At 39.6% G+C, this 144179-nt stretch overlaps 10 protein-coding genes, 1 long non-coding RNA gene and 2 pseudogenes across 12 annotated transcripts; 9 read left to right on the top strand and 4 right to left on the bottom strand.

The window, feature by feature from the left end:
* Nucleotides 1-25369: 25369 nt before the first annotated feature.
* LOC104415320 (cysteine-rich receptor-like protein kinase 25) lies at nt 25370-36641 on the top strand. The gene is made up of 5 exons (XM_018861567.2): nt 25370-26524; nt 34459-34596; nt 35717-35838; nt 35989-36199; nt 36409-36641. The coding sequence occupies exons 1-5, from the start codon at nt 25690-25692 to the stop codon at nt 36639-36641; spliced, it is 1539 nt and encodes a 512-aa protein (XP_018717112.2). The 5' UTR covers nt 25370-25689.
* A 96-nt stretch (nt 36642-36737) lies between these two features.
* LOC120287395 (cysteine-rich receptor-like protein kinase 10) lies at nt 36738-37894 on the top strand. Its single transcript, XM_039300182.1, has 2 exons — nt 36738-36899; nt 37208-37894. The coding sequence occupies exons 1-2, from the start codon at nt 36738-36740 to the stop codon at nt 37514-37516; spliced, it is 471 nt and encodes a 156-aa protein (XP_039156116.1). The 3' UTR covers nt 37517-37894.
* An 8537-nt stretch (nt 37895-46431) lies between these two features.
* Nucleotides 46432-48735, top strand: LOC104415318 (F-box/kelch-repeat protein At1g16250). The gene is made up of 3 exons (XM_010026599.3): nt 46432-46715; nt 47142-47717; nt 47992-48735. Coding segments are annotated over exons 1-3 (1152 nt in total). The 5' UTR covers nt 46432-46713; the 3' UTR covers nt 48566-48735.
* Nucleotides 48736-50163: 1428 nt separating this feature from the next.
* On the top strand, nt 50164-55564 carry LOC104415317 (integrator complex subunit 9 homolog). The gene is made up of 11 exons (XM_010026598.3): nt 50164-50677; nt 50788-51177; nt 51313-51527; nt 52039-52362; nt 52536-52725; nt 53691-53783; nt 53888-53979; nt 54056-54173; nt 54280-54371; nt 54518-54569; nt 54662-55564. Exons 1-11 carry the CDS (start codon nt 50669-50671, stop codon nt 55178-55180), a joined length of 2094 nt encoding a protein of 697 aa, XP_010024900.2. The 5' UTR covers nt 50164-50668; the 3' UTR covers nt 55181-55564.
* A 2500-nt stretch (nt 55565-58064) lies between these two features.
* LOC104415316 (F-box/kelch-repeat protein At1g16250) lies at nt 58065-60633 on the top strand. 2 transcript variants are annotated; one of them, XM_010026597.3, is made up of 3 exons: nt 58065-58319; nt 58720-59295; nt 59570-60633. In XM_010026597.3, coding segments are annotated over exons 1-3 (1161 nt in total). In that variant the 5' UTR covers nt 58065-58317; the 3' UTR covers nt 60153-60633. The 2 variants fall into 2 exon arrangements, with proteins under 2 accessions (XP_010024899.2, XP_039156788.1); XM_039300854.1 differs by having other exon boundaries at nt 58065-58443.
* Nucleotides 60634-60728: 95 nt separating this feature from the next.
* On the bottom strand, nt 60729-63404 carry LOC104417572 (uncharacterized serine-rich protein C215.13). The gene is made up of 4 exons (XM_039300853.1): nt 62593-63404; nt 62326-62499; nt 61128-61817; nt 60729-61029 (listed from the first exon to the last, which is right to left on the bottom strand). The coding sequence occupies exons 1-4, from the start codon at nt 63290-63292 to the stop codon at nt 60752-60754; spliced, it is 1842 nt and encodes a 613-aa protein (XP_039156787.1). The 5' UTR covers nt 63293-63404; the 3' UTR covers nt 60729-60751.
* On the top strand, nt 60924-62127 carry LOC120287675. The gene is made up of 2 exons (XR_005545915.1): nt 60924-61061; nt 61185-62127. It is a non-coding gene; the product is annotated as an uncharacterized LOC120287675 (long non-coding RNA).
* A 3417-nt stretch (nt 63405-66821) lies between the features above and the next one.
* LOC104415315 (protein NRT1/ PTR FAMILY 4.5) lies at nt 66822-70321 on the top strand. The gene is made up of 6 exons (XM_010026591.2): nt 66822-66899; nt 67268-67364; nt 67454-67671; nt 67965-68387; nt 68809-68933; nt 69162-70321. The coding sequence occupies exons 1-6, from the start codon at nt 66897-66899 to the stop codon at nt 70108-70110; spliced, it is 1815 nt and encodes a 604-aa protein (XP_010024893.2). The 5' UTR covers nt 66822-66896; the 3' UTR covers nt 70111-70321.
* Nucleotides 70322-81209: 10888 nt separating this feature from the next.
* Nucleotides 81210-85226, top strand: LOC104415314 (titin). The gene is given in 3 exon segments (XM_010026589.3): nt 81210-81458; nt 82547-83576; nt 83579-85226. Coding segments are annotated over 3 exon segments (2331 nt in total). The 5' UTR covers nt 81210-81413; the 3' UTR covers nt 84835-85226.
* Nucleotides 85227-91910: 6684 nt separating this feature from the next.
* On the top strand, nt 91911-93639 carry LOC104415313 (auxin-responsive protein IAA31). The gene is made up of 4 exons (XM_010026588.3): nt 91911-92290; nt 92673-92920; nt 93055-93154; nt 93265-93639. Exons 1-4 carry the CDS (start codon nt 92007-92009, stop codon nt 93317-93319), a joined length of 687 nt encoding a protein of 228 aa, XP_010024890.2. The 5' UTR covers nt 91911-92006; the 3' UTR covers nt 93320-93639.
* Nucleotides 93640-113210: 19571 nt separating this feature from the next.
* Nucleotides 113211-118066, bottom strand: LOC120287394 (annotated as a pseudogene).
* Nucleotides 118067-120090: 2024 nt separating this feature from the next.
* On the bottom strand, nt 120091-125914 carry LOC120287393 (annotated as a pseudogene).
* A 6532-nt stretch (nt 125915-132446) lies between these two features.
* LOC120286787 lies at nt 132447-133484 on the bottom strand. The gene is made up of 2 exons (XM_039299285.1): nt 133131-133484; nt 132447-132992 (listed from the first exon to the last, which is right to left on the bottom strand). Exons 1-2 carry the CDS (start codon nt 133222-133224, stop codon nt 132874-132876), a joined length of 213 nt encoding a protein of 70 aa, XP_039155219.1. The 5' UTR covers nt 133225-133484; the 3' UTR covers nt 132447-132873.
* Between the last annotated feature and the right edge of the window lie 10695 nt (nt 133485-144179).

Raw genomic sequence — 144179 nt, 5'->3', positions numbered from 1 at the left:
TGTTGTATTATCTAAACATGCATCCTGAAAAAAAGGGTGGCAAAACTATTATATCATGCAAATCTAACAACAAAACTAATTCTAATATACATGATGCGCATTTTTTGTATTTTCAGCACAAATAAAGCAATCAAAGCAAGCACTAAATCACTCAAAATCACATATCATCCAATCAATGTGAATAAGGAAATAATATCCAATCAACTTGTAATCTCGCGAATAGGACTGATAAGTTGATCTTAAGCCTTAAAGATCAAAATATCAATTTTAAAGATTCCTACGGAATCAATGATTCCTACGGAATCAATGATTCCATCTGAAGCCCAAAGCTTTGTGTGAACTAGTTTCAATAGCATAAACATGTGTAGAAAATCTAGCAGCCTTTAGCCAATCATCTCTAACTCCATATCATCAAAAATTATGTATTAACCTTATATGTCATGTTAATTTTCCATATGTTCCCAACTTTTAGGAAGATATCTCATAACCTAGGAAGTACCGACATTCTCCGAGAGTTTTCGTGTCATATTGGAAACTTCGACACGTGTCCAACACACTCCAACACGCGGTCAACTCACTTGGCACGCTCCAAAACGTGATTCTAACACGCATATAGTCCATTTTAATAATTTTAAATAAATGAGGGTTCAAAATGTAAATATGTAAAAAAATAAATATAATAAAACTAATAAAGGGGGAAACACTTCTTGTTGTATTTGATGGTGAAATGTGGATTTTTTTTTTTTTTACTTATTGCTAAATGTTAAATTTAATAGTGGAATATGGATTTTTTTTTCAATACCAAGTATTATTGATTATTTGAATTTGTCAAACTAAAACAATGAATGTCATTAACCAATTGTGGATTAATGTTTTTAGTGCAAATTCATTCCATGCTATTTTTTATTTGTTTTTGAATTTGAATCAAATTAATTTGATTGAAATAATCATAAAAATGATAATTTGTCATGTCTACATAAAAATTGAATATAATAGGGTTAATACCCTAAAAAACCTCAAACCGGTACACCCGTGACAAATTTATCCCAAACTATTTTTTTGACCACCAAAAATCTCAAACTGATATACCTTTGACAAATTTACCCCAAACCGGTACACTTGTGACAAATTTACCCTCTGTTAATTTTCGTTAAATTTTACTATCAAATTATTAAATTAAATGACATATGACAGTTAACCGGTATACCAATTTGGGATTTTACGCTTTGTTTGTCACAGTTTACAATTTTTGTGATTTTTTTGTGATATTAATATAATTTAGCGGAGGGTATATTTGTCATAAATTTACCAGTTTTGGGTTTTTTTGCGGTCGAATAAATTAGTTTTAGGTAAATTTGTCATAAATGTACCAATTTATGGTTTTTTATGATTAGTCAGGGTAAATTTGTCACATGTGTATTAATTTGGGATTTTTCATTGTAAAAAAAAAGTTTGAGGTAAATTTGTCACAGGTGTACCAGTTTGGGGTTTTTCAAAGTATTAACCCTTAATAATATAACGTATTAGAATTTTCTATTTTTTGAAAAATGACGTGCCGGTATATCATGTCACATTATATTGCGTGTCGCATGCCAATGTTAGTGCTACTTAGCTCATAACAGCTTGAACTTGCTATTCATCAACTAGGTTATGACATGCCGTCTTTAGTTCTCGTATTATATTCGACATTTCCTGAAGATGCTGCATCAAAGTTTGATTTTGGCTATTTTGATAGGTGTCAAACTTGATAATAAGCCTTTTTAAATTAGTGGGAAATGTACCCCTGAAATTATCTTTTATGACATGTCAAATTTCTTCAGTGTTATTGAAACATTCAAACTTATACATGAGATCATCCTGTACATCACTCAACAACATGATGCGAGCAATGCTATTTTTCTTTCTCCAAGCTTGATAAATTTCATGATCTCTTATGTGATGAGCAGAAGTTCCTTGCTCAGGTTCAACCATGGTGTAATTGAGAGTCTCCAACCAAAACTTCTTTCTTTTCATGTAATGAACATTTTGATGATAAATGTCAAAATTGTCATTGTTCAATTTTGTATCCTTATTGAGGTCAATCACAATGGTCTAGATACCAAAGTCATAATCAATGACAACTACACATTGACACAATAAACACATAATTAATACAAACACATTTTTTTACGTGAATACACATTTACTTTACAATATATACAAGCTAAATTAATGATAATTTGACCAAAAAAAGCAATCAATTACAAGTTCACTTTGTTCCCAATCATCTTTCATGTTACAATCGCCTTACTATCTTTGTTCAATTTGCACAAAATTTAAGTCCTAGGTGAGAATTTCTTTAAATTCTATCAACCTGTGAACTCCCACTAAAAATGATGATAAAACTTGAAAGGTATGTATTTAATGACATCATGCAATATTGTCACGCCCCGAACCTCAAGCGCACGCACAACCGTCGGTGGTCGATAAAATTGCGACGTCCATCGAAATCCAATAGGGGACCCTCCCAACCCCCTTGTCGAAAGCCAATGAACCATGCTATGAATCGGTGAGGTACTACTTGTGACACCCCGAACCCTTCGCAGGTCGTCACCAGCGCCGGTGTTACATCTTTTACCATCTCTATCTCTTGGCTAAATTAAGCCTTGCCAGATTACAGGCATTTTTTTTTTTTTTAAAGCGGTCCCATGCGCGACTCATAGCGGAAGCAAAATTCACATCGTCATCTATCTCCCTTCTAACCCATGATACAAATACACACCAGCTAAACATCGGGATTTTTATAAACAAACGTCGACACATTATTTACATATATTTTCAAGATGGGACTACTCTCGGGTCGGTACATAACAAGGAAAAGCTAGGACTCAGCCATGTCCAGCCTAAAACCTCAAAAAGAGACCTCGACCCTCAACATCATGCGAGCACAAAAACCCCCCATCGAAAGTGTCGACTAACTACATCAAAAAGAGATCCAGCTCCTACTCATCGCGCGCAGGTCTCACACCCAACCCGGTGCATCAGGTGGTGGCGGCGGCAGCATCCCTCGCATCGCTCCATCCCGTCGAACGTGCACAGACAGGAACTCTTGTATGACAGGGCCCCCAGCCAGGCCGATATCATACATAACTAAGCATCGCACTCGGATAAACGTCAATCCGAGCACGAGAGGACAATCTATCTCGTACACTCCACCTCAACATCGGACGGTAGGCGTAAAATACCCCATGCGAAATAGCAGGTAGCAGCATAGTGCTAATCTGAAATGTTATCCCCAAAAGGGGTGAGTACAACCACTCAGCAGATAAGGAAATCCAATAACAACTCAGTGCACCATGCATACCATCATACAATGCAGGCATTGCTTACCTTTTTGATGTCAAGCGTATTCATGCATCATTATAGCATATATATCATCATCATGGCCATGTATCATCATGCATATCACATCATCATTAACCATGCATCACCATGCATATCACATCATCATTAGCCATGCATCACCATGCATATCACATCATCATTAGCCATGCATCACCATGCATATCATATCATCATTAGCCATGCATCACCATGCATATCACATCATATCATCATTAGCCATGCATCACCATGCATATCACATCATATCATCATTAGCCATGCATCACCATGCATATCATATCATCATTAGCCATGCATCACCATGCATATCACATCATAGATCAATTTCCACTTTTACTTATCAATTGATCCCCACATTATCTTTTCTCAAATCATCAAATTCACCATCATCACCATCCCTTCGGGCAGAAACCTCCGACAGGGATCCGGCATTCCACCATCTCATGGCCCTTTGGGCTTCCGGCCCCCCACATTCCGGGCATCTCGCATCTCAACTAGCATCACGAGGCATTCCCTTCGGGCAGAAACCTCCGACAGGGCTTCCGGCCTTTACCCTTCTAGCCGGGGATCTCGCACCCCAATCCTGGCATCGCGAGTCACTCCCTTCGGGCGAAACCTCCGACGGGGCTTCCGGCCCCACATTCGGGCATCCCTGAAACTCCCGGGGAATCTCTCGGAATTACGCCACCAGGCCACCAGACAACATCCTCCACCACAACCTCATTCTCATCCACATTTATCTTTTATCTCAATTTAACATGGAAATTTGGCATGGCATCAAACATATCACACTTGCATTTCAATTCACATGTCATGCACATGTCATAGCTTAATCACATAAGTATTTCAACTTAATGCATGTACAAAGACCTCATCACACAAGTGCCACACAAATGGAATTGAATCCATGGCCAAATAAAAATCTATTTTATTTTATTATTTCATTATTTTATTATTATTTTATTATTTTATTATATTTATTTATTTTCATAAATAAATAGTTAATATTTATGATTTTCCCAAAATCATAATATTCAATAATCATTTATAGGATTACAATTTTATATAAAATTCGTGGCCAAGTCGTATTTTCACAATTTCACAATTTCCTCCAAAAACATCCTAAAATTCTCGGATTTAAACCCACTGCACAGTTTCCGAATAAATTAAATTAAAATACCCATTCGGTCTTCAAAAATTACGAAACTTTACAGGGTGATATCCAACACATTTTCGTACCTTTTTCATTAAGAACTTTAAGCAAAATTATTTTTAGATTAATTTCTATAGCCCTACGAAGCTTCTGGAATCTCTACCGCGACGTCCAGAACACACTCCTCCGTATTTCTTAGATTTCACCCATCAAATATCTTTCGTTTCTTCTGAAATTTAATTATGTTATGTAAAAATATGTCCTTTACAATTTTCATGAAGGGATCTAGGTCAAATAACCAGATTATGATCACCATTTTAACCCATGAAGTCTCGGGTGTCTCGGTACACCTCACCAGAATCAACCATCTCCAAGATCTAACAGATTCACCAAGTTATACTTGTTATTTTTGCTTCAAATTTGATTATGTTGTAGCTTAAGGTGTTTCCTACAACTTTCAAGAAGACAACAAGGCGAGATCTCCAACAGAAATCAACATGCAACCAAGAAATCAACAAAAGGTCAGTGAAGATTTCGCAGATCTGAGGTCTCCGTATAACAAAGCTTTTGACCCCACATATCACCATCGTTTTCCATGAAATTCTATTATGTCATACTAAAAGATGTTAGCTTCAACTTTCATGAAGACACCGAAGCCAAAATCTCACTCCAAGTACACATGCAAGCTCGACTAAGATACTGACTACCACAAACCAAACGAAAACAGTCACATAGCTTGAACACATCCAACCCTTACCTCGGTTTTTCGCCCAAATTACACCTAAAACCGAACATGCAACCAACAAAACAGACATGCAAGAGAAGTTAAGGACTCCACTTGCCTCCAAGATGAACAAACAGCGATGGACGACGGCGTACGGCGGTCGGACTAGGCGGATGTACGGCGGACGGGCGGCGGCAACTCTCGGCTCCACCTCCTCTCTCTCGGTCCCTCCTCTCCCTTTCTCTCGAAATCTCTCTCTCCCTCTCACTTCTCTCGACCGAATGGAGCTAGAGGAACCGGCCACTCCTCTTCTCTCTCTCTTTTTATATCCCTTAATCCCATCATTTGCAATGATTGATCCACCTAATGACCAACCAATGCATGCTCTTCCTTTGGCCACTTGTAATCTTTATTTTTTTTTTTGAATTTTGAATGGGCTTGGGCTTAGGCCCAACCGGCCACTCACTTTGGGCTGGTCGACAGCCACCTATTGGGCCCTAATGGCCGACTAGCTTGGCCCACCAAGCTTTAGGCTAATGGGTCCAAGGCCCATTTCGAAAATTAATCCCCTTTTTCTCTTCTTTTTTTTTGAATTCCTTTTTATAAATATTTCTAAATTCAAATTTCATCTTGGCCAAAGTCTTGGGATATTTTAATTATTGAAATTTAAATCATATGGCCAAGCATTTAAATTTAAATTTCCACAATACAAGCAAAATTCATCAAATCAAAGGACAAATTGGCTAAAGCATAAGCCATAAAATTCTATCACCTAATTAAAGACATTTAACACACCTTAAGGCTTGGCTTTGAATTTCCGGGATGCCACACTACTTGAGGTAGTCCTTCATTGACCCATACAATAGACTCTACTTGCTAGTCAGGGTGGTCCCAAGAATGGGGATGTAGGTAAACTCAAAATCCATCATTTGCGAGACCCTGTACCACAATTGGCACTCCTCCATCTAACGACCTGAAAAGAATTAAGCCCACAACGGGATGAGACAACATCTCAGCAAGTTCACCCCTTAAACCCTGACTAGGAAGAAAATACGCCTAGAGGCAGTTTAACCACACAACCACAAAGACTTGCCTCGCCTCAGTTCCTCCCTGCATGTCAGCATAGTTCATATACTCAACCATATACAGTAATAATACTCAATCAATTGGAACACCACATCTCATCTCTCAAACCACTACATGGGTCCCGATTATAAGACCAAATCGTTATGATGCGTTCTATTCCGTGCCACACAATTTTGTCACATAATCTAGCGCATCAATTTCACTCAATCATACGTTCCAATTTTATCACGACCTAACGGGCACGGTCTACTCGACGGTCGACGGTCTTCTGGCATAACCAAGCATCGTCTCACCCCATTGAGGATGGCAACGTCTCACCCCATTGAGCACGGCAATCCCGAAGGAGTATCGGTCCAGAATCTATTGCGATCGGCATCCGTTAACAAAGGCATCCCTTATAGGGACATGTCCACTCGACTCACATCAGGGACGGGTCTCATAACCATTCATGCACCCATCCAATCCCGGCCAAGACATCGTGCTTTGCACTCAAATGTCCCAATTAAAATAACGTACTTGGCCCACTTTCTTCGTATTAAAAACATACAGTAAAAATAATTGCGTGTAGGTACACGGTCAATTTGAACCAAAAAAACGGATATCCTTCATTTTAAAAGCCCACTATTTGTATAGTCTTTAAAACCACTTTCAGTGTCAAAAACCGACACCTAGGATTTTCTAATTAAATATCAAAATTTCACAGTTTTGGAATAAATAACCAAAATTTCAATCATCACTCAATTTACACAAATTAACACTCAATTGCATAAACTAAGCACACCACTACAATCAGCACGAAGTTCCGGTCACCGGCTATCCCGGTATAATTTTCAGAAAATAATAAATAATTAAATAAATTACAATGCAATTTAAATACAATAAATACTAACTTAGGTTGGAAATGCTAATCTAACCACCTAATCGGGTCTAAAAATTTTTCGAACCTATCTAGATAAATAGTACAATCTATCCAGCCCTTAATCAACTTATTCTAACCACCTAACATGCATAATTAAGCGATTAAATCACTAATATAAACTAACTAACCACATAATCCCTAATTAACCTAAACTAATTATCCACTAAATGTCATTAACTCCATAAGTAGAGTTTAGCAAGTAAACTCATCGGTTTAGCGGGCCGGTGATTCCACGGTGACGCAGAGGCGAGCGATAAACAAGCCTGCAGTAACACCAATGGAGGTCCGGATGGGCCTTAAAACAGGCCTAGAGGCCTCAACTAAGGGCTGAGCTTTGGCTTTTGCTCTTGGGCCGAGAGAGTTGGATCAGGGCTCGGCTTGGCCTAAAATGGTCACACAGGCGGCGGACGGCTGTTGTGGGGCTAGGCGGTGGTTCCGGCTGGCTGGACGGCGGCCAGGAGGTCTCGACGGCGACCAAGGCATGCGGGGGACGTCGGCTGGGTGTGAGGACGGGTGGACGCGAGTAGGGGCAGGTGGACGACTCGCGGGCGGTGTGCGGGCGCATGATGGGTCCAACAGCTTCAAGCGGCAGTCAACGATGAAGGGGGAGGCTGCTGGTTGTTCTCTGGTTCTCTCAAGCTCTCAAATGCCTCAACAATGGATAAAGGTAGTCCAAGGAGGAAGAAGAAGCCAACTGCTGAAGATGGGGGTCCCAATTGCCTCAAATATCAAGCTAAATATCCAAATTACTCATCAGCCATGCCCCACCACCTTTAGCCTTCAATCCTCAGCCATTTCTTCTACAAATCTCCTCCAACAAGCCATTGAAATGGTCCAAAAGTTGTTGCACCCTCTTGGCTACTAATTTGGACAATTTCCCTCCAATTTCATTCAATTTCAACTCCAATTGGACCCAAGTTGGCCCCCATAAAATCAGTCAAGGTGCCATCATCCCTCTTACGATGTTTCCTCATCAATTCGTCCAACTTGACGGCAAAAAATGCGACAAAAAATAGCCCTCTAATTTTCTAGGTCCAAAATAGCCTTACTTTGATTTTTTTTGCCAAAATCTCGGAATTGTAGAAAAATCTTCGAATAATGAGTCAACGTTCCTAAAATGAATCGTGACATGACAGAACTTTCAATTTATGAAATTGGGTTTAAATTCGCGGTTAATTTCAATCGGGCGTGATTTTAGCGTGACCTAATCTACCATGTAGCTTTTAAGAATTTTTAGTGCAATTGACCTGTGGTCAATTGTTTTCGAGCCACATTGTGCATCTTCAACTCATTGACGACTCTTAATTGTCGTGAAAAGCTCGAGATTTCAAATACGAGCACAGGGTACAGAAATGACAGAAAAATCGGTCTAGTACCGTTCGACAAAAATTTTGCAATCAGGTGGAATCACCCACACACTAATCACATACCTCTATCGAATTGATTTATCTCCGGTCTCTTATCGATTTTGATCGTGCCGTATTGACTCTTGCAGATTAGCACGGTCTAGTAGTCGATTTCTGGTCGAATTCTCAAGTCTATTGCGTTTAGATTCCTTAACGGCTTCACTTGGTCTCGTGAGTGATCAGCTCAGGGAAAAGAACTATAGGTGTGTCGATGAAAAGCTCAACTTATTCGATTGAAAACAGAATCAGAAAATCAGGCTGTCACAATTAAATCCAATAGTAATAAAATAACAAAGTTCATTGCAACAATATTTATATAGAAAAATTAGCACTAGAACATCTAAACATGTCATTCAATCTTAAATAAAAGTGACAATGCGAATATTTTTACAATAATTGGGTTTTTGTAACCTAATAGCATTTTCATGTTTGTGAGAGAGTGTGACATTTAAGAACATTCACTTGCTCCCATTGGCCAACAACCACATTTAATATAAATTATTTTTGTCTAGCACTTAAATTTCTTTCGAAAATCTGACCAGAAAATATTTTCTATGATTTTTAAACTTTATTCAAAGAAAAAAATATAAATAATTATTTTTTGGAGCACAAAAATAGAATAAAAATCATAGAAAAATATATTTTACAAATATGAACGCAATGGTAAAAACGGCATCTCGTTCGAAATCTAGAAAGTCAGAGAGTCAACTACACTCTCCGACCATAAAAAGCTGCCTCGAGTGGGATTGACCAATGACAGGGCTTCCCCTACCTTCGGCCACTAGTCATTAACAGAAATGCCATCAAACTTCAAACCATTATTTCTCTCTCTACACAACATGAAATTTTATTTTTGATATACGATTGGAAAGCTTGTTTCAAGCACCACAAGAATTTACTAACATATGAACACGAAACTCATTAAATCACCATAAAGTTTTGAGTTTATGGCTAGTGTTTCAAATTTCTCTCACTACAATCAAACTTGGCTTATGAAATTTTCCAAATTTCATATACTTATTATCACTACTTTTTTTTTTTTTTTTTGGATTGAAATTATAGGCTACTTATTTACCTCTAGTAGAACAATGAGATTTTATCTAGAAATATATGATGAATCACCAGCACTTAATGGACAAATTGACAACACCACAATGGTCTGAATATGATCACAAAGAAAATATTATGTAGCACAACACAAATGCCAATTACCTTCTCAAAGAAACAATGGAAGCCTTCATGCAATAAGTTATATCTTCTGCTTATTCTTCAGATGAAAACACCCGCTATTTTGGAAGATATTCAATATGGGAAGTAATTTGAATGAGATAATAGGAAGTTACAAAAAAAGCCTACTTGCACCTCTTCATATTCATGTATGCCTATATATGAGGCGGATGGACTATCAGACCATCACGGGCAACCCTCCCAAATACAACACCGACCTAAAGGTACATTTGTGTTCGTATTGCTTGTCTTCCTCAGTGCCAACTCTCCTTTTTATTAGATCGAATACTATGGATCTAGTCTAGTGGGATAAAAATTACTCAAGATATAGCTAAACTCCATATAAAAAATATTTTGCATAAGTGGCTACATACGTCATTCATCTGTGAGAGTAAGTAGTTATAATCCTTAAATTAGGAGTGGACCAAATCACTCATACAAATATTCTTTTACACTTATGCTTTAATTAAATTTCTCCAACAATAATTGTAAACTATGGTTTTTTCGAAGTCAAAAAGTCAAAGGTAAAAAAGCAAGGAAAAAAAAAAGTAAAAGAAAACCCCAGCCAAGCAGTAGACCGAATTTTAAGGCCGAAAGCTTTGCATGACAAACGCAGGGAAAGAAAGAAAAAAGGGCAAAGAGAAAGAAAAGAAATGGAAAAGAAAAAAGAGAAAGAAATGGAAATAGGGATTTCGCACACACGCCATGGGCATCTCACCAAATTGGATCAATTACGTATCGCAATGCATAATAAGTGCTTGCTCCCTTCGTTCATCCAATCGAAGTAGTTTTTGGAGTTAGATCAAATTTAAGCCGCATTGTCTGATTTTTGAGGTGTTGAGCTATGGGATTTTATGAAAATGGTGGATTATGTGGTCGTAGAGCTGTGGAATTTGAGGAAGTCGTTATGGTAAAACCGTTTGATTGAAGTGATAATTTTAGGGTTTCATGTACGAGTTCCACATTATGCCTAGGTTTGAATAATTGCTTTGAGTAAGCTATTTGTTGTTGCATAAGAGTTGTTTGGCAATTAAGTGTAGTTTAGCCAATTCGTAGTTATCGTAGTGTTTTACTTGGTTTTGACATCAATTCTCATTTAATTGATAAGATTGCAAGATTGTTAGCTTGTTTAGCTATGCATTGATTGGTTTTTGGGCATTTTAGGTGAGTGGTGCTATCTTTTCAATGAATATGTAAACTCATTTCTTGAAAGTTATAGAGATTCGATATATTATGAGTTATTAAAGAGCATGTTTGTTGCATGAAAATATGGATTGAGTATTTACTACATTTTGGTATTTGTGAATGGTTTGAAAATTATTTAAAAAATGTGTTGTGAAATGTTATATACTGATTTGTTAAGTGGTTAATGAAATGAATTATGAAATTGTTGGGAAGCATATTGTGATTTATGAAATGGTCTCTAAATTTGGCTTTATGGATTGTGGAGGATGTTGTTATTAGTTGGTATTTATACTCAATATCATTGTAAGCTCATTGGGAGACTTGTGTGTATGCATACTAATTTAGGATATTCTTGTAAACCAACTATTGGAAATATAAGCGAAATCCTTGCCTAGACGTGAGCTTTGTCGCCTTGTCATAAGGTGTTAAAATTCGCCAATGGAATGGACTCTCAGCATGCGATTTTGACGAGATTGATCAATGATTGGATTATTGATATTTATTTTGATATTATTGTAAAATGGAAATTTTTGCTATTAATATTAGCTATATTTTTTATTCTTATTTTGATATCTAGGATTCGGCCTGGCACACCTTACGGGTACTCACAGCCGCCGCTTGCTTGATCGGCTCAACAGAGACTACTGACTATACTTGGAGGGAGGCTAGCACAAGACCCCACCACCATGGCTGTCACGCCCCGAACCCCAAGCACGCGCGCATCCCTCGACGGTCGACTTAAAAATTTAGCAACGTTCTCAAGACCCGTTGCCAACCCATTCGTTTTATGCACATGCAGAAGTGAACTAATAAACCCTAGACAATAATCAAACATGGGATAGAAAAGAAGGACAACCAATTTAAACAAAACACCATTTATAAACACATCGGGTCTATACACAAGTCTATGTCCATAAAGAAAACCCTTGGCCACCTACGCTCCAGGCCCTTCAGCCTTGGGCTCCGGATTCTCCACACTAAGGACTTGAAAATTGTAAACCACAACGAGGTGAGATGATGTCTCAACGAGTCTACACCCTAAACCCCGATTAGGAAGACAATTCAACTAGAGGTAGCCTAAGCACACATCAAAGAAGGCTTACCTCGCCTCAACACCTCCTTGCACGTCAGCACAGTTCATATACTAAATGCATATAATAGATGCACACATCAATTGGAACGTCTCACTCAATCATAGGGGTCCTGATTGTAGGGCCAAATCGGTATGACATGTCTCATTCCGTGCCACACAATTTTGTCCCATAATTCGACGCATATATCTCAATCATTCACACGTTCCAATTGTTTACGACTCCTTGGGCACGACCTACTCGCTGTTCGGCGGTCTTCTGGCGTAGCCAGGCGTCGTCTCACCCCATCGAGCACGGCAACGTCTATACTAGATGGCAATCTCGAATGAGCATCGGTTCAGAATCTATTGCGATCGGCATCCATTGTCTAGGGGCATCCCAAATAAGGGCAATGTCCACCCGACTCACACCGGGGACGGGTTCTCTTAACCACCACACGACCATTCAATTCTACCCAAAGACATTGTGCTTTGCACTCAAATGCCTCAATTAAGATAACGAACTCAGCCTGTCTTCTTCGTATTAAAAACACTCGATAAAATAACTGTGTGTGTATACACGGTCAAATCGAATCAAAAAATTGATATCATTCCTTTTAAAATCTCACTATTTGATATAGTATTTAAATACATTTTCGGGGTCAAAAGTTGACACCCGATATTTTCCAATTAAATACCAAAATTTCACAATTTTGAAATAATTAATCAAAAATCATAATCACCACTCAATTGCACAAATTATCATTCAATTGCATAAACTAATCACACCACGGCAATCAGCACGAAATTCTAACTACGGGCTATTTTGGTATAATTTCCGGAAAAATATTAAATAATTAAATAAAATACAAAATAATTAAATAAATTGCAATTAAATAAATAAATAGCGTTTAATTAAACCGAACTACCTAATTAACCTGAACATGTAGGCACATCATTGATTAAGTCAACTTTTACCTTCCACCATATGACCAAAACACCAAAATCTCTTTTTAAAAATAAACTTAGTAACTCTTTTTTTTTTTTGTTCAAACCTTCCGAAATAAATTCGTACGGGGTCCCGTATTTGAAATTAACCCGCCAAACTTTGCACGCACATCATATAAAACCTCCTCGTTTTATTGAGCACACAAAACTTAACATCCAAACCCGACACCATATTTCTTTTCTAATTTCTTTTCCAATCACCCTCTTTTCAAAATTAACCTTAGAAACCTCTCTTTTTTTCTTTTTTTTTTATTCAAAACATTTAGAAATAAATTCATAGATGTTCACGTACTCAAAATTAATCCGTCAAACTTTGCACGCACCTAGTTTACAACCTTATTGTTTTATTGGGTAAATAAGTTTCGGTGTCCGGTGTGACACCCCTCGACGGCCCCCAATCCGATTTGGGTCGCCACAGTTTGCTTACCATTTACTTTCCTAATAACATGTCACTCTGATACCGTTTCAATTGCAGCGGGTCCATACAACATAGGGGATTTATGCTTTTTTTCTTTTTTTTTTTATAGGTCCCTTGCGCAATTCACATACGGAAGCACATCTAACAAACTCCCTTCCCTACATTCAGAAAACGATGCACACCTACTAAATATCTTATATAAGTTAAAATCGAACACGTTTATTTACATAGAGCAGATGGACATCTTTAGTCGGTACATCAAAATGCCGTAGTTTTCTATACTCGGCTATACTTCAAAAGATGACCGACATCTCCTCCCACAATCGTATGCTTAAGGTCCATCAACTAGTGTCGGCGTCCAAAGGTTCCCTCATTTGCTATCCTTCTCCTTGCGGTCATATTCAACCGCTCAAACCATCTACTAATCTGAAATGTTATTCCCCAAAAGGGGTGAGTACAACCACTCAGCAGATAGGGAAATCCAATAACAACTCAATGCATCATGCAATCATGTATGCATTGCAGGCATTACTTACCTTGAAGCCATGCGCATACTATCATGCATCATCATACCAATACATAACACATTCATGTGTATCATCATCGTAACATACATGTCATCATCATTATAATATCATTTCATCATACATGTCATCATTACACATGTCATCGAGCCATATCATATATCATCATCATTATCATTACCATGCATATTATCATGCATACCATATCATAAGTGATCATCATTATTTCACATCACATGTTGTCATCATCATCATCATCCATATCATATCATGGGTGATCATCATTATTTCACATCACATATCATCATCATCATCATGCATATCATCATGCATATCATATCATGGGTGATCATCATTATTTCACATCACATATCATCATCATCATCATCATCATCATCATCATCATCATCATCATCATCATCATCATCATCATCATCATCATAATCATCATGCATATCATCGTGCATATCATCATGCATATCGTATATCATCATCATTATCATCATCATCATGCATATCATGCATGTCATGCCATGGGTGATCATCATTATTTCTCATCTCATATCATCATCATCATGCATATCATCATGCATATCATGCCATGGTTTAATTTCCACTTTTAGCTTTCAATTTGATCACCACATCACCCATTTCTCATATCATCAATTTCATCATCCCTTTGGGCAAAGACCTCCGACAGGGTTCCCAGCATTCCAGCCATCCCATGGCCACCGGGCTTCCAGCCCCCCACATTCCGGGCATCTTGCATCTCAACTAGCATCACGAGGCATTCCATTCGGGCAGAAACATCCGACAGGGCTTCCGGCCTTTACCCTTCTAGCCTAGGCATCTCGCACCCCAATCCTGGCATCGCGAGGCATTCCTTTCGAGCAAAGACCTCCGACAAGGCTTTCGGAATTATGTACCGACATACCACCAGGCCTCCCCTGGAATTACGTACCGTATACCACCGGGCATCCCGACACTCCCGGGGAATCTCCGGAATTACGCCACTAGGCCACCGAGCATCATCATCCACCACAACAATCTCATCATTTAACATTATTCATGTTCACCAATTTCGGTCTTAATTTAGCATGGCATATGACATGACATCAAACAAGTTATACTTGGCATGGAATTCACACATGCATCTCAATTCAATGTCATGCATACATCAAGACCTCATCATACAATGCAACATGGTATAATTATTTATAAAATTAATGGAATTTATGGCCAATAAAATAATCTATTTTATTTTTATTTTTATTTTTATTTATTTATTTATTTAAATTCCAACTTTTGTCATTTCCATAAATATTAAATTTAATATCCACGAATTTCCAAAATTATAAAAATTACAGCAACTATTAAACAAGCCAATAGGATGATAATTTCATACAAAATACATGGCCAAATAGCATTTCACACAATTTCCCAATTTTCACAAAACATCATATAATTTTCGGATGAAACCAGAATGCACGGTTTCGAAGAAATTCGATTAAAATATCCATATGGCCTCCAAAAATTACGAAATTTTACAGAGTTATAGCCAAGACATTTTCGTACAAAACTTCAAGCCAGATTATTTTTATATTATTTTATACAGTCTCATGAAGCTTCTGGATCCACTACCGCATTGTCCAGTGTACACATCTCCGAAATATTGAAATTTCACCTACCTATTCTCTTTCGTTTCCTCTTAAATTCGGATATGTTATACATCAAGGTGTCCTCTACAAGTTTCATGAATAGATCTAGGTCAAATAACCAGAGTATAGTCATCATCTATGTCCTTGAAGTCTCGGGTATCTCGGAATACATCACCAGAATCATCTTCTTCAAGATCTAGTCGATTCACTAGGCTATACTTGTTCATTTATCTTCAAATTTGAGTATGTTGTAGTTTCAGATGTCTCCTACAACTTTCATGAAGGAATCGAAGTGAGATTATCAACAAAAACCAACATGCAACCACGAATCCAGCAAGAGGTCAGTAAAAACTCTCCAGATCTGAGGTCTCCGTAGAACAAGACTTTAACCCCTCAAATCTCCATAATTTTTCACGAAATTTCAGTATGTTGTAGTTAAAGATGTTAGCTACAACTCTCATGAGAAATCAAAGCCAAAATCGGACTCTAAACACACATGCAAGCTCAAACAACATTCTGACTCACATGATCCGAGCAAGAACAGTCACACCATTCACACACAACTCATCCATGCTTCGGTTTTTTTCTTATCTAACACTCAAAAATTCAACATGCAAACAACATACAAGCATGCAAGAGAAGCTAGAGGACTCCCACTTGCCTCTAGACCGGACGGACAGCAGCAAAAGACGGCACACCGGCGACGGACGAACGGCGTGCGGGCGGCAACGGTTCCTTCTCCTCCTCTCTCGGCCTCCCTCTCTCTCGCATCTCACTCTCTCGGCTCACTCTCTTGGCCGAACAAGCCACTCTCTCTCTCCTCTCTCTCTCTCTTTTTGGTTGTATATATTTGCATGCACTCTAGGTTTGCATGAGGGACAAGTGTAATTGTGGAGGAAGACAAGTGTCCACCATGCTTCACCTCCTCCATGCCACTTGTCCTATTGCATGCATCATGGGCCTTGGAGTTGGGCTGGTCGACCACTCCTCTTGGGCCTCTATTGGGCCGGCCAACTTGGCCCATTAAAAGCTTAGGCCAATGGGCCTAACGCCCATCCTAAAAATTGACATTTTCCTCTCTCTTTTTTTTTTAAAATTTCTTTTATAAATATTTTAAACTTTAAATTTTCCACATGGCCAAAGTCTTTCGACATTTCATTTATTGAAATTTAATTGATAAAGTGCATGGCCAAGCATAGATTATTAATTTATCCTATAGTCCTAAATTCAAAATTCATAAACACAAGCACAATAACACCTAGCCTTAAGAAAACTAATGGCTAACACATAGACCATAGGTAATTTCATTACCTAATTATAGGCTTTAATTTCTCTAGAGGATGACTTGAATTTTGGGATGCCACATCCGGACCTGACACCTCATTTATTTTCTATTTAATAGTCCAAAAGGCCATGTTTTGTAATAATAATAAACAACCAACAAGGAGCAATCCACCTCATGATCTCACACATAAGCTCTCAGCATGCCACAAGTCCACCACATCACTAAATACATCTTAATCAGCAAGCACAACATCAAGAATAACCACAAAACCATAACCGGTCCTAATTGGCAGAAACCGGGCCACTCACGCATTTCCACATTTAAATCCATAAAGATAATCAAACAAGCTCAAAAAATTCTCACATTTGAATATGTTATAAAAAACACCTAAAAAAACATTTTTCATGAGACGCTATGACCCAAATCCTTCTATAATGAGAGCAGTAAATCGCTCAAGTTGAGACCAAAACTGGGTCTGTTTCTAGAAATCACGTTTTTCAAAATCAGTTTGGTTTGAAATTTAAAACATATCCGTTTGATCTGAAATTTGACTATGTTAAATTAAAATATATATGGAATAACTTTTGTGAAGAAACCATTTCGGAAATCGAACCCTAAAAGTTGATAAAAATCCTTTGAACACCAAAAGGTCACCAGTTCTAGCACCATCCGAGATTCTGTTTGCAAATGACGAAGCTAAAATCTCATTCTTTCAAATCCCTAAAAAACTTGAGTAAAATATATGTCATGACTGAATATGTCTATAACATTTTTTTATGAAGGAAGTAACCTCAAAATCGTAACACATTTTGATCCACAAAAATGACAAACGGTGAGGATCCAGTGAACTAATCCGAATTTCAGCTAATCCAACTTACTTAGCACTAATCCTTCTTAGCACTAATCTAACTAAGCTAATTAACACTAATTGAACCCCCTAAGTACAATTAACAACCTAATCAAGGATTAGGGAGTTAACTCACTGGATTAACGAGAAAACGGGTCCACGGTGACGGCGGCGCGACAGCGGTGGGATCCCGTGACTATGGCGACTCCTACAGCGGCCCGAATGAGGCTAAAATCAGCCCTTAAGGCTCACGGCTTGGCTGGTAGGCGGTTCTACTTGGCTGAGCTTGCTAGCTGTTGTTCAGCTCGGCTTGGTGATGTTGTTGTGGTGGTGGTGGCGCTGTGGAGATGGATGGACAGTGGTGATGGGGGTTGCAGTTTGTGGACATGAGGAGCTGAGGATTTGTGGGACGTGAGATGAAGGTGAGGTGGGATGGAGACATGCAACAACGTGAGATGGTGAGAAGAAGACGTGGGATGAAGCTGGTGATGATAGGGGGGGAACGATGGGGTTAGCGGCAGCTAGGAGAGAAGAAGAATTGTGTGAGGAGTTGTGGCAGCAAAATAAAAGGAGAAAATGGAGAAGATAAGGCTGAGGGGAAATGGGCCGAAGGTGGTCAGTAGAGATGTTAAATGGGTGGGTCGGGTCGGGTTTTGGTCGGGTTATTAATGGTCCGACCCAAATTGACTCATTAACCCATTTAAGACCCATTTATGCATAATGTAAATTTTCCAACCCATACCCGACCCATTTAACTAAACTTAAAAAAGCTTATTTCTTATAAATATGTTTTAAAAAAATGGTATTGCTAAAATAGTTTTATATAACACAAATTTAATGGACAATTTTTATAATTTTTAAAATAATTATTTTAAAAAATAGAATTTTAATTATTTTTTTAAAAATTAATTAATTAAATTTTTATTTTTAAATATAATTTTTAATTTTCTTTTTAATTTTTAATTTTTGTTGTTCTTCTTCTTTGGCTGGCCGTCGGCCGCGGCCGGCCACACAGGCGAGCCTTGAGCTTGCCAGATCCGACGAGCTCGAGCTTGCCCAACGCCGACGAGATTGGCGAGGCTCGAGGCTCGTTGGGTGTCGGCGAGCTCGAGGCTCGCCCTCGCCGAACATCAACGAGGCCTCCGCCTTGCCAGATCCGGCGAGCTCGAGCTCGCCCCTCGCCATATCCGGCGAGCTTGAGGCTCCCTAGCCGGTCGCTGGCCATTGCCGTGCCGACGACCGGAGGAAGAAAGAAAAAAAAAATTAAACAAAATAATTATAATTTCTGTTTTTATGAAAAAATATTTTTGTAAAGTTAAATAGAGAATAGATGGTCTCTCTCTAAATGGGTTCATTTTTAATGGGTTGATAAATGAGTCTTAAATAGGTCTGCTCTCAAACCCATTTAAGACTCATATATCTCAGCCTCTTTATTTTTAAACCCATTTGGGTGCTTTGGGAAATAAAGCTTGACTCATTAACGACCCATTTAACTATAATGGGTCCATAAGTGGGTCAATGACCCATTTTGACACCTCTAGTGGTCGGCTACAACTGTGAGGGGAGAGACGTGCGTGAGAGGGAAAGGGGGAGGGGTTCACGTACGCAAGGGGGGAAAGGAAATGAACGGCAGAGAGAGGGAGAGAGAGGATTAGAGCCAACAAAGTCATGGGAAAAATATCAATTTCATTGTTGTGATGTCCACAAAGTCTTTATGGCCATAGTCAAGCACTCCACCAATGAGAATTAGCCTTCATTTTGCCCAAAATAAACCAATTTAGGGTAGAAAAACCCCAAATCTTCAGCCATCCGAATTTGCAACTCTTTTCCGATTTGTCTGAAATCGATTTTTCCACAAAATTTTGGGCTCAACGGAATTTCTCCGAAAGATGAGACGAGGTTCTATAAATGAATCGTGACACGCTCGAACGTCCGATTCCCGAAACCGAATTCAATTTCATGGTTAAAATCGACCAAACACGGTTTTAGCGCGATCTAACCTATTGGATAGCTTTTAAGGATTTTATCGCGTTTGACCCGTGGTCGATAATTTCGATTCACGTTTATGCATCTCCAACTCATTGGCGACTCTTAGTTGTCGTAAAAATTTCAAAGTTTCAATTACAAGTACCGGGTATCAAATTGACAGGAATTTGGGTGAGTGCCATTCGACGTGAATTTTGTAATTAGGTGGAATCACACACCATTCAATTGTGTGCTTCTGTCGAATCGACCTATATCCAATCCCTAATCGCTTATAATAATGCCGTATTGACCATTGCCGATTATCACGGTCGAGTAGTTTATCTTTTATCAAATTCTCAAGTCTATCACGTTTATATCCCTTAACGGCTTCACCTGATAGATCGGTTAACTCATGAGGGGCCCATCTCAGAGTAAAACGATCATAGGCGCATTGACGAAATGCCCATTTCATTTTATCGGGACGGGTTGAAATTCAGGATGTCACAATGTCTCCCACTTAAGACGCGTTAGCAACACAGAGGTTCGAACCTGCGACCTCGGTGATGAGGAGCAAGGCCCTTACCAGTGCAGTTGCCGCCGGTGGGTTAATATTAGCTATATTGAAGTGTATATAACTCATTTTCTTCTTATAAGTTTGTTATATCCTGAAATTTGGTATGAGTTATGTTTTTGTGTCTTACACATACATAAAGTATGTTGAATCTGCTTAGAAGAGATACCGTAACTCACTAAGCAGTTGTTACTCACCTTTTTCCTTCCCAAGCTTTTCAAATTCCTTGTTTAGCGACCAGTATAGCAAGAGCACTATCTCCTTGTCAGGTGAAATGACGGCCGTGTCATCCCCGTTCTCATTATCCTTCGAGAAGGATGATAATTGCAAATATATCTTCAATTTGAATTTTCCAAGTAGAATTGTTTGAGACATTTAACTAAAACATTGTGTTGCTAGAGAGACGACAACTATTCAATAGAAATGAAACCTGTTCAGAATCAATATCTTCCTCAAAACTCAACCAACTTATATCAAATCAACCTTAGATACTACGCACTCTCTACTCTTTCTTTCTTTTTTTGCAAGAAGATGCCGCTACTCTCTCTTCTCCACCGTCAATAATGTTTTTCTTTCTTTTTCTTTTCTTTCTTTAGATTTTTCTTCTTCTTCTTCTTCTTTAAAATAAAAAATAAAGGATAGGAGCATTAGAAATCTTAAAAATTATAACGAGAGTGAAATTGAATCCTAAAATTTTCAAAAATTGTAATTAAGTCTTAAAACTTATCATAAAAATGTAATTGTGTTATAAACTTTCAAAAGTGCAATCGCATACTAAAACTTGTCAAATTGGTCCATTTAAGTCCTTCTACTAATTGAAGATTTTGAAATTTTTAGAAATCAATTGTATTTTCATTATACGTTAAGATTTTGAGTGTACTAATCTCCTTTTTTTTTTCCAAATATGTGATGGCCTTTGAGGCATACCTAGCCCATCACCCAACACACGTGAAATGAGATCCAACGTGTCCTTGACTTCAATTTGCCCTGCAAGTCTGCTCTTGCGGACAAAAGAAGGAAAAACTCCAAGTCAGTTGACTTGACTAACTTATGGTACAAGCAACCTAAATGGTTTGTATAATCAAAGTCTTGTAAAGTCAACCACTAGGGGGTTGCAATAGGGGACCATCACCCTACACACGTTAAATGACAAATCCTTGGCCCCAATTTGCTTTGCAACTCTTCTCTTGCGAGCAAAACAAGGAAAAACTACAAGTCAATTTACTTGACTAACTTATGGTGCGAGCAACCTAAGTGGCTTGTATAATCAAAGTCTTGTAGAGGTAACCACTAGGGGGTCGCAATAGGGGCCCAACAAGGGAAAAAGGACCACCCAAAAAGAGACTCTTGTAAATTTCCTTTGTTCCTCCAATAATAATTGCCTCATGTATATTTAGTTGAATTGTGTGTAGACTTGTGGTTTATAAAAATAGCCAAAGTTTTAATTAGACACATGCCTATATAAATATTTTATGAATGTCTCTTCTTAGCCACCCAATCATCAAAACATGAATTCTCACTTCACCATTCACCTCTCACTCATCATCTTTTTTTCTTCTTCAATTTTCTCAGCATTCGCACTCACATTGCCGAAGCTGCACCAACTTATTTATGGCATTCCTACCCAAACACCGCCCTCTTTGTTCCCAACTCCACATACCAAATAAATCTCAACATCATCCTCTCTTGTAATTCACCATGTGTATGTGGAATCGTTAAGTTTTACCAAACATTAACTACAACTAATGCTGGCCCCCAATATATAACCAGAAAATTTCTCACAACCATTTTCTAGAATACTTTAATTTGACTAGGCACCTTCGACATCATATAAACACCGGCAAAAGAACCTTTCAAGTGCCATAACTTGGCACAAAGGGACACTTAAGTGCCATAACTTACGAAAGGTACACTTAAATGCCACATTCGAAGAAAAACGGATCACTTAAGTGTCACTTCGGCCAAAGTCCGACCAAAACGCCGACGTGGCATTTTTCTGGCGAAGTGAGTGCAAAACGACGCCATTTTGCACGCTGATGTGGCCAAATAATGCAAGAATGGCGTCGGTTGACTTGGCCCGGCCGGGTGAGGGCTGCCGACCCTCGCCGGATCTGCGCAAGGGCTCGCGAGCCCTCACCGCCGGTCGGTCGGGGTCACCGGCCCTTTCGCGACGGCCACCGCCCCCTTTTCTTTTCTTTTCTTTTTAATTTTTTAATTTTAAAATCATTATTTTTTAATATTTTAACTAAATTTAATTATTTTTACTACATCAGCCCAAAATGATGCCGTTTTTGGCCACATCAGCATGCAAAACGGCGTCGTTTTGGACTCGCTTTGCCGGAAAAATGCCATGTATGTAATTTTATTGGATTTTGGCTAGATTGGCACTCAAGTAATCCATTTTGCTCCTATTTTGGCACTTAAGTGTACCTTTCGTAAGTTATGGCACTTAAGTGTCCATTTCTGCCAAGTTATGGCACTCTAGGAGTCCTTTCGCCTATAAACACCATTCACGTTGGAAAATCAACTCTAGTTGTTGTTGCTTGTACGATGGGTCCATCTTTTGATCTGGTCTTCCCCATGCACGCATTTGCAAAAGGCAAGTGTGGACCATCATCCTCCTGGCAAATTAGGTTCTCATATTAGTTAATATTTGTCATTATCTTGTAAAAATTTAGGTAGATTTCATTTAATAGTTAGAGATGTCCTTTATCTAGCTATCAATGTAAGTTTCCACATTTAACCCATATTTGCCTTTCATTCTAAGTACAGAGATTAAATCCAATAATGTTAGGATTTTTCAATGCAAAAATCGCTGATCTCCTTATCAATTACTAAATATTTATGGATTTATCAAAAAATAACTGAGGTCATGAGATATAAATGGGGCTTATCGATCTATTTATCTATGTAATGAAAAAAAGGGTTTAAGACTTTTGACTGGACAAAATATTAAACTATCTACATATTGCACTTGATTATGCCAATATTAATTAAATATATTATCAATTGAAAAACTTGTATATGATGGAGAAGGGCGAAAATACTAAGTTATTAACAAAATCGGTAGTCAAATACCCAACAACTCAACAAAATATTTTAAGTGGATCGAAGTCCAATTTGTCCTTGTTCGCAAATCAACTCTAAATAATTTAAAAGGTAAGTGTATTTGAAGTCTTAAAACTTATCATGAAAGTACAATTAAGTTCTAAAACTTTTAAAAAGTGTAATTAAGTCATAAAACTTGTCATGAAATTGTAATTGAGTCTTAAAACTTTCAAAAAGTGTGATCAAGTCTTGAAACTTGTCAAATTGGTCCAATAAAATCCTTCCATTGATTCCGCTTTTTTGAAAGTTGTATATTTACAATAAATTTTAGGACTTGATTGCATTTTTTGAAAATTTTAGGACTCATTTGTATTTTCATGACAAGTTTTAAGACTTCCAATATACTTGTTCCATAATTTAATATAGTAATTTCTGATGACATGGAACTCAATGTAGAGAATTCATTTTCTTCGAGCATCCTTATATACGTTAATGAAAACTTTTGTAAATATACTAAGATATTTGTAAGTATCATGAATGTCTTCCGTATCTCTCCATTTCTCTCTCTCTGACTCCAGTTTCGTCTACATCCTTATCCTTGACTTATCTATCCAAGTCTCCACATGAGATTGAGGATGAAACAGTCCAAATTCACTCAACACCATTCAGCTTTCGGTAACCCACGGCAACGTTACTAGAATTGCGTCAAATTCAATCTATGATCATCAATGTCGACACTCGTGAACAAAATTGTTCAGTACACTTAACGTGTCTATACATACATACATACATACATACATACATACATACATATATATATATATATAAATGAATTCCAACGTCAAATTCGATAACTCCCTTGTGAACACACCCGTTACGTAATGAAATATACATATATTATATTTACATATTAATTTCTTTACTAGACTTCTAGAATGGCAAATGAAGGTAAGAATAAATGGGGGAGGTAAACAGTGTTTATGGATAATATTTGTAAGAGGTGCCTTTTGAATAAATGAAAAAGTTTAGCATTGGAAACTACGATTTTTTTTTTGGTTTGGTTAGAAGGAAAGTACAATATTAAACATGCCTAATTAAAAATGCAACCAAGTTTAGTGTCCTTCTAGAGACAAAATCAAGAGAGTTAGCATATGATAGATTAATTAGGGCAATATCTTGAATAAATTAGGTGAGAGTGTTACCTAGTCAATTCCATTTTCTCTCCTAAATAAATAGGCATAACTCAAGTGAAACGTTTCGGAAGGGTTGGATTTTTCCATTCGCAGTCGCATCAAATTATGCGAATCAATTTTCAAATTTCAAAAATTATTACTATTATTATCGTAATTTTGAAGAAAAATTCAAAACTATATGCACCACCAAAATCCCTTTCATCCCATCTCCCTCAATCTCTCCATCTCTCTCCAACGACATCACTGGCATACATGTTTTGACATTTCCTCTTCGTGTCTCCACGTGGAGCCAAATCTGAACGCTAATCACGCAATTGACTTTGGTCCACGACCGCACACCGGTTTGTCTTGAACTGTCAAAAAGCCCACTTCACCGAGCTAAAAACTGGATAATGTAACAGCCTTTCACGATTTTAGATATCAATTCATACGTTCTAGAACTCCTAAATATGTCGTGAGGAGTAATACTTCAAATTTAAAATGTTCAAAACTCATGAGCTCATTTTTATATGCGATGGTGACTCTTTGTATTAATTTAAGAGCATGATAGTGGAATATGATTCATACTTTTCTTCGTAAAAAGACATAGGGTCCTGCTCTATTGTGAGCGAGCAGGGGTTCGAGGCCGTCTTGACAGAGGTAGTAGAGGGCTGACGCTAGAGGATTTTTAAAGTTTGGGATCTATATTTTGTTGGTTGTTTGGGTTTGGGCTTATAAATAGTTACTGAGTATATATAATTTCTTTCTTTTATAATTGAGAGTTGTAGTGGAAGATATAGTCTCAGTTTAAAGGTGAATCATGATAAATCTTGTGTCTTGATTTCTCTCACACTTACTCTCTATTTCATTGTGCTTAATCCTAACACATGAAAATGACAGCTCTATGGACTTGGTACTGTTCATGCTGCAGTTACTTATCCTAAGAATTGATGTTCATCAAAATTGATTCTCCTTCTTCCTACGATCTTCTGCCCGTTCTCCTGCCGCAAGCCCAATCAATCCACCAACTCTAGCAAATCATGAATTCTTGCTACACCATCTGCCTCTCCCTCTCCCTCTCCCTCTCCCTCTCTTCCTCCTCCTTCTTCTTCGTCTTCGTCCAGAATTTCGGTACTGCAGCTGCCGCCTCTTATCTCAATTTTTTTTGCCCACGCAATAGTCTCTTCACTCCCAACTCCACTTACGAGTCCAAACTCAACACCCTCCTCTCTTCCCTCTCCTCTGCCGCCACCAACAGCACCTACGGCTTTGCCAACGCCACCGCCGGCCAGACCCCTCCCGACCGAGCCTATGGGCTCTTTCTCTGCCGCGGCGATGTCAGCAACTCCACGTGCAACGAATGCGTGGCCACTGCAAAACAGCGTATCCTCCGAAGATGCCCGAACCAGCGACTCTCCGTGATCTGGTATGACGAGTGCATGTTGCGGCACGACAACAGCTCCTTCTTCTCGGCCATGGATCTGAGGCCTGCTCTCATGGTGCAACACTCTGGGAACATCACCGATCCAACAGCGTTGGCGCAAGTCCTGGCAAAGACCTTGGATAAAATCGCCACAAGGGCTTCCAACGGCACGGGGAAGAAATTCGCAGTCGAGGAGGTGATTATGACGAGCTTGCGGAGGCTGTACACCCTCGCGCAGTGCACGCCGGACTTGACGGCGTTGGACTGCAACTCGTGCCTTCGGGCGATGATCTCGAACCTCCCCAAGGGAAGGAAAGGTGGGAGGAGCTTCACTTTGAGCTGCAGCGTCAGGTTCGAGGAGTACCCATTTTATAACGCCCCGGCGCCACCCCCCTCCTATCTTCCGCCTTCTCCTGCTCCCACTTCTGCCGCTCCCGAGATCAGACCTAAAGGTAAGTGTTTGATTTTATTATTTGTCTTCCTCTATACAAGAAATATCTGATCCATTTAATTTTATGGTAAACTGGTTATTCTACTTAATAGTTTAAATTCTCAGATTCAACTTTTTTTTAACAAAAATAATATGAGAAGTGCTGTCAATGGTCGATACATATCTGTGATAAATCAAGTTTTGGGATGTATTCTAGGGGCTTTCCTGAGTTTCATTCTCCTTCACTGTCCTCTTAATTTGATCGGTGATGTAAATTTTGAATAAATTCTGCTTTTGACATATTTACCTATTGTAAATTTTGTGGCTCGCACATTTTCTGGTCTTAGTGTAGTCTGGTCCTTTAAAAAAAATAAAAAAAATTAAGTGATGAGTTACGCGTAGAGATGTCAAAATGGATTGATGGCCTGTTTTTTAACTGATTTTTGATGAAGTGGGTCACTGTAAATCATTGTGATGTATTCAAGGTCTGGTGAAGTTTCAAGGTTGAAGACGAATTGATTTGTCAGCTTGGTTGTTGCCAGTGTTCTCTTCAACCATATGCAGTGTTTTAACGAATAGCTATTAATTTTGGTTGGATTCGATGATGGTGTTAGGGCCTGCATGGTAACATTTATGTTCCTCTCGATTTCTGTTCTTTTGTTCTTTGGAACAAAAAAAAGAACAAAAATCCGTTTGATAATGCCAACTTGTTTTTCTATTTCTATTTTTAGAAGAGTTTCTAAGAAAAATAACAGGTTGATAACGACACAAATTTCTACTCTAAAAATAGAAATTTGTTTGATAACGACACCAAATTTTTTTCTTTTTGAATGGCGGTGGACCGGCGGCCGGCGACCGGCGATCGGCGGCGGCCGGCGGCGGCCGGCGACCGGCGGCGACGATCGGCGATCGGCGGTGGCGACAGCCGGTGAGCGATGGTGACGAACCGGTAGCAGCAGCGACGACCGGCGGCTGGCGACCGACGACGATGGCGGGGGACAACCGACGGATGGTAGTCGGCGACGGACGAAGGACCAGTTGACGAACGATGAGAAGAATTTTTATTTCTCATTTCTATTCTAGAAATAGAGAAGTAGAAAATTTCTACTTTTGATTTCGATTACAAACCTAATTCGGAACAAGAATCTATTACAGAAATAGAAAAATGGAATAGGTTTATCAAACAGATTTCTATTCCAGAAACAAATCTGGAATAGAAAAATTATTTATGGAACAGAAATTACAGTTTGTCATGCACCCCTTAAAAGTAGCCCGGGAATAGATTTGGAGCAGAAATGAGAAACAAAAAAAAAGTTACTTCTTTCGAAGCCCCTGCGAAAGCGAGAGGCTGGCGTTGTGTGGTGACTTAAGCATGGCGTCGGGGTGGTGGTTTCCCCGCTAACGACACCTGGGGGTTTACGTGGCGGCTGTCAGCCAAAGCGGTTCCTCCAGCACCAAAAAAAAAAAAAAAAAAAGTTACTTCTTGTTCCCAAGAACAATTTCTAGAAATAAGTCAATTTTATTTTTTATTTTTCTTTTGTTTTTTTTTTGGTAAAGTTTATTTTTCTTTTGTTCTTCTCTCTTGTCGCGCCCACTTCCAACCGCCGGAGCCACCGCCGGCTGTCACCGGTCGTCGGCCACCGACCGTTACCGTTGCCGTCGCTGCCGCCGCCGCCACCGCCCACCACTGCCGCAGCTGCACAACCGCCGATTGTCACCGCCGACCGTCACTGCACAGCCCATTGGCCACCACCGATGGGTTGTGCGGTGGCGTCGGTGATGGCGTCGGCGGTCGGCGATCATGCGGCGGCAACTCCGGCGACTAGTGGGCTGTGTGGCGGCGGCGGTCGGTAGTCGGCGATCGTGAACAAGAATAAAAAACGAATAAATATAAAAAGCAATTATTTTGTACCAAACGTATTTCTATTCTTTTTCTATTTCAAAAGTAGAACTTTTGTGTAGTTACCAAATACCTTATTTTACTCAGAAATTATTCCCCGGAATAAAAATAGAAAAGAATTATTTTTGAAAAGAAACCATTCCCCAGCCAAGAAGTATTACCATACACACCCTTAATGTGCTTTCAATGTCAGTATTGTTGATATGCCTGTTACCGGGATTTGTTCTCCATGAATTGCTTTTGGTTTCCTTATTCTACCCGAGGCTGTGTTATTAGGGATGGCCTCCACTACAAACCCAACCCGATAAAATGCTCAATCGAGCCGGCAATCCCACTTATTTTGACCAAACTTTTGTTCCCCCTGTCTAAATAAGTAATATATTGGACAAAAAAAGAAAGTAATATCAATTACTATGATTTATCTTTCTGATAATGTTTGGGTGTTGTGTTTGACAAGCTTGATGCTTGTGACACTTGGATGAACTTTTCGAGCAGGCCTACTGTGTACGGCTCAAAGGCACACAACCATGAAAATTATATTTTGAAAATAATCGTAATTACGAGACATAATAGTAATTATGCTTACTTTGACCGTGCGAACTTTTTTTCTTAAATTTTCCACTCTTATAATCAATCAAAACATGAAGTCTTGCTTCGCCATCTCTCCTTTCTTCTTCCTTGATTTTCTCAGCGTTTATACTCAAATATCGCTCTCCGACAAAAAAATAAATCAAATATCACTCTTATTGGTTTTCGTATTTGCGCAATTTTATTCGATTTAGTCACTTTTCTACTGTGGATTTCCTTCAAATTTAAACTTATTGCTAGTTAAAGAATAAAAACTACCCTCTTCTCCATTATTGCTCTTATAGCAACCTACTCATTCTTCCTCACTTTTACCTCAACAACTCCTTTTTGTGGTGCATTTTTGATTTATAGTTTGACTTGTATAAAAAAAATATCAAGTCTCTATTTAATATATAAAATATTAATTATTTTATTTTTTCTATTGATGATATACTATTATACATAGCATATAAAAAGAGGAATATCCCGGAATATAATAATAGTAACATCGAAACATCTTGTTATTCTTTTCGTGAACACTTCATCAATGTTAATTTTTGTCAATCTAAAATGACTAAAATTTAATTGTCATTTTAAATACTTTTTTCTTATTTTAGCAATGGTCTAATTTAATTAAACTTCATCTTTTAAATATTTGCATTAAGAAATGTAATTGTGAATTTATTTTGGCAATTCTCTAGTGAGAGCTTTTTTTGTATTTCATCTAATCATCTCGTTATATGTGTATACAAGACAATCGAAGAGAAAGAATTTATTGGTGATTTGCCTGACATAAGCAAAAATGTATGAACATTTTACTGTATTAAAAAAAGTTGTTCATGTTCAATTTTTTTATAATACCCACTTATCAAAAATTAAAAGCCGAAATATGTAATATGAACCTAAAATTTATTTGATAATGCATGATAATACCGACTTTATGTTTCCCAGAAAGAAATTGAAAAAAAATTGAAAAAAGAAGGAATATGAATATATTTGGGGTGTACCAATTGAGGTTAAAGAGCAATTTTATCTGTTTAGTGAAATTAGGGTGGATTCAGTAGTATAGGGGTTGGAAATAATCACACCCCTCTAGAAATTATCCTTAAATATTGGAACAATCATTTAGAATACATTATTAATTTTTGCCATAATTCACAGTTTGCTAAATTGATTTGCCGGGGAACATATGCCTAAAGGCCATTTATTGAAACTAGTCTATCCTTTCATTATTCCATGGCAATGTTTTGATGAGAGAAGCAAACAAATGAATCAAAACTCAGTGTGATAGCTGAAAGACCAATAATTAACCCTACCAAGAAATTCTTTGATTATCTTGACTGCAAGCAAATGAAAAGAAATGAAAAATTAGAGACAGTCAGCCAAACACACTTTATATAAGTAGAATTAATGACCTTTTCTTTAGAGGCATTAAACCGCGAAAGACTCTATATGAGTAGAATTTTGATTCTACAAGGGGGTATGAAGAGGAACAGCTTATCGAACTTGAAAAACCGACATGAGTTTTTAAGGCAAATTTAAGGTTCCAAGAGTTGGAAAACTGGTGAACATAGATTTATTTGTAATTACGCATGCGGTGGTACTTACCATGTGCCTTGACATAGTTTCGAGATTATTATTGATAAGAACATGTTCTCTATTGTGAAATAATGCACTCGTTTTTTTTCTTAGGAGTTATTTTGAACTTGTTTCTTGCTAGATTTAGGTGTATGGACAATGGGGGCCTCTGTGAACAAAGATAGAGTTGATCGACCATGGCCCTATTGTCGTGATGGAGGCAGAGCTAAGTAGGCCTAGAGTTTTTTTTTTTTTTTTTGGTTGGTAAGCGGGGCTAGAGTTGGCTCTGCCTTTTTCAAACCAACCAATATTGACGAGAGATTTATCATGGATGGCTAGAGGGAGGGAGGGAGTAAATTAAATTATGTCTCGAATTTAAATCAGTAGATCGATAGTTCGAAAGGATGTTTTGAGTTTGAACATGATGGTCATACTAAAAATATGTAACAAGTTTGAGTCCATGAAGAAAACTTAGTGCAAGAAGGTTATCCTAGGTTAAAATAAGTTTCCTAGTTTGAGTAGGTTCTCTATGCTGGATCCAATTGTTTTCTATACATAAGAAGTGGGTTTTTTTCTTGTGAAAAGTATCCAAGATTTTGGTAAATTACACTTAGAGCCAATCAAAGAGGAGCTCTTAGTTTTCCGACTAATAAATATGGTGGTAAGATTTGCGAGTTTTTTTTTTTTTTGTGAGATTGAAAGATTGTTTCACCAGAAATTGTGAGAGTTAAGCACTGTCTGAATTATTGGGTATGATTGGTGACTGAAAAACGCTTAGTGTTTGAGTGGCTAGAGTGTGGTTGTAGTGTTTGAGTGACTAGAGTGTGATTGTAATCTCCATTGTATGCTAGACTTATAGTCGAATACTATGCTGCTCTCCTTGTAGAATTTGTCCTATTGACCAAATTATGTAAATTTGGTGTTCAATTTATTCTCTTATTTGTTTACTTTATTGGTAAATTACTTGTTTTTTGCAACAATTGGTATCTGAGTCAAGATTGACTAGGGTAAAGTGAATCAATGGCAATAGGAAAAGGAAAAGTGAAAATCAACAAATTTAATGGAAATGATTTTGGTTTCTAAAAGGTGCAGATTGAGAAGTATTTATACCAAAGGAATCTGCACTTACCCTTATCTAGGAAAAAGCTTGAGTCTATTAAGGAAGTTAATTAAACAATGCTGGCTAAATAGGCGTTAGGTGTTATTTGATTCACATTGGCTGGGAATGCCATGTTTAATATTGTGAAAGACAATAGACCACTCTGAGACTGATGAATGCATCATCCAGCATGTATGAGAAACCCTCTACAATCGAGAAGGTCTACTAGATGCAATGTTACTCTCACTCAAAGATGGGTGAATATGTGTTAGTTGTGAAGCATATCAATAAATTCAATGTGATCATTAGTCAATTGTTAAGTTATTCAATGAATTCAATGTGGTTATTAGTCAATTTAGTTTGGTTGAGATTGACTTTGATGATGAGCTATGTGCATTGATTATATTATCCTCAATACCTGATAATTGGGATTCTATAATTATTGTTGTCAATAATTCCTTTAGGTTAAGAAGCTTGATGGTTTATGAGATTGATAATTTGATTTTAAGTGAAGACCCATGCAAAAGAAAATCTTGTGAACTTGTGCCTCCTGTTTTAGTAAGTGCAAGTGGGGGAAGAAATAGTGCACGTGTTAGCAAGGGTAACACGAATTTGAACATACATAGTTAGTGTAGGATTGGTGGTGCTGTTTGTTGAAAATGTGTCAAGAGGGGATACCTTAAAAGATACTACCTTAAGTTATAAAATGAAAAGAGTGAGAGATTTAGGGTTGAGTTTTTTAATGATATTATTGCAACTGTTGATAATGTCTCTAATTGGGATGATTTTGTCTTATCTATCACTAAAGATTCATCATTTCACAAATCGATTATGGATATTGATTGTTAGTTTCATGCTACACCAAATGGAAATTGGTTTATCACTTATCAATGCATAGAAAATGGTAAATTGTAATTAGGAAATAATGTTGAGGGTGATGTTGGCAATATTACAATTAGAATGCATGAATGTATCATGAGGATATTGATTGGAGTGAGGCATGTTTTAGAATTGAAGAAAAACCTAATTTCCTTGGATGCTCTGAATTCGGTTGTATGTTAGTGTACTTTAGAAAATGGAGTTCTGAAGTTGCTCTTAGTGCATTTGTGATAGTTAGGCCTATATGAGCCTCGAGGTATGACATCATCGCAAAGATGTCTTATGCATATGTATTTTCTTTTGGGTCAAAGTTTGATCAATTTGATTGAAAGTTTAAATTGTGTCATATACGTTTAAGGCACATTAGCGAGAGAAGCATGAAGGTTTTGAGTAAAAAGAATCTGCTTTGTTGAATGTTGTCAAGAAATTAAATGTATGCAGGTGTTATGACTTGAGTAAATAGTGGAAAGTGTTGTTCAATATAATTATAAGAAAACCACCTAGATTATAGAGTTAATTCGCTTGAATGTTTACAAGGTGTTGCGGCTTCATTTTATCAAGAGCACAAGATTAATGCTAACAATTATGGGTAGACTACTTGAGGAAGACCTAGGTGTTTATGCTAAGGAACAAACTTGATACTATTATCAGGATTAGGCAATTGAGAGATTTGAAAGAATAGAAGATGGTATAATAATTAAATATGTGCTAACTAAAAGTAGCATGGAATTCTATTAGGAGCTTTTAAACAAATTCCACAACGAAAGGTCATAGTGAGATACTGCACTTCTGCTAGTGAACCACAACAAGTTACAGAGTTGATGAACAGAACGTTACTAGAGATAACTTATAAAATGTTATCTAGTGTTGGTATAATTAGGAAATTCTTGGCGAATGCGCTCAGTATAGGAAGTACTTGGTGAATGGATACCTATCATTTGCGATTCGATGTTGCACGCCCGAGAAAGTGTGGTCAAGTCACATTGCTAATTATTTTGTTCTTATGATATTTTGTTGCCCACATTATGTTCTAGTATTAATAATAAGCTCGATGGGAGAGTAAGAAAATGCATATTCCTAAGTTATACACAAAGTGCATGGAGCTATCGATTGTGGTGCCCTAAATTAAATGCATTTGCTATCAGTAAAGGATTAACATTCGACGGGTAACAAAAATACTTATGCGGGAGAGATCATGGTAATGTTTATAAGGATTTGGAGATGTTCAGCTCAATGTGGGATTGCAATCAAAAACTCCCAAAAGTAGTACGTACTAGCGTAATAATCAACACATATTATGCTTGTAATGAGGTGAAGCTTGAGAGTTAATTGTTACTGTAGCTGAGTTAGACAAGGTGCATGTTCAATCTCCTAACATATATTGATGAAATAATTGTTTTGCTTTATCTATGATATAGATGGTTATGTCTACAGATCATTATGGATTAGTTAAAGTACAATCAACTCTAATAAAGTCCATGACTATGGCAAAATTCGTATTCCTATTTTGAGTAGGTCTCATATGGTGAATCCAATTCTTTTCATGCATAAGAAGTGGGTCTTCTTTTTAAAGAGTATTTAAGATGTAGGCTTCTTTATGAATTACACTCTATAGCATTCCAAGAGGAGTTATTAGTGTTGAAGCAAATATATGTAATTTCCCTTATAACTTATATGCTCTAGAATCCTACTATATATTGGGGCAATTTTTCCATTATTTTAACTTGATACTTGATATTAATACTGATATTGGGGAAATTACATTTTACAATACCCTAGTTTTTCCCCTTCCGAATTTCGAAATGATGTTACACGTAAAAATTCTTCTCTAATATCTTCTCTTTTATATTTCACATTCCTAAAAACGCTTTGATCTAAAAATCTTTTAGTTTATTTTGTCAATTGTCTCATACTCGTGATGGCACGTGTGCAGGAAAAAGCAATAAATTTACTGTGATAATCATTGCCGTTACTATACCTCTTGGAAGTGTCATGGTACTTCTTTCTCTCATTTGTTGCGTTCTTCGAAGAAAAGGAAAGAAGATGTTTGAAGTCATCAAAGGAAAAAATGGTAAATTGACTATTTGCCTTTATTTTCTCATAAACTATCTATGTTATATAAATTGAGCATATTATGAAACTTCTTTATTTTTTGTGGGGACTATGATTATTAATCATACAAATCAAGAGTCCGTTTAATATAAATGTAGCATATGTAATGGAAAAATCAACAACAATATTTGATAATAGAAAGATCCGGTTCTTCATGTTCTTTCAACCTTCAAAACTATACTTGACTCCATAAGCATGTATAATGCCATCAAGAGAAGGAGCAGTATGGACATGTAACAATTCATTTCTGGCCTTCTAGATGAAAAAGATGCAGTGATTCCACAAAAGTTTCATCAAGGACCTATGAAAATCTCTCCCTTTCATAGCCTGGCGCATCAGGATGATTCAAACTCCCAAACACCAATATCTCTAGGAAGAAAACAAAGCTGAAGGGCACTCTTCCAGCCTTGCTAAGAGAAATTGCATCCAAAGAACATATGGGATCTAATCTCAGTACTTTCAAGACAAAAGAAGAGAGTTTGGCCTTAAGGAGAATATTATTTGTCAATTGCTTAATATATATATATATATATATATATATATATATATATATATATAGGCAACTTATCTTGTATAGCCAACTAAAATACAAATCCACCTAAGGTCAAAGCCAAATATTGTGCCTCAATCCCTGACAATCTCCCAAGCTAAAGTAGAGGAAAGAATGTAATTCGAAGTAGCAAAGAGAAGACTAGAGTCATGCCAGAGTGATATAGTTTTACCATTACAAACCACATAATAAGGCATTAAAATACTCCTAATCTTTAATGATTCTCTCCAAGCATAGGTAGCATTTGCACCGCAAATAACAAACCTAAAACTGCCCTCAGTATAAAGAAGTTATCATGATACAAGATTCATCTCATTACTTTGTTTCTTGTAGTATTAATGAATTTTGTTTTACTTCATGACCTATCAAGAGAGGAAAGATTGCTTTAGGGTAGGGGAACACAACCATGCCAGTCTAATTTGGTGCCTTCATTGTGATAATGTCCCCAAGCACTAGCATCCCAATAAATGCTACTAAGAGCCATTGTTGATGTAGTGTGATAATTAAATTGAGTTGCTGAGTAATATAGGTGCAAAGGAGCTTACTGCTGTGGAGTCATTGCAATTTGACTTGGCTACAATACAAGCTGCGACAAATTATTTCTCTCATGAAAACAAGTTGGGGGAAGGTGGATTTGGTGAAGTTTTCCAGGTATTTATGACATATCTATTAGAAACAATCAAGAATGCTTTACATGTGAATTGAACGTAATGATGTCAAAGAAAAAGAAACACTTGAAGCTTTTTTATGTTGGTTTTTAAGTTGTTATGAGGAATTAACAATACATGCAAAACACTTTAGGGTAGACTTCCCAATGGACAACAAGTTGCAGTGAAGAGGCTATCTCAAAGGTCAAAACAGGGTGATGGAGAATTTAAGAATGAAATTCTATTAGTTGCAAAGCTCCAACACATAAACCTTGTACGATTGCTTGGATTTTGCTTGGAGGGAGAGGAAAAGCTACTAGTCTACGAGTTTGTGCCAAATAAAAGCCTTGATTACTTCTTATTTGGTATGTTGCAATTTAACCTTCTTTTTTGCACCATGTACAACTTGAAATTAAGAGGTTTAGTTCTTTCAACTGACTATACCTTTTCCTGTAAGCTACATTAGATGCATGAGAATAATTATATTTTAGTATCATGTGATCAACTTCACCTTGAGTTTTTAAAGAGATTCCTCATGCTAGCACATTAATGAATTTGGGGTACAACGATGCAGATCCCCAAAAAAGGAGACAATTGGATTGGCCATTACGTTATAAAATAATATTTGGGATCGCTCGAGGAATGCTCTATCTACATGAAGATTCTCGTCTCCGAATTATCCATCGTGACCTAAAATGTAGCAATATCTTGTTAGACAGTGAAATCAACCCAAAGATTTCAGATTTTGGCATGGCAAGGATTTTCGGGGTCAATCAAACTCAGGCTAGCACAAATAAATTCTATTAGTTTTTGAATAGATGACTTTGTAATTGGATGCCGGACTTGCTCATTTGATCTATTTATGGATGCTCACCGATCTGCATCTGAATATGCTATATACATATGGCTAATGTTCGAATTTGCAGTGGTTACATGTCTCCAGAATATGCAATGCATGGAGAGTTCTCGGTGAAATCGGATGTTTATAGTTTCGGCATACTACTTCTAGAGATCATTTGCGGCAAGAAGAATAACTTATACCAGGATGAATATCTTGCTGGTTATGTAAGTTTCACCATGCTATCGAGACAATTTTTTACATTGCATATTAGTAATTTTCCCCAAGTGAAGTTGAAATTCCTATAAAACTTAGTCCTTTGGCCTACAGAATTAATGCCGCAATTTTGTGAAATTCCTATAAATCAGATGTTTATAGTTTCGGCATATTAGTAATTTTTTACACTTGTCTCAATTATCTTGTTCCTTGGTCATATACGATTTTTTTTTTTTTGCAAGATTTCAGATGTCTTGCATGATGAGTCATTGAATTAATGCCGCAATTTTGTGAAGATTTTCCGGAATTATTCTTGTAGGCATGGAATCAATGGAGAGACGGCACACCCTTGAAAGTGTTAGACCCAGCTATTGTGGATTCAAATTCGAGAGATCAAGTGCTTCGATGCCTGCATATTTGCTTGCTATGTATTCAGGAAGATCCAGCTATTAGACCCACCATGACAACCGTAGTTCTCTTGCTCAGCAGCAATTCCATTACACCACCATCACCCCAACATCCAGCCTTCTTTGTCCAAATGAAAGGGCTTGAATCGGACCAATCCACCAGGAGGACTATGCCTTTGTCAATCAATGGCGTGTCACTTACCGAATTATGCCCCCGGTGAATGGCAGCGTAAGCGACATCTTTCTTCATGGATGGGCTTGTGGTAAATTAAATATCATTTCTCCACACCACTTATGTACACATTAAAATCTATTCACCAAATTCTATCGCCTCAGACTCCTAGCAATCCAATCATGAAAATTAGTCCAAAATACTATTATCGAATATGGAAATTTCTAGACGTCACACAACCACTGACAAGATAGGTGAAGACCTTACCAAATGAAGAGTTTGGTCGCTTTGTCACGAGACGTTATGCACGACCATGGTCGATATCTAAGCACAAGATTGGCCAATGAAATGGACCATTGTCATGTGATTTGATGAGATTGATCTATGGATAGGACCATTGATATTTGTTTTGATATTATTGTGAAATGGATATTTCTGCTATAAATATAGCTATGTTGAAGTGTATATAACTCATTTTCTTCTTATAAGTTTGTTATATTGTGAAATTCAATATAACAAGTTATGTTTTATGTCTTAAACATGCATAGCAAATGTTCAATTTGCTTAAAAGAAATACGCACTACTTACTGAACGGTGATTACTCACCCCTTTCCTTCCCAAACTTTTAAATTTCTTTGGTTAGCGACTAGTAGAGCAAAAGTGCTACAAGAAGACTTATGGGAGTTGATTTTTGTATAGTTTGAGACTACATCTTTTGGGTGAAAGGATGGCCGTATCATTCCCCATATTTTCCGTCCTTCAGGTTGAAGGACAATAATTGCAAATATATCTTCAATATGAGGATTCCAAGTAGAATTGTTTGAGACATTTAACTAAAATATAGTACTGCTAGTTTCCTCCATCAACGCTAGCCCCGATACTACTTTTTTGGGGAGAGATGACAACAATTCAATAGAGATTAAGCCTGTTCAGAATCAATATCTTCCTCAAAACTCAACTAATTTATATCAAATCAACCTCATATATGGCACACTCTATACCTCTTTCTTTCTTTTTTTGCACGAAAATACCGCTACTCTCCCTTCTCCACCGCTGAGAACATTTGGCCCTCTTTTTATTTTCTTTATTTCGACTTTTCCTCTTTCTTTAAAAAAGGGATCAAAGCATTAGAAGTCTTAAAACTTGTAATGAAAGTGTGATTGAGTTCTAAAATTTTCAAAAAGTACAATTAAGTCCTAAAATTTATCATGAAAGTGCAATTAAGTTTTAAAACATTTGCCATCATGTTTTAAAACTTGTCAAATTAGTCCATTTAAGTCCTTCTATTTATTGCACTTTTTGAAAATTTTGAGACTCGATTGTATTTTCATTACAAGTTTTAGGACTTTGAGTGCATTAATCTCTCTCTTTTTTTTTAGATGTGATGGGCCTATGAGGCGGATCTAGCCCATCACCGTGCACACGTTAAATGAGATCCAATGTGTCCTTAACTTCAATTTGCTCTGCAAGTCTTCTCTTGCGAACAAAACAAGGAAAAACTCTATTTCAGTTGACTTGACTGACTTATGGTACAAGCAACCTAAATGGCTTGTATAATTAAAAGTCTTGTAGAGTCAACCACTAGGAGGTTGCAATAGGGGTCCAATATGGGACCATCACCTTGCACACGCTCAATGGGATCCAATGTGTCCTTGATGTCAATTTGCTCTACAAGTCTTCTCTTGCTATCAAAACAAGGAAAAACTCACATTCCCTATTAGGTATGCCGAGCATTCACCCCTTTAGGATTACATTTTTTTTTTGTCTAGTCCTATCCTATATCTATTTGACAAGTCATTGTGTGCTATGTACTATCCGCAAGTTGTGAAACTCTACTCCCTCACTCACCCCTATTCCCGACTCCTAAGAAGGTGGGAAATTGAGCTCTTCACCTCTTCCTTCCAAAATTGCAATTGAAGGGTTGGTTTTGCTAGAATATTTAGTAATAAACCAAGCAAATTATAAGATTTTCAGGAACTACTGTCAATGGTTCTAAAAGCTTAAGATAATAAATGATGACGTAAGTTATTATTTAAATATTTTAATGCTCCCCCTCATGCATACTCCATGACCTCCTGCCCTGATAGATGTGAGAATTTTTGGGACCTCGAGTAACTATTCTAAAAATTTAAATTATTAGATGATAGTAGGGTTTATTATTTAGATATTTTAATAGTTTTAAATATGCTGAAAAAAAAATTATCGAATTAGGTACCTTGGTTGCAATTATCGGCTTAATCGCCATATTTGTGATGCTTCTCTTCATTAGTTGTTGTTACCTTCGAATGAGGCCTACAGAGAAGAAAGATGAAGTAGTCGGATAGGCAGTTATAGTAGCCTCTCGCATCTGGGATGAGTGAGGATGAGTGAAAGGCCCACTGCAATGCTAGCATGCCTTACGGCACCGTCACTAAACCGATAGGCTAGTCGTTTACCCCCGGTTTAGTGACAATGTTGGAGAGCAAGAAGAACAGGAACAGTCCTTGCGTTGCACTATATGCGGTATTGTGTGTTTATAGGATTTACTATTTCACCATACATCCATTTCACTTTCTCTGCCTAAAGGCGCGCATGACAAAATTTCTAAAACAGAAATTAATTTTTGTTCCCCAAACAAGTTTCTAAGCAAAGAAACATATTTGATAACAACTCAAAATTTTTGTTTTTGGAATAAAAATTCATTTGATAATAGAATAAAATTTCTATTTCTAAGGGAGTGGCGGCCATTGTTCGGTGGTCGACCGGCATTTTGCGTTGGGCATTGGGCGACTGGCGGTGAGCATCGAGCATCTGGCAATGGTCAATCGGCGTCCAACGTCGAGCGATCGGTGAGGGGTGTCTGGCAACCAGTGTCCGATGGCCGGCATTCATTGACTGGCAACAGGTGTCTAGCGTCCTATGACAAGCGTCCAATGTCTCGCAACCCACGTTGGGTGGTCGGCATCCGACGATGGGCGGCTGGCATTTGATGACCCACGATAAACGGTAGGCAATGGGCATCTGATGGTCGGTGTCAAGGGTTCGGCGTACCACGAGTGGCGGGTGAGCAGCAAGCGACAATAAGAGTGAACAATGAGAAAAGTTTTCATTTCTCATTTTTGTTCTAGAAATAGAAAAGCTAAAATTTTAACGTATGATTTTTGCTCCTAGTCTATTTCAAAAGTATAAATTTATTCCAGAAATAGAAAAATGAAACTGTGTTACCAAACGGATTTATGTTCCAAACTTGTTCCGGAGAATAGAAATACAAAGAAATAGAGAAACGGAAATTTTATCATGTACACCCTAAAAGACCGATTTTTTTTTTGACAAGTTGATATTCTTTAGGATGGTAGGTTAGGCCGATTGGATGTATTAACCTTTTTATCCCCAATCTGTCATCAAGTGTTAGATTTCTTGTTTCTGTGGCACAAGCACGAGCATTTCTCAACTAAGGATATGTTTTACAGGAACAATTTCCACTCAAAGATAATTCATTTTTATTCTATTCGGGGAACAATTTCTCAGCATTTGAAGTAGGGGTGAGCGGTTCCCGGTTCCTTACAGGTTCCGCTTGGAACCTGGAACCTACCCTCGGGTACAGGTTCCTCATTTTTTGGAACCTGGAACCTACCCGTTAGAACCAAGAACCTGGAACCTACCCTGTCACAGGTTCCAGGGTCGGTTCCAGGTTCCAACAGGTTCCAACAGGTTCTTTATTTTTTTTATTTTTCATTTTTAGATTGAAAAAATGGAAAATAATGCAGCAATAATAACGACATAGCCATGAATCCTGCAACCTGATGCTAGAACACACTTCACATGCTAAACCGACTTGAAGCTATTGAAGATGCCCAATAAAGCGATGTTACTCTTATTTAGACATTGCGAGATAGCAAACCAATACCACATAAGTTGAAATTCCTCAGAATTGACACAACTAAAAGCTCCCCAATGTCCGGAAGGACGACCACTAATAATCACTACCACACTATGAGAACAAGCACCACCGTGACCTCAACAAGCACCGAACAGGAAAGCGGGTCCAACACAAGCCTATAAGTCTCATCTAAATAAGAAGATCAGGCCAATCATTAGCGGAACCGATGAAAGGCACCGAACGTTGAACACAATGTGTTGTAACAACGACAAGCTTAACAAGACATAAAGTTGAAGCAACATTAAAATTCACTAAAATCCCATCTACGATACTATCAAAACCACATGAAGCAACAGAAACTACCACAATTTGCAGATCATCGGATATAAAAAATGCTTGTGCTCGAGAGTAACAAAGCAAAAGATCAGTATCTAAGCAGCTATTTGCTTCCTTAAAAGTCTTCAATTCGCTTAAAAGCAATAATCGAAAAGCATCAAGGTCTCTTTCGCAACAACTAAAAAGCTCTAACCCAAAGCAAAAGCAACTCCTCCCATGAAAACACCTCGGAACCCTAGCTTGGTGCGGCGCCGGTGCCTACGCTTCGCATTGTACCTGAACGATTTCGGCGACAAAAATTAGGCCACAAAAAAATAAAATAAAATAAAAAGATGGCTTTTTTTGGACAAAACGTGAAGGAAAGTGTTGTCGGTTCGCATGCGAATCCGGGGAGGGATGGGCCTGTTCGGTTCGGTTCTTCTTCACCAGCTTCTTCTTGATCGGCGACGGCGAGCACGCGGCGACGGTGGCGCGACGGCGACGAAGGCACGAGACTCACGGCACCAACGGCGACATGAATGGCGCACTGAAGAAGGCGGCAGCCGTGGCTCAACCCACGGCCAAGGGGGAAGAGCTAGTTCGGGCGGAGGTGGTGACGGTTCGGAGCAACGATGGCTCGGACGGCCGAGCAAGCTGCAGCAAGAGGTGGTGATGGTGGCTTGGGGGCGGCGGTGCCTCACGGTGGCGCGGACGGCAAGACAGCTCGTCGGACTCAACGGAGAGACGGCTTGTTGGACGAGCGGTGGGTGGTGGGGTTTGGTGGCCAAGAGGTGGTGGTGAGTAGGGCGTGGGGCGGCGGTGTGGTGGTGGGTGAAGCAGCAACCGGCGAGAGGAAGGAAGAAGAAGAAGAAGAAGAAGAAGAGGTGGGGGTTCGGCCGAGAGAGGGGGAAAAGAAGAGAGAGAGAGAGAGAGGAAAAGAAAAAAAAAGTGGGGGCGGGAAGTGACGTGAGGAGGAAAAGGTGGAGAAAAGAGAGAGGGAAAAAGAAAGGGAAAGGGGGAAAGTTGAACGGAAGGGGGAATCGCACGGAAAGAATTAGGGTTTTTTATTTTGTAACTTTGCCGGTTCCGGTTCCTCGGGTTCCGGTTCCTATGGGAGGCCGGAACCGGAACCGGAACCGGAACCGTCCGGTTCCGGAAAAAAGAACCGGGAACCGAACCGGAACCTCCTCCGGTTCGGTTCCGGTTCGGTTCTACCGGAACCACGCTCACCCCTAATTTGAAGACCCTTTGTAATTGCCCAAAATTTTTATTCTGGACTCTTCAATTTTTTAATTTTTTTTTAATACTTTTAGTATATTTTTCTTGTTTTTCTCTTTCTTTTTCTTTTTCTTTTTCCTTTTCTCTTCTTCTTCCTCCTTCTTTGTGGCTCGTTGTGGCTGGCAAGTGGCAATGGCCAGCAGTGGCTAGTGACCAACTAGGAGGAAGAAGAAGAGAGAAGGAGAAAAGAAGAAAAGAAAATAGCAAAAAATAAAATGTTGGGCTTGATCCTGAAATTATTTTCGGAAACAAATAAGCAAATTTTTTTTTTACTTCTTGATTATGTTCCAAATCTATTTAGGAGAATAAAGAATAAAAAAATTACCAAACTAATTTCTGTTCTTGTCTTGTTTTTTAGGATAAAAGAATAGAATCGGTTAACAAACATACCTTAAGGGCACGTTTGGTAACGCTTTTGTTTCAGGAACAATTTCTAAGCATTTTAAGCGGTTTGGTAACTATCCAAAATTTCAATTTCTGGAATAGAATTGCGTTTGGTACCGTGTTCAAATTTTCTACTCTAAATTATTTTCTTTTAATTTTTAAATAATTTTATTACTTTTTCATTTTTTTCATTTTTTTCATTTTCTTCTTTTCTTCTTTTCTTCTTTTCCATTCTTTCTCTTCTTCTTCATCTTCCAGTCTCGGTCCGGTCGCCGGTCTTGGGATGATCAACGACTAGCCAGACGAGGGCCAATGACCTCACCAGAGTGTCGCCGGCCCTTGTTAGCACTGAGCGAGCTCGGCCGAGCCTTGTCGGGGCTAGTCGAGCCTCGCCTGATTAGGCGAGCCTTACCGGTGGCCGGGGGAGGCCCAGGTGAGACTCGCTTGGCCATCGGCAAGGCCCACCCTAGCCAGATCATGTGAGGTCGAGCCTCGCCAATGGTTGGGCTTGCCTTCGGTGAGCTTGCCGGACCGATTGCCGACGATCGGCGACGATGACCGGTAGACAACAGCGGACGGCAACCACAGCGGTGGTAGCATATGAAGAAGAAGAAAAAGGGAAGAAAAACAAAAGAAAAGGAAATATAAGGAGAAAATAAGTGATTGATTCTAGAATTGTTCCCGAGAACAAGAATCAACTTCTTTTTTTAATTCTTGATTCTACTCCAAATTTGTTCTCGGGAATAAATTTGTTTCTGAAATAAAAATTTTACCAAATGCGATTCTATTCTAAATCTACTCCCAGGAACAAAAGAATATAAATTAGCACTATTTGGCCGGTTACCAAATAGACCCTAACTCAACTCTCGATTGAGCCTTCTCTTGGTTCGTGGAATTATGCAAGGAATTGAGCTAAGCTTTGAAAATTGCCCTATCCTCAAAAGCTTTGCTTTGCATATTTTTGTTGTGAAATATTGCGACTTTTATGTTTTATTAAAAAAGTTGATTTGTTTGTTTGTTTGTTTGTTTGTTTTTGCACAAAACAAAAAATGGGAAACATAAATTCAATTCCCAATTCCAAAAAAATTGGAATTGAAAGTCACAGTATCGATTTTCAATTCTAGGCTGAGAACCTACCCTGTCCGAAAATCTGATCAATTATACTTTACGTCAACCTCAAGGTGTTATGGACCGAATTCTTTTGTACAGCTGCGATTCCCAGGCGTGGATGAGGACATACAACCCCCACATAGACCAGATTGGAGTTAAGGAGTTAAGGCTAATTCATCTCATTCTGCAGTTGGCCATACCCAGTTTCCATTATTAATTTCATTTGCCACTTTGGTTTGCAATGAAAGCCCTGAACCATAAACCACTCCAGCAGAAAACCTTTCCAGCTACCTAGGATAGGATGCAGTGGATCAAACCATAAGAAGATTGTCTTCACCATCACAAACAGCACATCGAGCAAGGGGCTTTTATCTCTGCCCTGGGTTTAGGAAGCTTCCGCCAAGTATATAGGGGGAAGGACCGGAGGAAAGAATTTGCCAAAAACTCCTCTCTTTTTTAAACACAAGCAAACCCCAAAAAGACCAGCATCTTAAGCAAGTCCTAAAAGGCTTTGTATTGGTCCTAGTCTGAACCTTGGGATAATCATGATGTAAAACAACTAGGGGCTATTCCCTTCTCTTAGGGATAGCGGGGTATGTGAACAAAGACATGTTAAAATAACGAATGTATTCGTGAAACTTGACATCCTTGGATATCAAACGGGCAGGCTGCGGAAGTCCTCATAGGAGCGCAAGCTCCCTTACCTTGGTGAGTTTACCTCTTGACCAAACACCAAAGATCCAAAGTAACCATGAGCAACAGCCATATTTACCTTCAAGATGATAGCTTTGTTCCATTGGGGAATCTGCTTTATTCCCAAACCTCCCTCCCTTGGCAAGCAAACATCTAGCCACCTTACTTTCGCATTTTTTTTATATTGATTTCAGGACTCGACCACAAAAACGCAATAAAGCAACGACGGTCCACAGCCTTAATACCCTTCATTGGCAAATCAAACACACCACATCAGCATGAAACTACAATGCTATATAAGACAGAACCAACACATCGTAACTTGCAAGCAAAGGACAAATCTCCTCGAGCTCCAGCTTTTAATTCTACTCAAAATTCAGTCAATGAATGTTGCAATCATTTTCAGATAGCCTAACAGATATTCAAGAAAGACTTGAATACTTCCTTGAAAGAGTACTGCGTTTAAAACCACTTCTCAGTTCTCAGGACCATCTCACTCAACAATTCATCACAATTACCTAGGGCACACTTCTTAATTTTAGCAGGATTTATCCTCAGTCCAGGCATTAGAGAAAATGTCCAAAACACATTCGAGATCTCTTCCGTAGTTCCAGGCTTCCATCCATCGATATAAAACATCATTGGCAAACACAAATGGGTTAAGCTTAATTTCGGAGAACTCAAGATGGCATTTCTACCTGACAACTTTAATAATCATCACAAAAACCAAGGAGAGAGAGGATAGCTTAATTTCGGAGAAATCAGGATGGCATTTCTATCTAACAACTTCAATAATCATCACAAAAACCAAGGAGTGAGAGCATCTCCTTGTCTAAAACCTTTTGCACCCACGAAATAAGTTTTTAGTTAGGGATAAGTTATGTTTCAGGTTCTGTCCAAATTCCATTTAAAACTTGGAACTCACCCATCATAACAAGTTCCCCAATTTTTGAAACCAGAAATCGAACCGGTTCCCACGGTCCGGTTTCTAAGTTCTCGGCTCCATCCTAGAGCCATGTTCACGTTTATTTCCAGCCCACCAAGGGCAGAGATGGAAGACTGAAGAGAAGACGCAGCATTTGTAGCTCCCTTCCACAAAATCTCACTGATCCGTGACTCTACAGCTGAGCTTTCATCTCCAGGGCTTGCATCCAGAAGCAAGAAAGAAGGTGTTCCAAGTTTCAGAAAGGGCCCATCAGACAGAGCCCAACCATAAAAGGGCCCCGGCTCGCCCCGGAACGACCCGACCCGGCCCGGCTGTCGCGTCCGGCTCGTGGTCGGGGCACCGTAACCTTACCAAACCCGAAACAGATGATAATGTCGGAACGGCATTTCTCGTCTTCAACCTTCCTCCATCGGATCGAGCGGCGAGGCTCCTCCTCCTCCTCCCTCGGCGACCTCTCTCGCCGTCGACACTCCTCCTCTCTCGCCGTCGTAATTTCCCCTTCCGCTCTTCCGTCTCGTCTCCGAGTCTCGACGTATCGGTTCCGTCGGCCCGCTTTCTTTCGGTTCCAGCAATAGCATCGTTCGAGCCCGTCGTTGGCAGATTGGTTTTGTCGGGTTCGCGGTTGTTCGAGTTGAACGAACCTTTGCGGGGCGCAAAATCGATGTGAGTGTCTTCGCGAATCTTCTATTCATTTGCTCTTGCAACGTTTGCAGTGCATTCGATTGTGGGTCATGGCGCTCTAATTCTTAGACTCTGCTTCCTGTGTAAGGATTGTATGATTGTATGAGTTCAAGGTGTATCATGGTGGGAAGATACTCGAGCTTGGCTTTGACTGAGTTTGATTGAGCTGGATTGACATTATGCGAAATTATGGACGATTCGATCGATGTAGATGGTCAAAGTTTTGATCTTTCGTAAGATGCTTGCTCGGGAAGGACGATACCCAGTTGTTAGTTTGGGTTCTTTAGTTTGGGTTTTTATTAGAATTACCCTGTTGTTAGTTTGGCTATTTTGCTATGACTAGAAATCCCTATTTTCATTCTTCTGGTCTGCCTCTAATTTCCCTTTCTTCTGAATGTTGTGTTCTAGGGATTCTCTGTATGAACCTATAATTCCAGGGCTGCCGGATGATCTGGCCTTGAGATGCTTGGCCAGAGTGTCTCATGGGTTCCAGGGGCTGCTAGAAACAGTCTCGAAGAAGTGGAGAGAAGTTACGCGAGGCACGGAATATGCCAACTTCAAGGCTAGGGAAGGCTGGTCCGGGGATTGGTTATTCGTTCTCACGGAGGGCTCCGAGAACCAGTGGATTGCTTATGATCCGGAAGCTGATAGATGGCATCCCATACCAAAGATGCCAAGAACGCATCCCGACTGGAAGCACACTGGCTTTTCTTGTGTTTGTGTTGGTGGCAGATTTCTTGTCATTGGTGGGGCTTATGCATCGAGTGATCCAGGGTTCCCTCATCAGAAGCCTATCATAACTAATGAGGTCTACCAGTTCGACCCTTTCAGAAAAGAATGGACTGCAGTGTCAAGTATGCAAATGCCACGTTCACACTTTGCGTGTTGCGTCATCTCTGGAAAGGTGTATGTTGCTGGGGGTCGCAATCTTTCGTGCCCAAGAGGCCTCACTCTTGCTGAATGTTACGATCCATTGTCAAACAAGTATGTTTGCTGCCACAGTATTATACTACAAGTCTTGCACTTTTTACTTCCTTTCTATTGTCTTATACCCTTGGCACCGAAAATGGCAAGAGAACATGGTTCTCCACGTCCACTTTGGTTCTGAAATATGCTCACCTACTTGTTTAGCTTTTCCTTTTCCTTTCATTCTTCTGATATCGTAGGTCGGAGTTTGTTCTTAAATTGTTCCAAGAAATATCTTGTTTAACTCTTCTTTTTTGAGACAACCTAAGTTTTTCAAGCATGGACATTGCAGATGGGAAGAACTACCACCAATGCCCAATCCCCAAACGGATTGCATAGGCTTGTCATACAACGGCAAATTTCATGTTCTCAATGATCAAGTAGGACTTTTGGACCAAAATCCATCAGAAGTTTTCTGTCCATTAACTGGATTGTGGAACACAGTAGAGGATCATTGGCCTTTTTCTAGGGCAATGCAAGTAGCTGTGCAGGTCATTGAAAATGATCGTGTATACACAATTGTAGATTGGGGTGAGAGCTTAATTAAGACAAGGGATGCTGCCAAAGGAGAATGGTACGATGTGGGGAAAGTTCCTTCTGTTTTCCTTCCCAACCACTCGCGACCACTAGAAGTCTTTGATTATGGTTTTGCTGGTCTTGGGCATGAACTGTATGTATTGGGTGGGAAGGTTCTCAAGTGGGAAGACTCGGGAGCTGGGAGATTTGATATTGTAAAACTAGGTTTGGTGAGAGTTTGCGACCCTTCCGAGTCCCCGTTGAACTGGCGTGAGACAAGACCAATGTGTCTGACTGCATCAGGCTCGATTCTAGGATGTGCTTCCCTTGAAGAAAGCTCTGTTTCTTAGTTGTGATAGTTTGGAGAGCTTAGATCAAGGCCTTGCCAATGCTTTGTTATGCGACTTGATACTTCTCTGTTGTATCTGTAAATATGGTGAAAACAAATTGAAATCCTTCAGGAATCACTTCATTGGGTTTAGCTCTTTATTCCCTGGAACAAGTTCATGTCTTTAGAGGATTCGCCATCTTGTCTAATGCCAATTGTTTCATTTACCTTCTTGTTTTCCTTGCATTGAAACTAAAATGGACTTCTGATTCTTCTAAGCAAGAACAAGTTTGTTGCATAGACAACCAAATTTTTGCACCAAATGACTTTGTCAAGCTACATGCATGCAAAATAAGTATGTAGGTATGTGACTGACTTTGGAATCATTGAATCCTTGTCTTAAAGAAAAAAACCCCAACCCTCATCCCACTACAGCCAAGCGATCCTTAGCCACCAGAAAACACAAAAAAGGAGAGAACCCAAAAACCTCCACTCTCCTTCCTTTCTTCTCCGATCCGAGGACAAGAGCGCCGAGTCCGTGCGAAATCTCCTTGTTCTAATTGCCAATTTTTTCGGTGAACTATACTGTAAAAGTCTCTCTTTTAACTGGTGTTCTTGGGCACCTCCTCCTGTCAATGGACGTATGTGGTGTGTTCTTGACTCTCTACTCACTGCGATTTTGGTAATTTTACCATAATTTGTTGAGGTGTCCATCATGTTTTCATGGATGATCGTCCTTTTGAGGTTTGTATTGAAGTACCTGTGGAGGTTTGCATTTTCCATTTCTGAACATCATATGATATTAGAGATTTTCACATGAACACAAATAAGTGTGTTAATAAAGAAATGATTTCATCACATAGACAATGAACTCAGAGTTATGACCAAAAACGAAAAAAACTCGAGTATTTTCATCTGAAGAAAAACCTCATGTTAAAGGAAAAATTAATTTTCTAGGAAAATTGTTAACTTCTTCGTCTAGTTATATGTAACTAAAAATAATTTTGGATATTTGGATTTCATTTAGAAAATGATTTCAATTTTATAAATAACGTTTGAATTGGCAATTACCGAATTAGATTTTTTTTTAATTTTTTTTATATAGGGTTAATATTTTGAAAAACTCCAAACTAGTATACGTGTGATAATTTTACCAAAAACTATTTTTTTGATCATGAAAAATCTTAAATTATTACACATGTGACAAATTTATTCTGATTGACTATAAAAAATCATAAATTGGTATACTTGTAATAAATTTACATCAAACTAATTTATTCAACAGCCAAAAATCATAAATTGTATATCCTCCATTAAATTACATTAATAGTACCGAAAATCGCAAATATTGTACTCTAGTCAATTGTTATGTGTCATTCAGTTTAATAATTTAACAGTAAAATTTATAGGAAACTAACATAAGATAAATTTGTTATAAATATAAGTAAGGCAAATCAGTTTATGATTGAGCACAAATTAGTTTAGAGTAGATTTGATACAAGTATACAGTTTTGGATTTTTTTAGGTATTAATCCTTTTTATATATTTATTTTGAAGCAAAGCAAAACCCTTAAATGAGGTTTTAAATTCTCATTCCCTCTCTCCTTCTCTCCCCTTCTCTCGATCTTCTCTCCCGTCCTCGCGCACGCGCTCTCAGTCCAGTCCTCCCTCTCTCGCGCAGCCACCGGCCCGCCGCCGTGGTCTCGCCGCCCGGCGGCCGTCCGACGCCCGAGGTTCCGCGCTCGAGTTCCGTCTCTATCGCCCCCTCTCTCTCTCTCTCTCGCTCTCAATCCTGCCTCTCTCGCGCAACCAGCTCCACGGCCTCGCGTCTCCGCCGCCCCCAGCTCCCGTTTCGCCTCGATCTTCTTCGCGGGTCCCGCCGCCTCTGGTTTCGCCGTACAGCTCCTGTTCTCGTTCTCTTAGGTCTCGGTCACAGGACTGTTCTTTTCTTAATTGTTTTTCGGATCATTCATTCTTCGTAAAACGAAGGTGATAACTTTTGGCGAGGCCCCGATCGTAAGGGTCGATAACAGTGGGAAATCGAGTGGGACGTTGAGAGCTTTGCCGGTCTCCCTTCTTTGCGTGAATCACCTGTTGAATTCTCCACATTGGTCTGGCTGGCCTCATGAAGTTGGTAAGTCTCTCTTTGGACTGGGTATTGCGACACACTTTTCTTTCGTCAGTCGACGCATCCGGTGCTCGCATTTGGTTTAATTTGAATTTGACATGTACGCTCTTGTGCAGACGTGCCTGAGCAGAGGTAAAGGGTTCTACTTTCCCCCATGTCACATGCTGAGTGTCTGCGGGTTTAGGATCTTGATTGATTGTCCCCTGGACCTGTCCGCTCTCGCTGCTTTCGCCCCTATACCTCCTGGGTTCTCTGCCGTGCGAGGTGAAGAAGATTTGGAACGTCCGGTCGATGAATCTGATGGCTGTGAATCTGGGAGTGCAGAGAGGAAGAATACGGAGAAACCCATGAATGCAGAGGCTTTGATTCGTTCTGAACCGTGGTACAAAACCGTGGCGAACCTGCACTTGTGGAATCCCTCGTTCATTGATGTGGTGTTGATCTCGAGCCCTGCTGGGATGCTTGGGTTGCCATTTCTTACGCGAGCGAAGGGCTTCTCGGCAAAGGTAATTTTCGCGTCGTCAATTGAATTTGAAGTGATTTTTATGGACATGGTTAAGTGTCAGTTTAATTATTGCTTGGTCTTGGGCTTGTGCGTTGAAAGATTGTAACTTGCTTAAAAATTCGTGCTTTTACCTTAGGTATATGTAACCGAGGCAGCAGCGAAACTTGGGAAACTTATGATGGAGGACCTTGTTTCAATGCATGAGGAATTCAGGCAGTTTTATGGAACTCAAGAATTCAGTAGCCCTCACTGGATGAAGTGGGAGAAGCTGGAATCACTTCCTTCTGCATTGAAGGAGATAGTATTGGGCACTGATGGGATTGAACTTGGTGGATGGATGCCATTGTATAGGTAAGGAACAGCCTTCAAGTTTTAGTTTTGTGCTGTAGCTACATTGCATACAAGATGTGGCTTGATAGTTTATCGTGGCTTAGATCCTCATTGTAACTATTTGCGAAACTCAGGATACTGGTTCTTCTACTTAGCCCCTCCCTCGGTCATGGTAGAGCCCAAACTTTTTAAAGGGCAATCAGCTTGGTGTGCCTTTATAAGATGCTACAATCTCCTGAGATGCGGATTATTTTTTGATGTTGGGAGTTCTGTCCTGCAGCTAAGGCTTAAAATGCCTTTTCTTGTTAGATGACTTTCTTGATAGGTCATGCATCTCTAAATTGAATGTGCAGAGCCTCACATCTTGTAGTCAGAATCTTCAGCCATTGAAGATTATGAAGTATTGGTATCTTTGCATCTTCCAAGTTATAATCACGCTCATTGCATATTACATCTTACTTTTCTTCCTAGAGACTGCATTTCGGTTTGTTTGATAACCTTGTAAGAGATGGTGATGAAGCATGCCTCTCAGTGCAGCTGACATAGAGGATTGTGTTAAGAAGCTTCAAAGACTCAAATATGCGGAGGTGGCATGCTACAATGGTACAATAAATATCAAACCCATCAGCTCTGGGTTGGAAATAGGAGCTTGTAATTGGACAATAAGATATCCAGATGGAACGATAGGATTTGTCTCAAGCTCTGAATTTGTTCCTGGTCATGCTTTGGAGTTCAATTATAATGCTCTTCAATCATGCGATGTGCTAATATATTCAGATTTTTCATCTTTGGATGTCCTGGAAACTGCTAACAAGGGGAGTAATTACGCTGTTCCTGAGGATTCTTCAACTTTGAGGTAACCTATTTTATTGAGTATATCTCCTCTTGGGTGTGAATGCTATGGCCAAATGCATCATTGTATAGTGTAGTACCATTTGATTCTTCCATCTCTTCATTTTTTTCTATATGGTAGACTTTGACACTTGGCATCTATGAAATTAAGCTGTGAGTTTACTTTGATGAAACCAGTGATTTGGAGGAGGTCTTACTTCATGCTGATGAGAGCTCAGAGGAAATGGACAAATTGAAGTTTATATCCTCCTGTGCAGTTGATGCTGTTAAAGCTGGTGGTTCAGTACTCATTCCTATAGGACGACTTGGAATCATCCTACAACTCTTGGAGCAGATATCTGTTTGCATGGAATCATCACGTTGTGAGGTATTCCATGGGTTTGCATTTAAAATTCATACTGTAACATCAGTCTTCTCTTACTTTAGTGGATATCAGATAAAGCTGATGCTTCAAGCATAAAGTTCGAATTTCACTTGAAATGAACTTAATGATGGTGATCAAAAAGCTTGAACCATTTATGTTCCTACACAAGAAAATCACCAGGATCTTTTTTTATTTTTTTGAAGAGGGGCTGGGAGGGGAGGAGGGATGATGAAAATCACCTAGACCGAACTATATGCTTATGTTGTTTCCTTTAGTTGCACCTTCAACAAAGTCAGGTGATCGATTAGTATGCTATATTTAATCCTTCTGCTAAAACCTTGAACAAGCTATAATCACTCTATATTTGGCACTTTGCCCACATTGGATGCCCTGAGCATGTCTTCATCCAGTTAGGATTTGGTGGTGTATTAGTTAGTTAGATTGGCAGTCGCCACATTTTAAATGTAAACCAACCTAACTCGAGGAGAGTTACTGATTCTGCAGATTGCATATTCAGTCTGGTTGTCTTGCTTGTGTGATGGGTTTTACGATGTAAAGATGTGGGAACTCCTTTTGCACTTTCAAACAGCAATGCGATCTTGTGCTTCAGAACCAGAGAGAGCAACAAACATAATCCTCCTATTGTTTTGCTGGATAAAAATTATTGGCCATGGTCAACCTGGTAGTGTTATTTATCTCCTAGGTGATCATGCAGTTTTAGTCTCAGGAGTTTATTTTTTGCAATTGCTTTTGCAAAATAGAGTTCTGGTCACTCTTACTACTGCATGCGAAGTCTATATCCAATGTACTTCTGCATGCGAAGTCTATATCCAATGTACTTCTGAATGAGATATTCCAGAATGAAAAGGGCAATCAATATTTTCGGAGAAGTGGTTCTTCAGAGTTCTTTGTCTTATAATAATAATAATAATAATAAGTCCTTGTAATGCCATTTGTTCTCTCCATAGGTTCCCATATTTGTTATCTCGTCAGTAGCAGAAGAGTTATTGGCATATACCAACATAATACCAGAGTGGGTGTGCAAACAGAGGCAAGAAAAGGTATGTAACTGGGGGCATATGATTTATATATGTAGGAAGTCTCCAACTGATCAATCACACCCTTACTAAAAGCAGATTTTTGGTTGATTTTATATTCTTGACAGTTGTTCTCTGGCGATCCATTATTTGCACATGTTGAGCTTTTGAATGGAGAAAGGCTGCAAGTATATCCTGCCGTTTACTCACCTAAGCTATTGTACGGCATCATTTTCTTTTGACCGAGCGACTTGTCACCTAACTATATCCTCTGATAGCCGTTAGAATGTGTGCAGGCTTCATTGGCAAGAGCCGTGCATTGTATTTTGTCCTCACTGGAGTTTGCGGCTTGGCCCAGCTGTTCATTTGCTCAGACGCTGGCATGGGGATGAAAAATCATTGCTTGTCTGGGAGGTGCTAATATATTCTCACTCATCTAACAACAAAAAGTGCTGATCTCTTTCCTATTTTTCAGCAAATAAAACCGTTCATCAAGCAGAACCTTCTGTTCCATTTGCAGGAGGGCATGGATAGTGATATAGCTCTCTTGCCTTTTGATCTGAAGGAGATGAAGATGAAGGTCCTTCGATGTTCATTTCTTTCAGGAATAGTGTAAGGACCATGCATTAGCTATTCCACCGTTTCTCCTTGAGACTGAACTACTCCACCAATCCAATTGCTCTGCATTTGTGCATGTCCATTAACTATCAATATATTGTGCTTGAACATTTTATCTCATGGATTGGCCTCACTTGTAGGTTGAAGAAGGTTCGACCTTTAATCCACGTATTGCAACCGAAGTATGTTATGGTAACGTCACCTAACCTTCCGTCTATTCTCTTTCTGATGATCCTACTGCAGACTGATGACTTCTCTGTTCTTGCACTTTCTGTTGTATATAGTTACCTGAAGATTTTGGGCGGCAGATCATGTCACCAGTCGCAAACTCATACTCAGTCCTTCACTACTCTGTGAATGAGACATTAAAGCTGCCTATCCTGAAGGAAGATTCAGAACTAGAAATCACAGCAGACTTGATCTCTCAATTACATTGGAAAAATTTGAAAGACCAAAATTTGAGTATCACAAGATTGAAAGGAAACCTCGTCATGAGTGATGCCAGAAGACAGATTCTAACAAGCGACGAGCTATCCTGCTCAAAAAGTGAGAAGCCCCCGTTGCTTTGGGGGACTCTAGATTTGCAAAGGCTCCTGGCTCGTTTATCAGAGATGGGTATTGGCGGATCTCTACAAGAAGACAGTGTCACAGATGGGTCGAGCGATGCTCGTATCTTGCGCATCGACGCTCCTAGTGAAGCTTTACTTGAAATTAGGAGCACGAGCACTTTAATCAGTGCTGCAAATGAGGAGCTGGCTTTCCGCATTAGGGATGCTGTGGATGGCATCCTAGATGGTACTTGATCTCGAGCCTTATCGATACTCTCCTTACAAGTGAGCTAACCAAAGAAGTTGCTTCTCGGCATAATCTTCTTGGGGGTTACATTGTTGCTGGAATGATTTTGATTTAAGCTTGGACAGCAAGAGATATGCAGAAAGCCAGCATGCACATATCTGTGAGTGGACCATAAGTCAATGTGGAATCATAGAATGTTTTGCTACACACACCACGGCATGGCAGATAGGTTGATATACAATTGTCAAAGATGCGACAATTTGGTTTCTTTCGGGTCATTTCATGGCTCAAACCGTGCCAGAATACAAATGTAAGTACCAGTCTCGATTGAAATATAACCAAAACCCGGACCTTTTTGGAAATCATTAATATCTTATGGGACACCTCGAACATGAGCCGCCTCATAAATCCCAGATCTATGTGCATAGGTACTCTTCTGGATGATAGAGGTATTGCGTAGATTACTGGATGCATTGCAATACTAGCTCCGATTTGACCTATGGATGAATATGCGAAGTATATAGCAATGGAAATGAGAAGAGACTAATCAAGTTCTTGATTTAGTCTAGATTGGATTCAGGGATGTGATGATTTAGGGAATAGAATGATTATTTATCTATAATTCAGTAATCATGTCGAACAAATTAAAAATTCAATTGTATGTTAAGTTAAAGTTTAAAAGTCAAATTGAACGGAAAGACATCCTTGGAACATTTGACAAATCGATCGGTCAGTTTTGTTCCTCTGCTTAGCAAAGTCTAACAAAAGGAAAAGGTCCCTCCATATTCCTAGGGTTGTTCCCCCGTCCCTTATCGTTTACTCTTGTACGGTAGTCTATTCGCCGGAAACAATCTCGACTTCATCGATAAGCACTGATGGCGTAAGTTTGATTTGATTTTATGGGGAATTTGTTTGTGGAGAAGCCCGAGGTCACCGACGCGGGACATCTCTTTTTTGAAACAGGTATGGAGCAACCGCAGCCTGCTTGAATTTGGCTTGAAACAACATTTCCATCTGATGAATCCCGGTGTGCCTATTGACTCTTCCAGTTGCCTAATCTGCATAGTTTCTATGCTATCATGCAGCAATTTGATTGGATTTTCTGATTTATGAAAATCTCAAGTTTGTCTTGCCCATTTGAAAACCAATCACCCGTACTATATATCAACCTCCAAGGCTTATATGGATCTCCACATCTTTTGAGCCATACATATATTGCAACCCATCAATCGCTTTAAAGATCACACTTTTGAGATGGATCTGCCTTTCCAAGTGCTACATGCCTTCTGCAACTTCAAATCCCAGCCGAAACACAACTCGAGTAACTCCCGCACTTAGCATAAAATTTTGCGCCAAACCTCCTTAGCTCAGCACATTCCAGGAACAATGGTTTCAAGACAGGCTTTAAAACAAATCACAGGGGTTTGGTATGAATCACAATTTTTTTTTTGTTCCATAGAATTTCTTTAAATTTTAATAATTTTTTATATATTTCATTTTTATTTTTTTTTCCTTTCTTCTTTCTCCTCCTCTAGCTAGCAGCAGCGACAGCCAGCATTTGGCGGCAATGAGTCTCCATTAGAAAGAGGAAAACAAGAAGCTTCCTCCAAATATAAAAAAAGAAAGGAAAAAATCAACTTATTTCTAAAAATTATTCTTAGCTTTAAAAAAAAAAAAAGCTACTTTTTAGAAGTATTTTTTTTTTTTTTTCTATTTCTTGATTCTATTCCAAATTTATTTCTAGCTATTTTTACTCCAGAGAATAAAAAAAAATTAACTGATGTTACCATCTATCTAGATTTCTTTTAGATTTCTGTTTTTTTTTTTAATTCTAGAAGAACAAAAGAATAAAAAAAATAATAATCAAGGAACAAAAATGTTACCATATAGGCCCAAATATTTAGCCATTGTACTGTTGCATTTTTGGTCTTCATTTTAGAACCAGACCACAACTAGAATATACCTTCTTGGTAAAACAAAAATACCACACCAGCGTGAAACTGCAATGCTACATAAGACAGACCAACAAGTTGTAACTTACAAGCGAAGGACAGTCTCCTAGAGCTCCAGCTTTTAGTCCTGCTCAAAATTCAGTTGATGAATGGCTTGCAATCCCTTTTCTGATGGCCTACCAGATATCAGAGGAAGACCTGAATACTTCCCTAGAAGAGTACCAAGCTTAAAACTACTTCTCAGTTCTCGGGATCATCTCATTTAACAATTCATCACAAACACCTAAAGCACATTTCTCAATTTTAGCAGGACTCATCTTTAGTCTTGACATTAGAGAAAATGCTCGAAAAATACTTGAAATCTCTTGTATAGCATTGAGGCTTCCATCCGTCGACATAAAACATCATTGGTGAAGCACAAATTGGTTAAACTTAATTTCAGAGAACTTAGGATGGTACTTCTACTTGACAACTTCAATAATCCTAACAAAAACTAAAAAGTAAAGGGGAAAAAGAGAGGGGATCAGCTTGTCTTAAACCTTTTGCACTTAGGAAATAAGTTTCCAATTAGGAGTTAGCGGTTTTAAGTTTCATTCAGGTTCTATATGAAACCTAATAACTACATGTTGAAATAGATTTCTCAATTTCTTAAACGAGTATTTTATCAGCTCGGTTTTCAAGTTCTTGGTTCTATTCTGGAGTCATATTCACCTATTTCCAGCCCACCATTGATAGGGATGGAAAGAAATGCAGCCATTCATACTGTTCAGGATTTTACAACTGAGCTTGTAACTCCCCAGGGCTTGCATCAAGAAAGCAAGAAGCTATCGTTGGAGTTTTAGATAGGGCCCGTCATGCAGAGCCCGAGCATGAGCGGCCCAGGCCCGGCCCGGCGGTCGCGTCCAGCAAAGCTGGTGTCCGGAATTACATTTCTCGGTTGTCCGCTCGAGAACTTCCGACAGCGACGCCGCATCATCCCCACCATCACCACCGTCGTCTTCGCTCTTCCATCTCGTCTCCGAATCTCGACGCATCGGATCGGTCGGTCCGCTTTCTTTCGAGGGTACTTCCGGTCTCGGCTTTGCAAGGGGGTGATCAGCAACGGCATCGTTCGAGCCCGTCGTTCGGAGGATTGGTTTGTTGGGTTCGCGGGTGTTCGAGTTGAACGAACTCTCTGCGAGGTGCAAAAATCGATGTGAGTGTCTTCGCGAATCTCCAATTTCATCTGCTCTTGCGACGTTTGCAGCGCATTCGATTGTGGGTCGTGGCGCTCTGGCTCTAAGACTCTGCTTCCTGTGTAAGGGTTGTATGAGTTCAAGGTATATGATGGTGCGAAGATACTCGAGCTTGGCTTTGACTGATTTTGATTGAGCTGGATTGACATTAGGAGAAATTGTGGAAGATTCGCTTGATTTAGATGCTCAAAGTTCTTATCTTGCTCCGGAAGGACGATACCCAGTTGTTAGTTTGGGCTCTTTTGTGGAAAGAAACAACACTGATCGTTCACTTGGCTGTTTTGCTATGACTAGAAGTCCCCTTTTTCAGTCTTATAGTCTACCTCTAATTTTCCCTTTTTTCTGAATGTTGTGTTCTAGGGAATTGCCGCAGGAACCTATAATTCCGGGATTGCCAGATGATCTGGCCTTGAGATGTTTGGCCAGAGTGTCTCATGGGTTCCACGGGGTCCTAGAAACAGTCTCGAAGAAGTGGAGAGAAGTTATGCGAGGCACGGAATATGCCAACTTCAAGACTAGGGAAGGCTGGTCCGGGGATTGGTTATTCGTTCTCACTGAGGGCTCTGAGGACCAGTGGATTGCTTATGATCCGGAAGCTGATAGATGGCATCCCATACCGAAGATGCCAAGAACGCATCCCGACTGGAAGCACACGGGCTTTTCATGTGTTTGTGCTGGTGACAGATTTCTTGTCATTGGTGGGGCTTATGCACCAAGTGACCCATGGTTACCTCATGAGAAGCCCATCATAACTAATGAGGTCTACCAGTTTGACCCTTTCAGAAAAGAATGGACTGCGGTGTCAAGTATGCAAACGCCACGTTCACACTTTGCGTGTTGCGTCATCTCTGGAAAGGTGTATGTAGCTGGGGGCCACAATCTTCATTGCCCGAGAGGCCTCACTCTTGCTGAATGTTACGATCCATTGTCAAACGGGTATGTTTACTGCCACAGTATCATACTACAAGTCTTGCACTTTGTATTTTCTTTCTGTTGTCTAATACCCTTAGCACCTAAAGTGGCAAAAGTACACGGTTCTCCATGTCCACTTTGGTTCTGAATTATGCTTACCTACTTGTTTAGCTTTTCCCTTTTCCTTCCTTCAACTCTGATATAGTAGTTTGAAGCTTGTTCTTAAATTGTTCCAAGAAATATATTGTTTAACTTTTCTTTCTAAAACAACCTAAGTTTTTCAGTGTGAACATTGCAGATGGGAAGAACTACCACCAATGCCCAATCCCCAAATGTATTGCTTACAATGCACAGGCTTGTCATACAATGGCAAATTCCATGTTCTCAGTAATCAAGTAGGACTTTTGGACCAAAATTCAGCTAAAGTTTTCTGTCCATTAACTGGATTGTGGAACACGGTAGAGGACATTTTGGCCTTTTCTAGGGCAATGCAAGTAGCTGTACTGGTCATTGAAAATGATTGTGTATACACAATTGTAGATTGGGGTGGGAGCTTAATTAAGACGAGGGATACTGCCAAGGGAGAATGGTACAATGTGGGGAAAGTTCCTTCTGTTTTCCTTCCCGACTACTCACAACCATTAGAAGTCATTGGTTATGGTTTTGCTGGTCTTGGGCATGAATTGTATGTAATGGGTGGGAGGGTTTTTAAGTGGGAAGACTCGGGAGCTGGGAGATTTTATATTGTAAACCTAGGTTTGGTGAGAGTTTGTGACCCTTCCAAGTCCCCTTTAAAGTGGTGTGAGAAAAGACCAATGTGTCTGACTGCATCAGGCTTGATTGTTGGATGTGCTTCCCTTAAAGAAAGCTCTGCTTCTTAGTTACGATAGTCTGGAGAGCTTAGCTCAAGGCCTTGCCAATGCTCTATGCAACTTGATACTTCTTTTGTGTTTCTGTAAATATAGTGAAAACAAATTGAAATTCTTCAGGAATCTCTTAACCTGGTTTAGCTCTCCACTCACTGGACAACCTTGGCCATATCTTTAGAGGATTCGGCATCTTATCTAATGCCAATTGTCTCATGTACTTTCTTGTTATCCTTTGCATTGAAAAATAAAAATGGACTTCAGATTCTTCTTAGTAAAAACAAGTTTGTTGCATAGACAACCAAATTTTTGCACCAAGTGACTTTGTCAAGCTAGATGGATGTAAAATAAGTACGTAGATATGTGACTGACTTTGGGATCATTGAATCCTTGTCTTGAGGAAAAAAAAAAAAAGAGCCAACTCTTATCCCACTACGGCCATGCAATCCTTGCCACCAGAAAACACAAAAAAGAGAGAAGGCAAATAAAAGCCCCCTCCCCCCCCAAAAAAAAAAAAAAAACTAGGAAAGGATGTACTTTTGTTTCCAAGTCATCAAGCTTGCTTATAGGCAATGGAACATCTCGCTAAGAGAATCAGACGCTGCTGTCATGGGCTATATGTTGAAGGATGGAAAATAGTTTCCCCCAGAAACTGTGGTAGGGAAGCATTTTAGCCCCATTGAGTTAGACGGAACAAGAAGAACAGGAACATTCCTTCCAAGAAGTGTTTGACCATAAAAGCTTGTGTGGGGTCCAGAAATCATATCCCAAGGGACGGCACCAAAACTGTGGGTAAAGGTGGGAATCACCGGAAGCATCATAACTGGATAAAATGAGTGAGGATCATACGAAGCCATCACACTGACTGGATCAACCTGTTCTCCAACTTTCTCTGTGTGTCAAAGGATATGCATATATAAAGAGGTGAGTACATTGCATAGTTAGGGGGAACTTGTGAAGATTTAGAAGCTGCAAGAGAAATTGTGGTACCTTTGGATTTGTGGCATTGGCATCTTAATTCTTCAGGATCCTTGTGCTTGTTGTCAGGTGCAGCAGATGCAGACGTGGATTTTGTGTGCGGACATACTGTTGGAGCTGGCATTGGGGCATATGTGGAGGCTTCTATTTGCCGAAAGCTGCTGCAAATTGTTGGGTTAGGTCTCATCTTTCTGCCATCTCCCTCAAGTTTGCTTTTGAAGGGAAATTTTGATGATCGAGTTTTTTGGGTGGATAGGGTGCTCGGACGGCCAAAAGGCGTGGGAGGTATGAAGTCATCACTGGTTTTTTTGGTGCCAGAATCTGTAGCGACATTAGTAGACTCACTGCCAGGAGCGGAATTTCTCGAAGGTCCAAAATGGGAGTTGGTGATGGCAGCAGCAGTGTATGGGAAACTAAATGCGGGTGGTTTAGTGGAGGCATTACATTGACAGATTGAGCCGCCTCCAAGGTTGGGATTGGTGACGCTGTATGTGGTGTTGCTCGATGGACCACCAGATGAGGCCATTGAGAACTGGAAAGCCAGCTTCACTGCACTTGGTGTGAACCATGAAGGTTGGGAAAATGGGGCGATGAAGCTGCTGCTGACAGATGGTTTGGTGGCAGTGCTTGGAGCGAACAGTTTGCTGATAGCAGGAGCAGCAGACGGAGCAAACCCTTCAAAAGATGACTCCTGCTTTGATTCTGCATGGGAAAGAAAAGAGTTTAGTCAGCACTATAAACTGGTAAACTGTGACATGACATTAGACCCAAAGGGGCAATTCTTAGTTCAACCATTGGGTGTAACTGACTTAGGATCACTGATGATTGAATTGTTTCTTGCTCTGATCTCGGTGATACATTTTATAGTATCTAAGCTGATTTCTTGGGCGTGTAGACTAATTTGGAGGCAGAGTGTAATTTCAATTTTTACTTCCTGTATTGATTGACTCACAAGGGCATGAAGCCAGAAATGCCTGGTTAACAATGTAGTTGAGGTTGATCTTTGTCTTGAGATTTGAGGATAAACGTAGTTTAAACTAACTTAATTGGATTTTTTCAGTAAACTTGGACTCCAATAACTGCATGTGATTTGTTGTATGTTTGCCTGAATCTTGGCTCACATGGCCCTCAGTCCGTTGGTTAGCTAGATATGCAAGTATGAGGAAGTCACAGGTCCCGGCATTGTAACAGTGCAGGGGCCACGTTGTACCTTTTGATGCATGGCGTTCCCATCTTAATTCTTCATGACTCCTGTCTTTATTGGAAGGCATGGTGGACACAGACATGTATCTTTGGAGACCACCTCCATTCATCTGATCTTCTGGAGCCAGCGTTGGGGCATAGTCGGACACTGTTGTTTTCTCGCTGCTGCTGGGCTGCCGTCCTGTTCCAATACATGAGCATTTGGTTTAATTGGACAGAGAATAAAACTCAGACAGGATCTTCCAAACTCACAGAGTTCAGAATGGGGACTTACCAAAGGGAAAAGCCGGGTTGCTGATCTTTTCCCCGTCTCCTTCGGTGCTGCTCTTGAAGGGGGAGTTCCAAAATGGGTTGGGTTGAGACTTACAAGTGGATGTGGCGTTTGAGAAATTAAAAACATTGTGCATTGCCGCAGGCTCTGGTAATGCTGCACAGCCAGCAATAGAATTGCTTACAGGTGGTGTTGAGAAGCTGTATGCAGGTGGATGAGAAAAGTGATTGTTATGAAGAAATATCGAGCTGCCACCTGATGCTGGGGATTCGCTGAACAGAGAACGACTGCAGCTGCCACTGGACGCTGGGGATTTGCTGAACAGAGGACGACTGCAGAACATGTTGTTGCTTAATGCTGTCCTCGAGATGGATTTGCTCTGTGGAGAGGGAAAAGGGGTTCCAAATTGGGCTGTAGAGGAATTATGTACAGGCATCATGCTCGCCAGCATAACTGGAGGTCCGCTGAATGGGTTGCTTAAAGAGCTGGTTCCCGATGCGGCGGTGGCGGCGGCAATGACGATGCTGTTAGTACTGAAGGGACTGCTCAATTCGCCAAAAGGGTGTTGAACCGGACCGTCAAGACTGCCAGAAGACTGGCAACCTGATCTGGTGAAAGGACTGATGCCAGTAGTGAAGAAGGGTGCATGGCGCTCAGTTGATAACTTCTTTGATTCTGCATTGAAAGTAAACAAACAAAACATAACTAAGCATCACAATCATATAATGCTGATAATGTAAGTCAGGTAAGCTGTGGTTCTACGCGAGATCTGTTTGATTCATAGATTCAATCCATCATTCAGGGGAAGAATCTTAAGACCAGCGACTGTATATATCAGTGGTTGCAATCATGCGATCGGGACATGGCCGCAAAACGAAAAAGCAAAAACACATAGAATGTAGATGAATCAGAAGAGAATATACGATGATATAGGGAATCAGAATGAATTTCTTGTCAGGAACAAGAAAAGAGAAGGGGAAAAAAACAAGAAGCAAGAGAGAATATTCAAGTGAAAACTGCAGATTTCACAAAGTCGGAACGTGGTGAAGCCATGAACATACCGACGGACCCCCAAGAGCAACCCTTCAGTTCGACCATGATGACGATTAGCTAGCAGAATGAATCCTCTCTCGTCTCTCTTTTTATCTGGGTCGGAATTGAGTTAGGATGGTCTCTTGCTGTGATCGAGTCTCCTTCTGGTTTTAATAGTGCTCTGTTTCAGGGACGTGTAGCCTCCTATCGACGCAGAGATTAGCTTCATTCTCACGTCCCATTAGTCATTTATAGTGCTCTGTTCGTCAGCTTTAGTTTTACGTCCCATGATCATTGACCTCGTGTCGAAATACGTCCACCGAAACAGAGTTTTCCTCCTACCTATTTCTCCACGACATTTCTATACTGACATGACGGGTTAGATCGGGTGGAGAAGCAATCCTCCCTCCTTGTTAATATTTTCCATATGAAAATTATCTTCGACTTCAAAACGTTCCAAAGACATATCGGACCTATTACCTGATGGAGAAGAAAGATTTCTTTTGAAGATTCGATGTTTATTGGAAGACCGGCCGATTGGAGTAGAGGTAAAATTAAGAAGTCGAGGTTATGAGAGAAAGAAACCAATCACTCTCTTATGGAGTTAAGGTCAACTGCTTGCTCGTTACCAACTTTCTTACTTTTACTTAGATGATTCCCCACTTGCTCTTGCTTCGTTCGGGGTCAACTACTTGCCCACGATGGGGTGTTTGGCAATGGCCCTTGGAGCCACGGATGGAATGATAGGCTATTCGAGTGAATTTCAACTGCTTGAAGAATGTCAACTATCGCTTACAGATTAATTTGTACGAGCAAATTATAAGCTAAAGATCCAAAAGTTTGTAAGAACCGATCTACAGCTGTCGAGGCGATGGTTTTTTCTGCCTTGAAATGGCCCTTCAAATCATAAGGAAGACTGAGTCTTTTGGATTAAAAAGTCTACCCCAGGAAACTCTTCTCCTTACTCAAGAAACGTCGTTTGCGACTTAGCAACCGCACGGAGAGAGTGAATGAAGGAATTGAATTGGCGAAAAGGAGGAGATGCTTTCTTCCTTTCCCTTTTCCATGGCTTGGGATTGGCGAACAATTCTTGTTTTAGATCCTTTTCTACCTTTCACACTTGAAAAAAAGGGGGAAAAATAAATTAGATGATTCCCCAATTTCCCTACCGGAAAGTCTAGGAAATATTGTTATGTGCTTGGTGATTTTTTTGGCTTGTCCTTTTGACAAAGGTTGGGGTTTCGCTCCGAATCAAGTCGTTCCATGCATATCCGTCCAAATGTCTTTATCATACAACAATTGCCGACGTGCCTGGGACATGGAATATTCAAGTGGTGGTAATTTGTTGGCGTGTCCTAATTTAGGAATCTCACAATAAATTCTCTTGCACTCATTGTAGGTTTTGGAGTGTTTGTGTGATATCCCCGAATTAACTTAGTCGAGGTATTATCCATTTCGACCTCTCTCATACCGAGCTTCACGGTTTTTTCCGTTGGTGTACAAACAATCACCTTTTTAGGAGGTCTTCTATCCTAATAGTGCTTTAGCTTAGGCTCGTTTAACTTAGGAGTTCCAAAGCAACTTACCGTTATGTCAAAATGTGTCCCCATGAGTTAATTCTTATTTTTACATATATATCTTAGAGTCACTTTTCTCGTGTTTGGTGCACAATTCAATTTATTCTTGTCCCATTCACCATCTAAAAAGCCTACTAGGAGGCACTAATTATCCAAGCGCTCTAACCCGGATGATCACTCTTTGCCCTTGTTGGACTGGGTCATTATAGGCCCACTAGCTTTCATGTCGTTCGTCCTCAAACTACAGACCTACTGGAGAGGGTCCAAACTCTAATGCTATATATCATAGACCTATTATAGTGATATCATTAGATTAACTTACTTAAGATATTATCTGCTTTGGCTCGTCTCACATTGAGGCTCATGGTTTTGTTTTTTGACATACAGGCAGGTAATTTCTTATGAGCTTACCCATCCTAATAATGCTCTAACTTGGGCTAGCTTAACTTTAGAGTTTTAAAACAAAGTTTGCCGTTACGTTAAAATGAGTCTTCATGAGTTAATTACAGTTTGCGTGCACGTGTGCACTCATAAATATCTTAGAATCGCTTTCCCTATATTCAGCACATAATTTAGTTCACTTCTGCCTCTTTTGCCATGGAAGTCTATTAGGAACCGCTCTTTATCTAGATCCTCTAACCTTAGTGATGACTCCTTGCCCTTGTCAAATCAAGTCATTATAGCTTGGCAAATTCTCTCGATCACAGAGCTAGCATCAGTGTTGGTTGTTCAAGATTTTCTGGAACAACTCCTGGCTATACGATCGAAATCCATATGGCTCGGCCAAAACATATATGTTCTGTCATTCTGCTTCGATTCGATTCCTCAGCGACACAACAGAACATCATGTTCTATCGAAAGGGAACAGCCGGGCTCATCGAGGATTGGTCTGCTAATCTTCCTCCGTCTCAAGCCTATGGCTCTCCGCCAATCGATGCACAAAGCCTGGGGGAGAAAAAGCCTCGTCACTTGCGGTAGGTAGGCTACGTCCCTCCTGGGAAAAGCTCTTTTTCCTCGTTGACTTCTGAAATGGCACGAGTTGTTAGATCTCGACATCCTAAGTTCAATTTATTTTTCTAGCAAGGTTCTATTGCAGCAAATAAAAACACACTTTTTTTCTCTGTCTCCATTTCGTTATGTCCGTCGTGTATTGGGGAGTCCGCCACCTTCCCGCATGAGGCCTTTTGGCAAGTGTACGTGACGACATAGAAATTCTTTTTTTATTTTTTTTTTTTTTTTGTCATAAACGACATTGCAATTAACTATACTACAAAATTAACAAATTAAGTATCATGGAATCTTTTTGTTTTGGGCTGCTTAGAGTCTCATACCCCCACAAAAATTTCTCAATCAGGTTGTCTTTGAACTACTATTTTTCACTTGTCGTTTAGGATGACAACCTTATCATTCCACATCACAACGTTATAAAAAAAAAATCACGTTCCATCATTGTGACACTATTTTGATGCCTACAAGACGTTGATTGGCAATGGATTTTAGTGTCCCTTGAGTCAATAAGGCCGGTTCGATCAGCCTTATTTATCTTATCTTTAGTCCGTGGTGTTACTTTTCCTCATTGTTTTAAATCGTCCACACACATTTCTGTCATTATATATGAAGGGCCCTTCATTTGATATCTCACTCCTATACCAATTCTCACCTCGTTAGCAAAGCTCGCTTCAAGTATATTCTTGGATCATGGTAATCTACCTTTATTATATGCATTAGAGGGACGAGACAACAGATTTCTACTTTACAATTCAATGATGCATTATTTATCATATCGAATTGCAAAATCATGTCGAAATCATTGTGTATGCTACCTTGGTGAGCCATATTTGGGTGAGCCGCATGCTTGTGCGCCCAATTCATCACGATCACTAAATCATGTAGGATACCTCGCAGGTCTAGATGATGGGTTGAGCAAAGATAAGGTTAAAGAGAGTCAGGCCGATTTCGTGGCCAAAATAATTCGTATAAACAACCAAAATTGTTAGGTCCAATTACAAAAATAATTGGAAGTCCTGTCGGCATTCCTTATTTTGGATACGTTGCAACAATATGTGCAGGGGTTGGATGAAGAGTTGCCAGGGGCCAAGGAACTGGTTTACCAACCCGTGAAGAATTCAGGGCAAGGTGGATTCAAGGCCACCTATTTCTTATTTGGTAAGTTAATTTGCAAGTGATGATCATTGAATATTCAAGTCTGCAATGCATCACAGGCAACACAACTCTCAAACATTGATTTGTTGCAGCCATGATGTTCCTGGACAACATCGGCTTCGTGGCTAGCATGGCAAGCCTGGTTTTGTACTTCATGTTCGTCATGAAGTTCGACCTCTCTGGATCCTCCACCACCACAACCAACTATCTTGGCACCACGTTCTTGCTGACCCTTGTCGGAGGGTTCATCTCCGACACCTACATGACTCGTCTCAACACCGCCCTCGTCTTCGGTGCGATTGAGCTGATGGTAACTTTTCCACACCCGTACATACTCAACACAATCTCAGTTAACAAGAAGTAAGGCCGAAGACTTACCTAAATTGAGTGCAGCTATATGAATTTATCTTAAGAAAACCAGAACAAACAAACCCATTTCGATGAGCGAGTCCCACTTAATCTGCTCAGATCAAGTCTAGCTGAGTTTCAGTCGATTAACTTGCTGCATAGGAACTAATTTAGTCATCAAGAATGTTAAGTTGAACTTTGTACTGCATGAAAGTATTTTCCTTTCCTAAGTCATCGAATTCCAATTTTTTCCAGGGATATCTGTTGGTGATCATCCAATCCCACTACAAGAACCTCCAACCCGCACCATGTGCAGAATCCACGTGCGTTCATGGCTCAAAGGCTCTCTTGATGTACATGTCGATATGCCTTCTGGGCCTTGGAGGAGGAGGCATAAGAGGCTCGATCCCTGCACTTGGGGCAGACCAGTTCGACCACCGCAATCCGAAGGAAAGGAAGGACATTGCCAGTTTCTTCAACTGGTTCTTGCTCAGCATCACCATCGGAGCCACCCTCGGAGTGACCTTCGTGGTGTATTTGAGCACGGAGAAGAGATGGGATGTCGGGTTTGCGGTCTCACTCTGTTGCGCCTTTTTGGGGCTCGTGTTCCTGGCCTTGGGGAAGAGGTTTTACAGGGTCCGTGTGCCCGGAGAGAGCCCGCTCTTGAGGGTCCTTCAGGTAGGCCTCTCTCTCTCTCTCTCTCTCTCTCTCTCTCTCTCTCTCAGCGTGCGCTCCTGTACTTCTAGTGTCAAGTGGGCTAATCAAAGACTAAGGGCGTCATTGTATAAGTCAAAGGCAAGGCATTGCTCGAATTCCCTCGTGAATAATTTGAATTGTGATTTACTAAATTTATCAAGTTGCACGGGAGTTGAGTGATCCAGCATATTTATATTTTTCTAGACCGTCATCGGCTAGATCCACTGCATAACTTTGGTGTAAAACATTTAAGCTGGTTGCTACCTAAGGGTATGCCAATGCCTCACCTTTCCAATCGAACATACGTATGGGATGGTTTATGTTTCCTGGTGTGTGAAAAAAGACAACAAGATTGCAGCGTAGAAACGATGTTTCATTGGAAACTGTTGAAACCCTTGCGCAGGTTTTAGTGGTCGCGGTGAAGAACTGGAGAGCGGAGGTGCCACAGACCGCGGAAGAACTGTACGAAGTGCGGGATCATAGGTCCGCCAGAGAGGAGAGCTCATCCCCCCACACTTCTCAATTCGGGTTCGTCCTCTCTAACGCTCCAACCCACGATACGAGCATGGATTCAATTGGATACAAACCGACATGAATATTGATACACGATGACAGAAGTCACAAACACTGACACGACGACACGACATAAATTGTATCGTTCTAATCTGGCCATGAAAACCTCTAAGATCGATTTTATCGTTTCATGATTAATTGCTCTTTCTTACATTAGTATGTGTAAAATTTGTGAATGATCAGGTTTTTAGACAAAGCAGCAATCCTCCCTAAGGGCACAGACCCGGCAAAATGGAAGGTGTGCACAGTGACCCAAGTGGAGGAAGTCAAGATCCTGACCAGGATGATGCCAATCCTCCTAAGCACCATTCTCATGAACACATGCTTGGCCCAATTACAGACCCTCTCGGTCCAACAAGGCACCCTCATGGACACAAACCTCGGCCACTTCCAAGTCCCTCCGGCCTCGATCCCGGTCATCCCTCTAGTCTTCATGTCCGTTCTCATCCCCGTCTACGAGTTCGCCTTTGTCCCCTTCATCCGGAGGTTCACGGGCCACCCGAATGGGATCACTCACCTCCAGAGGGTCGGGGTCGGGCTTGTCCTCTCGGCCATCTCGATGGGCATCGCCGGGCTCGTGGAGATCAAGAGGAAGCAGGAGCTCCTCCGACATAACTACAAAATCAGCCTCTTCTGGCTCTCCTTCCACTACGCGGTCTTCGGGATCGCCGACATGTTCACGCTGGTGGGCCTGATGGAGTTCTTCTACAGAGAGGCCCCCCTGGGCATGAGGTCGCTCTCGACCTCCTTCTCCTGGCTCTCTCTGTCGATCGGGTACTACCTGAGCTCCGCGTTCATCGGGCTCATCGACACGGTGACCGAGAGGTTGGGCAAGGGCAAGAGCAAGGGAGGATGGCTACAAGGGAGGGACTTGAACGCGAACCATGCGGAGCGGTTCTATTGGTTCCTGGCCATCCTAAGTGTGGTCAACTTTGTGAATTACTTGTTCTGGGCCAATTGGTACGAGTACAAGAACAATGTGCCTGGGGATGAGGAGATGCTTCTCAGAGCTGGGCCTAATAACAATGGTGCCACCAATGATGAATCGTTCGCTACAAGTATGAGCTTTGTTTCCAGGACTCAAGATTTCTCTGTGACCCAAGAGAAAGAAGCAGAGAGCACATCAAAATAGAGGGAACTGCTGCATTTTTTGGACTGCTCATGTTTTCGTGATGAACAAAAGACTACTAGGATCTGGTGCTGTATAAGAATGGCGAATGATATGCCATGTTAAGAGGCTTTCTGAGAGTACCAGTGAGTGCAAGCTATCTTGCAATCCTAACCGTTATGTACTCCCCAAATTTGGGATGAAAAGTTGAAGTAAATTGGAAGGAAATGGAACATGCCTAATCGAGTATTTACGAATGATATGTCATTCGACAAGGCAATTTAAGAATGATAGTAGTTCTCTAATTATGTGATTTCATCTTCCCTAATACTACCCATTGTAATCAAACAAACATGTATTACACAACTTTTTGTAATTAAGGCTTGAATGGAAACACTAACCAAGAATCAATTTAGTTTGGAACCTATATATGTAGGCCCCGTTTGGTTGGACTTTCCCGAGGGGCTTTGGGCCCGAAAGCCCTATGGGGGAAAATTTTTGTGTTTGGCAAAACTTTTGAATGTTCTTTGGTGGAATGTGGGCATTCCAAATGCTGAAAGCCCAATGCTGGGGTAGGGCTGCTTTCAGCTTTGGCATTTCCAAAATGCCAAGAGTAACTGTTCATTCTTCTTCCCCACCATATTCTTCCCTGTTCAGTTCTTCTTCCCTCGCCTGAGAGTCGGCCGAGTTTCGCGGTTGGTGGCGCTCAACTGCAAGCGGGCTGCCGAGATGCCTCGCTTGAGGTCACACAACCTTAGGCGAGGTGGCCTGAGGTCGGGCATCGCCTGGGTCGCTCGACCTCAGGCGACGTCGCCCGAGGCCATGTGACCTCAGCGACGCCCTAGGTCACGCTTGAGGTCGAGTGACCCGGGAGATGCCGCGGTCTCGAGGTCGCGCGGCCTCGGCGGTGTCACCCGGGGTCACTCGACTTCGGGCGGTGTTGCTCGAGTCGCTAGACCTCGGGCAACGCCGCCGTGGCTGCGCGACCTAGGCGACGCCCTAGGTTGCGCGACCGGGCGACGCCTGGTTGCGCAACTTAGGGTGTCGCTTGAGGTTGGCGCGACCTAGGTGGCTAGGTGGCACCACCTAGGGCGTCGCCGAGGCGACCTCGGGCGAGCTGCTCCCCGCCACCGCCACTGCCTCCTTGCCACCACTAGCGCCACAACCACTAGCTGCACCCCCACGATCACCTAGCTGCATCTCCTCCTCCCTTTTCTTTTCTTTTTTTCATTTTTCTTTTTACTTTGAAATAGCTTTGCAAGACATACACAAAACATTGGTTTCCAAGCACACTTCCCTTTCCAAAATGCTCATTCTCTCAAAGATACATGGGGAAATGCAAAGCCATTTCCCCAAAGTTGAACCAAACGGGGCTGTACTATTAAACTCATTTTTTCTCGACTCATATTGTCTTTTTATTTAGGGAGAAGAACACTAGAAGTGCCAAAAGTTGTATATAATATCTACTTTAATTCCAAAAATTTCTTTCGGATCAATATTCGATGCCCTCTTACGTCGAAGAAGACAATAGCTTTGTTTCCATCAGCATAAACCTACTTCTTGGCGCCAATAACAGATTCCCCACTATGGCAAACAATGATGGTTGCAAGATTGCCTCTCATGCTGACGTTGCACCCAAGGATGAAAATAAATTTACTTTTAGGAGCACAATGCAGAAATGACAACAATTTCACATGAAGGTCCCCACGATCATGACTAATTGATTAAAGAGTACTTAGTGATCGTCATTTAGTGGAAGGAAAGTAACAAAGATAACACCGAATTGATTAAACAATTTGAGGTCCCCATGATCACAATTTCACTATTTTGTGATTCCTTATTTACTACCGTCGTCCCCACGGTTGCACCAAGAACCTTAATCCGAGCTCTAATTTTGCCATCCAAGCCCTAATTGTTCTTGCCAATTAAGCTAGGTAGAGAAGATGACAAACTTGAATGAGTGAGAGTTATAGAGATGGCATGCGAGCGATGACGACAAGCCATGGTAAGTGAACGATGAGAAGGAGTTCATAGGCCTAAACAACAATGATCCCAGCTCTATTTGATCCTTCCGATGTGATGTCAATTTGCCAAGATGTGGTGCAACATCATTTTGCTTGATCAAGCCATGCAGGATTGTGCAACATCATTTTGGACGTCCACTTGGACTAGATTTTCTTTTCTTTTTAAAATATGGCAAGTTAGTAAAAGATTCTAATTATAGTGGCCTCGTGACCAATTTAGCTAGAATTTCTTCCCAGAGGAACCTAAGGGATTGTTTTTTTTCTCTAATTTAATACTTAAATGAGTTAGCGAAAACTTTTGATATTAAAGAAAGCGTCGTACATAACTTTTGACATTTCTAATATCATTTTCCCTTTTTATTCATGTAATTTTTTTTATTTTTTTTGGATAATTTAGGGGCAAGGCTAGGGAGATCCAGTTACTTGGAAGCTCATGAATCACCTTACAAGTCTGATGAACTGGTTAAGTCCAAACTTTTAAACTATGTAGGAGGACGTGACCCAAAGTAGTATGCGTACAATTGGTGAGATTCGAACTGATATGTTTATTTACTGACATGAAAATCCTTCAATGTCCTAATCAATTGTGTTGATGTCAAGATTTAATTTTTTCTATTAATTTTAATTATGAGAGGCCTTTGAAAAGGAAGAGATAGAAAGATCTATTTAGAATTCAGTGGAAGGCTAGGAAGGATTTGTTACGATATAACTTGCAGAGTTTATATTTTTTTATGAAGAAAAAAACCGATACTTGTTTGTATTTTAGTTATGCAATGTAATTATGTTTTATCACTCTAAGAACTTGACACCATGCACTGGATACTTTTTTTTTCTTCGGTCCAAGATGAGTTGACCTTTGAAAAATGAGATCTTAATTAATGTAATTGTCTTTATTTTTGGAGTGTATCAATTAGGGGGAAATCCCATATATCTCTACCATTTATAAATGAGCCGTACATGTAATTTCTGGTCAACTTAATTTATTTGGAGGAAGAAAGGAAGAATTATAGCACCACGGAAGGGTTCTTATAAGATCAATCCGAAGCACATGCGAACACCACAACCAAAAAAACTCAGGAGCAATGGCAACGTCACTTCTAACTCTACGGGCTTTCTTCATTGGGTTTCTCATCACCTCCAGGCCTTTTGAGACCGATGGTTTCGGTATCAAATTCATCCCAACAGACCAATTTGACACAAAACTCTTTTCTAAGAATCTCACCCCTAAAAAAAAAAAAAAAAAAAAAGAGACCAAAGAATCTTTGAGATATCTCGAGCTCATGTGTACCAACTCGAATCCATGGTTTTCGCAACTTCAATGGATCGAAATGAGTCAATGAAACAAAACCCCAATGCGCTATAACCTTCGGCTGTTAAAGGCAGTCTCAATTATTAGTTAACCACCCCGTGAGTTGGCACACGTCCATATTTTCTGAACTTGGTGGTGGATACGGGTACTGTGGATACATGGATGCAATGCAAAGGATGCAGCCGTTGCTTCTTTAATAGGCAAGGTCATTTCAATAAGAGCCAACCGAAATCATACTGGCTCTTACCTTGTATTGATCCCCTTTGTGTTTCTCATCTATGTGAAAACAACATTTGCATGTATGACCAAACGTATTTTGGACCTAGAATTGGCGATTGCTATAGTAAGGGGCAGGTCGGATCAGACACCTTCATCTTTAATGATAGGGGATCCCCTAAAAGAAATTCCACACTGTGTTTGGTTGCAGCCTAGACAATTGCAAGTTGGGTTGGGAAAAGAGCAGACAACACAACAATATAGCTAGGATATTTGGCTTGGGATTAGGACCGCGGTCTGTTTTAATGCAATATGTTAATGAGACTAAGAACCGCATATCATATTGCTTGCCTTCGCTTGACAACCACGGTGCTTTCACATATCTCCATTTCGAGGATGACCCGCAAATGGGAAGACAACCTGGGATCATGACGACAAGATTGATTCCTAACATAACTTGGTATGCGGTTACAACAATCGATATTAGTGTCAACAGGAAGCGCCTAGCTATAGAGCCTTCAGTTTTTCGGATGAGACCGAACCACACAGGCAGATATTTTGGACTCAGGAATTCCTCATACAGCTCTTGTTTGAGCTGCGTGTGGTAAATTAATTGAGGAAATAATCGAATATTTCCGTAGGGAATATACTTGGCATTATCTCCCTCCTCGACCGGGTCAACTGGATTTGTGCTGCAGCATGCCTCATCGGAAATATCATTTCGAAAGAGCTAATCTTTTTCTCCCCGCGAGAAATGTTTTTCAGTTCCTTAATGCAAACTGCTTGATGATGATGCCCATACGAGACCCAGGACCCAGCAGTTGTTCGATTTTACGGCATTAATGGTCTCTTTTGGACCCGAAATCTGTCGGTCCAATTGATAATCAAACGCATCAAGCAAGGAAATAAAGTAAACACAGCAACGTACAAGGTCCTCTGTGTACTTCTCTTCTAGATTTGCTAGCGATATGGATCCAATAAAGACAACTTTTCATTAAGTTTATTTCTTTAAAAGCTTAGTTCATGGGAGAAAATTGAGTTATCTGGGCCATGGAGGATTAAAAGGGCGAACTACTAGTTCTCGAATACAAGATCAATGAATAAACATGTAAGGGTAGATTAGACTAAGAAACAATCCATTCAATTTGCAACCAGTTCAAGTGGACTGCCAGACTAAAGTTTCTTCACAGTCATGTTATTTATGAATTGTATTGTAAAATCACGTCCAAGATCATCGACTCACGTTGGTACACTCCCAATTTAATACTGGAAATGAAATAGTGACGGTATAACGATGCAATTTAACGGGTAACCCAATTGCTTGTCCATAGGATTATGTGCGTAAGATAGAAAAACAATTACATCGATTGGAAATTGCTGCGGTGCAAAAACGTATGATAACAGAAATCGCAACTCGCCACACAAGTAAACAGTTGCAACATGCTCGGAGCGCAAGGAGAAAAGCTTTCGATTTTATTTCTGAGTTAATGTCCTGAATTATATACAGAATAGTATAATACCAATATGAACTAAAAGTTCTGCAGATTTCCTAGAAGTAGATAATGAGAAAAGTATCAGAAAAAGTAAAGAAAATCTCTGAGTATATTAATTTAGAACCTGATCAGATAACAAATAAAGTCTCTAAGAAAACTACCTAAAATTTCAAATTCTAAAACAAAGAATAATAACCCAACTTGAAGATTATCACGTCCCACATCATAAAGTATCAATTACTTCTCAATTACATTAATAGGAGGTGCAGTTAGAGAAGGTAAATGTTCGAGCTGTATAGTGCTCGAATAATTACCAGGTGTAAGAAATATATATGTTGTGGATAACAATAGGAACAAGTCGTGCTCGTTTGTACTTTAGTTGTTCAAGGTTGTTGTGTTTTATAACTTTGTGTTATTGTCGACACGAAAATGTATGTTATCGTGCTTTTTTCTTGACAATAATGCCACATCTTTTAAATCAATAAGTACCTAGAATCTGTGAAATTGTCAATTATGTTCTATGTTTCAGAATAGTTTTTAAGAACTTGCGGGTTAGCTAAGTTTTCGGTGATACTTTAAATGCATGTATATCATGCACCTTTTGCATTTACTCTGTATATCTAGAGGAAAATCCGACACATCTCTACCAGGTCCACGTGAGCTTCTGCATTAAATTTTGTCTGGATATGATTTATTACGAGGGAGAAAGGCAAGATTACTGCAACAAGAGGGACCTTTATAAAATCCATTCTAAAGCACATGCAAACACTTCCACAAAAAACCTCTAAGGATAATGACAACATCACGTCTAATTCTGCTGAATTTCCTCATTCGCTTTCTCATTGCCACGCAGTCCTCTGGATCCAATGGCTTCAGCATCAAGCTCATCCCTATAGACAGATTTGACAACACGCTCTTCCCAAAAAGCCTCACCCTCAAAGAAAGATATGAAAGGATCTCCGAAATATATCTTGCCCATATATGCCGACTTGAGTCGATGGCTTCTTCCAATTTAATAAATTGGAAGGATTCGGCTGAGCATGGCCAAAATACACCACGACCACCTTGTCAGTTGGCACACGTCTCTATGCTCCGACCTTAATGGTGGATATAGGTAGTCCATATACCTGGATGCAATGTGAAGGATGTACCCAGTGCTTCAATATAAGGCCAGGAAACTTCAGCAAAAGTGAATCGCAATCATATCGATCCTTACCTTGTGATCATCCCCTCTATATTCCTAAGCTATGTGTGGACAAAATTTGCATGTGAGGTATGTTGGATCTGAATATAGTAAGGGGTAAATAGGATCAGACACCTTCATCTTTAAGGATGGTAGATCTCTTAAAAGATTCTCGAACACCGTGTTTGGTTGTGGCCTAGAAAACTATTGAGGTATAAAACTTGTCGTGAAAGTACAATTGAGTCCTAAAACTTTCGAAAAGTGTAATTGAGTCCTAAAACTTATTAAAGTTGTACAATTGAGTCTTTCCGATAATATCATCAATTCATCTAACGAAAAATGCTGACGTGGCATTTTAAAACTAATTTCGCTCTCTTACGTGGCATTTTTATTACTTTTTCCTTTAAATCTCATTTAAATAGTATTTAAAAACTACATAAAGAAAAAATAATTTAAAAAACAAAACTGAAAAAAAGGAAAAAAAAAAAGCTAGGGACTCATCAACGGCTATCACCATCGTTGCCCATTGCCAAAGTGGCTAGCGAAGGTCGCCACCCCTAGTCAAGAGTGGCCATTGAGCCTTGGGGGCCTCGAGTGAGGCCTCGCCAGCCCCAAGCGAGGGATAGTGAATTTCGCTAGGCCTGGGCAAGGTTCGCCTAGCTAGCGAGGCCTCACCTGAGGACCCCGAGGCTTGTCAACCACAGTTGAGGACTGACGTTCGCCCATATCTGGGCAAGCTATGTTGTCCTTAGGCGAGGGCCGGAGAGGCATCGCCTAGATTTGGGTGAACCTTGCTAGCCCTAGTGAGGCCTCACCTGGGGTGGGCGATGGTTGACAACCCCTAGGAGGGTCGATGTTGCCCATATCTTGGCACACTCAACCCAGTCTAGGCAAGTGTTGTCGGCCCTTGCTTGGGCTAGCAAGGCCTCGCTCGACCCCCTTTCTCTTCGCCATCATCGCTGCCACTGCCACTTTAGGGTCGTTGACCCTAGCCAACCCTTTTGGTAATGGGTAGTGGCGGCAGCACTTTCCTTTAGATAAATTGATGATATTAATGGAAGGACTCGATTATACTAATTTGACAAATTTTATGATTTAATTGTACTTTTTCAAAACTTTAAGATTCAATTACACTTTCACAATAAGCTTTAGGACTTACAGCACCCATATCCCAAAATTATTTTGCAAGTTGGGAAAGGAGAGAGAATTAGCCGGAATATCTGGCTTGAACTTGGGGAAGCAGTCCATCTTTATGCAATATGCAGATGAGACTAAAAAGCGCATCTCGTATTGCTTGCCCTCGCTTGATGCCCGTGGCATCTACACATTACTCAATTTCGGGGACGATGCAATAATCCGCAGACAGCCGCGGGTAGTAGTCCATATGACAACACTGATTCCTAATGTAATCCAGTATGCAGTTCTTTTTCTCCCCGAGAGGAATGTCTTTCAATTCTTCAATGAGGGCTTTTGTTTGATGGTGATGCCCGTAAATAATCGAGGTCCCAGCGTGCTCGGAGCATTTCAACAAGCAAATTATCGGTTCTTGTTCGATTTTAGAGCATTCCTTTTTTCTCTTGTACCCAAAGTCTGTCGATTTAATTGAGAATCGAACAATTCGAAATGGAGGGACAAGTCACATAGCAACTTGAGCTTCTCTATGTAGCTCTCTTCCGTATTTACTATTATTAAGTGATTTCGATATAGACAAATTTCCAGTTAGTTCTTCTCATATGTATGGATCGGAGAGCCTTATAGGTACACCAAAACTCTGCATAGTAGCAATTGAGCCTATTGAATAAGTACCAATTTGGGGAAGACCGAGTAGGCTGATTAAAGAGCACTTATTGATTATGTAAATACGGTCCATTTTTACGAATGAGGGGAAGAAAAGGCTAGAAATGGCCTCCGGAAGAGATCTTCTCATACTCTCTGATCTATTACACAAACATGTCATAGTCCAGCTTTTAGATCTGATATACTGAAGGCCAAATTTAGCTTTTTGAGATAAGATTAACATTCTCACATTATTTAATGAATTAGGATCCTCTAAATTTATTGCATTTAACTTAACATCCCAGAGTTACCCTCTTGAAAAATCAGCACCTCAGCATGAATCCCCATTGAACGGCGGAGATTAGTTTCCTATTTTATCCGCCTTTTTTCCTAACAATGCCTGGTTTCTAACCTGACTAGAGTGTCATTCTTGCTCTTTAGCTGTCCGTATGTTGGATAGGTTCTCTCATCTTTTACCTAATTGGGAAATATTGACTTGCATAAAAGACAATCACAGCCCCACATGATCTCACTGTTACCTCCAGAAACAAGCCAGACAGTGGCCAACCGGCCCGGCCCGGCATGGCCTCAAGTATCGGGCTTGAAAGCCTACTTGAATGTCTTGCTCTTGCCATTCTTGGATCCAAATAAGCAGCGTGATACCAAACCAAGATGAGCTGAGAACAACGCATCGTACGAAGTTTCTGAACTTATATGATCTGACTTTAGCCTACTGTGAAGAAGTGGACAACGTGGTTAGCCTCTTAGCCTTGAGAGGGAGCTACAAAAGACGTTTGTGTTTGGACCCTCTATTGAGATATTGATCCCAAAGATGTGGCTCTGCAATGTTCGTGAGCTTGCGAAATTTTAATCTTAGAACGAAATGTCTGTGTCAGGGACACCCATGAACTGGCTTGATATGTGACATTTCCCCACTTGATTTATATGTTATGTTGTCATTGGACCAGAAATCACTTCATGCTATTCATTCCTATTTGCTTTGATCTGGAAAGTCCTGCACCATGACTATGACTGTTTACTACTAGCTTCGTTTTCAATGCCCCCCTCCCCAATCTGAGGACATAAAAAAAACCTTGAAAACGAATGTTAGGTGTATGGGGAAATAGCCATAACGAATTAATAGCCCATAGGAGGTTCACGTGGATTATCATGATAAGTAATCTCGTGGATTATCATTATCATGAGATTGTGTTCAATTTTTTCTTTTTTTTTCAAGGCGAGAAAATTAAATTAATGCTTGAACTGTATATACATCAATGACTTAAATAAGATAGCTGGATGTGAAATCACCAGAAACTCCAGGAGAATCATCTGTTGTTTTCACATAAAGCACTACAGGCCATTTCTCGGGGCATAGATTGATGACGGAAAGTTTTTTTTTTTTTTTTTTTCCTTCTATTTTTGTCCCTCAATTTTTGCAAATTTTTTTCGATTTCAAAAGTCTGTTTGAATGTTCTGGATATTCACATGCGTCCGGGTCAGGCACCGCGTGGGTTCCTTCCCTTTCCAACATATCAGCATCACAGTTCCTGTGTAACTCCATCGAAAAATCCCCTCGGTCCTTGAAGACTGCCAGCGAAGGAGTATATACCCATTTTATACTAACCTCATTTCTGGAACGTAAAGGATTGGTGGGGCAAAGGGCAACAGTCGTTTAGTTAGGATCCTGGCGGACGAATCATTTCGGAACGCATTGAAAATTCAACCGAGGACAACAGTGCAGAAAGTCCCTCCAATCATCTCCTTTGCATTCCCGTTTTTGACATTCTTTCTATGGGTCTCTAGGAAGATGATGAATATATTCCGTATCTTATTTCATTAAAATTAGTTAGCAGTCATCATCACATATGCAGTCCAACTTGTACTCGTCGTCAGATATGAGTCGATTAATTAACCAATTCCCCCTTTTTCCGCCATCACCGCCTCACGGATGCCTGAGATCTAGTTCTTGAATTTGTGATTTTAGAATTGGTAACCCATGATCAGCTCTTTTAAAATTCGGATTAAGATTTTTAACTCTTTTCATCAACTTGGGTCGTAATTCACGGCACCCTATTTTGTCAGTATTGTCTGTCTGATACACTAGGGGAATCTCACCGTTGGTGTCCTCAACATGGTGCATAATGAGCTGGGCCGTTTGCTGTAAAGTCCAAGGGCAAGCTCATAATTCCAACTTCTCACATGTAATCAATCCTGATCCTTTCTCATAAAGGGTGGCACTAGGAATATTGATTTTTCTATGCTGTAGTGGAATCTGCTTTTCCCATATTTCCTTCAATCCCAAAAGTTCAAAAAGAGAGGGAAAGAGAGAGAGAGAAGATAAGTACATTCTTTGGGTGCTTAAGCAATACACGCTTCTTCTTTTTCCATTTGTTAACTAGCGAGAGCAACGAAGATAAGGTACAAGCAAAAACATCCCTCTTTTACGCCTCGCGGTATCCTAGGAAATTTCGTGGATCCCATCCCACCATCCGAGTGGTACAACCCGAACCCGAAAGTGGACAGCAGCGGAAAAGAAACAGGGCGGCCTGTTCCTGCTGAAATGGATGAACTTGGCAGAGCCATCGTGCAATTCTAGGAATCAAGACTTGAAAAAGGCCAACACAATATGGGAATTTGGCTTGACAACTTGATACTTTAGTCGACAAATTTGTTCATTGTTATGATAAACTACAGTGAATGGAGCAAATCATAATGCAAAACAATTTAGGATTTCTGAATTTTTTTGAACAACTAAACATAAGTCCTATTTGTAATCGATTCATGTACCACAATCTCCGTCTTACTCAAAAGATGATAGATCCACGTCATATAGACTTTGCGTGGTCAAATTCGGCTCTAGCAATATTGGTAAAATACATGGAATAATTTTCATTGTATTTATGGGTTCTGACAAAAGGGGCAAGAAATCCCAAGTACAGTTTGGATAGCTACATGCAGATACAGCATTTCAGGAAAAAGGAAAAAATAATTAGGGGTCGAGTGAGTTGTCTTCTTGGAATAATAATCACAAATGCATACAGATGCAGCCATACAGACACCCCCTAAATAATCATCCAGCTCACTAAGACCACCCTGTCTTTTCCTTTTTTCCTTTTTTTCCTTTTTTCATTTTCTTTTTTTGAATTGCCAATTCCAAGTTTGAGTGGGGCTCTCTGGCTTTCCTTCTTTACTTTCCAGCATCAATCATTTCCTTTTGGCACTCCTCCGCTTCTCTTTTGAATCCAAAAGCCAGCCGGAAGAAGGGAAGGGAAAGAAATTTTTCATTTTTCTCCTCCTTCTTTGAGCACTCATTTCATCCATCCATGGCTTCTGAGACTGTTGCATCTGATCATCACACTACTGATGAAGTAAGTCTCTACAGAAACCTCTGTTCCTCTATGTCTTTCCTCTGTTTCTTTTGCAGCTTGGGTTATGTGAACTGTCTTGATCTTTTCTTTTTCCCCCTCATGGATAGAAGTTCGGTTTGATTCATGTCCTTGTAAGTTTCGTAAAGATAATCAAACACTCAAGAACAAAGTCTTATGCTTGTTATTCAGAGAAGTAGATGGGTGTTTTAGTCCATCTGTTGGATGTTCTGATTGCATGTGCTTTTTTCATGCTTCAAACTGAGGACTTCCAAGTTCTGAAACATGTTTAGTATAAAAAAGCTCTAGGAAGGATTAATTTAGACTATGATTTATTTTGAATTCTCTCATCCTGATCTTTTTTTCCTCTCACTAGCTATCTAGTAAACTTGTATCTCTTTTGAAAAACCATTTGAAGGTCCCCCCCCGGAAGTCTAGAAAAGTTGTGTTGTGCAGACTCAGAATGAAAGAAGTTTATTTGTTTCAGTTTTCCTTTTGCAAATCTCTGAATTTTTTTTTGTGTATTTAGACCAACTACAACTTGGATTAAGTGAATTTCAGAGTTTCCAGTGGAAGATAAATTCTACCTCTTCCGACCATTTTCTAGATCCTTCCTTAATTTCGTTTCCCCTGAGTAGTAAGCTTATACAGACTTCAGTATCTCTGTTTCAGCTTGCCTGGCTTCTCTTTCTAAACCCATAACAATGTCTTAAAGGGTTCTCCGCACTAGTAGTCGTTTAATTGTACTGATATAAATCCAACATATCATTTTATCATTGTCTTTCCTGTTGATGGCTTTGTCATTGATCAAGTTCATAAATTTCGGGCATCCTGTTACGTTACCTCACTTGTTGTGGATTGATCAGTTCGCCCTTTTTGATGCCTAACCACACATAGTTTAGGGACTTTGTTAATATACATATATCATTAGCTCAGACTGAAATGCTTCAAATCGCTGCTGATAAGAATTTAGATTACCCTACCCTGGAATTTCTCACTTTTAAATTCCCGCTTAATTTCTTTTCTGATGGATTCTTTTGATGTCCTATATCATATAAGGCACTCCTGATATGTTTGTTGATTTTTTTCAGACGGTTGAGAAGAAGGAAAATGAAAAGAACAAGATAATTAAAGAGGAGGAAACAAAAGAACAGATCACCAAAGACATTGAACCCGAGAGTCCAGATATCCCGGTCCCTAAAGCAGAAGAACCAACGCCCGAGGAGCAGATTAAACCTCCTGCAGCAGTTGAAGGTGAAGCTGTTTCGGACGCACCTTCTGACGCTGGCTTGAAGGTGGAAGAAGTTTCTGTGGCGCTGAACCCTTCAGATTCAGCAACCAAGACCGTTGGTATCCAAACAGAGGATACAATTGTAACTGATGTGCCTCAAGCAGAGACACCGGTTGAAGTTGTTGGACACGAACAAAAGGAGAAAGAAGTCCAGGCGGTTGTTGCAGATGAACCAAATGAGAAAGAAGTAGAGGCAGCTGTTGCAGATGAACCAAAGGAGAAAGAAGTCAAGGTGGCTGTTGCAGATGAACCAAAGGAGAAAGAAGTCGAGGCAGCCGTTGCAGATGAACCAAAGGATAAAGAAGTCCAGGTGGCTGTTGCAGATGAACTAAAGGATAAAGAAGTCGAGGTGGCTGTTGCAGATGAACTAAAGGATAAAGAAGTCGAGGCGGCTGTTGCAGATGAACCCAAGGAGAAAGAAGTCGAGGCGGCTGTTGCAGATGAACCCAAGGAGAAAGAAGTCGAGGCGATTGTTGCAGATGAACCCAAGGAGAAAGAAGTCGAGGCAACTGTTGCAGCTCAACCAAAGGAGAATGAAGTCGAGGCGACTGTTGCAGATGAACCAAAGGAGAAAGAAGTCGAAGCGGCTGTTGCAGATGAACCAAAGGAGAAAGGAGTCGAGGCAGCGGTTGCGACTGAACCAAAAGAGAAAGAAGTCGAGGAGGCCGTTGCAACTGAAACAGAGGAGAAAGAAGACGAGTCTGTTGTTGCAGGTGAATCAAAGGGAAAGAAGTCGAGGCCGTTGTTGCAGCTGAACCAAAGGAGAAAGAAGTTGAAGCAGTTAAAGAATTTGAGCCTCAGGCAGTTAAACCAGAAGAAGTAGTGGTTGAAGAAGTTAAAGTTGAATCGAAGGAGGAATCTGCAACTGAAGAAATCGAAGATAAGGCAGAGGACAAAGCAGTTGTGGTGGATGCAGTTGAGAGTAAATCCAAGGAAAAAGTGGCTAGCAAAGAAGTTGAAAGCAAGATAGAGGAGAAAGCGATGGTCGAAGTGGTTGAAGACGAAGTAAAGGAGAAGCCTGCGAGTGAAGAAGTAGGAAAAGAACCTGAGGAGAAAGTCAAGGAGGAAGCTGATGCCAAAGAACTGGAAAAAGGAGCAATTGAAGCTGTCTTAGGTGAACCAAAAGAAGAATCAGTTGTTGAACCAGTCAAAGAGAAGGCGGTTGACAAGCCGAACATATCAGCCACTGAAACCAGTGAGCTGACTGAAGCAAAAGCCAGCAATGTGGCTGAGCCGAGAGGGGTAGCAGAAGCAGAAACCAAGGTAGAGGATAAGCCAGAATTGACCAAAGAAGTAGAGGATAAACCCCAAGAAGTCGCCAATGTTGTGGAGAATGTGCTGGAGAGCGGTGAGGAAGTAAAGCCCGCAGAGAAGACGGAGGTTAAGGTAGCAAGAGATCTCAGGTCAGTGATGGATGAGTTTGATGGTGTCACGTCCTCCATGGAAGAAAAGATTGAAGAGGCACCCACTGTTACAGAAACCAATTTGACTGCCACTGAGGAAGCTCAAGCTGTGGTTGAGAAGGAAGTTCCCGCGGCTGTGAATGGTCAACAAAGTGCACCTGTAGTGGATGGTGTTGCAAAGGTGGAACCCGAAGTTGAGGGGGAAAAGGATGAAGAAAAGATCGAGAAACTTGAGGAGAAAGACAAAGAAACCAGAAAAGATGAGGTGACTAAAGTGGAAACTTTGAATGCACTAGCTGAGCAAAATTTGACAGGCACTGCCGTAGCCGAGGAAAATTTGACAGGCGCTGCTGAGTTGGAGAAGGAAGAGACACTGGCTCCAGTCGAAGCACAGGAAGCCAAAGAGGTCAAGGCAGAGGAGGAAACTGAGAATGGCGTGGCAAAAGGTGACGTTGAAGATGCAAAACCCACGCCTCCTCCGACCAACGAGCTTGCAAAGGACGGCGACGACACCAAAGCATCAAGGGACCTGCCTGCACAAGAGGTCTCAGCGAAAAAGCATTCGGGTAACATAATGTCGAAGGTGAAGCAATTAGGTGTTAAGGTAAAGAAAGCCATCGTCGGCAAATCCCCAAGCTCAAAGGCACTGACGACAGAGGCCAAGGGTGAAGAGAAAGTCAAGTGAGAGCAATCAAAGGACAAAAGATAAGAAAAACTTGCAACATTGTTTGGTCAGCTTTTCTCTGCTGTTATATTATTTCATAGTTGCATCAAGGTCTTACCCTGCATATTACTAGCAATGTAAATAGAGGGAAATGACCAATTCAAATTTGTTTGATGGAAGTGAGAGTCTGTTCTTTTCCCTTCTTTTAGGTTTGTGTCACATAGGTAGTAATTACTGGTTTTGGGTTTCTCAATTTGAGAGAGAAAGAGAGAGATTATAGATGTTATTACTATTTGTTGGATTGGTTGGTGTTTATTTGTGGTGAGTGATTTGTGTGATATGCTTAATTGGATTAGACAATTTGTATGGATTCTTTGTGAGTTGCTTGCAATAAATTATACACTTTTGTTATAGCTGAGGGTATGATTCTGAGACTGTATTCCTTCAGCAAATAGTCCTTAACTGGTCAATTTGCTGCTCTGCTCTGTGACATGGATCATGAATTTAAAGGACAAGAAATGAGGCAAATTTATTGATTCACTTTTTGCATTTTGTTGTGCAGCTGAGAGTGTTCTAGCCTTGGTGGCATCTTTAAGTCATATCTTAAGTTTCTTAGACAAGTGGAATGTCTTATGTTTTCAATTGTGATTAGTGATTTAGGGCTGTTCATTTATTCGTTTTCTTATTTATCTTTAATAAACCCGACGGTACCTGTATCACTAGAAATCAACTATGATGAGACACAGAATTTGGGCCATTAGTGGTTGTTGGCTCCACAAAGAGGATGGTAAAACTCTGGCAACACAGAGGTTGCTGAAAGAGAAGTAAATAAAAGTATTACCGCCACCAGTGTTGTTAACAAAGTCCTTCCTAAAGTTATCCAGAACAAAGGCTGGTTGCAAAACGGTCCGCGCAGCAATTTGCTTCCCAGTAATACTCCAGAATACGGCTCACCAAATTATTTTCCATTACCTGAACAACCCCCGTAGCATCCATTTCAATGAGGAGCCTAGAAAGACCGTGGCTAGCACGAGCGCTTTGTGTTACTTTCTAGACTATGCCACTTTTCCTAAACAAAGACAGAGAGAATGAAAAAGCCCTTCCAAGCACTAAGATTGGATCATGCCCTCTCTAGAAACTTGTCACTGGAGACATGCTTCTTGGGGGGTGCTCAAATGTCCCCCTCTCTTTTTCTTACCCCCCGTACCTAGAAAAATGGATTGGAAAGGAGGAACAATAACAAAATCATGAATTAAATAGCTTAACAAGCTAGAGATCCAGATGCAATATGAAAGTGAGAAAGACTGCCGCTTTTCCTCCCTTTTTTTTTTCCTTTTTTCCGAAGTTGCGGATTAAAGAGGAGCAAGAGCAGGCAGAGACAACTCAAAGCGGAGAATAAAGCAAAGGGAGAAAAGATCGACCTAGTGGGCTTTGTTGGGTTCCCAAAATTCTGTAGGCTTAGCTAGAGTTCTGGAGCAAAGTGATTTTAGATATGTTGTTGGCAAAAGTTGGTCCTAATGTGGCTCCGCATCCAAAGGCCAACCTTTAATTTGACATGCCCACATCTAATGTCCCTTCTTCCAGAGTTGCATTTGAGAGAGAGAGAGAGAGAGAGAGAGAGAGCTTGCTTGGAGGATGCTTGAACTGTACACAAAGTGAGCGTTGCCTTGACAAAGGCATTGGAGCAAGAGAAAGATGTCCTCGTGAAGCAACATTTGGGGAACAGCCTTTTCTTTTCCCATTCCCCTTTGCTACAAAATTGATATTAACCCTAATTTTCCTTTTCATCCGTTCTCTCCTTAATCTTTTTTCTTGAAAAACAAGCCTCCCTAATTCGTCTCTCTCTGGTTGATGCTCCATTGCTCTTTCTTGACGTGGAGGACTAACACTTGAATCTCATTCCCATTGCTAGTCATTGTAAGTGACACGGGAAAATTATACTTATCGTCATCCAAGTTATGCTGGGAAGTATTTCCACATTCAGGAGTGAGATGACCTTATAAAGAAACGACATTATTCACAAGAAAAATCCCAGACGCCTTTTACTTTTTCTCTTTCCAAACCCTAGACTACACAATGACCTAAAAAGTGGGAAAATTTAGAAGGTGGAATTAATTACAGGAACATTAGTAAAAGTGGTCTCTTCTTTCTACATCAATTGCCCCCCACCATTTTCAAACTTTTTTTTTCTTATCTGATACAGCGCAACTGCTTCATCGTCCATTCTCTGGGGATCACTAGAAAACACAAATGCGGCATTGTGTCATGTAAAAAAAAAGAATGTCGTCTACAATAGATGAATACTATCATTGCATGACCCAGTGGTCCCTGGGAACAATTACGTAGGGTTAAAAAAAGGGGTGGTCCTCAGAAACATGAGCAAAATGCAAAATATATATTGGTTTACAACATTGAGGCCGTAGGTTTTGATTAGAAAAAGAGAGAGAAATCACACAAATTCAGAATATATATTTATTTATTTATTAATATACATATGAAGTTCATGATAAGGAGGCCATGTTCAGTTGTGATCATGAATTTAGGTTATGAAAATTAAGGAGTGGTGGGATTGCACGCATCGGGCTAAGAATTTTGGTTGATTGCATGTCTCTTAAAGTTGGCGCCATGTTCTCTCTCCGTGTCTCTCTCAAAAGGATTTCATATATTAGACCAAAAGCCAAATGGGGTTTAAATTTATTTATAATAGACACTAAACCCTCTGTAGACAACATTACTTCTTTTTCGGCCGTCCAAAGTCTCAATGTTCATGTCCATCTCTTGCCCCTTTTCCTGTCCTAAACAACCAACACCCCCCTCCAGCGAACTCCAAAAAAATTAAGGAAAATACTTTCTTTCTTTTTTTGCAAAAAAGATTACTTACTCAAATGCTCCTTCATGGTGCAATTCCTATATTTTAGATTGTCGTGCCACCCATTCTTGGGATAATTATCAAAATATTCTTAAATCTATTTTACATAAATTAATCCAAACCTAAATCTTTTAATTTAGTTAATTTTGGATGAAAATCACTTACGTGAATGCCACCGTAGTACGTGGCATAGCTAGTGTTAAGGTAGATAATTTATAATTTTTTTGAATTATAAAATATTATTTTTATTCTCTCTTTTTCTTTTCTTTTGCCCTCGCTCTCGTCAACCACAAAGAAAAAAAATTAAAACTTCATAAAAAATTTAAAAATTGCAAAATTGTTCACGTCAGCATTCGTACCACATAAGACGGCCAGCTTCCACTTTAACGATTTTTGGTCAAAATTACTTAAAAAGACTATATGGGCAAATTGCCATAATATTTAAAACTAATTTGACCAAATTAAAATATTTATATCTGAATTAACATCCATCTATTAGGTGTGAGACTTTTTTGGTATTTCTCCAACTATTTTCAAGTCAACATTGCTTGATCAATTAAATTGTGTAAACTTGATTTCTTAATTAATTGGGCGGCTTTACAGGGTGCAATTTTTAATATATATATATAGGTGTAAACAAAAGTTGACTTAGAAGACATCAATCTAAATAATTCGGTTGGTTCTCGAATAGGATTCACCTTGCAATATTCTTTTTTCAGAGTTGTCATTAAGCTTTCATGTCACATATGACGTATACATTTCTAGTCCAGTTGGAAGCTAGGTCAGTCATTTCAAGATATTCAAGGGTATTCACTTTTTATTTTTCCAACTTGGTAAACTCATCCCAAGTAAAGACAGCCATTCCTAACGCAACATGGGAAGGCGACTGAAAAACACAAACTCTGCACTCAAAACTGACACGAATTAATATATTTTTTAACCCATTTTTAACATAAAAAAATTGCTCGGACTAGATCTCTTTACATGATATTTAACATATTATATAGTTTTTGCTCGATGGAGCCGAAAAGAAAAAGTGATCTGAATAGAAAAAGCATTTTTAATTTATGCTCGATCGAAGCTGCCACCGCAAGCGTGGCGACATGTATCTGATTCATTGCAAAGCAATAATAATAATAATAATAATAATAATAATAATAGAAAGAGCAGAAAAGTGAAAGAACGCGTAGTAGAAAGAACCAGATTCGACCGTCCTTCGGTTATTCAATAATCCATAATTTTGCAATTTACTTCAGATATGATGGATAATGATTGTGAGGGACAATGACAGTTGGATCTATGTCTCACGTGATTTAAAAGAAAAAAGAAAAAGGAGCCCAGTTCAAAAGACAAGCATTATGCATTGTCCAATCTTTTCTTATGAGGATTTATATATGTCTAATATATATTTATATATTTATATTTATATCATATGGTTAAATAAAAGGTGGTCAAAGAAAACGAGCAATAATTCCTCATCACGCTTCAGAGCAACCGTGCACGGACGCCAAATAATTTACTTCCGTAATGATAAATCACCATTATTATTAATACTATATTAACGGAAAACCCGACTATGAAATTCATTCTTGCATTAGGCCTAAATTAAATCCTTTGTGGAATATGAGTAGACCACGACGGCCAACTTAATTCAAGGAAATGCCTACATATCGATTGATTGTTATTTAGTGAAGAAAATAAAAGAATTTGTTATTTTCTTGCAATTAACTTAATTAATCAACTCGTGATCGTAAGCAAGAGGAGTTTGAATTAAGTAAGCATGGGACAAGAGAGAGGAGAAGAGAGAAACTGCCCAGCCGGCCTTAGCATGGGTGGCGTCTTTAAGCTTCTCTTTGTCTCCACCTACTTTTGAATTGTTTTTTAAGCCATTTGAAAACTCGCATTCTCGAAATTTATGTCCGAAATAAATGGTAGTATAGTCAAAGATGGTGAGAGAATGTAATTTTACTAGAAAGCAATTACGTAACACTCATATTTTTATTTTGATAACAATGTCTCCCTATAAGTCTATTTAATAAGTGTATTTGTTCTTCAAGATCAGACCAACCAATATTCTAAAGAAATGTGGCCGGTAGGTTGTCACTAAATTATTCAACAGTGTGTTTGACGATATTAAGACATGTAATTATTACAACCATGAGAGAGTAATTAATATTCACTGTCGTGGATTATATATATATGCTCACAACTTTATTGGGAATTCTCTTCTTGACAAACAAAAGGACATTGATTACTTTGCATGTGATTTTACCATATTTTTCACGAAATAAAATGTCTGGTTTTATCATAGAAAAAGAGGAAGTAATCTTTGACATGAATTCACATTCATCTGGAGAGAGAGAGAGAGAGAGGATTTAAAGCTAAACGGAAATCGGGGAAAGTTGTTTCCCCATCAAAAGAGCGGGAGGGGTCATTGACAGTGACATTGCCACTTTAGTGTGCGACACCGCTCCTCGCTCAATTCACCAACTTGGGCACTAAATCAAGGAAACCCAGTGTACAACAACGTTGTATGATACGAGATAGAACAATCATATTTTCTTCGAGAAGAGTAATGATACTAATTTGCAACGTGTGTGTTCGGATCACCACTGCTTGATAGCGATGTAATGGGAAAACTTCATCCATGATGACGGCCCTTTCTTGTTATTTGCATGATGCTGAAGTCTCGTAGAGGCCCGTCTCATGAAGAAATGTACACTGAAGATGTGATGAGACTTCATGAAATAGTAGAGGTCCCGTTACTTTTCCTTTTTGCATGAAAGGAAGTGATACTTTTCTTCGTGACAATGCCTAAAAGCAATTTACATAAACCCGTCTTTTAAAATATTGCTTGATTAACTCATCTGTTATTAAAATTAATTGATTTCTCAATGTGACTCACTACTGCAATCAAATTGGTCATCAATGCAAATTTGACCTGAGTACTCATCCCCCAATTTAATTGCCCTATAAGACTAGACAGAGAATAATATTTTGCAACATTAAGAGAGTTGGGGTCAGATAGTGGCAGGGACAAAAGTTGATTTGCATCGATTGTGCTAAAGTTAGCTTCTTGGGGTCAAGCACTGTAATAATTCCCTGAGACTTTAATCTTAGCTGGGGAAGACATAAGTTTTATCTCATCTTTCGCTTTTGATCTGTTTTAGTTGTCCACAAGCGAAGGGACAAGTAAATTAGGCTTGTTTTAGAACAAAATTGTCAAATTAGCAAATAAGTCCACTCGATTCGCGCAATTAGGTATTGCTAATTGCAGACGAGACCTTGACCAGATTCAATTATAGTTATATAAGTTTGTTAGTAACATTTCATTTTGTTCATGAGAATTTAGGAAGATTTTCAATTTGAATCAGCATTTTCTATTGTAGGCAATAAGTTCATGGTATACGTACACCTGTTGATGCATGTCAATTAAATAATCTTGTCTTGCAATTCCTCAAATTTCATGTTGCAGGAAAGAGGTAATTAAGTGATGAATTAGTTAAAACATACTCCAAAGATCGTCACTAGAGCAATTCTTTTAAAAGATGTTCCACAAGCTTCACGTAGGCTCATCATATAGATGTTGTTCAAGCATAAAGCATATGGACTAGTGTGCGGAGCGCATGTAACAGGTTCGATTGGAGATGTGTCTAAATCTCGTGGCTTGAGACTTTCCATAATATCACCTCTTTGATATTTCTTTTTCTCATTTCAAACGTTTGGTGTCGAGTCATTACATGTTTTGAGTATGAGGAATTTATTGTAAGGAGGAAAAGGTAGGTGTAAACATCCATGTATGTGGTGCTGACCAAATCTAGCGCCAGATTCCTGCAAAACAATTTCCCTCAAGAAGAGGATCACATCAGCATTGGCGAGCTAAGGCATTAAAGTTGGCTCAGTACTCTGAACTGAGCCCTAAAATAGCAATAAACTCACTGTTCTTTGCTAGTCCTAATAGTCTTAATCATAGTCTAAAACCAGGAGGCCAAACTCAAAGAGAAGTACTAACACTCAATGTCCCAGAATCAACCTAATAAAGAAAAGCCACCTACATGTCCCCATGGACATGTCTGCCACCATCACTACACCCAACCAAACGTCCCTCTCTCTCTCTCTCTCTCTCTCTCTCTCTCTCTCTGACATACGTGCCCCACACATAGACATCTATACCCGCCCATATTGGTGACTTAGAGTGCATGGTTTATAAATAGGCCGAAGGTGGCGGCCTTCTCACATTTGGTTTCCTGTTGCTTCAAGCTTTCTTTTGTTCATTCCTCAACAAGAACTTCCCACCGAAAAAGAAAAAAGAAAGAAAGAAAGAATGGGAAGGGCTTCAGCTAAAGATTCCTCACCTTCCTCGTCTTCGTCGTCGTCTTCACCCTCTTTAGTTGATAACAGCAAGCACAAGAACCATCCACGAACCTCTCTCTCCTTTGCTTCTTCAGTATGCCGGTATTCCAGCTGCAACAGCGGGGGCTCATCATCAACGAGAGCAGGAAGAACAAGGAGAGGTGATCTCAACACTGATCTGAGGCTTGGACTCAGCATAGTCTCTCCTGATGCCCAGAAAGATAATTGGATTGGCCCTCCGGTTTCGAAGCAGAGGTATGATTTGATTTGTTTGTCGAATTGATCATCGTTGTCGTCTTCCAAATTGTTGCTTTCCATCATCCGTATAACAGATTTCAGATTACTTTTCAGTTTTTAATTTTTTTTTTTTTAATTTCCTGTTTTTTTTTTCGAATTTCCTGGTTTTCTTTTATCACATGTTATTAGCATATAAGAAGAGAGAGAATCAGATGCCAAAGGTGTAGTTGGAAATTTATATAAAGATTCCTTCTCTTTTGGTTTCTGGAAATTAGCAGACAATGAAAGTCGTAGTTCACCAAAGTTTTCGCTTATGTTTGAAGTGCATTATAAGAAAATCAACAATAGGATCTTTTGAAATTGAAAAGGACATCATTTTCTAACATAATTTTGATTTCAGGGAACAAAGACAAGACTGGCCACCCATCAAGTCCCTCCTGAGAACCACACTTGCTGTAGCAGGCAAAGCTGATGCCAATGTTCATAATGTACATAATAATGACAACAGCGATAGGACGAGGACTTCCTTGTTTGTCAAGGTGTACATGGAAGGTGTCCCAATTGGAAGAAAGCTCGACCTGCTAACTCTTCACAATTATGATGATCTCATATCAACTCTTGCTCACATGTTCACAACCTCAATTACTTGTAAGTGTATACATTATCAGAAAGAAACAAGAAATGGGTTTTCATCTTTAATTTATATCAATCTGTGAATCTGAAAATGAGTTTCTTCCTTCGGTTCTTGAAGATGACATTAAAGCTTAAACCGAAATGTGCAGGTCCTAACGGAGATAGAGCTGATCATGCGAAAAGTCTCCATGTTTTGACCTATGAAGACAGAGAAGGAGATTGGATGATGGTCGGAGATGTTCCGTGGGAGTAAGTTAAATCATCCTGTACAAGTTCTGATTACTTTTTCAATTTAATCACCCTTTCTTGCACGTTACAGCAAGAATTCCTCACAGTTTGTCCATTTATGGCTTCCACAGAATGTTCATGACCACCGTCAAGAGATTGAAGATAACGAGAGCCGACAGATGTTAGCATTCAGGACAATTTTTCCATTTTCCAGATTATCTTCTTACTGAAGAGAGAAGACCAATCATAGAGATGTACAGTCTCATGTCAAATTGATGATGATGACGACGACATGGGTTATTATGCACAGTCCTAAAACTGCTGAGTCAGTTTACAGTTTTTGCAACTTGGTGAAAATCATTACACTACACATTGACAGACAACAGTAAAAATGTGGAAAGAATTTGAAGGACATCTGGAGATTTCGAGTGCTTTTGATTGCTGGGTACTTTGTTCTTGAACTTTCATCCTTTTCTTCTTTTTCACTTATCCACCATTTCGTTGTGCTTTTACTTTCGTTTTTCTCTTTACTTCACGTGGTCCTCTAGCGCCTCGTGTTCACAGCAGGAGTTACTTTCGCTCACGTATTATTACTCTGGAAGTTACTTTTTTGAATTGTAGGTCCTAATTAAACTCCACCTTTTACATGAGCATCATTGGATGGATAAATCTTACGGTTAATAAGTAAACCTAAGAGGTCCTCGAATCAATAAGAATTCAAAAAACAAGAACCATATGTGTGTATCTATCTATATATAAAGGGTGTGTTTGGTTTGGGGAACATTTTTGGGAAAATGCAAAGGTTTTTCAGTTAAAAGAGTTTTTGAAATGCAAGAAGTGTTTGGTAAAGCGTATTTTAAAAGCAAATTAAAAAGCAATTTTGACACAAATGCCATTTGTTAAAAACTACACTTTGTAAAAGAATTTTGCTACTTTTCTTTTATAAAAAATCTTAAATTATTTGCCCGCAGAACTCAATCGCAATCGGCGAGCCAAATTGGCTGCCAGCCATCCTCACCTAAGGTTGCACAACCCCAAGTGATGGCCACTTAGGGTGTGGCCACCTCAAGCGACGTCTAGGTCATGCAACCTCAAATGAGGGTGGTGGTGGCTCATTGGCTGCTAGTTGATGGCACATTGGCCACCCGCTCATTGATAACACGGTTGCTCGCCGATGGCATGACAATCACTTGCTAATGGGATGCTAGCTGCTTGCCAATTGCTTGTCGATGGCTAAAACAAAGTTAGGGTTTTCAAGACATTTCCAAAATTATAAAAGTTGAGTGAAGGCAAAAAAAAGTGTATATTTGCAGTGCGAAAATGCAGCATTTCAAAGTACCTCCTAACCAACCTTGAGCTAAAGGCTTATAGAGAGCTTTGGAGATGCAATTGCATCGCCTAAAGCACCCAATTTTTTATTATCAAATGGCATTTGCATTTGCCCAAGAGGCTTTAGGGCTCCAAAGGGCTTCACAAATGCTAAACCAAATGTACCCAAAGTACTTACAATCATTCGCAATTGTGAATGGATGAAATCGTAATTTTTGATAATTAAGATGAAAGATAAGTAACTAACGAACCTCTTACTTCGTAATTTGAATTCATAGTAATTATCAAGAGCTCCATCATTCTTTCATCTTTCTTTCTATGAGATGCTTAAAATGGATCAAATGTTTTTAAATTTCTTTAATTTTAAATTTTCACTATTTTTCTTTTCATGCAACGGACACGCTGTTTTTCTTCTCTATGTGTAATCAACTTGAATGCACGCATACGGTGTTGCTCATTCCTTTTTTTTTTTCCCCTACATCAGCAAAAAAATAAAAAAAAATCACCATAAATGCTTCAGTTTGCACTCGCATATTACATTTTCCGAACATAGTAAAATAATTGAATTGTATTTCCATTCCATGGTCGTTTTCCAGCAGCTTGATCATAACCATCCTCTCTTGCACTATTAAGAGTGCATTTGGTTCATCTTTCCCAACGGGCCTTTTGGCCTTCAAAACCTATTGAAAAAATGCCGATATGTTTGACAAACTTTTTGAAGTAGCTTTCAACCAAATACTAATTATAGAAATGTTGAAAGCACAAAGCAAGTAAAGACCAACCTTCAGAAGTAGCATTTGTAGAATACTGAAACTAGGTTAAAAAAATTATCTTCTAGAACCATCCTCACCAATTCTTCTGTTTTTCAATTTTGCCCATTGTTGCCACTGTTCATCTTCTTTGCGAGGGTAGTAGGTGAGGGCCGATAAGGTCAAATCCAACCAACAAAGGGCTAATGAGGTCATGTGACCCACGCAATGGCCACTTGAGGTCACGCAATCGAAAACACCTAGGTGACTATTGCCTAGGGTCAGTGACCCTAGGCGGACCCTAGGTGATAGGCAACCCTCATCGACAAATTAAACCCTTCACTGGAGCAAGTGAAAGGTTTGATTTCTTTTCAATAAAAGGGGGGAAGCCACTAAAAATCTCAAACTTTGCTCAAAGTGACAAATTTACCACATTAAGAGCATTTTCATCTTTCACTTTTTCTGTTTTTATGTTTTCTTTTTTCTTCTTCCTTCTTCCCTCCGTCAAGCATGGCGAAGGGAAGTCGAATTCGGGTGAGGGCGGGCCTCGCCTAGGTGTTGCCCTTGCCAGCCTAAGCAAGGACAGCCCTTGCCAAATCTGGCAAGGGAGACCTTCACCGAGGCAAGATTTGGCAAGGACAACCCTCGCCTGATGTTGGCGAGGGCCACCCAATGCCCAAGTCCAGCAAGGGGTGCCCTCGCTAGATTTGGTGAGGGCCGCCCTTGCTTGCGTTGGGCGAGGGTCACCCTCACCTGGGTTAGCTAGCGGCGAGGGCACCCCTTGCTCGACCTAGTCGAGGGCCATCCTCGTCCAACGCCAGCGAGGGCAGCTCTTGCTTGAGTTCGGCTTCCCTACGCCATGGCCAACGAAAGAAGAGAGAAGAAGAAGAAAAAAAGGAAAAAATGAAAAGGAAGTAAAAGATGAAAATGTCCTATAATTTAAGGAAAATGAGTCATATATATATAAGTTCAAGATTTTTGTGTCGTAAAAAAAATTAGGATAAATGTATCATGATTAATACAATTTGGGGTTTTTCATGTTATAAAAAAATGTTTTAGGTAAATTTTTCATTTTAAATAAAGTTTGGGAATTTTAGTAGCTTTTTTCCCAAAAAAATTACAATGAAAGCCCTTTGCAAAAGAGTTTTTTTTTTATTTTTTTATCAAATACTACTTCACCCAAAGTCGTTTTGCAAAGGAGTTTTTACCAAATGCAATTTCCACTTTTTCAATAAGCTTTAGTTTTCAGCATTTGTATTGCACCCAAAGTCTAATTTCAAATTTGAACCAAACTCACCCTAAGAAGAGTAGACGTTTAGGATCTTCCGTGGTAAATGGACAGTTCACGATGCATGAGCTGTGTGAATGCACAAGTTCAGCTGTACGCCTGATTTACAGGAAAGTTCCCATCATCTGACAAATTAATTGGACATCGAAACTCAACAACAGTGCATTTGGCGTCGCATATGGAAATTGAATTTTTGAAAATGAGTGATGATCTTGATCACGAGGCTTGTCCAATGATACTTCGTTCCCATTTTTGGGTAAGAATAAGAGTGGGTCGTATAAGCCAAGGCAGGCCTGATAGACGGACAGAAAACTGGGCCTAGTCACATCCCTTACTCAGAGATCTTTCATTTGCGCAGGATCCTGAAAGCACAGCAGCTGTTAAATCATCCATTTACTGTAAGTAGGTTCTGGGATGATGGAAAACCGCAAGAACCCAAAAATACATACATACATACATATCATTATATATATATAATGATAATAATAATAATAATCAGCACTTGTGATCAGAACTTCTCCTCAGCCAGATAGGATTCGAAACAGCAAGCGAAAATGGAATTGAAATCGACACTGATAACTGCTTGGGAAGAGATTAGAACTAGAGCTATGTTTCATTGATGTGAACTAGAATTTCGTTAATGAAACACTTTGGATTGAAAAATAATAATAATAATAATAAGCTCAGTATTGCATATACCATCATAAAACAGCAAGTGAAAATGATATTCTAATCTTTGTTTGCGAAAGATTTAAATGCTTTTGAAGTTCACTCGGGAATCCGCACTCGTAACGTCGTCGCTGTCGTGATTTGGTCGAGAATTTGCTGTTCCGATGTTGCATTTGGACGTGGGAGTGAAATGCTTGCACTCGGTTCGATGAAAGTGCCTAAGTTAAACCCAAGAGTTATTTAGTTCATTCTCGAACGCACATTTCACTCGTAGATTGCTGGATGTAGCCGAATCACATCTGAAACCAAACAAATATAGGGATGAGTTTGCCATAAACTCAAGTATAGCCAATATAAATTTTGAGATTTTTGCTTCTGGTCATGCATGTTTACCAGACACGTCTTATTCATTGATGACTTGTGGTATTTGTTGAGAAACCATCAAATATGTTAATTAAGTGTCCTTCTGATCCATTTCTATTTTTTTCTTGTGTTACGTGTATGTTCATGGTAATGGCAAGTTATCGGCGAGAAACGATAATTGGAGTCACAAATTGACATGCTAACCATTGATTCATATGATCAGTGGATTATGGTAATATTCATAATGATAGAGATATACGGCAGTGATAGCTGAGGATGATTGATCGTAGAGTTTATAGGTTCATTGATTGGAAGTTATGGTGTGTTGGTCTTAAGGTGGGAATTTGAACTTCGAGAACTTGCAGAGCAAGAATGGCGATTCTGCAGTCTAGTAGAGAGAAGATGAATGACTTACGGCGATAGAGGAAATAGGAAAAAAAAAAAAAAGGATGCAATTTTAATAGAAGATGGGCTTAGTATAGATTTGGAGAGATGTGGGCTTATTATAGATCTGAACGAGTATTGATTTAAGTTAAATAGGCTTGGGCTGAATTTGAATTTTATCAAGTGGGTTTGACTTGAGAGCCCAATTGGTGCTCGAAACGTAAAAAGACTGCATGGAAACCTAATTGACAAGTAAATATAAATTAAAAAAGGAAAATTAGTTAGAAGTGTAGGCCTTGATTAGGGTGTTAGATTTTAGTATTATAATTAGTCTAATATCATGTAGATAATACACATGGTTTAGGATAGTTCATGATCTTCTCTAGTTTAGATAATGGAAAATTAGTTTGTTTAGGATTTGATTTAAATTAAACTTATGGAAGTTGTTGTCCCAGGGCCTAATAACAAGGCCATGTAATATTTTTACCTGCATGTATCCAGTTACCACACTAAATTATATCTTTTACTTGTTCTTCATTACCATTTCTTATGTGTTTGTTGTATTGACTTTATATTGTTTGTTGTGACACCTGAAAGTGCCATAACTCTAAGACGCCGACACTTAAGTGCCGCCATAACTTTCAAATGGTACACTTAAGTGCCATCATCGGAGTAAAATGGGACACTTAAGTGCCACTCCGCGAAAATCCGGCCAAATGGCCGACGTGGCGACTTTCCGGCGAGCTTGGTCCAAAACGCGTCGTTTTTGCATGCGACGTGGCGGAGAAAATGCAAAAACGACCTCGTTTCGCCTACGTGTAAATAATAGTATATAAATTAATTAAATTAGATTTAAAATATTCAAAAATTTTAAAAATAAGACAAATTTAAAAAAATTTAAAAAAATTAAGAAAAATTTAAAAATTAAGAAAATTTAAAAATTATAAAAATTAAGAAAAATTTAAAAATTTTAAAAATTAAGAAAAATTTTAAAAATTAGAAAATTTAAAAAAAAAATTAAAAATAAGAAAATTAAAAAAAATTAAAAATTAAGAAAATTAAAAAAATTAAAAATTAAGAAAATTTTAAAAATTAAGAAAATTTAAAAAAATTAAGAAAAAATTTAAAAAATTTAAAAAAATTAAGAAAATTTTAATTTTTTTTTTAAAATTAAGAAAATTTTAATTTTTTTTAAAAATTAAGAAAAATTAAAAAAATAAAATTATAAAAAAGTTATAAAAGGGGGGGGGGTGGGAGGCCGAACGGGCGGCTCCCTTGCGCCGCCGGCGGCTCCCTCACCGCCGCCACCTCCACCGCCGCCGCCTCCCACCCCCCTTTTTTTAATTTTTAATTTTTTTAATTTTTTTAATTTTTTTAATTTTTAAATTTTTTTAAATTTTTTAAATTTTTTAAATTTTTTTAAATTTTTTTAAATTTTTTTAAATTTTTTAAAATTAAAATTTTTAAAATTTTCTTTTTTAAATTTTTTTTAAATTTTTTAAAATTAAAGTTTTTAAAATTTTCTTATTTTTTTTTTTTTTTTAATTTTTTAAAATTAAATTTTTAAATTAAATTTTTAAAATTTTTTAAAATTAAAATTTTTAAAATTTTCTTATTTTTTTAAATTTTTTAATTTTTTAAAATTAAAATTTTCATAATTTTCTTTTTTTTTTTTTTTAAATTTTCTTATTTTTTAATTTTTTTAAAATTTTTTAAAATTAAATTTTTTAAAATTTTCTTTTTTTTAAAATTAAAATTTTTTAATTTTCTTTTTTTAATTTTTTAATTTTTTGAAATTGAAAGTTTTAAAATTAAAACTTTTTAATTTTTTTAATTTTTTTTTTTAATTTTTATGCCGATTTGGAGCTCCCATGAGCCACGTAGCAAATAATAATAATAAAATATTGCCACGTAGGATTTCCAGGCAGCGGTCACGGAGGTGGACTTAAGTGTCCCATTCGAAAAAAAAAAAGTGGCACTTAAGTGCATCAAGTTTTGAAGTTACGCACTTAAGTGTCCTAACTGCACAAGTTACAAGACTTGTGGTGTACTTCGCCTATTGACTTTATATCGTTTGTGGTGTTGTGATTCATTTCATAGTTGAGTGGTTAGTTTCATTTTGGGGTCATAATAAACATAAAAAATATTGCATGGACACTTAGGAAAAGAAAAAAAAAAAAAAAAAAGAGAAACATATAGTAAAAGTATTAAAAATTAAAATAAATATAAAAAATTAAAAATCCCACCAAATGCATTTCTATCCTAAGAATAAAAATTTTATACAGTTGCCAAATGCGTTCTTTTGTCCAAAAACTGTTCCCAGGAACAAACTTAGAAAAAACTATTTTTAATCAAAAATTGTTCTTAAGAACAATATAATTATCAAACTCGCCCTTAGCAAACAAAAACTTGGGGACTCCTAGGGGTGAGCGGGTCCGGGGTGGGTAAGGTCTAGACCTCGGACCCGTTCCCTACCCCGTTATAACCTAGGTTCTCATTTTCCGGACCCCGTTCCCTACCCCATTTTCATTGGACCATTCCCGCCCCACCCCGTTTTTCCGGTCCGGGAACAGGGTGGACCCCTGTTTATATTGGAACCTGTTTTGCATAAAAATTAACCTTAGAAAAGCAAGTCTAGCTGATAACACTTTGTCATGATTACAAATTTACAACAGCAAAACGCCTAAGCTTTTCCTTTTCTCCGTGTAGTGTACACATTTACAGATCCTTCTACATGCATAGCCGATTCACAGTTCCTGTATAAACTCAAAGTGCCGTCGGTTAAACTTATTTGCTTCGAAAGAACCCAGGTGTGCTTCGAGCATTTGTTCTCTGCTCAGGGCTTTCCATAAGAAGGCAAGCGAGTCCCTCTGTTGTGCTCTTGGTGGTTGAACACCAGTCCAGGCTTACACGTTCTTGTATCCCTTGAACCAACATCAAATGAGCTCACAAATTCGAGGGATGAAAATTTACCAAGACTTCACAGCAACAAATTGAACCTCAACAAGTAACAGAGAAGCTCTGATGCAGGCAACCATGCCCGGTGAATCACCAACTGCTGAAAGTGGCAAAGATGCTAGCACTGCCTTGACCCAGTTCATGCTCAAAAGGGAACCCGACTTTTATGGTCAAGAATCAAAACCACTCGACCATACACTTCGGTACAAGCCTGCCTCAGTGGTCACAGTGGAAAGGCCTCGTAGCTCTTTCTGAACTTTACGCCTCGTAAAACATTGGACGGGCGAGAGAAGTGCACTTCACTCCACTTTCTAAAATCCAGGCCCCCGCCACCACAAATGCATAAGAGCAGGGGGATTTCCATGGCTCCTAGCAATTTAAACGCATCTGCTCTCATCCTAGCGCTAGTAACTGAATCGACATTCCTCCTCAACTGATTAACTAGATAAAGACAATCAAATTGCAGAAGAAGGAGTAACAAAGACATTCTGCCAAACCAAAAAAAAAAAAAAAAAAAGAGAGAAAAGAAAGAAAGAAAGAAGCAGGGGTGGTCGGGGGAGCTCACCAGGATGTAGACGTCGGCAACGGGGCTCGGGCGGAGCAAGCGAGGCAAGCGGCAGCTTCCGAACGCGCCGGACGGCGAGAAGACGACTCGCGGGACGCCTGCGGTCGCGGGCGAAGTGGTGGGTCCACCCGAGGAAGAAGTCGGAGATGACCGCGCAGGGCGGGGAGGGGTGGGACTCGAACCACCGGGAGAGGAGCGGGAGGTGGAGGTCGCGGAGGGCGCGGACTTTGGCGACGAAGCGCACCCGCGGTGGGTGTGGCGCGGCAAGACGAGAGGCTGGAGCGAGGAGGAGGCGAGGAAGGGGTCGAGCAGGTGGAGGTTGTCGGGGTGACGATGACGGTGGACGGTGACGGCCGGGCGGCGGGGCGGGGAGGAGGAGGAGCTTGGCGGCGGTGGTGCGAGCGCGGGAACCGAGAGAGGAGCGCGAGAGGAAGGGGTCGAGCACCGGTTCTCTCGCGCTCGCGCGTTTGCAAGGTAAAGAAAGAAAAAAATTAGGGTTTTGCCAACCGGTTCCCAAACCGGTCCGGTCGAACCGGTTCCGGGTGGGTAATCCATTGGAACCGGTTCCGGACCGGTTTAAACAGGTCTACGTTTTGGGAACCGGTTCCCGCCTGGTTTTAACCGGAACCGGTTCCCGACCCTGTTTTCCGGGTGGGCCGGACCGGGAACCGGGTAAACCCGGTCCGGTTGCACACCCCTATTTACAATTCAAGAAATGTCATAGGGTAAAATAGACCGGCAGAATGATAAGTGGCATCACCAAATCAACTAAATGAGAGCTCTATACTGCCATGGTGTCGAACAAAGGTTAGCCAACTTGGCAAAAACAACCGAGCTGCTATAGATACTCGATAAAGCATGTAGGCAGTAACAAAGTGCAGTTCCATCCTGTCAACAGTAATCACGTTTATCACAACCCCACACAAGCAACCGGGTAGCAGATATATTTCAGCTAGATTACAAGTTAAAAAGCACACAATCACCGGTCACAAATTAGCCAATAATCCGGTCCAAAATTCAAACACTAATGCAGTTAATTGCCTTTCGACACATCCCGTCAACCGTAATCACATTTATCACAACCCCACACAAGCAACCGGGTAGCAGATATATTTCAGCTAGATTACAAGTTAAAAAGCACACAATCACCGGTCACAAATTAGCCAATAATCTAGTCCAAAATTCAAACACTACCTCAGTTAATTGCCTTTCGACACATCCGCCAACCGTAATCACATTTATCACAACCCCACCAAGCAACCGGGTAGCAGATATATTTCAGCTAGATTACAAGTTAAAAAGCACACAATCATTTGGTCACAAATTAGCCAATAATCTGGTCCAAAATTCAAACACTACTGCAGTTAATTGCCTTTCGACACATCCTCGTCAACCGTAATCACATTTATCACAACCCCCACAAGCAACTGGGTAGCAGATATATTTCAGCTAGATTACAAGTTAAAAAGCACACAATCACTGGTCACAAATTAGCCAATAATCTAGTCCAAAATTCAAACACTACTGCAGTTAATTGCCTTTCAACACATCCTGCCAACCGTAATCACATTTATCACAACCCCACCAAGCAACTGGGTAGCAGATATATTTCAGCTAGATTACAAGTTAAAAAGCACACAATCACTGGTCACAAATTAGCCAATAATCTGGTCCAAAATTCAAACACTAATGCAGTTAATTGCCTTTCGACACATCCTGTCAACCGTAATCACATTTATCACAACCCCACACAAGCAAATGGGTAGCAGATATATTTCAGCTAGATTACAAGTTAAAAAGCACACAATCACTGGTCACAAATTAGCCAATAATCTGGTCCAAAATTCAAACACTGCAGCTTAATTGCCTTTCGACACATCCCGCCAACCATAATCACATTTATCACAACCCCACCAAGCAACTGGGTAGCAGATATATTTCAGCTAGATTACAAGTTAAAAAGCACACAATCACCGGGTCACAAATTAGCCAATAATCTGGTCCAAAATTCAAACACTACTGCATAGTTAATTGCCTTTCGACACATCCGTCAACCGTAATCACATTTATCACAACCCCACACAAGCAACTGGGTAGCAGATATATTTCAGCTAGATTACAAGTTAAAAAGCACACAATCACTGGTCACAAATTAGCCAATAATCTGGTCCAAAATTCAAACACTACTGCAGTTAATTGCCTTTCGACACATCCTGTCAACCATAATCACATTTATCACAACCCCACGCAAGCAACTGGGTAGCAGATATATTTCAGCTAGATTACAAGTTAAAAAGCACACAATCACTGGTCACAAATTAGCCAATAATCTGGTCCAAAATTCAAACACTACCGCAGTTAATTGCCTTTGGACACTATCTTTACTCAAAATCTGTCCAGAGAGTTAAAAGATTGCCCACATTGGAGAAAATCTGCCAGCTAACCCGCGAAGTACATATTTTTCATTCAAAAAAGTCCATGCCATACATGACAGTGCGCTGGGACTGTACAATTACCAGTACCAACACCATTGAGGCCTTGCTCGATTCGTGGTCATGTAATCAAGAAAGAGAATCCAATTTCAAGAAATCAAATTCCTTTAAAATAGTTTTTCATTCAATTGTTTGGTTCATCTTTAAGAATCAAAGGAAAATGTTCAATGTTAATACAAAAAGAAGCTAGAACAGCGGGAAAATGGAGCTTAATTAGTTCGATTCTAAATGGGTTGTGAAAAAAAAAAAACAAACAAACAAACAAACCGATAAAACATAAGGTGGCGAAACATATTTGAAGGTCCCTCGTAATTCCTCCGACTGTCCGCTAAAAAGCATATCCAGAGTTCACATAAACATATGAACAAACACGTCGTATTGCGGCACGCAAAATCTCATGCCGAAGAATTAGCAACTCTAGTCTCTCGCACTAGCGTTCTACCAAATTCAGTTCAACAGAATGGCAGTCACCCAGGAGTTCACAGTCCAAACTTCATATCCCGACTCCAGCGTGAATGCTCTTCGAGTTGCAGAAAGAGATAGAATAGAGTACCGGAAAGGAGCGAGAGTGAGCTCTCTATGCGACGAGGGTTACTAAAGCCGCGACACTTGGGAGGCTCTGCGCTCGCGACTCCTCGTCCCCAAAGCCAGCGACAGGTCAACGTTGGTGATAAGGCTTTTGGGTAGGACTTGGGGAGAGTAGGCGTTTGAACGAGACTATCGATCGGATCTTGGGCAAATAGGAAATCTTTGGGCTTTCCCTTTGGGCCTTGTTCTTTGTTTGGAAGGAGGGGGAGAAAAAGAGAGGGGGGCGCCCACAACAACACGCCCAAGTTCCGATGAGCTCGTCGGTGTTTGGGTCGGACCCGGCCGAGTTCAGCTAATTATCGATGTTGATCGAAAAAAACCTGCCTTTGCAAAACTCAGATTTTGCGTTCCTCGAACTGAAGAGCTCGAGAAAAATTATTCAAACCAAGGTGTATTAGGGAAAAAAAAACATGAATGACTTAAAACGGAAATATTGGCAATTATAACGGGAATATAATTGCCAAATTTAGTAGAGGCCGATTGTCCAAGCGAGTGGGGTTATATAATCGGATTTTTCCAAACTAAAAAGTCTATGCAAGTAAAGTGAAGACTGGACATGCATTTAAGATTTTCGAAAAATCATGTAAGGCCATGCTAAGAGCATTTAACCTAATTTGATATTAGATCTACATTAGAGTGCCAATACTGGGCCCGTTTGGTTCGGCTTTGGGTAAATGCCTTTGGCCAAATGCAAATACCTTTTGAGATAAATGGGTTTTTGGGAATGCTTGAATGTTTGGCAAATTAGGCATTGGAAAGTGTCTTTGGTGTAAATACCGTTTGGTAAACCTAACATTTGCAAAAAGGATTTTATTATTTAAAAATAAATAAAAAAAAATCCGATAAAACTCCGTCGCCGATCAACAACCGGCCAACGGCGAGGCTGGCTAAGGTTGCATGAACCAAGATCTGGCCACCAGCAAGGCTACCTAAGGTCGCGCGACCTTAGGCGAAGCCACCTAGGCATCGCCGACAGCCAGATAATGGATATGGGCTTGCACAACCTAGGCAAGCATCACCTGGGTCGCGCGACCTCAAGCGATGCCTCTTGAGGTCAAGCGATGTCGCATGGGTCGTGCAAACCCAGATCTAACCGCCAACAAGGCCTAAGCACCGCCTGAGGTCGCGTGACCTCAAGCAACCTCGTCGGCGGTTGGGGTATGGGGAAGATGCTCAATAAAATAAAATAAGAAAAAAAAAAGTCAACAAATGAAAAGTAGAAGTGGGACATGCATCTTCGAAATGCTAAAAGCCCAAAGTAGGTCTCCACCTATTTTGGGCTTTCAGCATTTCAAAGGGGAGCATTTGGCCAAGGGAAGTTACAAATGCTGAACCAAACACCTAAATTTTTTCCAATGAGCTTTGGGGGGGAAGTCGAACCAAACAAGTGTCTACTATACCTATATATATAAACAGATTCGCTTTATACTCATAAGGTAATTGAACAAAACAACTATACAAATCACCATTTAGTAACCATAGGAAAACAATTGTATATGATAGAATCAACTATCTAGAATCTTATCCAACAAATTATACCAAAAGTAGAAATATTCAAAAAACCCATTTTTAAGACATTTATATCAAAAAAACTTAGCCCATTGTTCGTTAAAGCCTTAGAACAAAATAATAATCTTTTAGGGAAATCAAAACTAGAACCCACTCCTATATTAGACACCCCTAAACTCGAAGGATTAATTATAACAGATACCCTAGACCAACCCACTATTAGTGCTTTAACAAAATCTTCTAGTGACTCTAATAATGAATTTGTCACTAAAATAAATAGACTCGACTGGAGACAACTCCAAAAATTATATCATAGTAGAGTTACCTCACTAGACATTACTTTAGAAGAATCATCGCAAAAAATACAAAATAAATACTCTCCAACTTTATGATTGGAATATAGATGGTATAGTTGAAAGTAATATTATGAATATTTTAAACAATACGGTAATGCTTACATTTCTATAAAACACAGCAAGATATTGCAGACCATGTTGTTGCTAATACTTACAGATCGGAACTAAACCTTCTTCAAAACCGTTACAAAGCTAAACCGATGGTCTCACTACCTCTTAGGGACTTGCAGCATGGACCACTCTATAGAAACAAGAAGGGTGCCAACGAATGACTCTCAATATATGAGTATGAAAGCTTAAACAAACTATTTATACCTTCCCACTGGCTTTGAAACCATAAATGGGTTAGGATTGGAGTATTATATGAGATAACAAGAAAGTATAAGAGATTGACAAATCTAAGAGTACGAGAAATATTAAAGTTATAAATGTAAGTTAAGATTATGACTATGAAGTTAAATAAAATTACAAACATGTATGAAGACTAACTAAAGTCTTGAGAATTAAAAATAATATAAAGAGCATATATAAAATATACAGTAAGAATATGCTAAAAAAAACAACCATGTAATTCGTATGAACTTGTATTTATATAAACTATAAATTACATGTATTGAAAAGTGCATAAATTAAAATATCAAGTCATCCACTAAGGCGATAATCCACACTCTAGGGAGTACTGATATCTGTATTATAAGAAAATGTTAACCAACTATCATGTAAGTTGATAACCTTGTATAAACTATACTAAATGTATTTGAAATAAACTTCCTTTATGACCAGGGGTACGTGGTAAGAAAGCTTGAAGGGAGATGAAGGATTATAAGGAGGAGTGAGAATGAGGAAGAAGAGAGAATTCTCAGATCTGGTTTCGAGTCCCTTATTTTGTGCTGAGAAAGCGGATTTATAAAGGGTGATACAGTGAGAGTGCTACAAGATGAACAGTGTAAAGTGAATAGTATGATTTAACAATACTGAGTAAATAGTATTTGTTATAGTATGTCTGCCACTTGCTACAATGTATTACTTTTCCACCATTGCAACAGTGTTGGCATGTGATATTCTATCTTATCTTTGGACAAGATTGATCTCATAGCATTCATCTTTGTTGGTGTTTCCATTGTAAGGATCTATCTTGGTTGTTTTGTGATTTAGAAGATCCACATAGTGACTATTCCATCTCTGAAAGTATTTTCTAAGAGCATTGAAGTATTCTTCTCTATTCTGGACTACAGCGAGTGCCACACTTGCAATGGATTTCTCCTGTAAAAATGTTGTATTAGATGGTGCTGCAGTTATTTGAGTATTTTGGTTATTTAGCCAACTCCTAACCGCAAAGTCAGATCCTTGTTCTAGGGGTGTGCAACCGGACTGGGTTTACCCGGTTCCCGGTCCGGCCCACCCGGAAAACAGGGTCGGGAACCGGTTCCGGTTAAAACCAGGCCGGGAACCGGTTCCCAAAACGTAGACCCTGTTTAAACCGGTCCGGGAACCGGTTCCGATGGATTACCCACCCGGGAACCGAGTTCGACCAGGACCGGTTTGGGAACCGGTTGGCGAAACCCTAATTTTTCTTTCTTTACCTTGCAAACGCGTTGCACGCAGAAAGTGCTCGACCCCTTCCTCTCGCGCTCTCTCTCGGTTCCCTCGCGCCGCACCACCGTTGCCAAGCTCCTCCTCCTCCCCGCCCGCCGCCCGGCCGTCACCGTCTTGTCATCGTCACCCCGACAACCTCCACCGCTCGACCCCTTCCTCGCCTCCTCCTCGCTCCAGCCTCTCGTCTTGCCGCGCCACTCCCACCGCGGGTGCGCTTCGCCGCAAAGTCCGCGCCCTCCGCGACCTCCACCTCCCGCTCCTCTCCCGGTGGTTCGAGTCCCACCCCTCCCCGCCCCGCGCGGTCATCTCCGACTTCTTCCTCGGGTGGACCCACCACTTCGCCCGCGACCGCAGCGTCCCGCGAGTCGTCTTCTCGCCGTCCGGCGCGTTCGGGAAGCTGCCGCTGCCTCGCTGCTCCGCCCGAGCCCCGTTGCCGACGTCTACATCCTGGTGAGCTCCCCCGACCACCCCTGCTTCTTTCTTTCTTTCTTTTCTCTCTCTCTTTTTTTTTTTTTTTTTTTTTGGTTTAGCAGAATGTCTTTGTTACTCCTTCTTCGCAATTTGATTGTCTTTATCTAGTTAATCGGTTGAGGAGGAATGTCGATTCAGTTACTAGCGCTAGGATGAGAGCAGATGCGTTTAAATTGCTAGGAGCCATGGAAATCCCCTGCTCTTATGCATTTGTGGTGGCGGGGACTGGATTTTAGAAAGTGGAGTGAAGTGCACTTCTCTCGCCTGTCCAATGTTTTACGAGAGGCGTAAAGTTCAGAAAGAGCTACGAGGCCTTTCCACTGTGACCACTGAGGCAGGCTTGTACCGAAGTGTATGGTCGAGTGGTTTTGATTCTTGACCATAAAAGTCGGGTTCCCTTTTGAGCATGAACGGGTCAAGGCGGTGCTAGCATCTTTGCCACTTTCAGCAGCTTGGTGATTCACCGGGCATGGTTGCCCGCATCGAGCTTCTCTGCTACTTGTTGAGGTTCAATTTGTTGCTGTGAAGTCTTGGTAAATTTTCATCCCTCGAATTTGTGAGCTCATTTGATGTTGGTTCAAGGGATACAAGAACGTGTAAGCCTGGACTGGTGTTCAACCAGCCAAGAGCACAACAGAGGACTCGCTTGCCTTCTTATGGAAAGCCCTGAGCAGAGAACAAATGCTCGAAGCACACCTGGGTTCTTTCGAAGCAAATAAGTTTAACCGACGGCACTTTGAGTTTATACAGGAACTGTGAATCGGCTATGCATGTAGAAGGATCTGTAAATGTGTACACTACACGGAGAAAAGGAAAAGCTTAGGCGTTTTGCTGTTGTAAATTTGTAATCATGACAGTGTTATCAGCTAGACTTGCTTTTCTAAGGTTAATTTTTATGCAAAACAGGTTCCAATATAAACAGGGTCCACCCTGTTCCCGGACCGGAAAAACAGGGTGGGCCGGGAACAGGGTCCAATGAAAACAGGGTAGGGAACAGGGTCAGTAAAATGAGAACCGGTTATAACAGGGGTAGGAAGGGGTCCAGGTCTAGACCCTACCCACCCTGGACCCGCTCACCCCTACTCCCTTGTGGATAAGGGAGACTTTTTATGAGCTGTGCAAGGTGAGAAGATTCGTCCCGTTAGGGTTGTTGGCCGGACCCAAAAGCGGATTGACCGTACGCACGTGCATTCCACGCGGTACCCGCAACACGCGTCTTTCCACTGTTTCTCTGCTTTCTCCTTGTTTTTTTTTACGGTGACGATCGAAGAAATTATTGATTGGAACTTCATTGCACTTCTTATGTCAATAGATACGTGAACATAAAAGTATAGGAAATTCATGAATCCAAAAAAAGATACGTGAACAGAAAAAACGTATCTTAATTTATTGGCTTCCGTTGATCCATTAACCATAATTATAACCATAATTACAACAATCCCCACATTAATGGATCAACAAAACATTTTTGACTCGAAGGAATCTGAGCATGCCTGTTGAAATAAACCGCATCAAGATAGGTAGCTTTCGCTTTGAACCTTCTTTAGTGAAAGCTTATCGGACTTACTTAACTAGTCGATGGACCAAGCCTTGAATCGCCAGTTGTTTGTGTAACTCCTCGAGGTGAAGTTGGATTTCATCGGAGTAAATCACTACACGACTCTTTATGTGAAGGTCGTTCTCTTACTGCACTTCGCCTTACTCTCTAGGGGAGGCGTCCGTCAACACCACCGGAGAAAGGGATGGAGTTTACATAGGCCAACAGGTAAGCAAGATAAGCACAAGTGCCTCGGATGATAAATTATCCAAAAAGTTCTGAATCTATTATCTTTTTTTATCAATATAGTCTTAAACTTTTAAAGTTTGCCATTTACTGACCCCAAAAAAAGTCATTTGAATCTTAAACTTTTTTGTGATTTTTGTCAATTAAGTCCATCCAGCCAATTTTAGTTGGAAATCGGCGACGTAAACGTTTTTCATCCTACGTGAGATGACTGGCAATGATATTGGTATTTTATTTTATTTTTAAATTATCTCTTCTTCTTTTTTTCTTTCTCTTTCTTTCTTCTTCTTTTTTTCTTCCTTCTTCCAACTCTAGCCGATCATCAGGCCTCGGCCACCAACCGAAGACGAGAACCAGCGACCTGGAAAATCTCACCCTCATTAATGACTCGGCTAGAGCCCTAGCCCCTGGCCAGTCATTGACCATCGCCAACAACTAGCTAGAGAAGAAAGAAGAGAAGGAAAAAAAATCATAAAATATTAAAAAATTATTATAAATCGTCAATGCCGGCGTCAGCTGCCTTACGTGGTATAGCCAATATCCACGTCAGTGATTTCCTACCAAAATTGGTTGGATTAACTCAATTGATAAAACGTAAAACGATTTAGAATTGAATTAGCAAAAGTGTAATAAGTTTAGATCTTTTTGGATAATTTTCCTGCCTTGACATATTCATATAGAATTTTGCGAACATTAACGATGTAAGTTAAGCTCATCGTATTGTTTCAAGCGAATGTCCTATTCATTTCCCGTAACTAGTTGAGCAACTCCAATTACTATAGTTATTCGTTCAGGACCGCATGCAAGATATGATTTTGAGTCGATTTCGCAGTCAAGGCTTATATGCTTTGGACTAATAGTTGATGATCACATTGCAGATGGCGATGTCGAATTTCTCCGTCATTCCAAGGGGCATGGAAGGGATCGTAACGTATGTCAAAGAAAGGTACAACAACACGCCCATGTTCATTACTGAGAATGGTATTGTGTCACTTTAGCAACTGTAAACCAAACCCTTTATTCATCATCTATGTTTACCAAACAAGATAATCAATCAATTCCATCAATCAAACGAAAGATGCATCATTCTTACGCAGGGTATGCGCAACCTACAGGTCCGATCGACAATTCGCTGAATGACACGGAGAGAATAGAGTACCACGAGAGCTATCTCGCCGTCTCAAGTGAAGTTATGAGGTATGTCTAGCGTTTCGTCCAGTTTTGAATGCCTTCAGTGTTCCTCGATTAACATCAATATTTCCTAATGATTGAAAAAGTGCATCAATATTTCCCGGAGTTGTTCAGAGGCTACTTCTTCTTTCTTAGTTTGATTAATAAATAAAAAAATGTCAATTTTCATATTGTTAAATCCGTCTTATTCTGACTCTATATTACGTTTGTTCGCGACTAAGATTTTGATTTTAATTATTTCAGAAAAGGTGCGGAGGTGAGGGGATATTTCATCCGGTCTCTGCTAGAAACTTCGAATGGCTCCACGGATATTTGATACGATTTGGGCTGCATTATGTGGACTTCCGAACACTGCAGAGTACGCCCAAATGGTCAGCGACGCGGTACAAGGAGTTCCTCTCTGAAGACAACAAAATTCGAGCGATTCCAAAAACATCCACCTACAAAATGTAGCATCCGGTATCTTCAAAACAATCAAATTATGTTTGTAATAGTCAGAATATTATGTGCGATATTGTTTTAACTTCATCATGCGATAATCACCTTTAGTGCCTCAGGTTGTATTTGAGAAAGTTTTTAACTGCCAATGCTTTTTATAAAATCCAGAAATATGCTGTATTTCTAGTCCTTCCGATCGCTGTGGATATACATTTTGAACTTTTTTTGCGCTAGAAATTAAGAGGGAGAGAAGGTAAATTTCATAATCCTGAACTTACCAGCATTAAAAATTTGATATGAGTAATTCCCCACCGGGTCGGAGGATCATCATAGTATAAGTGTTTGACAATAACTCGGTATTCGCAGACGACCATTTCTTAGTCCAGCATGCTTGAGAAGATACACGATGGCTGAATTTGCGTGAGGGCAATTTATAGAGGAAGTGTTCGAACAAAAGTAGAAAACGATTCATTGACTGTCTTGCTCGTTGTTCGCGGACATATATGCGTTTAGGCCTTCTAAATAACTTCTCCAATTAACTAACGTGAGCTAAAGTGAGAAATTCTTTAAATAAGAACGATGTTTGGGATTACTAGGACCAGTATATGAAATTGAAACCAAATTTGCAGAGCAATCATATGTACGTAAGTAATGCCCAAGACTCCCGATATGTTGGTCAAGGAGAGGTTCATATAGCGGGCAAACTCACGTTAAACGACCTAAGACAAAAGTATGCATGTTCGGATGAAAGTAGAAACTTTTGTTAGCTTGCTCTTGAGCCAAAGCATTCCTGAAGACGGATTTAATGCTTCCCGGACCCTATATGCTACAATTGTTGACTGATGGTTCATATGATATCAAAGCATATGGAACCATTTCGGCTATGATCTGTACCTTCCTGTCAAAGTGCGTTATTATGAGATGTCTTGTGCTTAAACACGGATCTCGTGTTCGGCACCAAATTTCCTCATCCCCCATTTCGGCATGTAAATCTGATTGAATGCCCTTCAGTGCCTGCAGGGAAGTTCAGTGGAACAGTAGCTCCAATTGAGGCCCGTCACTGAGCGACGGGCTTAAGGATGATGGGACAGTTCATATGGGAGCATCAAAGATCGTCTCTCTGAGCAACATACTTCAGGACGGTACTGGTACGACTCATGATTCCTTGCATGGCATGGCCAGTCGGTTCATTTTTTGCGTCCACAGAAAACTGCCCAAAATTTTCAAAGCACAACAGACTGCGCATTATTGCTCGTTAGATCAGATTGTGTCCCACATAAAAGTTCATCTTTTCACCAGTTGCAGAGGTGTAGTTTCAGAGAAAATCGAGGTATGATGAAAATAAGAATTACACAGCGGCCAAGCCCAGATTATTTTAGTCAGCACCACATTCATATGACGGGCATTGAAGAGCACGCAATGTCAAACGACGATCATATACAACGCAGACAATGAACACATGAACAATAATTGCATCTCTCATGTCTTCAAGGTAATCCCTAAACCTTCTGGGTCCAAAAAGAAAGCCCCAGGAGCTACAGAATGTCCGCTCATGACTAGGAGAAATAAGGAACCCCTTTAATATGGGATCTTAAAGACTACAATGAGAAAGGGGTTCCAATACAGCATAACGGACCAAGATCGCATGCCCCGTATAAACAGGCCTGGCTTAGGATAAAATAGTAAGTTAATCTTCTCCAAGTCGAAGATGTCCATGACTCTCTCTATCGCTCACTTGCTTAGTCAAGCTTGACATTCGAATACAGGAGGGTGTCCCTTGTTAGAGGCATGTTCAGAAGGAGATAGACCTGCACATAATCACAAAGAAGAGTGTTGAACAGACCTCCGCAAAAAAAAAAAAAAAACTGGCTTTGGGCATTGAAAGGTACTCAGCAGCGTAGCTGGAAAACAAAGTACGGGACATCCAAATGACGAATCTTACCCCCAACAGAACGGAAATAAGAAGAATAAGCCCGGTTACCCAAGCAAGAGTCAGTCTAACCAACGCCACTTCAGCAGCTTTAGTTGCATTTGCCGAGGCTTCACTTTCTGCCAACCACCGCACTGATGGCCGAGAAGTAAAAGTCACGTCTAACAAAGAATCTGACTGGGAAGAGGCCGCATCGCCCAAAAGAATCACTCCAACAATTTGCCCTGTCCATTGCAGTATGCATTGAGTTTTTTTTCCTTTTTTTTTTTGGTCAGAAAATGCATTGAGTATTTATGAACCAAAATTTGAAAGACATTTACGTAACATCAGCGTGCCTGGGCAAACACAGTCATGCATGTCAGAATCACTATTGCCAATATGGAATGTGGAATTCTAATTTCTTCTTTTCCAAATTCCATAGTTGCCAACTTGTTTCCACTCTCTGTCAAAACGTAAAATTTTATTCGAACTTTATAAAATATAATGAAAATATTATACAAATCTACATATCTATAATTACATTTTGAAAGGTTTTAGTGTTCCCTGTTAACTAAAAATAAAAGTGCTTGAGCACAAGACTTGAGAAAAAAAAAGGTTCAAAACTAAAGGCCACTCTATACAGATAAAGCATAGATGAGAATGAATAAGTGCCTACTCAAGATTAATAGCAAATTTGAATTATCACTTCATTATCATCATTATTCAGAAAATGAAAATTCATTTTGGGTCATAGTTAACTAAATAGATCATGTATGCTGGGGGTCACAGTACAGGAAGTGAATACACCAAATGCCGTGAAAGTGGTACATTAGGAAGGCTTGGTGAGTTGACTAATTCAGGTCACAGTAAACTTTCAAGCATTTGTTATAATCTTATATAAGAATATAATAGTTCATTTAAGCTTTATTTGTTTAAAACACTGCAACATTGGCTACTTTTAATCAAATCAACTAATAGAATTAGCAATTCAACTTGTCTTCTATGATTCCAAAAGCCTAAATTATGTTTGAGATGCAGAAGGTCATCTTTTAGACAAACCTAGACTACATTTGTGTTGATATTTTTAATTCAAGAATACATGGTGGGCTTGGTCCATTCGCCAATTTTGGTGAGCTATGTACCCAAAATCGGAATGACAATCCCGGATTGAGGTTTTTGCAGGTGTACAGAGATGCCACTAACATTGTTTCAGACCAAGAACTATGCCAGCATCTGAGAAGATTGCTTGCTTACATTAAGTTTCTCATCACTTGACTTATTATCACCAAATTGTCAGAAACTAGAGTCACCAAGTAAATTTTATAGGCAAGCAAAACTGACCTTTGTATGCTTCCTGCAAAAGATCATATGACCTGGACAAGGTAGCAAGCAATAAAAGTAATCCTTGTTCAGCAAAACCTTCAGTTCCATGCTCCTCCTTTAAGACCTGCACCAATAAGGGTGAAAAAACCGTGAAGACACTAATTACAAGAATAAACATCGGCTAAAGCATTACTGCATGGTGGACGGCTTCATTTCCCTTTCTTCAGGGATATTTTTTTTTTCAGTCGCTCCATCGTCATCCAAATATAGTAAGTACAGAAATTCACAGGCAAGCATACTTTGGCATGAAGTTACATTGCTACATCACAAGCATGATAATAGGACAGCAGAAATGTTTAACACACTTTTCTTTGTACATACTCTAAAGCATACTTGGCGCCACACCCAAATTACACCTTACATATGATGAGACAGGAAATCAATCTTTTCTTAATCCTGGTCAAAGCACCTTCTTAAATCAAAAGGAAACATTCTTCCATCATTACTATGATACCAAGTTACACCTTATAAATGATGAGACAGGAAATCAATCTTTTCTTAATCCCAGTCAAAGCACCATCTTAAATCAAAAGGAAACATTCTTCCATCATTACTATGATATCCAACAAATCAACAGGGAACTCCCAGTAAAAGTATATAAAGAAATCATCCCTCATTATTATAAATGAAGGAATAGCACCTTATGTCATACTCTAAAAACAACAGCCTGTCTAATGAGAAAACTGAAAACTGCCAGAGCAGAAGCAAAATTGTATTACTGTAATGAATGAAAGGGTTGGGTTGGTGAATGATAGGGGTGATGAATGGATCTCCCAGACAGCAAGCAAAGAGCAGAGTAACAATGCAAGGAGGCTTAAATGAGTTAAGCTTCTTCCTTTCTAAGGAAGTAAGTGAAGGAAACAAGAGCTGCAGAAGAAGATCAATGCGAGGTAGAGCAGAGGACAGTGCAGCAACAAAGGAAGGCAGGCAGTGAGTGGAGGTGGAGGAAGAGGAAAGCTATTAAGACAACTTCTAACTACAAGCCCTGGTGCTTAAGAAGTTTTGTGCTTCATTGCATCAATAAGTGCAGTTCAAGAATAGTTTTGCAATCCTAAAATAATTTCGTAAACAGCTAACTTCTACGTTAAGCCAAGATAAGTTCTCCCCTGAGATTCACTTTCAGTATACCTACGTGCATCACTAACTCCATTTTTGACATAAAACCACAAATTCACGTCAAGTAGCTTCCACTATGAAGCAATGCACCTTCTTGGCTTTTACAAACAATGTCTCACAGATAATCTCAAAGAAAGAAGACACAACGAAGGTAAACTATTACCTTAATACCATCGAAACAGCCTTTGATCAACTCGGCAGGTCTTCTTGTGCCTTGTGAAAATCTTCATGCATATCTTTAGCCCTTCTTACACCATGAACAAGAGATATAAGACTACCTATGTATTGCCTATCTGCTTCCTGCAGGAAAAGAAAGAATGCAACCCTTGCAGATTAGAAAGCAAATTCTAGCTGAAAACCATAACTCACCAAAAAAAAAAAAAAGTTGATTTAATACGATAGCTTACAGGCATCATAACTTAAGATAAGGAATGTGACTTATAAAGTAATATTAAAAAATACAGACAATTTCAAATATTTGGATGCTGTAAAAAGACCTTTGACATATGAAGACTCATCTTCCTGCCATTTCCGAGAGGGAAAGTCAATTCCCCTTTCAATGATTCTGACATATCGGTGACATAAGATCCACCCATCCAGGATGCCTAGACAGATACAGAGTTTAAATCATTCGTTAACATAGTAGTGCAGAACAAAGAAAGAAGGAAAAGAAAAATAAAGCAAACACATAACTTACAAATTTGCCAATTTCATCATCACTGAGAGATGCAAAATCAGATGCTGAGGGCTCATCAAGGGAAACTAATAACGCTTCTTCCTCTGCAGTAAAATAAATCAATGATAATCCCAAAAACAACCGAGAGTATTTTAGCAGGATGGCCTTGTTTTTTATTTTTTTGCTTGGAAAAGTGCCCTTATCCATTCTAACAAAGAATTTACCTGGGAGTCGAATTTCAGCTTTATCTGACCCAGATATAACCTTCTCTGTGAAGGCATTTGTAAATAGATTGGATTTGAACAAGGGAAGAAGATCTACAAACGAAATAGACATGTTATAGCCAAAATAAACACTCAAGACTACAGGTTACTTGGAAAACAAACAGCCAGCCAGACCTTTGACTCCTGTCACCTCCAAAACAAAAGCAGCACGAGGTCTATCGAACGGATTTGGCATGAGAACCTCATTCAACTATGAAGGTGTCAAAAATTTGTCAAAGACATTTTAACTAAAAAGATAGACATCAAGAAAGAAACTAGAATGATCATATTGTCTGAATGAGAAGAAAACAAACCTTGGAAGAACCAGTTTCTGAAAGTGAAACGGGGGGTTCCAAGCCAAGTAGTACTGACACTGCAGCACCAACTTCTGATGGCGACACTGCAGTATGACATGTCGAGTCAAAGAAATGTATGCCAACATGCATATATAACAAAAAGCTAATCAAATCAAGAAATAAAGCCAGATAACTGTCAGTTTAATACAACTTTGGATGGATAACTAATCAGAATCTGAATTATGTCAGATTTGCTAATTACTAGTGAATCACAAGTCACCACCATCCAGATCAATGGCAAGAGGGATGGCTCCAGGAAAGTTACTAATGAAAAAGAAACAATGGTCAGATCACTTTCGACTTAACAATAACTCAGAGTCGACAATTCCTTCAACCTACGCTCTATCAATTTCGCCTACTTGTTCTTCCAAGCTCCAGTAGAAACTCAAGCACATAACGACGATCAAGCCTATATTGATTATTTATCGATTTGACAGAACGCCAAAAGTTGTATTCCACTTCCCCTTTCTCTCCCAGCAACCGAACAAAGCCTAACGCCATCGGATTTCTCAGTAAAACCAAGCTCAAAAAAATCAACATCTACGAAATCCAGCGGCAACTAGACCTCCGCCAAGCAACTATCCACATAAATGGAAAAACGAAGTCAGTCGTCACTCCATGATTGAATTACCTCAGAAGCGTCATCAGGGGATCGATGGCGAAGATACTGGTGATTCGAGCTATCCACGAAGAAGACAGAACCGCCGAATTCAGCCTGGCGAAATCAACCGATTCGTTCAAGAACGCAAGCGCGTAGATCGATGCGATGCGATGGCAGGCAAATCGAGAAAAGGACAAAAACACGCGATCGCGCACGCCCGCGAATCGGCGACGACGAACGAATGCTAAAACTGCGACGCACCTTTGCGATAAGGAAAAGAGAGGAAGAGATTGACAGGAGCAGAAGAGCGCCCCGAATTCGCATTTCCATCCTTTTGAGAGAGAGAGAGAGAGCGATGATGGATCGTGGGGAGGCGATCTCGTTTTGCTGGTAGGAGAAGGAGGAGGACGAGGAGGAAGCGACGTCGGTTCGGAGGGATTTAGTTGGGCCGAATACTTCATTGGCCCAATTGAGGAATTGACTTTGACACGTGCGAAAAAAAAAAAAATATAGTGCACCTCCAACAAATTTGTCTCAGACTAGATTTTTGACACCAAAAATTTCAAACTTGTATATTTATGATATATTTGCCCTCCATTAATATTAAATTACTGTATATTAATTTGAGGTTTTACTTTCTGATTATCATAGCTGTAAATTTGTTGCAAATATACCAATTGAGGTTTTTTATGATCAAAAACTAATTTATAGTAATTTTATCACACATAAATTGGGATTTTTCATAGTATTAACTACTTTCATAAATATTTAAATCTCAAATATCATTGTGTTTATCTTCGAATTTTGGAAGAAGTCGCGAGTAACAAGTGAGGGCAGTTCATAAACGCAGGCAGAGTTCATTTCGAAATTTTCCCCAAATTCCCATTCTCTTCTACTTCCTCCCTCTGAGCACGAAGTTTCGCTTTGTGTTTCTTCGAGTTTGTCTTTTCTTGATACGCCAGTCAATGATTGCACTGATTTATGCTATCCCAACCCACAGGCCCTTTCCTCCAAATAGGCCCGGCGGGTTCAGATCCCAACCACAGTTTACACGGCCACTCAACTAATGAGACTTCACTTGTACTATGTTAAAAAATATATATTATATTAATAATTCGTATTTTGCAAAACAAACCCAGTTCAGCCAGTAGATCGCGAATCAGCTTGGAATCAACCAGTTCCAAGTAGAATCGGTTCGATCCCTAATTCCAACTTTTTAAGATTGGAACCTAAGATGGTAGGTTCCAAGATTTGATCCCGAAACCAACCAACCATGAAAATGATCACCCCTAATGTCATATAACCCACTTTATTCAAGCATGTCTTGTTTGTACAATCTGACGTGTTTATTAAAGGGATCGTGTTTCAGGTTAACCACATTCACGTTACCCTCTTTCAACACAACACAAGATTTATTTAATGCAGCAACGATTTCCATTATTTGTTGCAGAAGATAAGCACACTAAACTTGAAGTGCCATCGGAGGACAACCAAGTTATTCAATGAAAACGAGGACAGCCAACTGTGAATACCGATCCCAAAAATCTAACAACCTTTATCCCAAAAATGCGAGTTTGTTTCTGTATGCCAAAGAAACACACCACAGTATCCGGGAATTCAATAGAAAGCTTAAAATGGCAGATCTCCGAAATAAAATCTACTGACCTTGGTTTTATTATAATGAAGACTATGGCAATAGATATACAAAGAGTAAGAATTTTTGTCAAACCTCCCATTTGATGTCAACCAATCCTCTGGAGGCTACCACCAAAAGTAGCAGCCAATAAAACAGAGCGAGAGAGAGACAGAGAGACAGAGATTCAGAGAGAGACGTTGACATTCAGTAGTACCTGCCGGCCTCCATGGCGTTGCATGAAATAGCTATGACTTGAGAAGCTTGCAGGCTACTATTATGGCCCATATGTAAGTAATCTTCCTCAAGATATAAAATTGATATGGCATTAGTAGCACAAAAATGATCTGCAGCCAATGAGAATCGTCTTCGAACACCCATCATCCCAAGTGGGGCGAACAACATAGATACCAACTCAATCATGAGAAAACATCAACTCTTTGCATTTAATTTCTCAAGTAGAATCTTGTTTAGAGTCCTGGGTTCGCTTTGCCCTTTGACGCTTTCATTACCTGCATATGAAAGCTAGTCAGAATCTCTTGCCATCCATTGAGCAAATGAGAATTTCAACTGAAGTAGCAAATTGGACAGAACACAACAGTTGAGCTGCTTTTCCTGGGTAGCAAACTTTCTTATACCTGGCCGGCAAAATAGCCTTGAAGCTTAGTTTTGCCTCCACGATACTGTTCCAATTGCTTAGGGTTATCTAAAAGCACTTTGTCCACCATCTTCTCAATTTCAGCTGGATCAGCGATCTGTTATTTTATGCAATGAGTGAAACATCCAAAGGGGTAATGACACCAACTCCAACACAAAATGAAAATGCACACTTCTGGTAATAGATTTGTGGAGAATACATCTGACACCAGTCATCTCAATATGGCAATAATTGGGTTGTGATGAGCCCTCTGGGCCTGTTTGGCAACTTGCCAAACAGTGCCAGATTCTGATTTTTTGTTCCCAGAATCAGTTTGAGACGAGAATCGCGTTTGGTAAACTTTTTGTTCCTGAGAACAAATTGTTGCCAGGAACGATTTTGGACAAGATTTGAGAATTAAAAAAATTTGATTCTACGTCCGAAAATCAAAAAAAGAATCAAAAAGATAAAACTTTATTCTTCTCTTTCAACATCTCGGTTGCCGTTCGCCATCGCCCGCCGCCGTCTACCGCCGCCCCCGCCGCCGCCGGTCGCCGGTCCGGCGAGGTCACCGAAGGCTCACCAAGCCAGGGCGAGGTCTGGCAAGCTCACCGGAGGCAAGCCCAGCCACCGGCGAGGCCCAGCCTTGCCAGTGGCCAGGCCGGCCTCGCCCGGCCGCAAGGCTCGGCCCGACGAAGGCCGGCCCTCGTCGGGTGGTCGCCGGTCCGACGACCGGCCAAATGAAGAAGAATAGGAAAAAGGGAAAAAAAAAAGGAAAAAAAGTAAAAAGTAAAGAAATTATTTAAAATTTATTTAAAAATCAAAAGAAATTAATTTGGAATAGAATCAATTAATATGGTACCAAACGCAATTCTATTCCGAATAAAAAAATTTGAACAGCTACCAAACGCGCTTTTTACTCGGAATCGGTTCCAAAAGAATCAAAATAATCATTTCTAGTCGAATCGCCTCCGAATGTAATCGTTACCAAACGTGCCCGACCAGGATTATCACTTACCACTAAAAGTCAAATATTACATGTGATACACAATACACCAAAAAGAAAATCCAGAAACTACTCGCAAATTTTGTATAAAGAAAGACTAAAAGAAAGTGCAGAGAAGCAGCTGATTCTTGGATGATTGAGAAGGCTCCTACACAATATCATGTTATCTCCCAGGAAGCACTACCTACCTTTAAAAGCCATCAAAGGTGCCTTCTAAGATTTACTTTTTAAACTGATGCTTAGTTCTTATGGATAGAATGAACTTTGTGCAGATCATCAAAGACCAAAAATGGACCAAAATAGAAGAGCAGCATGGTAAGAACCGTGAATGCTATCAGCAATAAACTAAATTAACTCATCCAAATCACAATGGCACGAGAGAGTTTCAATTGGAGTAAATGTCACATATTGTTCAATTCCAATACATGCAAAACTCTAGTTACTAGAAACACAAAGGCAAACTATTGCCACGACTAGTTGATCTACACCAAATTCACCCCCAAAAAAAACACACACACACACACACACACACACACACACACACACACACAGAATATACAACTATTCGGTACCACAAGTACACAAACACACAGAGCGCAGCACACGCATGTATTGACGACTAAACATGCCCGCCGCACCCACATCCACCCACACACGTACGAAACCATTGGCACATAAGCATGCATGCATGCATTTCACGTTCGTAACGCCCGGTTTAAATATGAGTAGCTTAGTTTGTTACTTTGTACCACAGCCTCAATGAGATTCATCCCTAAGGTCATTCTAACCCTAGTTCCGAACTGTTAAATGAGACCCGAGATTTTAACAAAGAGAGAAAAGAACTTGCCTGGACCAGGTCCTTTTCTTCAATCATTCCCTTCACTGTTCCACCTTTAGCCATTAGCTCAAACAATATCTGCACCAAAATGAATGACAATAGCAACATTGAGATCTGTTCTATGAGAAAAACTAACAGCCCAACCTTTGCATTAATCAGGAAAGACAGAATCCTAAACACTCGAAGATGGATCTGCCCAACAAAACTAACGTAACATTCACAAACAAAATGATATTCACACTCAGTTCTACTAGTCAAAGAAAATAGTAATTAACCCTCCCACACATCCCCAAAATTTAATAGTCAAACATAACAGGGAAAAATCATGATCATGTTAGGGTAGATCCAACCATAATTGTAGCAAGACCTTCTTGTATTTGACATGAGAAATCATTCTCGACACAACAAGTTGCGAAGCACAAGTCCTAACACAAGAACTATCAACTGCAAAATTAGTTAAGAGATAGTACGAGAATTGGAAAGCATATATATATGAGAGCATGTTTTACCTCTTTTCCTATCTTCCCACTAATAGTCCCTCCTTTGATAGAAGCTATCAGCTCTGCCAACTCTTGAGGCGTAAGTTTAATATCATCGATGGACAACTTTTCATTTTTCATGTAGGCAGCAATATCGCCCATTATCCAGGTGCCAGCTTCACATCGCACCCTTTGCAATAGTTGCATCAAAAAACTCAGCTACCTTCACCAGTGAAAAGGCAAAACAAATGTTAGAGAGAGTTTAGACTAGTAAACACTAGTACAAATCAAGGTCAAGAACAAAGTGATCAAACCTTGAATTGGAAATACAAAAGCAAACACGGTGCATGCAGAGACGATGATTTGAGGTCAAGAACCGGTGCATGTTCTATCCTTCCTTGATATGTTTCAGAAAGTATTAGACTTCGGTATGAATTATGAAAAACTGGTAAAAGATATGGACAAGATTTCATCGGGAAGTCATATTCGAGAAATTTTGGTCATTTAATGCTAAATGGAGTCTTAGTAACAAACGAAAAATAGAACTCACATCATCAAATATTGTTTTTCCCCTTTATTAAGTCGGTTTGATATGGGAAATAGTGTTTCTTCTTAAGCCACTGGCTTCCATTTCATTCTTTCTAGACGGTATAATTTTGCCTTTGGCGGCTCACAGGAGGTGTCCGGCTTTAGGAAAGAATTGCATTAAACATGCCACAATAAGTAAGATCCTTCATGATCTGCATTAAAAGCAAGAACTTACATTCACATCATTTGCAAGGAAAAGGATGTCTTGCATCCGAGTCCCATCTTTCATACCTTCGCGCTTCACTTCGAAGTTCGGGCGAGACAATTACAAATGCTATCGACATAATCTTTAGTAAGAATAACCCCGGTGCAAATCGGCTCTGGAAAGTATCATGTCTCGAAAGTCCTTCCTTTTTCCTCATTGTAATGTTTTTTCTAGACAAAGCCCAAGAAGTAAGCACAGGATATGAAGAATAGAAATCACTAATGTTGAGTGCGTAAACTGAATTTTCAGCTTGTAAATGAAAGAACATAATGGTGAACCCGAGAGCCTTCTTCCCAAAGACGAGTTTCGCACAATCCGATCATCCCGACCTTCACTTAGGAGAAGAGCCTGCCTTACAATCTCAAAGTCAATGGCCCTATTTACCGAAGAAAAGGAATTCAGATTCTTTATCTCAACCTGCCAAAAGAAAACAAAATCAAAAACCACTTTAGCAATATATTGCATGCAATTTACTTAAGAAAAAACTACCTCAATCCTGCTATTTAAATGCTCTATTCCTAATCACTACATTATAAGCAGATGTAGTAAATCTACTCAAGCGTGAGAATAATAAGGGAAAAGATACACAAGCAGTGATAAACAGCTGAAGAGATGATGTCTGAAAGTACTTTTCTTGCTCATTGATTGCAAAAGGTATAATTCTAGCCTATACTTTTCTTGTTCTTTTAACAATCCTTCATCGGGAATAACGGGAAGTGCTTGCTGTCCATCATAATCACCACGAATTATGAGTGATCTTGAGCAAGACTATAACTTTCGATTTTCGATTGAGAATGTAAGTTCCTCTCTTAGGATTCAATATATCCACTTAACAATTAGGCTGAACCAACAGCGGGAAAAGAAGAAAAAGTTGAAAGTGCTCTTATGAAGTAGCACAATGATATCACTTCCTTTTAATTACTTAACATGATTCAGGAAAATTTCTTTAATTGGCTCACCCATAGAAAAATAACCTAAGAATACTAACTCGCCTATCACATAAATATATAATAGTCATATTGAAAAATCATATCTTAAAATGAAAAATTGCACCAAATGCCAAAGATAGGGCGAGTCATATATGCAAGTCTCGAAAACGTAATAATAATACAAAATATATGCATTCAGAAGTTTAAATGGGTATAACTAATCTTGCACTCGAATTGACGGATCATGAGTCACAAAATTACAGATACGAAAGAATATTCTTACCTTCGTGCCAAATTTCACTTGCCCAATAGGCCGAACAGAAATGTTAACATCACAACGCAGTGAACCTTCCCCGCATATTGCCATTACCGACACCAAGATATCGAACCAACCTCTGTAGTTCTGCTGCATACTGCCGCTTCAATACCATTTCGCATGTCGGGCTCAGAGACGATTTCAAGCAATGGTACTCCTGCTCTATTTAAATCAACTGCATGCAAGACCAATATCACTTAGCATAAATACCACCCACTCATCATCAAATCCAGAAGAACAAATAGCCCCAGGCAACAAAATAGCTATATCGGGTAGAATACTGTGCATAAATCAGTTACTAAACAATTATCAACATATTGCCAACCAAAGGGGGTCTAAATGTTCTCCACATGAAACATACCAAATTTATGAACCATGACCTAAGTAATTGAACATATATTGCCAACCAAAGGGGCTCAAAATGTTTTCCACTCGAAAATAAACCAAATTATGAACCATGACTTATGTAATAGAATCTCACAGGCATGACAAATACTTGGCCGAGATGGATTTTGGGAGAAGAGTTATTCAAAATAACGTAAACAACGACAAGGCTTACAATTAAAGAGTACAAAAAGAGTTAAGTAATTTCTGAGAATAACTCCCATTTCGAGTGAAGTAGCTTTCCTGCATCCTCTTCCATATGAACCCTAGTTATGCCAAACCTCCCGTGTCCACCACCAAATTCCACCGGGAGATCCAGATCTATGTGACCACCATAAGCAACCGGGACATCAAATTGGGATATTTGATAACCTTTGGGAGATCGGATAGAAGTACCGCTTCTGTCAAACTTTGATTTTAAGTTCAACTTGCAATTGAGAGCAAGACCCAATTTCACAGCGCATTCAATGACCTTTGAGTTCAGAACCGGCAATGCACTGGGCAAACCCATGCATACGGGGCAGATATTGGTGTTCGGTTGAGACCCATAATGGTAAGGGCAACTGCAGAAGGCCTTGGTAGCGTTGAGAGCTGTACGTGAGTCTCTATGCCAATTATTGCTTCATAATCTTTTAGCACATCATCAAGTCCTTTCTCCTTTCGTGTGGGGAGATTTTGATTGGCGTCGATCGGCTTCCTTGTGTTTCTTTGTTTGAGCTTCTGTAGTGCTCATTGCGCAATAGAATACATGACTCTTTCTTCTCAAGAATGCAGCATAATTCAGCAATGGAGGATACATCAGGATCCCCGCATAATAACAAAGCCATCCTGATGGATAGATGTCACAATGCTGAGCTGCCAAAGAGCCACGCCCGCAAGAAAAATAAAGCATGTTTACAACGATCGGCAAAACCAACAGCTTGAATGAGTCCATAACCTCAACAAACCCTCTAAACCAACCCCAAAATAAATAAAGAAAAATTTTTACTGATGTATCATGTCTACAAGTTGTATCAATTACTCCAAAAGCTTAACTCTAAGTAATTTGCATATCCGACAAATTTGTATCTCCGACAAATTTGTATCATGTCTACACACTTTCAAAATTTCAAAACAGCATATTTACAATTAGGGGTGAGCGGGTCCAGGGTGGGTAGGGTCTAGACACGGACCACTGTTCCCTACGTCGGCAACGGGGCTCGGGCGGAGCAGCGAGGCGCGGCGGCCCCGAACGCGCCGGACGGCGAGAAGACGACTCGCGGGACGCTGCGGTCGCGGGCGAAGTGGTGGGTCCACCCGAGGAAGAAGTCGGAGATGACCGCGCGGGGCGGGGAGGGGTGGGACTCGAACCACCGGGAGAGGAGCGGGAGGTGGAGGTCGCGGAGGGCGCGGACTTTGCGACGAAGCGCACCGCGGTGGGTGTGGCGCGGCAAGACGAGAGGCTGGAGCGAGGAGGAGGCGAGGAAGGGGTCGAGCAGGTGGAGGTTGTCGGGGGTGACGATGACAGTGACGGTGACGGCCGGGGCGGCGGGGCAGGGGAGGAGGAGGAGCTTGGCAGCGGTGGTGCGAGCGCGAGGGAACCGAGAGAGGAGCGCGAGAGGAAGGGGTCGAGCACTGGTTCTCTGCGTCTGCGCGTTTGCAAGGTAAAGAAAGAAAAAAATTAGGGTTTCGCCAACCGGTTCCCAAACCGGTCCGGTCGAACCGGTTCCCGGGTGGGTAATCCATCGGAACCGGTTCCCGGATTCAGTTTTAAACAGAGGTCTACGTTTTGGAACGGTTCCCTGCCTGGTTTTAACCGGAACCGGTTCCCGACCCTGTTTTCCGGGTGGGCCGGACCGGGAACCGGGTAAACCCGGTCCGGTTGCACACCCCTAGGGACTCCTAATTGGTAAAAACACTGTATGGAAACCTTAGTTGACAAAGTATCAAGTTTATGTACCAAAAGGGCATTAATTAGATGACTAGTGTAATCAAATCTCAATCCTATAACTCTAGTTTCATAGAAAGTGAATTATATTCGCATGCTTCACTTAGTTTTTAGCGAACCCAAAAGATTAGCGGTGAATCCTCATATAAAATTCTCATAGAGTTAATGGAGGTTAAAATTAAATATCCCAATGTCACGAAAGGTAAGGATTTGATAGAATCCGTGCTGATTGAGGGTGTTGGTCCACCTTTGCCCTTTCCAAGAGAATATTATTAATAACATCCTCATCATCATTAATAGTATTTATTAATACTGTTAATATTAGGTTTACAAAACCGAATTATTTGTTGTGCCTTTGCTCTCTTTTTTTTTTGGGATGATTTTTGGACTTTCAACATCATAATGCAAAATGCCCTCCTATTGAGGCAATGACTCTTATCATGCGAAATCACTTTGCTTGTCCATTACTTGCAAGAGGAGGAATTCCAGAGCATATGTCTGCCTTGCAAGATCTAGTTTGGACCTTTGTTCCCAGTAACAAGATATAGGAGCAATTGACATGGTAAAAATTTTGAGGGAGTGTAATTACGGTCATCGATAAGCTACAAACCATGAAATTAAATTACCATCCAATTCCTCTTCAAATTTTTCCGCCATGATCAATGAAATCATAGACTGTGATCAGCTCATCAATGCTTTTCAATTAGTTTCAATGATCATGTAAGCAATTGACATGGTAAAAATTTTGAGGGAGTGTAATTACGGTCATCATAGATAAGCTACAAACCATGAAATTAAATTACCATCTACATAGAGATCGACCTTGGAGGACCCATTTGATGAAATGGAATCTGCCCCAAACAGCAATAATCATTGGAGTCGAAAAGACAAAATTATACGCCTATGTTTATTGTACTTATGCAGGAGGGCTAATTCCATGGGATAACGACGAATGGATCAGGTCGAAATCAGCGAAGATGATGGAAGTTGTGCGCGACAATGGCAATGTGTGCGTCTGCAATTGTGTCTTACTGTTGCTCATGAATGTGCCGGATCAAGATGCAGCAATGGTGGGAACGGAAATAGGATATCGACCGAGAGGATTGTGCAAACTCCACTTTTCATTTATCATGAAGTGCTTGAAAAACTTCTAAAATGTCCAAGATATTAACGACAAAACTGTAGAAAGCCTTTTGAAATAATGAAATAGTGACAAGTAGAATCATACCAAAATTTTCGATTACAGATGATTTGTTTTCGTTCTCCAGATTTCGAAGAGAAAGTCATAGATAAGGGGGAATTCCATGGTCGAGTCCAGAAGGAAAATTTTCAACCGATTGATGATTTTGCATACGGGATGCCCCCTCTTTCAGGCAACAGGACACTGAAGTTCTGAGAGAGGGTGGCCGCCAGGGGGACACCCGGCAGTGCCACCTCCCATGATGATGTACTTGTAGGCATTGTCGATGCCATTCGATGACAACGACGGATGATGAGAAGTGCTTGCCTTCAGGATGAATGGGTACCTGTCTCTTTCGTAAAAAATTTCCCCCTCAGCCTTGCGGACCTATCGAAAACCTCAGCCTCACAGTTCTTCAGCTCCACGGACGGCGTTCTGAATTTCTAGGCTAGGGTCTTGGATTGTGGCACCTGCATCAATTGGAAAAGTTACCAGGGCTTGTATGGTGCTCTTTTGTTGTGATGTCTGTGGAAAAAAAAAAATTGACATGCACATTTTGGTTTAAGCTTAATGTCATCTTTCAAGAACCAAAGGAGGAAACTCCATGCCAAAAGTCTCCATGTTTTTGAACTATGAAGACACACGAGAAGATTGGATGATGGTGGGAGATGTTGCGTGGGAATGAGTCAAATCGACCCACACAAGTTCTGATTACTTTCCAATTAAAGCACCTTTTATTTTTTTGCAAGAGACGCTGGCTCCAGTCGAATCACAGGAAGCCAAAGAAGTCAAGGCAGAGGAGGAGGCCAAGAATGGCGTTGCGAAAGGTGACGGAAGATGCAAAACCCACGCCTAATCCAACCGAAGAGCCTGCAATGGATGGCGACAACACCAAAGCATCAAGGGTCCTGCCTGCACAAGAGGCCTTGGCAAAAAAGCATTCGGGTAACATAATGTCGAAGGTGAAGCAATTAGGCATGAAGGTAAAGAAAGTCACCGTCGGGAAATCCGACAATAGAGGCCATGCGTGAAGAGCAAGTCAAGTGAGAGCAATCAAAGGACAAAAGATAAGAAAAACTTGCAACATCGTTTGGTCAGCTTTCTCTGCTGTAGTATTATTTCATAGTTGCATCAAGGTCTTACCATGCATATTACTAGCAATGTAGATAGAGGGTAATGACCAATTCACATTTGTTTGATGGAATGGAGAGTCTGTTCTTTTTCCCTTCTTTAAGGCTTGTATCACATAGGTAGTGACTATCGGTTTTGGGTTTCTCAATTTGAGAAAGGGAAACAGAGAGAGATTATAGATGTTATTAATATTTGTTGGATTGGTTGGTGTTTATATGTGGGTGAGTGATTTGTGTGATATGCTTCATTGGATTATACAATTTGTTTGGATTGTTTCTGAGTTGCTTGCAATAAATTCTGGTAGCTGAGGGGGTTCTTCTGAGATTGTATTCCTCTAGCATATAGCCCCTGAGTGGTCAATTCGCTGCTCTGCTCTGTGAAATGGATCACATGAATTGAAAAAAAAAAAAAAAAGCAAAATAAATAGAGTCATTTCTGTTATTTTGTCGTGCAGCTGAGAGTGTTCAAGCCTTGGTAGCATCATAAAGTCATATGTTAAGTTTCCTAGACAAGTGACAGGTCTATTGTTTTTCAACCACTGTGGTCTAGCCTTGGTAGCATCTTTAAGTCATATCTTAAATTTCCTAGAAAGTGACAGGTCCTGTGTTTTACAATTCCGATCTGTGATTAAGTCTGTTTTTTCATTATTATTTTTCACTTGTTTATGTTTAATAAACCCGATGAGAAAATCCATCACTAGAAATCAACCTGCTAAAAGAGAAGTTGATAGAAGTAGTATCGCCACCACTGTTGTTGACAAAATTCCTTCCTAACATGACCGGAACAAAATCTGGTTGCAGAATGATCCACGCAACAATTTGCTTCCCAGTGGTAGTACTTAAAACTGAAGGTGGTTCTCCCGAATTCGGCTCGCCAAATTATTTTCCATTACCTGAAACCATTGCATCCTTTTCAATCCGGAGCTTGTGGCTTTATATTGCTTTCTAGACAATGCCACTTTTCCTAAACAAGGATACAAAGAGAGTGAAAATGCCCTTCCATGCTTTAAGATTGGATCATGCCCCTCTCTAGGAACTTGTCACTGGAGACATGCCTCCGGGGGGGTTCTCAAATGTCCCTCTCTCTTTTTCTTGCCCTCTATACCTAGGAAAAAAGTATAGGAACAACAACAAAATCATAAATTAAATAGTTTGACAAGCCAAAGATCCCGTGGTATGCCTCAGATTTACAATAGCAAATCAAATATAGCCATACGAAGGGAATTGAGGCTCGATTGAGGAGAGAAAATGCTTCGACATATTACTATGGATAACTAGAAGAGTGAGTAAAATATTTTAGAAGCTACAACGAATTGTGAAGAGTCTATTTTAGAGCACAATTTACCTCAAGACCTTACTATACCAGAATAATACATCGAATATTATTTTCTATCATAATTTTGTTTCTTTGTTAGATATGGAAGGGATGTCATATGCATTTCGGGGAGGAATCTTTCTTTCACTTTCAGGTAGAATGGTAAGGAAGATTTTATTCTTGGCCATGATGAAATCCCCTGAACTTAGACAAAATGAAAGGCAGTCAAATAAATAAATATATAAATATTTGTATATATGAGAAGATCTTATCCGACAGGAGGAAGGTGATAAGATCAAATTAGAAACGGAAGCAACGACAAAAGTCTGAGGAATGTGATTGATTGTGAACCGCTTTTTCCTAACCAAGTTCTTGATGAAAAGCACACTTAGTGGTCCTCTCATGCTGATCTCCTTTTCCAATTAACTCTTGGCCATACACACATTTGGGTTGTGTGGGGTCATGCGCAGTAAATCATTCATGAATTAAAAGTTCACAATAATACATGAAAATTCAAAGCTTACATCATCGCCGACACCATGTGATCGCATAAACTCTATTCATTGGTTGTAATCAGATTCCCGGTCAGGCACACGATATGTGTATACATGATCCAACCAAATGCAACATGTGTGCAGTGTCCTCTAGATCTTGAGTCCTCCCAAATAATCTCATGCTGGAAAGGGACCTTTATTAGAAGAATTACATTTTGCCCCCTAAGTTTTTTGGCATTGCGGCAACTTGTCTCCTGATGTTCCAAGTTTTGCAATTTACCCCTTGACCTTTGAAATTGGTGACAATTTGTTCTCCGATGTTGACTCCAATCGAATTTTTGTTGCATATTTAAGCACGCACTACACCTAATTAGTTATGGAAGACAAATTAATCATATGTCATCTATATATATGTGAGAGAAAATATATGGACTATGCAAAAGTATATTTCAAAACCATATATGAATGGACACTCAATATTAACTCCAGTCAAATTCTTACCTGGTAATTTAGTCACTGCTCTTACTTGAAATGTGTATACTTATATGACTAATTTGCTCACTCATGTGTTATCACGCGTCGACATTCCAAGAAAAATTCTATTAGAACCAATGCCGGGGGATACATTGCAATTGAATTCTAAGGTTTCTGGAGTGAAATGCAATGTCGGTAGGCAATTTTGAACAATCATAAAAGTTGTTGCCTTCTTTTTGTTAGAGGTACAATTTTCAAATAAAGTTCCTATGCGCATGAGACTTGCGTAAGGTGTGTTAATAGCCAAGGAATTTAGGTGTAGTGGATGTGGGACCGAACGCATCCTGTTTCAAACGAATATAGTCCACAGAAATTCCTGCTTTTTCATAAAAATCTCATGACTCTTTCCACAGAATTCCTGCTTTTCATAAATATCTCACGACTCTTTCTTCTTCCACATCTAAGACAAGACACCAAGTACGGAATTTTCACTCCGATTGGAACAATTGCTGGTGGTGTTTGCGGTCGGTGCGTGGTGGTGGACCTGGCGGTGGATAATTATAAAGGCAAAGGGCCAAAAACGTGGTCGGTGCAGTTAAAATAGGGGGGAAGAAAAAAAGAAGAACAAAGCGTTATTATCCAAAAGCATTGAGGATTTCTAAGTTGTATGAATAAAATTAAGCAAGTAATAATCCCCCAACAAAAAATTAAAATAGAGGGGAAGTGAAGGAAGAAGGATGATGTATGATGGAACACGATAGAAAAATGAGACCTTTCATTAAATCTCGCCATGACATTATCGTTAATCATGGGGATTCCCTATGGAGATAATGACAACCTGACTCAACAGGGGAGAAAAAAAAGAAAGATTAAACCTAAATTACAGACTTAATCAAACTCCTAAACACCCCTAAACTTCTTCATGCGAAACCCCACATCATCAAAATTACAATGGAGGGGGTCTCTCGAAACCTTCCCTAATCATGACAAAGTCTCTCTCTCTCTCTGCTTTTTTTTTTTTTTTTTTTTTTCTGGGTTTTCTTCTCCTCCTTTTCTTGGGCACCATCCCATCAGGAACTAATTTCCACCAACCGGTCATCATATCTACAACACAAATTGGCAAAGCTCAAGAGGGGTGCAGAGGTTGGAGCTTTTCTTCTGAAGTCCTTTCTTCAGTCGCATGTAATGGCCTTGGACTTATCGAGGATCGACCACATCACCTGGACATCCTCGTAGGCGCAGGCCATCACTTCGCCCTGCAGGTTCATCATGTTTACTCGCTTCTCATGCTCTGCAAAGACAAACAAAACGCCACGGGAAATGCATCAGTACACGAATCATATGAAACTGCACCATCTTTCTCATGTCCAGGGTGTGTGGATGGATTTAGATGAGATGAGGTTGAGATGGTGGCAAAAAATATGCAGACCTTGGTGGGACTTCTTGTCTCGGGAGGGGCTCTGGTTGAAGAAAGTGCAGGCTTTTCGAAAGGGGGATGTGATGGTTTTCTTCCAAGAAGCCATTTCTGGTGTCTCTGAGCTTGCTGCTGCTGCTGCTGCTGCTGCTGTTGCTGTTGCCGTGCCGTGCTCTCTTGGGTTCTCTGTCTGGTAAATTTCGTGGCAAGTCCCGAAGACTGAAGTCTCAAGGCTAGGTCATGGAGGAGTTTATATAAGAGCCACAGCACAAGTGAAATCTAGAGCACAGAGAGGGGGAGAGAGAGAGAGAGAGAGAGAGACAAGATCCGTGAGACGAGCTAATCAATGATCACTAGCTTTTCAAATTCTTTCTTTTTTTTCCTTTTCTTCTTTATAATGTAACAAAAGTAGGGTCAACCGCAGATGGCACATGGTGCACGCTCCCACACAGAGCGCCTACCCGTGAATCCCTCCTTCTATCTTCGTCTTCAATGTGAAGTTTTCTGATGAATTAAAGCAAAAAGAAAGGAAGATACATGGAGTATGTCATTCTAAGTCATTGAAAATTCAATTGGAGAAGTAAAAATGGAGGTTATTTCTAGTTTACCACATGTTAAATTGTGATACCGATTGCATCTTTGGGGGTAAAGTTGTGGAGTGACTCCACCACTTGTCATGTGGAGTGTAGACAAGTAATCAATTAGTAACACGAAGTGTTTTCATCATTCATATACTTTCTCGTGAATACGAATGTTTTCTTGATATGCGCCTCATCTAACTTAGAATTATCTCATTGCTGTTAAAAAAAAAATATAGTGAGCCATTTGAATCAAAATAATTGGAGAACAATTGTTTTCTTGTATTTAAGTAGACTGAAAAATTATATTGTTTCATTATTTACCTTTTACCAAAAAAAAAATTATATTGTTTCATAGAGAAATATAATCTTTTTTTAACAAAAACTAAAAGTGTGTTTGAAATAAAAAAGATCTTATATTATGCTAGATAGGTACAATCAACCATTTGAAAAGTCGTGAGTACTTATAAACATGACATCTCAATTAATGACAAGTCAATCCCTATGTACTGTCTCAATTAATGACAAGCCAATCACTATGCACTAAGGGTAAAAACTCATGTAGTTGATAAATACAATTGATCAATTGAAAATTTGTGATTATTTATAAACAAACCATCCCAATCAATGTCAAATTAATCACTATGTATTGAGCGTAACGCTCATATGAACGACATTCGACAAATTTCTCAAAGTCAAAAGATGAGGTTTTTTGGTAACTAGACAGCTCCTTTCCCATTTCAAATGATTGTCAAGAGTTGAAACTGCACACATAAATTAAGTTTGCAGATAAATGAAGTTATGAAAATATCTTCATAACCCAACTTTTGTCCTTGGTAAACCTCTCTCTTTCAAGTTTCACGTGTCCCTTGATGAAATTGCCTTTTCAACCAATAATTTGTCTCATGCGTGAAAGTTAAACTGTACTTTTTTCCTTCTACTGTGATTAAATGTACAATTTCTTGACTAGTATAATTGAGATTTGTTAGCCGAAGTTGACCAATTCTAGCTTGCAATTATTATAAGGACCCATGACACGAAAAGCCTATGCTGGACCGAAATTACACTAGGGAGTTTACTATCCTGAGCACAAAAATCTTGTTGGGGGAACCACATTTATGTTGTAGAATTACCAAGGGCTACTTCACTTCACGCTTGACCGATACACAACTGGCATGAGCCTGGCAACTTCATATGCGTCTCGACTCGTATGTCCTTGCTTGACCGTGTTTGTTTTCATTAAAAAAAACTCGTGCAACTAGATGCACAAAGACCTAATGAAAGGATAGAATCGATTGACGACTTATATGAATGGTCTTTACAATAATGCCACATATATATAACTTTGGATTTTGAATCAATAATTTAGATGGGGCATGTGGTTGCGCACATGATTTACTGGGGAAATGAAGACTGCCTCAAACAGGAATTTTCAATAAGGGGGGCGAATATACGTTGGCCCCCAGAAAAAGGGAGGAAGCAGGAAATTTCGTTTAAGAACATAAATATGAAAAGCCCTATAAAATAATAACCAAGGGAAACTTCGCTTCAAGAGCGGGAAATCATATTTAAATAAGTTTTGTAAAATACACAAAAAAAATAAAAATAAATAAATAAATGCATCTGCACTAAGCTCGAGAAGGAAAATTAAAAATGGTAGCCGGTGATTTTTAATCATGAGGTTGACTATAAACCGTCGCTTGCTTCGCCAAGCCGCCCATGACGATAATTTAACAATTTCGATTTAGCGTCTTAATTCGGCAATTTACAGGTTATTTTCTTTGACAAATACTAAATAATAATAAATTAGTCTGTGTCTTGCTTCCGGAGTTTCCTTTTTCTTTTTCTTTCTTTATTAACAAATTAATATTTATTTATTCGTTTGCTTTTTTTCTTGTGGGCCGTCCTCAAAATGCGAAATTTGTCTAACTTTGAACACATCGAAAGAAGTGAGCTTTAATCGAGATGGGGAAAAACAGTGCATCTCCCCTTATCCGATCTTTTCTAAGTACAAAAAAAAAAAAAAAATTATAAAGCCATTTCGGGTCTAGAGAAGAAAAATAAAAATCTGACATAGGGTCAGTGATAAATGATTATGGTTCACGTTTCTTAGAGAATAATTCGTAATATTTAAATGACCATACCAGATATGAACACGATAAATTATAATTTATGACTAGAGGTTTCACATGTAGTCAAATTTGCAGGCTGTAGGGGGAGTTGAATCGATTGGTCGGTTTGGTTTGTTAGTTTGCGCGGATATTCCACCTTTTCAATTTATTTTTTAAATTTTTTTTAACATATGACTAGCTTCGAAAGAATAAACAGAAAATATTTTTCACAGGTTTAAATTGGATTAAAATAAGAACCCACTTGCTGTTTTAATTTTTAGGGTTTGCATTAGGATTAGGATTATTCTCTGAGAGACCCTCTTTTCTTAATTTTGTTTCGATGCATCCGACGTCTCTTTCTTTCCTAATGTTCATCGTCCGTTTGACAGAGTGGAGACCACCAGAGATTCCTATTCGAGGGAGACCGGGCCAAATGACCGGTAACAATAAATTTAAAAATAAGGACATATCCAATAAGGGTTAATAAAATGAAAAACGTTAAACTGATATTTTTGTGATAAATTTACCCTCAAATTATTTTTTTGGCTATAAAAAACACAAAATCAATACACTTATGATAAATTTATTATCCATTAGTTTTCCTTAAATTAAATTAATAAACCGATATACTTGTGACAAACAGTGGATGACACACCAAATTAATTTTTCTTAAATTAAATTAATAAACTGATATACTTGTGACAAACAGTGGATGACACACCAAATTAGTACATTTGCCCACTGCCATGTGTCATCCGATTTAATAATTGAACGATAAAATTTAAGAAAAATTATTAGAGATAAATTTATTAGGGGTACACTAATTTGGGATTTTTTTAATAGTATTAACCCTATAATTAAACTAAAATTCTGAATTTTGAGGTAGTGCAAATTATCTTAGGTCAATTTTTTTTTGGCTCGAATGTAAAAGCAAACTTGTTCCAACAGAAAATTATCTAAAAAGTCTTAAACCTATTGTATATTCACCAATTCAGTTATAAGATTTTTAATTGTGCCAATTGAATCATAAACTTTTACACGTCTTACCAGTTAAGTTCATCTCATCAATTTTAAGTAAAAATCGATAACTTGAATGTCGGCCAATCTACATGACATGACCAGCCATGACACCCTTGGTGTGGCCGACATCTCTTTCTTTCCTAATGTTCATGGTCCACCTCAGTTTGACAGAGTGGGGACCACCAGAGATTCCTATTCGAGGGGGGAGACTGAGCCAAATGACCAGTAAAAATAAAAAGAGACATATCCGCCAATACAATAAAACTAAAGTTCTAACTTTTGAGGTGGTACGAAATATTTTAGGTGAAATTCTTTTAACCTGAATTTAAGAAAAACCAAACTTGTCTTCGAAGAAAATTGTCCAAAAAGTTATAAACTTGTTTTGTCAATTCAATCATATACTTATTCAATCCTATACTTTGTAATTGTGCCATTGAATTCTAAATATTTTCACAGTTCGCCAATTAAGTCTATCAGATTAATTTGATAGGAAATTACTAAAAAAATCGAAAAATTATTGAAATATGTCCACGTTAATACCAATCGTGCCATGTAAGATGGCGGACATTTACACAAGCAATTTTTAATCAAAATTGATTGAATAGACTCTATTGGCACAAAGTTAAAAAATATTTATAATTCAATTGACGCAATTAAAATGTTTAGAATTGATTTGGCAAAAGTATCATAAATTTAGGAATTTTTAGACAAATTTCCCTTATCCTGACTACCATCGTCGCCTCTTTGTGCTTGTATGCTCATGCGCATGTATTGCAAGTTAAATTGGATGGCGAATAAGTAATTTGAGTGTGTTTATGATGATTTATAATGGAAGGACTCGACTACAATAACCGAGGGAATAAGAGGAATTTATTGCTAAACAAAACTTTAAACGAGGAAATCGTAACAGAGTTACAATCTAGAGGACTAAACCTTAGTTATTAACTTAATTTCCTCATTTTTTTATACTGATTTTTCATCAATCACTTCGTATTGTCAATGTTGCCCTTATATTTTATTTATTCATTGTGAAAAATAAGGCATAGCTTGGAGTGCGCTTGCAAGTGCAAAAAGGAGATACGGATGATGATGGTTGAGGCCCTCAAAACTAGTTTCTATATCCTTAAAATGATTCTGCTTGTTATTTTTTGAAAAGAAAAAAAAAAGTCCTCTTATACCTTAAAATAATTATTATTGGATGCTTCCGCTCGACATTTTGCTTGCGAAAATTGTGATTCTTGTCTCGTAAAGTAGAGGAAGTGGCCCCTCCTTGTGTTCCTTCTGTTTGGCATTCACATATGTTGACATTGCCTCCAATTTGATTTTTTTTTTTTTTTTTTTACTTAGGGTTTAAGCCAAATTTAATTAATTCATAAGGAAACTTAGACTATATGAACAATGTTCCTTGCACTACAATATATACAAGCCGCTCGTGCAATGTTTAATTTTTCGTTTGAAGCAAAATTTTCAAGAAGCAACATAACATGTTAAAAAAAAATGGAAAGCTCCCTTAATCAAGACACATGCTCTTGTCTATATATGTGCACCTTAACTTAGGAAGTTGTTTCTTGTATGCATTATTTAGTAATATTTCTAACAATAATAATTGAGGACACATTAAAGCGAAAAAAGAACGTATTATTATTGACAAAGAAAGAAACCGTGATTCACAAATCAAATTAGAATTACAAATGTAAAGACGGACATAGAAGTAGAACAACATCGAGAAGAATCCACGTAGGGAGATAAAGATAGATTCGTGTAACGGTAGTATCGTGCGTTAACCTCGGTCACTGCTAAACAATGATTAATTATTCACCGATCACCAACACACATTTTTTAATACGAATATAATGAATCACAACCTAATTGTATATTTAAGTATTGCCATGATTTAACGTGATATGGATTCTACTTTAGGACGTCTAAACGAATCTTGAATGTTCATTTCACAAAGGAAGTAAAGTTTACGGAATCCGATAATGATATTTGCAAAGATCACATGGCTTTGGATTCTAAGTCATTTTAAATTTTTAATTCTAGTGGCGGTAATGATATTTCCTAAGCTTCGGGCGGACCACCATTAAAAGAAACATATATTCATAGACCTCTAAGCTTGGAGTTTTTTTTATTGTTGATCCTTCATTTATTAAACGCATTAACAATTTCGGTCCGTAAATATTATCATTATTATTTCGTGAGTTATTTTTCAAAAGGCAGTAGGATTATCTAACCTACTTTCAAACAAAGGACATTTTGCTAGACATTTTGCTATCTCGGCAAAATGATATAAACCCTAAAATCCATCTTAATTTTACCTATTTAGGATCTGGGCATTTACTGTTTGTATGGTGAATCGTGAGGAGCTCAAGATCTGAGGAAGGTCAAGGGCAATAAAAGTGGGATTGACTGAGAATAAAGCACAAGGCCGAAGCCCTAGGCTCCCCACATTTCCTCCGCCAAGTCATACAATCTCAGCTTCCTATGATCACCTTTTTCTAACATTTATTCGCAAATTTAGTCGAAAGTATACGTGAGTTTCGAGCTCAAACTCGTCATAGATTAAGCCAATTTCATCGATACGATCTTGATGACCTACACATATGATTTGTCCGGCCATCCGGTTGAGTTTTTCTATCCAGTTGAAGCTCGTGCAACGAGTCGATCCTCGAGTTCCTGCACTGAACAAGCCATCTCTGATTAACTTGAGTTCCGCTCGTTCATTTCCAATTTGTGGGAGAATGCCGGGCAGGCTTAGTATATGTATGTATCTAGCACACTTTTCGCGCAATCCCCGACCGAACATGTTTTTAACACGGTCCGGAGTGATGTAACAGACTGTCTAACTAGGTATTTTCTAGATGCTGAACAGACCCAGTATGGGCTACCATCATTCAGTTGGAACTGAAGATTGGAGTGGAGGGGGACCAGGTTGGCCAACTGCTCAGTCAACAAGGGGCAAGGCAAACAGCCCCATAATGTGGATCATACTCTTATCATGAGTTTATGGCCCAGTGGGCTTATTTGGGTCTCACCCATCATCATTCATCAGGACTTTATTCCTGGAATCTACTCCTGGTCCATCCTTTCAGCCAGAAAACAGCAATTTCTGCTGTGCCACGAGGGAGTCTCAGCAAGTACAGTGCAGATACTGGATAATTTCTTATGAGATCATTCAAATTCAGATATGATCTTTGGAGGCATGTATTTATGGGCTTTTCTTTCTCTTTGTCTTTTTTTTTTTGCTTGATACAGGGGTTTGCATTTGTAAAATCTGCTTGTGTTTTAAGGGCTGAAACAGAAACTGCATTTTCAGTCCTAGGATTTGGACTTCCGTGAAAGATGAGAAGGAAAATAAAAATTAGTCATGAAGAACATCTACAGCTCTTGTGAATCCTGCCACAGACCCTTTGGTTACCTGACAAGAATTCGATCTTGAATTGTGCGGTTAAGAGTTGGAAGGTCCTCGAACCACCTAATTTAGATGCACCTTGTCGCCTCGGAACTTCCGAATCTTATGTATGAGGCACGTGGTCCAGACCCGAGTGCACGCTCCCATCCTAGCTACTGAAGAAGTTAAGACAACACTGCATAAGATAAAGCATCTCACCTACTAAAGTCTCAGCTGAATTCTCGAGGACAGGGGAATAGTAGGCTGTTGCTTTTACCATTGTGGACCTTTCCCAGGTACCAATCAACAAGCATTGCCTGCTTAGTTTATTACCACGGACTCAATGGTTAAGTAACATGCCTTTCTGAATTAGGCACGCAACACAAATTCAATTTCACGCACCACCAAGTGCAAATAATTTCATGGCTAGACAACTCACTTAAGCCGTGACTCCCGTCTTATCCAGTCCATGAAGTAAACGAAGTGTTAATTGACGTGACGTCTATCTGTTGTGAGGGAATTTCCTCGTCATTTAAAATAGAAGAGCTTTTTAAGAGGTCCATATATCGAAGACCTTGCAAATGAGAAAGAATCCTATGTCAGTGTGAGACAACTAATGCTATCTTTCCTAGTCCCTGCTTCAAAAAGATCATATTATTGGTGGCTCAATTCAATAATCTTCAAAAAATATTCAGGCCCCCAAAAGGCTACATGATCTTTCACAATCTGTGTTAGCATCACCCACCCCCTGAAGGGACTCCTAATCATCAAAATGAAGAGTTCTAATGGTGCAGGCATGGTTTGTTTTGTGCTAAAGCGTGATGAGATCTTCAGGAAAGTAGTGAAAGGAAGGATCGGATTAATAGAAAACTACATAATTAAATTGAATCGAGAGACATGGAAGGCGACGTAAAGGCAAGACTTGACCGGATTCTTTCGAATATGGAAAGTTTTGAAGGCCCTCCTTTCTTGTGTGGGCTTGATAAGTGAGAGAATCTTGTGAGAAATTGTCTCAAGCATCCAGCCATGATGCTGATCATACATGGAAAAGTTCAGGAATGAAATGAATGGCTGCTGGTTCTTCTTATCCCTCCAAAAGGAAAGTTTGGTGCGGTAATTAGCCAAATAAGTTCATCCATGAACTGAATTCAGATGTCAGATGAACAATCTTGAACTAAGCAAAGAATTTGAAACTGAGTTGTATCAAAAAATAAAGACAAGACCTTGCAGCAACTCAGTGCAATGCAATATGGTCATAGTCAGCATTGCACCTGTTCATCACTCCCATATGAGCTCACTAGTTCAGGCTTCGGCTCAACATAGGGGCTCGCAACTGGCGCTTTTTGTCGAAGAAAACGGTACGGTGGAGGCGTAACATTCTTGGAATTCAGAGTCATGGGACACAAAGGGACCAAGCTGTAAAACTGGAGAAAAATCGGATTCTAGTTTTTTTTTGTATTTATTACAGGAGGTATCCGGGCTTTGCCCGACTAAACCAGGGTCCATGAACACCCTGCAAGCCCACGCAGGTGGCTGACAAGGAATGGCTAACACCCCGTGGCGTACGGAGGGGATCAAACTCATGTCATGATGAAACGCGCCCGAGCCCGTTGCTCATCCAGCTGCGCCAACCACTGGGGCTTCATATTCTAATTTGTCAATCAGCAACTGTTGGTAATTCAGATAGTCAAATAGGAAAGCAAATAAAGCCTCGAGGAAACCAACTGTTCTAAGGAAGCATCTTCGAAGGAAGAACCTAAACAGAGGAATCTCACAAAAAGCAACAGGTCCACGATACATTTTCACCTTCTTCAGAAAAAAGACAAAGCATTAAGAAACAGAACCCTACCTTTTTCTCATGCCTGGCACAATCACAATGATTTTTACTTAACATCGAATCCAGAAGACAACCTGGAGTGGATGAATTAAATATTGACGATTCAGCATGTGGGTGTGTACTTAATTCTTAAGCAGTCACTAACAAGCACTCTTCACCAACACCAATCCTTTTCATTCTCATAGGGGTCATCGTGAGCCACTTTGAGGGTGAGCTCTTTGCTTTGCGATGCTTTGGCCTGGGCTTGTAGGCCTTTGAGCTGGACCCCAGGGAGCATTGGGTTCCTTCCCATTTACAAGCCAAGCCAAACCTTTCTTCTTTCGCATGACAACTCACTTTCCAGTATTATCATACAGCAACATGAATATTTTGCCTTGAACCTTTTACATCACAAAGATAGCGTGCAAGAATTAGCACACTTTTCCGTTCTCTCACCATAGATTGACATTATTGGTAGGATATGTCATGTGTGCTGGGATGATTCAGTAAACTATAAGCAGTGAAAGAGACTAGACTGTTTTTTCCTACCCAAGATGGGTATCTTGCCATTACTAATATGCGATGTCCTATTAAACAATTGCATCTAGCTCAAAGTGACTTCTGGTTAGGCGGAACTCCGTAGATTTGTGGTGGGGTATCCATGTTTCCTTCAGGTAGCTTCCTGTACTAATGCCAACTGGATATGAAAATGTAACACAGTATTGCTTTCTCTGACATTGTGTAAAGCCCCAAGTCTCGAGGCCAGATTAGTTTTTCTTCTTTTGCTCATCAGTGCTTTTGCTGCTGCATAATTTGTGCTAAAAAATCAAGCTCTCGAGTTAATATTGACCTTTAGTCATCAAATTCTAGATATTACAATTATAAACCAATCTAGCACTTCAAAAAGCTATTGATCTTTAAAATCTAACAGTCTTTTCAGGGAAAAAAATTGAAAAATCCTGCATTATGATAGCTTTGGCTATATTCTCACTTATCATTTGGCTAAGAGGTTCGGCTTCATCTACAATGATGTGAAACTATGCATATGTCCTGACATGTTTCTATGTTGTTTTTAGAAGCATCAAATAAAGGATCTTCAAGCATCTCATCTGAAATGCTGCAAGTCCAAGACAAGAAGTGATAGGCTCAGACAGTCTTCATCATGAAACTCAGTGATACTCACATGCACATGCACTCCAGAGAAATTCTTTCTTTCCATGTTTTGCAGAACATTGAGATGGAATATAAAGCCAAGAAGGAGAACAAAGAAAAGAGGGAACCTAGACATGACTCAAAGTCTTAAAAGGAAAGATGAGAACAACTTATCATTGTGTACGATGCACAATTATATGTTCTGCAAGTCAAGCAGTGTCGTTTTCAAAGGTAAACTCCAGGATAATTTATTGGAGGAACAAACCAAATTGCGAAAAAAAAATCAGCATAGTTAAAACACTGGATCTTTCACAAATCAGCGAGGAGTTGCACTTGCCAATCATCTTTTTTTCCTCAATCTATTTATTATTTAGGTTACTTGTAGATTGAAGTATTATCTTCATATTAATTTCCACTATTAGTATAGGAGGTGATATCTCTCTATTTATATTATAAGAAGTATCAATGAAATGCGTGTGCTTATTTGACTCGATTCTTTGTTTATACGCAAGGATACATAATCTTTTTCTGTTTAGATATAAAAAGAAAAATCAATATAACCATGTCGTCTTCTTCTTCAAACCCGAAATTCACATTTCCTTTGAATGTCAATGTGGCAAACTTTGTTACAGTGAAACTCAATGAAGATAACTTTTTTACTTTGGAAAACACAAGTATAGTCTCTGATTGAAACTTGAAGTTTTACTTGGTTGCCTTACAGACGAGATAGTGCATACTAATCAACTCAAAAAAATCTTGGATCCCAGCCCATTCTCAGAAGAGATTTTTGGAGATGCTGTTAGCCTTCGAATAGTAGCAGAAATATATGGAAAGCTCTCACGGATCATTTCAAGCAAAGGTTCAGTGACTCGTGAACTTGACTTCCTTGGATGACTTCAACACACCGGGAAAGAAAATAAGTCCTTTACTTGTTTATCGTTGCGACTTTAAATCTTTTTGTGATCAATTTTTTTTTATTGAGAAACCCGTATTAGA

This window comes from Eucalyptus grandis, chromosome 8, assembly GCF_016545825.1.
Source record: "Eucalyptus grandis isolate ANBG69807.140 chromosome 8, ASM1654582v1, whole genome shotgun sequence".
NCBI lineage: Eukaryota > Viridiplantae > Streptophyta > Magnoliopsida > Myrtales > Myrtaceae > Eucalyptus > Eucalyptus grandis.
This window is presented reverse-complemented; position numbering and strand designations above follow the sequence as displayed.

Excerpts from the sequence above, each read along its gene's own strand:
- LOC104415320 (XM_018861567.2), top strand. The coding sequence starts at position 25,690 with ATGAATTCTTGCTACACCATCTGCCTCTCCCTCTCCCTCTCCCTCTCC. Across the intron at positions 34,597-35,716 it reads AGTCATCAAAGGAAAAAATG|GTGCAAAGGAGCTTACTGCT; the intron begins GTAAATTGACTA and ends TGAGTAATATAG. Across the intron at positions 36,200-36,408 it reads CCTTGATTACTTCTTATTTG|ATCCCCAAAAAAGGAGACAA; the intron begins GTATGTTGCAAT and ends ACAACGATGCAG.
- LOC120287395 (XM_039300182.1), top strand. The coding sequence starts at position 36,738 with ATGGCTAATGTTCGAATTTGCAGTGGTTACATGTCTCCAGAATATGCA. Across the intron at positions 36,900-37,207 it reads ATGAATATCTTGCTGGTTAT|GCATGGAATCAATGGAGAGA; the intron begins GTAAGTTTCACC and ends TTATTCTTGTAG.
- LOC104415318 (XM_010026599.3), top strand. Across the intron at positions 47,718-47,991 it reads TACGATCCATTGTCAAACAA|ATGGGAAGAACTACCACCAA; the intron begins GTATGTTTGCTG and ends TGGACATTGCAG.
- LOC104415317 (XM_010026598.3), top strand. Across the intron at positions 51,528-52,038 it reads GGATGGATGCCATTGTATAG|TGCAGCTGACATAGAGGATT; the intron begins GTAAGGAACAGC and ends CATGCCTCTCAG. Across the intron at positions 52,363-52,535 it reads GAGGATTCTTCAACTTTGAG|TGATTTGGAGGAGGTCTTAC; the intron begins GTAACCTATTTT and ends TGATGAAACCAG.
- LOC104415316 (XM_039300854.1), top strand. Across the intron at positions 59,296-59,569 it reads TACGATCCATTGTCAAACGG|ATGGGAAGAACTACCACCAA; the intron begins GTATGTTTACTG and ends TGAACATTGCAG.
- LOC104417572 (XM_039300853.1), bottom strand. The coding sequence starts at position 63,292 with ATGTTTTGTTTGTTTACTTTCAATGCAGAATCAAAGAAGTTATCAACT. Across the intron at positions 61,818-62,325 it reads GGAACGCCATGCATCAAAAG|AATCAAAGCAGGAGTCATCT; the intron begins GTACAACGTGGC and ends TTTCCCATGCAG. Across the intron at positions 61,030-61,127 it reads CCAATGCCACAAATCCAAAG|AGAAAGTTGGAGAACAGGTT; the intron begins GTACCACAATTT and ends TTTGACACACAG.
- LOC104415315 (XM_010026591.2), top strand. Across the intron at positions 67,672-67,964 it reads TCGGTGCGATTGAGCTGATG|GGATATCTGTTGGTGATCAT; the intron begins GTAACTTTTCCA and ends AATTTTTTCCAG. Across the intron at positions 68,388-68,808 it reads CGCTCTTGAGGGTCCTTCAG|GTTTTAGTGGTCGCGGTGAA; the intron begins GTAGGCCTCTCT and ends ACCCTTGCGCAG.
- LOC104415313 (XM_010026588.3), top strand. The coding sequence starts at position 92,007 with ATGGGAAGGGCTTCAGCTAAAGATTCCTCACCTTCCTCGTCTTCGTCG. Across the intron at positions 92,291-92,672 it reads CCTCCGGTTTCGAAGCAGAG|GGAACAAAGACAAGACTGGC; the intron begins GTATGATTTGAT and ends TTTTGATTTCAG. Across the intron at positions 93,155-93,264 it reads GTCGGAGATGTTCCGTGGGA|AATGTTCATGACCACCGTCA; the intron begins GTAAGTTAAATC and ends TGGCTTCCACAG.
- LOC120286787 (XM_039299285.1), bottom strand. The coding sequence starts at position 133,224 with ATGGCTTCTTGGAAGAAAACCATCACATCCCCCTTTCGAAAAGCCTGC. Across the intron at positions 132,993-133,130 it reads AGACAAGAAGTCCCACCAAG|AGCATGAGAAGCGAGTAAAC; the intron begins GTCTGCATATTT and ends TTGTCTTTGCAG.